At 44.2% G+C, this 144,179-nt stretch overlaps 3 protein-coding genes across 9 annotated transcripts; 2 read left to right on the forward strand and 1 right to left on the reverse strand.

Moving 5' to 3' along the window:
• Nucleotides 1-39,531: 39,531 nt before the first annotated feature.
• Nucleotides 39,532-74,433, forward strand: LOC139402186 (small G protein signaling modulator 3). 6 transcript variants are annotated; one of them, XM_071146282.1, is made up of 22 exons: nucleotides 39,532-39,683; nucleotides 49,448-49,540; nucleotides 49,932-50,017; nucleotides 50,308-50,371; nucleotides 52,354-52,553; nucleotides 60,455-60,577; nucleotides 60,866-61,009; nucleotides 63,437-63,632; nucleotides 63,966-64,111; nucleotides 64,346-64,609; nucleotides 64,671-64,853; nucleotides 66,089-66,244; nucleotides 68,271-68,325; nucleotides 68,704-68,753; nucleotides 68,883-69,035; nucleotides 69,114-69,184; nucleotides 69,292-69,340; nucleotides 70,300-70,385; nucleotides 70,474-70,596; nucleotides 70,919-70,979; nucleotides 71,427-72,768; nucleotides 73,627-74,433. In XM_071146282.1, exons 2-21 carry the CDS (start codon nucleotides 49,534-49,536, stop codon nucleotides 71,508-71,510), a joined length of 2,301 nt encoding a protein of 766 aa, XP_071002383.1. In that variant the 5' UTR covers nucleotides 39,532-39,683; nucleotides 49,448-49,533; the 3' UTR covers nucleotides 71,511-72,768; nucleotides 73,627-74,433. The 6 variants fall into 6 exon arrangements, with proteins under 6 accessions (XP_071002383.1, XP_071002389.1, XP_071002386.1 ...); XM_071146288.1 differs by having other exon boundaries at nucleotides 39,541-39,683; nucleotides 64,376-64,609; nucleotides 71,427-72,892; XM_071146285.1 differs by having other exon boundaries at nucleotides 39,541-39,683; nucleotides 64,376-64,609.
• Nucleotides 74,261-83,136, reverse strand: LOC139402187 (GTP-binding protein 1-like). 2 transcript variants are annotated; one of them, XM_071146290.1, is made up of 14 exons: nucleotides 82,658-83,136; nucleotides 80,141-80,252; nucleotides 79,810-79,990; nucleotides 79,336-79,519; nucleotides 78,990-79,154; nucleotides 78,480-78,603; nucleotides 78,154-78,268; nucleotides 77,904-78,048; nucleotides 77,635-77,817; nucleotides 77,152-77,287; nucleotides 76,875-77,053; nucleotides 76,431-76,595; nucleotides 75,895-75,945; nucleotides 74,712-75,588 (listed from the first exon to the last, which is right to left on the reverse strand). In XM_071146290.1, the coding sequence occupies exons 1-14, from the start codon at nucleotides 82,853-82,855 to the stop codon at nucleotides 75,475-75,477; spliced, it is 2,052 nt and encodes a 683-aa protein (XP_071002391.1). In that variant the 5' UTR covers nucleotides 82,856-83,136; the 3' UTR covers nucleotides 74,712-75,474. The 2 variants fall into 2 exon arrangements, with proteins under 2 accessions (XP_071002392.1, XP_071002391.1); XM_071146291.1 differs by lacking the exon at nucleotides 75,895-75,945 and having other exon boundaries at nucleotides 74,261-75,588.
• An 8,422-nt stretch (nucleotides 83,137-91,558) lies between these two features.
• On the forward strand, nucleotides 91,559-96,786 carry LOC139402188 (beta-galactoside-binding lectin-like). Its single transcript, XM_071146292.1, has 4 exons — nucleotides 91,559-91,674; nucleotides 95,578-95,657; nucleotides 95,914-96,085; nucleotides 96,267-96,786. The coding sequence occupies exons 1-4, from the start codon at nucleotides 91,669-91,671 to the stop codon at nucleotides 96,411-96,413; spliced, it is 405 nt and encodes a 134-aa protein (XP_071002393.1). The 5' UTR covers nucleotides 91,559-91,668; the 3' UTR covers nucleotides 96,414-96,786.
• Nucleotides 96,787-144,179: the final 47,393 nt, after the last annotated feature.

The raw sequence follows: 144,179 nt of genomic DNA on the forward strand, positions 1-144,179 counted from the left end.
AGGGATAGAGAATAGAAGGTAGAGAGAATAGAAGGTAGAGAGAATTGAAGGTAGAGAGAATAGAAGGTAGAGAGAATAGAAGGTAGAGAGAATAGAAGGTAGAGAGAATATAAGGCAGAAAGAATAGAAAACAGAGAGAAAAGAAGGAAGACTGAGTAGAAGGCAGACTGAATAGCAGGTAGAGAGAATAGAAGGCATAGAGAATATAAGGCAGAGAGAATAGAAGGTAGAGAGAATAGAAGGTAGAGAGAATAGAAGGCAGAGAGAATAGAAGACAGAGAGAATAGAAGGCAGAGAGAATAGAAGGCAGACTGAATGGAAGGTAGAGAGAATAAAAGGCAGAGAGAATAGAAGGCAGAGAGAATAAAAGGTAGAGAGAATATAAGGGAGAGAGAATAGAAGGTAGAGAGAATATAACACAGAGAGAATAGAAGGTAGAGAGAATAGAAGGCAGAGAGAATAGAAGGCATAGAGAATAGAAGGCAGAGAGAATAGAAGGCAGAGAGAATTGAAGGTAGACTGAGTAGAAGGCAGAGAGAATAGAATGGAGAGAGAATAGAATGGAGAGAGAATAGAAGGGAGAGAGAATAGAAGGCAGAGAGAATAGAAGGCAGAGAGAATTGAAGGTAGACTGAGTAGAAGGCAGAGAGAATAGAATGGAGAGAGAATAGAAGGGATAGAGAATAGAAGGTAGAGAGAATAGAAGTCAGAGAGAATATAAGGTAGAGAGAATAGAAGGTAGAGAGAATAGAAGGTAGAGAGAATATAAGGCAGAAAGAATAGAAAACAGAGAGAAAAGAAGGAAGACTGAGTAGAAGGCAGACTGAATAGCAGGTAGAGAGAATAGAAAGCAGAAAGAATAGAAGGCAGAGAGAATAGAAGGCAGAGAAAATAGAAGGGAGAGAGAATATAAGGCAGAGAGAATAGAAGGCAGAGATAATAGAAGGGAGAGAGAATAGATGGCAGAGAGAATAGAAGGCAGAGAGAATTGAAGGCAGAGAGAATAGAAGGCAGAGAGAATAGAAGGGATAGAGAATAGAAGTTAGAGAGAATAGAAGGTAGAGAGATTTGAAGGTAGAGAGAATAGAAGGTAGAGAGAATTGAAGGTAGAGAGAATAGAAGGGAGAGAGAATAGAAGACAGAGATAATAGAAGGCAGAGAGAATTGAAGGCAGACTGAGTAGAAGGCAGAGAGAATAGAATGTAGAGAGAATAGAAGGGATAGAGAATAGAAGGTAGAGATAATTGAAGGTAGAGAGAATAGAAGGTAGAGAGAATTGAAGGTAGAGAGAATTGAAGGTAGAGAGAATAGAAGAGAGAGAGAATAGAAGGCAGAGAGAATATAAGGTAGAGAGAATAGAAGGTAGAGAGAATAGAATGCAGAGAGAATAGAAGGTAGAGAGAATAGAATGCAGAGAAAATAGAAGGCAGAGTGTAAGGGATTTCCTCCTCTTCTTCCGAAGAGGAGAGGCGTAAAGGATCAGAGGACCAATATGCGGCGTGGTAAGTGTCCATGCTTCTTTTAATACGAAAATGTACACATGAACAACTGAATACAAAAACAATAACCGTGGAATGAACGAAACCCAAAACAGTACCGTGTGGTGAAAAACACAGACACTGAAACAAACACCCACAAACACACAGTGAAACCCAGGCTACCTAAGTATGATTCTCAATCAGAGACAACTAATGACACCTGCCTCTGATTGAGAACCATACTAGGCCGAAACATAGAAATACCCAAATCATAGAAAAACAAACATAGACTGCCCACCCAAACTCACGCCCTGACCATACTAAATAATGACAAAACAAAGGAAATAAAGGTCAGAACGTGACACAGAGAGAATTGAAGGGAGAGACAATAGAAGAAAGAGAGAATAGAAGGCAGAGAGAATAGAAGGCAAACTGAGTAGAAGGCAGACTGAATAGAAGGGAGAGAGAATAGCAGGGAGAGAGAATAGAAGGCAGAGAGAATAGAAGGCAGATAAAATAGAAGGCAGACTGAGTAGAAGGCAGAGAGAATAGAAGGTAGAGAGAATAGAAGGGAGAGAGAATAGAAGACAGAGAGAATAAAAGGGAGAGAGTATAGAAGGTAGAGAGAATAGAAGGCAGAGAGAATAGAAGGTAGAGAGAATAGAAGGTAGAGAGAATAGAAGGCAGAGATAATAGAAGGCAGAGAGAATAGAAGGCAGAGAGAATAGAAGGCCGAGAGAATAGAAGGTAGAGAGAATAGAAGGTAGAGTGTATAGAAGGTAGAGAGAATAGAAGGCAGAGAGAATAGAAGGTAGAGAGAATAGAAGGTAGAGAGAATAGAAGGCAGAGATAATAGAAGGCAGAGAGAATAGAAGGCAGAGAGAATAGAAGGCCGAGAGAATAGAAGGTAGAGAGAATAGAAGGTAGAGAGAATATAAGGCAGAAAGAATAGAAAACAGAGAGAAAAGAAGGCAGACTGAGTAGAAGGCAGACTGAATAGCAGGTAGAGAGAATAGAAGGCAGAGAGAATAGAAGGCAGAGAGAATAGAAGGCAGAGAAAATAGAAGGGAGAGAGAATATAAGGCAGAGAGAATAGAAGGCAGAGAGAATAGAAGGCAAACTGAGTAGAAGGCAGACTGAATAGAAGGGAGAGAGAATAGCAGGGAGAGAGAATAGAAGGCAGAGAGAATAGAAGGCAGATAAAATAGAAGGCAGACTGAGTAGAAGGCAGAGAGAATAGAAGGTAGAGAGAATAGAAGGGAGAGAGAATAGAAGACAGAGAGAATAAAAGGGAGAGAGTATAGAAGGTAGAGAGAATAGAAGGCAGAGAGAATAGAAGGTAGAGAGAATAGAAGGTAGAGAGAATAGAAGGCAGAGATAATAGAAGGCAGAGAGAATAGAAGGCAGAGAGAATAGAAGGCCGAGAGAATAGAAGGTAGAGAGAATAGAAGGTAGAGAGAATAGAACGCAGAGAGAATAGAAGGTAGAGAGAATAGAAGGCAGAGAGAATAGAAGGCAGAGAGAATAGAAGGCCGAGAGAATAGAATGTAGAGAGAATAGAAGGTAGAGAGAATAGAAGGCAGAGAGAATAGAAGACAGAGAGAATAGAAGGCAGAGAGAATAGAAGGCAGACTGAATGGAAGGTAGAGAGAATAGAAGGTAGAGAGAATAGAATACAGAGAGAATAGAAGGCATAGAGAATATAAGGCAGAGAGAATAGAAGGTAGAGAGAATAGAAGGTAGAGAGAATAGAAGGCAGAGAGAATAGAAGACAGAGAGAATAGAAGGCAGAGAGAATAGAAGGCAGACTGAATGGAAGGTAGAGAGAATAGAAGGTAGAGAGAATAGAATACAGAGAGAATAGAAGGCAGAGAGAATAGAAGGTAGAGAGAATAGAAGGCAGAGAGAATAGAAGACAGAGAGAATAGAAGGCAGAGAGAATAGAAGGTAGAGAGAATAGAAGGCAGAGTGAATAGAAGACAGAGAGAATAGAAGGCAGAGAGAATAGAAGGTAGAGAGAATAGAAGGCAGACTGAATGGAAGGTAGAGAGAATAGAAGGCAGAGAGAATAGAAGGCAGAGAGAATAGAAGACAGAGAGAATAGAAGGCAGAGACAATAGAAGGTAGAGAGAATAGAAGGCAGAGAGAATAGAAGGCAGAGAGAATAGAAGGTAGAGAGAATTGAAGGTAGAGAGAATAGAAGGCAGAGAGAATAGAAGGTAGAGAGAATAGAAGGGAGAGAGAATAGACTGCAGAGAGAATAGAAGGGAGTGAGAATAGAAGGCAGAGAGAATATAAGGTAGAGAGAATAGAAGGTAGAGAGAATAGAATGCAGAGAGAATAGAAGGGAGAGAGAATAGAAGGCAGAGAGAATAGAAGGCAGAGAGAATTGAAGGCAGACTGAGTAGAAGGCAGAGAGAATAGAAGGCAGAGAGAATAGAAGGTAGAGATAATTGAAGGTAGACAGAATTGAAGGTAGAGAGAATAGAAGGGAGAGAGAATAGAAGGCAGAGAGAATATAAGGTAGAGAGAATAGAAGGTAGAGAGAATAGAATGCAGAGAGAATAGAAGGGAGAGAGAATAGAAGGCAGAGAGAATAGAAGGCAGAGAGAATTGAAGGCAGACTGAGTAGAAGGCAGAGAGAATAGAAGGCAGAGAGAATTGAAGGCAGAGAGAATAGAAGGCAGAGAGAATAGAAGGTAGAGAGAATAAAAGGTAGAGAGAATAGAAGGGAGAGAGAATAGAAGGTAGAGAGAATAGAAGGTAGAGAGAATAGAAGGTAGAGAGAATAGAAGGTAGAGAGAATATAAGGCAGAAAGAATAGAAAACAGAGAGAAAAGAAGGCAGACTGAGTAGAAGGCAGACTGAATAGCAGGTAGAGAGAATAGAAGGCAGAGAGAATAGAAGGCAGAGAGAATAGAAGGCAGAGAAAATAGAAGGGAGAGAGAATATAAGGCAGAGAGAATAGAAGGCAGAGAGAATAGAAGGGAGAGAGAATAGAACGCAGAGAGAATTGAAGGCAGACTGAGTAGAAGGCAGAGAGAATAGAAGGCAGAGAGAATAGAAGGGATAGAGAATAGAAGGTAGAGAGAATAGAAGGTAGAGATAATTGAAGGTAGAGAGAATAGAAGGTAGAGAGAATTGAAGGTAGAGAGAATAGAAGGGAGAGAGAATAGAAGGCAGAGAGAATAGAAGGCAGAGAGAATTGAAGGTAGACTGAGTAGAAGGCAGAGAGAATAGAATGGAGAGAGAATAGAAGGGATAGAGAATAGAAGGTAGAGAGAATAGAAGGTAGAGAGAATTGAAGGTAGAGAGAATAGAAGGTAGAGAGAATTGAAGGTAGAGAGAATAGAAGGAAGAGAGAATAGAAGGCAGAGGGAATAGAAGGTAGAGAGAATAGAAGGTAGAGAGAATAGAAGGTAGAGAGAATATAAGGCAGAAAGAATAGAAAACAGAGAGAAAAGAAGGAAGACTGAGTAGAAGGCAGACTGAATAGCAGGTAGAGAGAATAGAAGGCAGAAAGAATAGAAGGCAGAGAGAATAGAAGGCAGAGAAAATAGAAGGGAGAGAGAATATAAGGCAGAGAGAATAGAAGGCAGAGATAATAGAAGGGAGAGAGAATAGATGGCAGAGAGAATAGAAGGCAGAGAGAATTGAAGGCAGAGAGAATAGAAGGCAGAGAGAATAGAAGGGAGAGAGAATAGAAGTTAGAGAGAATAGAAGGTAGAGAGATTTGAAGGTAGAGAGAATAGAAGGTAGAGAGAATTGAAGGTAGAGAGAATAGAAGGGAGAGAGAATAGAAGACAGAGATAATAGAAGGCAGAGAGAATTGAAGGCAGACTGAGTAGAAGGCAGAGAGAATAGAATGTAGAGAGAATAGAAGGGATAGAGAATAGAAGGTAGAGATAATTGAAGGTAGAGAGAATAGAAGGTAGAGAGAATTGAAGGTAGAGAGAATTGAAGGTAGAGAGAATAGAAGGGAGAGAGAATAGAAGGCAGAGAGAATATAAGGTAGAGAGAATAGAAGGTAGAGAGAATAGAATGCAGAGAGAATAGAAGGGAGAGAGAATAGAAGGCAGAGAGAATAGAAGGCAGAGAGAATTGAAGGCAGACTGAGTAGAAGGCAGAGAGAATAGAAGGCAGAGAGAATTGAAGGCAGACTGAGTAGAAGGCAGAGAGAATAGAAGGCAGAGTGTAAGGGATTTCCTCCTCTTCTTCCGAAGAGGAGAGGCGTAAAGGATCAGAGGACCAATATGCGGCGTGGTAAGTGTCCATGCTTCTTTTAATACGAAAATGTACACATGAACAACTGAATACAAAAACAATAACCGTGGAATGAACGAAACCCAAAACAGTACCGTGTGGTGAAAAACACAGACACTGAAACAAACACCCACAAACACACAGTGAAACCCAGGCTACCTAAGTATGATTCTCAATCAGAGACAACTAATGACACCTGCCTCTGATTGAGAACCATACTAGGCCGAAACATAGAAATACCCAAATCATAGAAAAACAAACATAGACTGCCCACCCAAACTCACGCCCTGACCATACTAAATAATGACAAAACAAAGGAAATAAAGGTCAGAACGTGACACAGAGAGAATAGAAGGGAGAGACAATAGAAGGCAGAGAGAATAGAAGGCAGAGAGAATAGAAGGCAAACTGAGTAGAAGGCAGACTGAATAGAAGGGAGAGAGAATAGAAGGTAGAGAGAATAGAAGGCAGAGAGAATAGAAGGTAGAGAGAATAGAAGGCAGAGAGAATAGAAGGTAGAGAGAATTGAAGGTAGAGAGAATAGAAGGAATAGAGAATAGAAGGTAGAGAGAATAGAAGGGAGAGAGAATAGACTGCAGAGAGAATAGAAGGGAGTGAGAATAGATGGCAGAGAGAATATAAGGTAGAGAGAATAGAAGGTAGAGAGAATAGAATGCAGAGAGAATAGAAGGGAGAGAGAATAGAAGGCAGAGAGAATAGAAGGCAGAGAGAATTGAAGGCAGACTGAGTAGAAGGTAGAGAGAATAGAAGGTAGAGAGAATAGAATACAGAGAGAATAGAAGGCATAGAGAATATAAGGCAGAGAGAATAGAAGGTAGAGAGAATAGAAGGTAGAGAGAATAGAAGGCAGAGAGAATAGAAGACAGAGAGAATAGAAGGCAGAGAGAATAGAAGGCAGACTGAATGGAAGGTAGAGAGAATAGAAGGTAGAGAGAATAGAATACAGAGAGAATAGAAGGCAGAGAGAATAGAAGGTAGAGAGAATAGAAGGTAGAGAGAATAGAAGGCAGAGAGAATAGAAGGCAGAGAGAATAGAAGGTAGAGAGAATTGAAGGTAGAGAGAATAGAAGGCAGAGAGAATAGAAGGTAGAGAGAATAGAAGGGAGAGAGAATAGACTGCAGAGAGAATAGAAGGGAGTGAGAATAGAAGGCAGAGAGAATATAAGGTAGAGAGAAAAGAAGGTAGAGAGAATAGAATGCAGAGAGAATAGAAGGGAGAGAGAATAGAAGGCAGAGAGAATAGAAGGCAGAGAGAATTGAAGGCAGACTGAGTAGAAGGCAGAGAGAATAGAAGGCAGAGAGAATAGAAGGTAGAGATAATTGAAGGTAGACAGAATTGAAGGTAGAGAGAATAGAAGGGAGAGAGAATAGAAGGCAGAGAGAATATAAGGTAGAGAGAATAGAAGGTAGAGAGAATAGAATGCAGAGAGAATAGAAGGGAGAGAGAATAGAAGGCAGAGAGAATAGAAGGCAGAGAGAATTGAAGGCAGACTGAGTAGAAGGCAGAGAGAATAGAAGGCAGAGAGAATTGAAGGCAGAGAGAATAGAAGGCAGAGAGAATAGAAGGTAGAGAGAATAAAAGGTAGAGAGAATAGAAGGGAGAGAGAATAGAAGGTAGAGAGAATAGAAGGTAGAGAGAATAGAAGGTAGAGAGAATAGAAGGTAGAGAGAATATAAGGCAGAAAGAATAGAAAACAGAGAGAAAAGAAGGCAGACTGAGTAGAAGGCAGACTGAATAGCAGGTAGAGAGAATAGAAGGCAGAGAGAATAGAAGGCAGAGAGAATAGAAGGCAGAGAAAATAGAAGGGAGAGAGAATATAAGGCAGAGAGAATAGAAGGCAGAGAGAATAGAAGGGAGAGAGAATAGAACGCAGAGAGAATTGAAGGCAGACTGAGTAGAAGGCAGAGAGAATAGAAGGCAGAGAGAATAGAAGGGATAGAGAATAGAAGGTAGAGAGAATAGAAGGTAGAGATAATTGAAGGTAGAGAGAATAGAAGGTAGAGAGAATTGAAGGTAGAGAGAATAGAAGGGAGAGAGAATAGAAGGCAGAGAGAATAGAAGGCAGAGAGAATTGAAGGTAGACTGAGTAGAAGGCAGAGAGAATAGAATGGAGAGAGAATAGAAGGGATAGAGAATAGAAGGTAGAGAGAATAGAAGGTAGAGAGAATTGAAGGTAGAGAGAATAGAAGGTAGAGAGAATTGAAGGTAGAGAGAATAGAAGGAAGAGAGAATAGAAGGCAGAGGGAATAGACTGCAGAGAGAATAGAAGGGAGTGAGAATAGATGGCAGAGAGAATATAAGGTAGAGAGAATAGAAGGTAGAGAGAATAGAATGCAGAGAGAATAGAAGGGAGAGAGAATAGAAGGCAGAGAGAATAGAAGGCAGAGAGAATTGAAGGCAGACTGAGTAGAAGGTAGAGAGAATAGAAGGTAGAGAGAATAGAATACAGAGAGAATAGAAGGCATAGAGAATATAAGGCAGAGAGAATAGAAGGTAGAGAGAATAGAAGGTAGAGAGAATAGAAGGCAGAGAGAATAGAAGACAGAGAGAATAGAAGGCAGAGAGAATAGAAGGCAGACTGAATGGAAGGTAGAGAGAATAGAAGGTAGAGAGAATAGAATACAGAGAGAATAGAAGGCAGAGAGAATAGAAGGTAGAGAGAATAGAAGGTAGAGAGAATAGAAGGCAGAGAGAATAGAAGGCAGAGAGAATAGAAGGTAGAGAGAATTGAAGGTAGAGAGAATAGAAGGCAGAGAGAATAGAAGGTAGAGAGAATAGAAGGGAGAGAGAATAGACTGCAGAGAGAATAGAAGGGAGTGAGAATAGAAGGCAGAGAGAATATAAGGTAGAGAGAAAAGAAGGTAGAGAGAATAGAATGCAGAGAGAATAGAAGGGAGAGAGAATAGAAGGCAGAGAGAATAGAAGGCAGAGAGAATTGAAGGCAGACTGAGTAGAAGGCAGAGAGAATAGAAGGCAGAGAGAATAGAAGGTAGAGATAATTGAAGGTAGACAGAATTGAAGGTAGAGAGAATAGAAGGGAGAGAGAATAGAAGGCAGAGAGAATATAAGGTAGAGAGAATAGAAGGTAGAGAGAATAGAATGCAGAGAGAATAGAAGGGAGAGAGAATAGAAGGCAGAGAGAATAGAAGGCAGAGAGAATTGAAGGCAGACTGAGTAGAAGGCAGAGAGAATAGAAGGCAGAGAGAATTGAAGGCAGAGAGAATAGAAGGCAGAGAGAATAGAAGGTAGAGAGAATAAAAGGTAGAGAGAATAGAAGGGAGAGAGAATAGAAGGTAGAGAGAATAGAAGGTAGAGAGAATAGAAGGTAGAGAGAATAGAAGGTAGAGAGAATATAAGGCAGAAAGAATAGAAAACAGAGAGAAAAGAAGGCAGACTGAGTAGAAGGCAGACTGAATAGCAGGTAGAGAGAATAGAAGGCAGAGAGAATAGAAGGCAGAGAGAATAGAAGGCAGAGAAAATAGAAGGGAGAGAGAATATAAGGCAGAGAGAATAGAAGGCAGAGAGAATAGAAGGGAGAGAGAATAGAACGCAGAGAGAATTGAAGGCAGACTGAGTAGAAGGCAGAGAGAATAGAAGGCAGAGAGAATAGAAGGGATAGAGAATAGAAGGTAGAGAGAATAGAAGGTAGAGATAATTGAAGGTAGAGAGAATAGAAGGTAGAGAGAATTGAAGGTAGAGAGAATAGAAGGGAGAGAGAATAGAAGGCAGAGAGAATAGAAGGCAGAGAGAATTGAAGGTAGACTGAGTAGAAGGCAGAGAGAATAGAATGGAGAGAGAATAGAAGGGATAGAGAATAGAAGGTAGAGAGAATAGAAGGTAGAGAGAATTGAAGGTAGAGAGAATAGAAGGTAGAGAGAATTGAAGGTAGAGAGAATAGAAGGAAGAGAGAATAGAAGGCAGAGGGAATAGAAGGTAGAGAGAATAGAAGGTAGAGAGAATAGAAGGTAGAGAGAATATAAGGCAGAAAGAATAGAAAACAGAGAGAAAAGAAGGAAGACTGAGTAGAAGGCAGACTGAATAGCAGGTAGAGAGAATAGAAGGCAGAAAGAATAGAAGGCAGAGAGAATAGAAGGCAGAGAAAATAGAAGGGAGAGAGAATATAAGGCAGAGAGAATAGAAGGCAGAGATAATAGAAGGGAGAGAGAATAGATGGCAGAGAGAATAGAAGGCAGAGAGAATTGAAGGCAGAGAGAATAGAAGGCAGAGAGAATAGAAGGGAGAGAGAATAGAAGTTAGAGAGAATAGAAGGTAGAGAGATTTGAAGGTAGAGAGAATAGAAGGTAGAGAGAATTGAAGGTAGAGAGAATAGAAGGGAGAGAGAATAGAAGACAGAGATAATAGAAGGCAGAGAGAATTGAAGGCAGACTGAGTAGAAGGCAGAGAGAATAGAATGTAGAGAGAATAGAAGGGATAGAGAATAGAAGGTAGAGATAATTGAAGGTAGAGAGAATAGAAGGTAGAGAGAATTGAAGGTAGAGAGAATTGAAGGTAGAGAGAATAGAAGGGAGAGAGAATAGAAGGCAGAGAGAATATAAGGTAGAGAGAATAGAAGGTAGAGAGAATAGAATGCAGAGAGAATAGAAGGGAGAGAGAATAGAAGGCAGAGAGAATAGAAGGCAGAGAGAATTGAAGGCAGACTGAGTAGAAGGCAGAGAGAATAGAAGGCAGAGAGAATTGAAGGCAGACTGAGTAGAAGGCAGAGAGAATAGAAGGCAGAGTGTAAGGGATTTCCTCCTCTTCTTCCGAAGAGGAGAGGCGTAAAGGATCAGAGGACCAATATGCGGCGTGGTAAGTGTCCATGCTTCTTTTAATACGAAAATGTACACATGAACAACTGAATACAAAAACAATAACCGTGGAATGAACGAAACCCAAAACAGTACCGTGTGGTGAAAAACACAGACACTGAAACAAACACCCACAAACACACAGTGAAACCCAGGCTACCTAAGTATGATTCTCAATCAGAGACAACTAATGACACCTGCCTCTGATTGAGAACCATACTAGGCCGAAACATAGAAATACCCAAATCATAGAAAAACAAACATAGACTGCCCACCCAAACTCACGCCCTGACCATACTAAATAATGACAAAACAAAGGAAATAAAGGTCAGAACGTGACACAGAGAGAATAGAAGGGAGAGACAATAGAAGGCAGAGAGAATAGAAGGCAGAGAGAATAGAAGGCAAACTGAGTAGAAGGCAGACTGAATAGAAGGGAGAGAGAATAGAAGGTAGAGAGAATAGAAGGCAGAGAGAATAGAAGGTAGAGAGAATAGAAGGCAGAGAGAATAGAAGGTAGAGAGAATTGAAGGTAGAGAGAATAGAAGGAATAGAGAATAGAAGGTAGAGAGAATAGAAGGGAGAGAGAATAGACTGCAGAGAGAATAGAAGGGAGTGAGAATAGATGGCAGAGAGAATATAAGGTAGAGAGAATAGAAGGTAGAGAGAATAGAATGCAGAGAGAATAGAAGGGAGAGAGAATAGAAGGCAGAGAGAATAGAAGGCAGAGAGAATTGAAGGCAGACTGAGTAGAAGGCAGAGAGAATAGAAGGCAGAGAGAATAGAAGGTAGAGAGAATTGAAGGTAGAGAGAATTGAAGGTAGAGAGAATAGAAGGGAGAGAGAATCGAAGGCAGAGAGAATGTAAGGTAGAGAGAATAGAAGGTAGAGAGAATAGAATGCAGAGAGAATAGAATGCAGAGAGAATAGAAGGGAGAGAGAATAGAAGGCAGAGAGAATAGAAGGCAGAGAGAATTGAAGGCAGACTGAGTAGAAGGCAGAGAGAATAGAAGGCAGAGAGAATTGAAGGCAGACTGAGTAGAAGGCAGAGAAAATAGAAGGCAGAGTGTAAGGGATTTCCTCCTCTTCTACCGAAGAGAAGAGGCGAAAAGGATCAGAGGACCAATATGCGGCGTGGTAAGTGTCCATGCTTCTTTTAATACGAAAATGTACACATGAACAACTGAATACAAAAACAATAACCGTGGAATGAACGAAACCCAAAACAGTACCGTGTGGTGAAAAACACAGACACTGAAACAAACACCCACAAACACACAGTGAAACCCAGGCTACCTAAGTATGATTCTCAATCAGAGACAACTAATGACACCTGCCTCTGATTGAGAACCATACTAGGCCGAAACATAGAAATACCCAAATCATAGAAAAACAAACATAGACTGCCCAACCAAACTCACGCCCTGACCATACTAAATAATGACAAAACAAAGGAAATAAAGGTCAGAACGTGACACAGAGAGAATAGAAGGGAGAGACAATAGAAGGCAGAGAGAATAGAAGGCAGAGAGAATAGAAGGCAAACTGAGTAGAAGGCAGACTGAATAGAAGGGAGAGAGAATAGCAGGGAGAGAGAATAGAAGGCAGAGAGAATAGAAGGCAGATAAAATAGAAGGCAGACTGAGTAGAAGGCAGAGAGAATAGAAGGTAGAGAGAATAGAAGGGAGAGAGAATAGAAGACAGAGAGAATAAAAGGGAGAGAGTATAGAAGGTAGAGAGAACAGAAGGCAGAGAGAATAGAAGGTAGAGAGAATAGAAGGTAGAGAGAATAGAAGGCAGAGATAATAGAAGGCAGAGAGAATAGAAGGCAGAGAGAATAGAAGGCCGAGAGAATAGAAGGTAGAGAGAATAGAAGGTAGAGTGTATAGAAGGTAGAGAGAATAGAAGGCAGAGAGAATAGAAGGTAGAGAGAATAGAAGGTAGAGAGAATAGAAGGCAGAGATAATAGAAGGCAGAGAGAATAGGAGGCAGAGAGAATAGAAGGCCGAGAGAATAGAAGGTAGAGAGAATAGAAGGTAGAGAGAATAGAAGGCAGAGAGAATAGAAGGTAGAGAGAATAGAAGGCAGAGAGAATAGACGGCAGAGAGAATAGACGGCAGAGAGAATAGAAGGTAGAGAGAATAGAAGGTAGAGAGAATAGAAGGCAGAGAGAATAGAAGGTAGAGAGAATATAAGGTAGAGAGAATAAAAGGCAGAGAGAATAGAAGACAGAGAGAAGAGAAGGCAGAGAGAATAGAAGGTAGAGAGAATAGAAGGTAGAGAGAATAGAAGGCAGAGAGAATAGAAGACAGAGAGAATAGAAGGCAGAGAGAATAGAAGGCAGACTGAATGGAAGGTAGAGAGAATAGAAGGTAGAGAGAATAGAATACAGAGAGAATAGAAGGCAGAGAGAATAGAAGGTAGAGAGAATAGAAGGCAGAGAGAATAGAAGACAGAGAGAATAGAAGGCAGAGAGAATAGAAGGTAGAGAGAATAGAAGGCAGACTGAATGGAAGGTAGAGAGAATAGAAGGTAGAGAGAATAGAAGACAGAGAGAATAGAAGGTAGAGAGAATAGAAGACAGAGAGAATAGAAGGCAGAGAGAATAGAAGGTAGAGAGAATAGAGGGCAGAGTGAATAGAAGACAGAGAGAATAGAAGGCAGAGAGAATAGAAGGTAGAGAGAATAGAAGGCAGACTGAATGGAAGGTAGAGAGAATAAAAGGTAGAGAGAATAGAAGACATAGAGAATAGAAGGTAGAGAGAATAGAAGGCAGAGAGAATAGAAGGCAGAGAGAATAGAAGACAGAGAGAATAGAAGGCAGAGACAATAGAAGGTAGAGAGAATAGAAGGCAGAGAGAATAGAAGGCAGAGAGAATAGAAGGTAGAGAGAATTGAAGGTAGAGAGAATAGAAGGCAGAGAGAATAGAAGGTAGAGAGAATAGAAGGGAGAGAGAATAGACTGCAGAGAGAATAGAAGGGAGTGAGAATTGAAGGCAGAGAGAATAGAAGGCAGAGAGAATAGAAGGGAGAGAGAATAGAAGTGAGAGAGAATAGAAGGCAGAGAGAATAGAAGGCAGAGAGAATAGAAGGTAGAGAGAATAGAAGGCAGAGAGAATAGAAGGCAGAGAGAATAGAAGGCAGAGAGAATAGAAGGTAGAGAGAATAGAAGGTAGAGAGAATAGAAGGCAGACTGAATGGAAGGTAGAGAGAATAGAAGGTAGAGAGAATAGAAGACAGAGAGAATAGAAGGCAGAGAGAATAGAAGGTACAGAGAATAGAAGGAAGAGAGAATAGAAGACAGAGAGAATAGAAGGCAGAGAGAATAGAAGGTAGAGAGAATAGAAGGCAGAGAGAATAGAATGTAGAGAGAATATAAGGTAGAGAGAATAGAAGGCAGAGAGAATAGAAGGCAGAGAGAATAGAAGGTAGAGAGAATAGAAGGCAGAGAGAATAGAATGTAGAGAGAATATAAGGTAGAGAGAATAGAAGGCAGAGAGAATAGAAGGTAGAGAGAATAGAAGGCAGACTGAATGGAAGGTAGAGAGAATAGAAGGCAGAGAGAATAGAAGGCAGAGAGAATAGAAGGTAGAGAGAATAGAAGGCAGAGAGAATAGAAGGTAGGGAGAATAGAAGGTAGAGAGAATAGAAGACAGAGAGAATAGAAGGTAGAGAGAATAGAAGGCAGAGAGAATAGAAGGGTGGGAGAATAGAAGGTAGAGAGAATAGAAGACAGAGAGAATAGAAGGTAGAGAGAATAGAAGGCAGAGAGAATAGAAGCTTGAGAAGGCAGAGAAAATAAAAGTATGAAACACTAAACCGGGTGTACCATTCAGAACTAACAAACAGTTCATCATCATGGCCAGATTTGAAATGAGATAAACTGCTATCAAACAAACACAAATACAATCAGACCACAGGAGGTTGGTGGGACCTTAATTGGGGAGGACGGGCTTGTGGTAATGGCTGGAGCGGAATGAGTAGAATGGTATGAAACAGATAGTTTTCAGGTGTCTGATGCCATCCGTTCCAGACATTATTATAATTCGTCCTCCCCTCAGAAGCCTCCACTGAATCAGATACGCTGTGTGTAACAGTGCAACTATTGGACTGTGACAGTGTTTAGATAACTGAACACTCCATCCTCTCTGAATCCATACACCCCCCTAAGGTATGTTTCTGACAATATACAATCTAATCAATAATTCATAATGAATTGTGTGAAGGGATAGATGGAGAGAAGCAGCATTCCCAGCAGCATTCCCCAAGTGAGGATGGCTTTCACTTCAGCAGTAATAAATTCATGAACTTCTTTGAGGAAAATATAATAATTATTAGAAAGCAAATTACGGACTCCTCTTTAAATCTGCGTATTCCTTCAAAGCTCAGTTGTCCTGAGTCTGCACAACTCTGCCAGGACCTAGGATCAAGAGAGACACTCAAGTGTTTTAGTACTATATCTCTTGACAAAATGACGAAAATAATCATGGCCTCTAAACCTTCAAGCTGCATACTGGACCCTATTCCAACTAAACTACTGATAGAGCTGCTTCCTGTGCTTGGCCCTCCTATGTTGAACATAATAAAAGGCTCTCTATCCACCGGATGTGAACCAAACTCACTAAAAGTGGCAGTAATAAAGCCTCTCTTGAAAAAGCCAAACCTTGACCTAGAAAATATAAAAAACTATCGGCCTATATCGAATCTTCCATTCCTCTCAAAATGTTTAGAAAAGGCTGTTGAGCAGCAACTCACCAGAACTGCCTTCCTGAAGACAAACAATCTATACAAAATGCGTCAGTCTGGTTTTAGACCCCATCATAGCACTGAGACTGCACTTGTGAAGGTGGTAAATTACCTTTTAATGGCATCAGACCGAGGCTCTGCATCTGTCCTCGTGCTCCTAGACCTTGCTGCTTTTGATACCATCGTTCACCACATTCTTTTGGAGAGATTGGAAACCCAAATTGGTCTACAAGGACAAGTTCTGGCCTGGCTTAGATCTTATCTGTCGGAAAGATATCAGTTTGTCTCTGTGAATGGTTTGTACTCAGACAAATCAACTGTTTATTTCGGTGTTCGTCAAGGTTCTGTTTTAGGACCACTATTGTTTTCACTATATATTTTACCTCTTGGGGATGTCATTCGAAAACATAATGTTAACGTTCACTGCTATGTGGATGACACACAGCTGTTCATTTCAATGAAACATGGTGAAGCCCCAAAATTGCCCTCGCTAGAAGCTTGTGTTTCAGACATAAGGAAGTGGATGGCTGCAAACGTTCTACTTTTAAACTCGGACAAAACAGAGATGCTTGTTCCATGTCCCAAGAAACAAAGAGATCTTCTGTTGAATCCGACAATTAATCTTAATGGTTGTACAGTCGTCTCAAATAAAACTGTGAAGGACCTTGGCATTACTCTGGACCCTGATCTCTCTTTTGACGAACATATCAAGACTGTTTCAAGGACAGCTTTTTTCCATCTACGTAGCATTGCAAAAATCAGAATCTTTCTGTCCAAAAATGATGCAGAAAAATGTATCCATGCTTTTGTCACTTCTAGGTTAGACTACTGCAATGCTCTACTTTCCGGCTACCTGGATAAAGCACGAAATAAACTTCATTTAGTGCTAAATACGGCTGATAGAATCCTGACGAGAACCAATTTTTTGAATAATATTACTCCAGTGCTAGCCTCCCTACACTGGCTTCCTGTTAAGGCAAGGGCCGATTTCAAGGTTTTACTGCTAACCTACAAAGCATTACATGGGCTTGCTCCTACCTATCTCTCTGATTTGGTCCTGTCGTACATACCTACACGTACGGTACGGTCACAAGACGCAGGCCTCCTAATTGTCCCTTGAATTTCTAAGCAAACAGCTGGAGGCAGGGCTTTCTCCTATAGAGCTCCATTTTTATGGAATGGTCTGCCTACCCATGTGAGAGACTCAAACTCTGTCTCAACCTTTAAGTCTTTACTGAAGACTCATCTCTTCAGTGGGTCATATGATTGAGTGTAGTCTGGTCCAGGAGTGTGTAGGTGAAGGGAAAGGCTCTGGAGCAACAAACCGCACTTGCTGTCCCTGCCTGGCCGGTTCCCCTCTTTCCTCTGGGATTCTCTGCCTCTAACCCTATTACAGGGGCTGAGTCACTGGCTTACTAGTGCTCTTTCATGCCGTCCCTAGGAGGTGTGCGTCACTTGAGTGGGTTGAGTCACTGATGTGATCCTCCTGTCTGGGTTGGCGCCCACCCTTGGGTTGTGCCGTGGCAGAGATCTTTGTGGGCTATACTTGTCTCAGGATGGTAAGTTGGTGGTTGAAAATATCCCTCTAGTGGTGTGGGGGCTGTGCTTTGGCAAAGTGGGTGGGGTTATATCCTTCCTGTTTGGTCCTGTCCGGTGGTATCATCGGATGGGGCCACAGTGTCTCCTGACCCCTCCTGTCTCAGTTTTCAGTATTTATGCTGCAGTACTTTATGTGTCGGGGGGCTAGGGTCAGTTTGTTATATCTGGAGTACTTCTCCTGTCTTATACCGGTGTCCTGTGTGAATTTAAGTATGCTCTCTCTAATTCTCTCTTTCTCTCTTTCTTTCTCTCCCTCGGAGGACCTGAGCCCTAGGACCACGCCTCAGGACTACCTGGCATGATGACTCCTTGCTGTCCCCAGTCCACCTGGCCGTGCTGCTGCTCCAGTTTCATCTGTTCTGCCTGCGGCTATGGAATCTTGACCTGTTCACCGGACATGCTACCTGTCCCGGACCTATTATTTGACCATGCTGGTCAACTATGAACATTTGAACATCTTGGCCATGTTCTGTTATAATCCCCACCCGGCACAGCCAGAAGAGGTCTGGCCACCCCTCATAGCCTGGTTCCTCTCTAGGTTTCTTCCTAGGTTTTGGCCTTTCTAGGGAGTTTTTCCTAGCCAACGTGCTTCAACACCTACATTGCTTGCTGTTTGGGGTTTTAGGCTAGGTTTCTGTACAGCACTTTGACATATCAGCTGATGTACGAAGGGCTATATAAATACATTTGATTTGATTTTGATTTGAGAGAAGTTCCCTCAAGGGAAAAATCTAGTTATTCTATTTGATTCTGTAAAATTATATTATATTTTAATATATTCTATTAATGTATCTTCTACCCTATTATATTGCGTATATGGATGTGATTGAAAGGATTACAGTAGCTAGAATGTGTAATGGCGTAGCTGACTTAGCTATGGAAGTTTTAGAATGTTGAAGAAATAACATTGGAGAGGATGGGAGGTTCTTGGGAGAACAAAAACCGGTGCAGTTTTAAAAGTATAGAAATGGTATCAGAAAGCTATATGTTAGTATTTTTGTACCCTAACCTTGCTGATGGAAGCACACTAATAAAGTGGAAGGAGAAACAAATGTAAAATGTTGTTTTGATAGATGACATTCTTGATACACACTCTTTATGACATCACAAAGTGCCTGTGACATAGGGGTTCCAGAATCATACTTGTTGACATCTCATGTGCTGGAACACTCATTTGTCTTGCATGCAAGGTATCTATCAAACTGTTCTACTGAGAAGATATTAGACTGTCAAATTTGTTAACCCTTGTATGGTCATCATGGACATGAGGGTGCCTTTGGTCTCCTTATATGTAGGTCATTTACATATTCTTACGAATGAACATACTTTATTCCATAAATTCAGTCCAAAAGGGACAATCCACTCAATTAAGGTCTACGAAGACAGGAAGACCCAACGATCCTTGGGATATACTGTAGATATATCAACTTTTACCAAAAGGATGTTGAGTCTGCCTTGGACAGTATGAAATGGAATGTGACTCATGTGGAATCAACAAGATCCTTCTCTGAAAAGAGCATCGTTGTGAATATTATCGTCAAGAATCTGGATAAGCCAAGCATTAGGGGACACATTTTATATTCTGTCCTCTAAGGTTGTTTGTGATACTAAGGGCATATCCCGAGGGTACGGTTATGTAGATTGCACAACCCAGGACGCTGTTGAACGAGCCAAGAGATTGAATGGTAAGATGTTGGCTGATGAAATAGTGAGCATTGAACCATTTAAATCATGTAAACAGCGAGAGGCTGAATTTGGATCCAGGGCCAAGGAGTTCACCTATGTGTACATCAAGAACTTTGGCATCAACATGGACGATGACAAACTGTGAGAAATGGTTGACATGATGAGTGTTTGGCAGATGTGTCTTGTGTAGCCTACTGTTGTATATTCTCTTATTGTTTCGTGTCTGTTTAGTTGACCTTTTTATTGAGTTGAGGACGATTCTGTCCTTTTCAGCTCCAGGGAGTGTCATGGTTGATCACAGCATGAAATCTAGAGGATTCGGCTTCCTCAGTTTCAAAAGGAAGGAGGATGCACAGAAGAGATGTCATCCATTATTGTCAGTGTCTAGATGTGTTACGGAGCTCAGTGTCTGGGAGACCAGTGTGTCATTGGAATGCATCTGATTTTGTCAGGCTGTGGATCAGACAAATGAGAAGCAGGTGAACAGGAGGTGGATCTATGTGGGCCACAGCCAGAAGAAATGCGCAACAAGCTCTCACAATCTCATGTCAGAATTAGACGTTTATCCATGTTTCTCAAATGTTAAAATTTAGAAGTGTTTAAGGTTAAGTTTAAGCATTGGCTATGAATTTTTAAGGATAGGCATTAACTGTGAATGGTTAAGGTAAGTGTTAAGGTTTGAGATAGGCTTAAAACAAAAATCCAAAAAGTGGCCAGTTTCTACATCATCTCCCGACATCCTCAGATATGGATGGACATCTAATCCTTGTATCACCGGTGACCTGGCTGGAAATGCAAGTGCCAGACGTTACTAATGAATAATATGGATAATAGCTGGGACGGTCATCATCTCCAGAAAGAGCTTTGCCACTTCGGAACAATCATAAGCACCAAGGTGATGATGGCGCAACGGTTGAAGCAAAGGCTTTGGATTTGTTACGCCACCAAGGCTTTGACGGAGATGAACAGTCGCAGAGTGACCAACAAGCCGCTATCTGTGGCTCCAGGCCCAGCACAAGACCCTACAGCAGGCGTATCTGAAGAACCGCTGACTGCAGAGGATGGCTAGCGTCATGGCCGTCCCAAACCCAACCATCATCAACCCCAACCAGCCTGCACCCGCCATTATGCATCCATGCAACATGAGTGCCTCATCCTCCCATCAGATGAGGGAGTATATCTGATGATGCAGCATATATGTAAATGATGGAGTCAATGTTGATACTACTCCCATAGCATTTACCTTGAATGTCTTTAGTAGGAAGAATACTGGCTATTGTCATTATCACATCTCTGATCATAAATATATTCTCCCCAGCTTCCCAGGCAGCCATAGTGAGCATGCCTCAGAAAACCTCTCAGCAGGAAATGAATGCCCTGCTTCAGGTCCACATGCAAAAGCCTGCTGTCCATGTTCAGGAGCCTCTGACTGCTTCCATGCTGTCAACCTTATCCCCTGAGAACCCAAAATAAAGTATGTGTGAGTCTGGCATCCATCTCACTTTTCAATTCACTTCCTCATTCAAGAACTTGTGACCATCCATTCCATGGTCCTTTCTGATGGTTTATTTTATTCTCCCTCCCTCCAAGTCAGACACTTGACCTCCTGATCCAACCCCCCAATCTGGCTCCAGAAATCACATGCATGCTCGTGGAGCTGGAAAACTCTGAGCTGCTCCACATGCTGGAGTCCCCACAGACCCAGCACGCCAACCTAGACTGAGGCACAGACACGGTTTCAATGGGGACAGTCAGCTCAGCCTCGATCTATGTTGAGCAAAACAAAACATTGTGGTGTTTGCTTTAGCAATCTTACTGGAATAAACACCTCCTCAATTCCTGTCATTATTGAAAGAGATTGTGATATCTCACATCTCAAAATAGGGTTACTTAATGTTAGATCCCTCACGTCCAAGGCAGTCATAGTCAATTAACTAATCACTGATCAAAATCTCGATGTGATTGGCTTGACAGAAACATGGCTCAAGCCTGATGAATGAACTGTTAAATGAGGATTCTCCTGGTTACACTAGTGGCCATATCCCCTGGGCATCCCGCAAAGCCAGTGGTGAGGCTAACATTTATGACAGCAAATTTCAATTTACAAAAAAATTAAATACATTTTTATTTTGAGCTTCTAGTCATGAAATCTATGCAGTCTATTCAATCACTTTGAAGAGCTACCATTCCTCACGGAGTTCCCATCATTTCTATTCGACCTTGTAGTCATGGCAGATAACATTAACATTTCTGGTGACATTAAATATTCACATGGAAAAGTCCACAGACCCACTACAAAAGGCTTTCGGAGCCATAATCGACTCGGTTGGTTTTGTCCAACATTTCTCTGGATCTACTCATTGCCACAGTCATACCCTGGATCTAGTTTTGTACCTTGGAATAATTATTGTGGATTAAATGTTCTTCATCATAATCCCTGACAATCGGACCACGATTTTATTACATTTTCAATAACAACAAATAATCAGCTCAGACCCCAAACAAGGATCACCAAAACCGTGCTATAAATTATAAAATTCTCGGACAACCCAAAGATTCCTAGATGCCCTTCCAGACTCCCTCCAACTACCCAAGGACATCGGAGTACAAAAATCGGTTCACCACCAATCTGAGGATTTTAATTGAAAATTCCGTAATACCTTAGATGCAGTCGCACCCCTAAAAATCTGGACCCTGATCTCTCTTTTGATGAACATATCAAGAATATCTTCGTAACATTTCAAAAATCATAAACTTTTTGTACCACAATTATACAGAAAAGCTAATCCATGCTTTTGTCACTTCTAGATTAGACTACTGCAATGCTCTACTCTCCGGCTACCCAGATAAAGCACTAGATAAACTTCAGTTAGTGCTAAACAAGGCTGCTAGAATCCTAGAACAATTTATAATTTTACTCCAGTGCTAGCCTCTCTACATTGGCTTCCTCTTCAGAACTCAAGGTTTTACTGCTAACCTACAAAGCATTACATGGGCTTGCTCCTACCTATCTCTCTGATTTGGTACTGCCGTACATACCTACACGTACGGTCACAAGACGCAGTTCTCCTTATTGTCCCTAGGATCTCTAAGCAAACAGCTGGAGGCAGGGCTTTCTCCTATAGAGCTCTGGAATGGTCTGCTTATCCATGTGAAAGACGTAGACTCAGTCTCAACTTTTAAGTCTTTACTGAAGACTCATCTCTTCAGTAGGTGCTATGCTTGAGTGTAGTCTGGCCCAGGGATGCGAAGGTGAACGGAAAGGCACCGGAGCGACGAACCGCCCTTGCTGTCTCTGCCTGGCAGGCTCCCCTCTTTCCACTGGGAGTCTCTGCCTCTGACCCTATTACGGGGGCTGAGTCACTAGCTTACTAGTGCTCTTCCATGCCATCCCTAGGAGTGGTGCGTCACTTGAGTGGGTTGAGTCATTGACGTGATCTTCCTGTCTGTTGATATCCCTCTAGTGGTGTGGGGGCTGTGCTTTGGCAAAGTGGGTGGGGTTATATCCTGCTTGGCCCTGTCCGGGAGTACCGTCAGATGGGGCCACAGCGTCCCCTGACTCACCCCTGTCTCAGTCTCCAGTATATGTCCTGCAATAGTCTATGTGCCGGGGGGCTAGGATCAGTCTGTTATATCTGGTGTAATTCCCCTGTCTTATCTGGTGTCCTGTGTGAATTTACTGTAAGTATTATCCCTCTAATTCAATTCAATCCCAGAGCTTTATTGACATGGGAAACATATGTTAACATTGCCAAAGCAAGTGAAGTTGATAATAAAGAAAAGAGAAATAAACAATAAACATGTACAGTAAACATTACACTCACAGAAGTTACAAAAGAATAGAGACATTTCAAATGTCATATTATGTCTATATACAGTGTTGTAATGATATACAAATAGTTAAAGTGCGAAAGGGAAAATAAATAAGCATAAATATGGGTTGTATTTACAATGGTGTTTGTTCTTCACTGGTTGCCCTTTTCTTGTGGCAACAGGTCACAAATCTTGCTGCTGTGATGTCACACTGTGGTATTTTACCCAGTAGATATGTGAGTTTATCAAAATTGGGTTTGATTTCAAATTTCTTGTGGATCTGTGTAATCTGAGGGAAGTATGTGTCTATATTATGGTCATACATTTGGCAGGAGGTTAGGAAGTGCTGCTCAGTTTACACCTCATTTTGTGGGCAGTGTGCAACATAGCCTGTCTTCTCTCGAGAGCCAGGTCTGCCTACGGCAGCCTTTCTCAACAGCAAGGCTATGCTCACTGAGTCTCTAAATAGTCAAAGCTTTCCTTAAGTTTGAGTCAATCACAGTGGTCAGGTATTCTGCCACTGCGTACTCTCTGTTTAGGGTCAAATAGCATTCTAGTTTGCTCTGTTTTTTTGTTAATTCTTTCCAATTTGTCAAGTAATTATCTTTTTGTTTTCTCATGATTTGGTTGGGTCTAATTGTGTTGCTGTCCTGGGGCTCTGTGGGGTATGTTTGTGTTTGTGAACAGAGCCCCAGGACCAGCTTGCTTAGGGGACTCTTCTCCAGGTTCATCTCTCTGTAGGTGATGCCTTTGTTATGGAAGGTTTGGGAATCGCTTCCTTTTAGGTTGTTGTATAATTTAACGGCTCTTTTCTGTATTTTGATAATTAGCGGGTATCGGCCTAATTATGATCTGCATGCATTATTTGGTGTTTTACATTATACACGGGTGAAATTTGTTGCAGAATTCTGCATGCAGTCTCAATTTTGGCGACTGGACCTTTTTTGGAACACCATTATTTTTGTCTTACTGCGATTTACTCTAGGGGCCCAGGTCTGGCAGAATCTGTGCAGAAGATCTAGGTGCTGCTGAAGGCCCTCCATGGTTGGTGACAGAAGCACCAGATCATCAGCAAATGGTAGACATTTGACTTCAGATTCTAGCAGGGTGAGGCCGGGTGCTCCCTCCGCGGAGGAACTGAGCCCTAGGATCATGCCTCAGGACTACCTGGCCTCATGACTCCTGGCTGTCCCCAGTCCACTTGGTCATGCTGCTGCTCCAGTTTCAACTGTTCTGCCTGTGGCTAGGGAACCTTGACCTGTTCACCTGACGTGTTACTTTGTCCTAGACCTGCTGTTTTCGTCTCTCTAACTCTCTCTCTCTCTCTCTCTCTACCGCACCCTCTGTCTTGACCTCTGAATGCTCGGCTATAAAAAGCCAACTGACATTTACTCCTCTACAACCCCTGTGATTATTATTTGACCCTGCTGGTCAACTATGAACGTTTGAAGAACAATCTGGACTTAAACGGCAATGTACTCTTATAATCTTCACCTGGCACAGCCAGAAGAGGACTGGCCACCCCTCAGAGCCTGGTTCATATTTAGGATTCTTCCTGAGTTCCTGCCTTTCTAGTGAGTTTTTCCTAGCCACCGTGCTTCCACATCTGCATTGCTTGCTGTTTGGAGTTTTAGGCTGGGTTTCTGTTTCGCACTTTTGTGATATCTGCTGATGTAAAAATGCTTTTATAAATACATTTGAATGATTGAAGGTGGAGGATGCATCCGCTGTCTATGAAGCATGGCCCAAGCCAAAACACCTGCCCCAGTGGCTTGAACATTCTATATGGCATTTCATTTTGCAAACATGACAAGCATTGGACAATAAACAATGTATTTGAAGTGAATACATGATTGACTTTGTCTTGTCCAGAGGAGGTTAAATTGAAGTTTAGCTTAAAACGTTGAAGAGTAGTAGGAGCCAGAATAAGAATGTGTGTGTGTGTTTGCTTTCCTGTGTGCATGGTGCCATAGCCCTTCTCTGCCAGCCCCGTGGTCCTGTATCCACTCCTCCAAAGCCTGGGACAGATGTAACTACCTCCAGCCTCCAGCACTATTCTCTATTACAGCAGATCTAATTAGCCATCCGTATCAAAGGAGATGTCAGAGTGACGTTGCCGGCTGTTCTGTCAGACCAGCTTACAGAACCGGGGCCTGAACTGTTGTCCTGTCGCCGTGGTACATAGCTAGCTATAGCTCTATAGTGGGCAAACATCCAGCTTCATAGTGGCATGGGTTGTGTCCCAAATGGGCTCTGGTAGTGCACTAAACAGGGAATAGGGTGCCATTTGGGCCACCATGCACAATGCTGTATCTGGGAGCGCTAAAGGAGTGGTTTAGTCTACAGTTTCATTGTGTGTCCCAGCCAGGCCTAATCTCTGTTAACCCAGAAGTCAACTCTTGAGTCATTTGTTCAGCTGCATGATTCCCCCCCCCCCCCTCAGGGGACTAAAACCCTCAAAACAGTGACGAAAACCCTCAAAACTGAACTAACTGAACTGATTGAACAGTAAATGCTATATTCTACAGGCAGATGATATATTAAGTTATTCTGGTCATATTTTGTGGTTGTTCTGCAGACTGGATAACACACTTGTATGACATACACACACGTGAAAAGATAGAAGCACACACACACAAATTAATGCGAGTGCACAGACACATGCATACACGAACGGACAGACACACACACACACACACACACACACACGAGACACAGAGAAAAGGGGTGAGGGGGAGAGAGAATTACATCACACACATCCATGATTTATGTTCTCCACAGACACATAATGTAAGGAATGGAGGCACTGAGCTGTAAAGCTCCCTGAAGGCTATGATAATCACTTGGTAATGGGATGGTTCAGAGGTTGGTAACACAGCCTGACCCAGCCGCTAAACCAGGACCCAACTTAAGCAAAGTCTGGAGAAAAAATATTACAACAAAACAAAACATATTTTGATTTATTGTGGCGTTAAGTTGCCTTTTGCTTTAACCAGTCAGCCCTTTTTATGAAAATATGAATTCAAAAATATATTCATGCTGGGCAAGAAGAATTACGTTTGGATTTAATTGAGTATCCCATTTTTAGCTTAGAAACCCTACTGTTTCTGCACAAAGTCATACTGCTGCATTGAATTATTCCAGACTGTTTGGCAAGATACACACATGCAGAAACAAATACACAGGCTATAGAACCGCAGTTACCAAGATTGATTGAAGAAACACTCTGTGGTGTTGACAGAACTAAGGGTCTGGGGGTTGAAGCAATAAGGCCGAAACACTGAACTGCTTCTCTCCTCAATATCCACATTACTATGATATCAGCAATACAGTACAGTCCCAGCACATGGCATGATAAACATGAATTATAGAGACATATGATGGATCGGTTGCTACAGCTGTTACCATAGTGACCTGATGTGGCAACCGGACTGGAGTGTCTCTCTCTCCCTCTCTCTCTTTACCTCTCTCGCTCTGTCTCACTCTCTCTCTTTTGGTTCCTCTCTCCCTCTACATCATTCTCCGCCTGCCTATCTGTCTCTGTCCTGAACATTACTCTCTTTCTCTCTGTAAATCTCTGCAGTTGTATATCACTCCACACCATCTCCCTTTCCTTCTCTCGTCTCCTTCTCTCAATCATTTTCTCTCTCCCTTTTTATTTTGTGCCTGTCTGTCACTCCTTGCACTCCTTCTCCTGCATGTACCTTCTCTTACGCTCCTTCCCTTCTGTCCTGCTCCCATCCATCCCGGTCTCTCCCCTCGCTCTCCTTTATCCCACTCTCTCTCTCTCCCTGGAGACTGGAGCTAGCATTGCCTGCATGTGAATGATGTAACGTGGCCTCCAGGCAAGACTTCATCGTGCATGTTACACAACTCCGAACTATTTGTTCCTCCTGGGATCTGGTCTCTGGGCTTGGTGGGGGGTCCAGTGGATATGTGAAATCATTAGCCTATGATGTCCTGTCTATGGACATCTTCAATGGTTCTGTGCTGGTTTCTGTTGTGTGAAGATCAAAGATAAAGATTCACAGTGAACAGTGTTGAAGTCGGAGGTTTACATACACTGAGCCAAATACATTCAAACTCAGTTTTTCACAATTCCTGACATTTAATCCAAGTAAAAAATACCCAGTTAGGATCACCACTTTATTTTAAGAATGTGAAATGTCAGAATAATAGGAGAGAGAATTATTTATTTCAGCTTTTATTTCTTTCATCACATTCCCAGTGGGTATAGAATTTTACATACACTCAATTAGTATTTGGTAGCATAATCTTTAAATTGTTTAACTTGGTTCAAATATTTTGGGTAGCCTTCCACAAGCTTCCCACAACAAGTTGGGTGATTTCTGACCCATTCCTCGTGACAGAGCTGGTGTAACTGAGTCAGGTTTGTAGGCCTCCTTGCTCACACACACTTTTTCAGTTCTGCCCACAAATGTTCTATAGGATTGAGGTCAGGGCGTTGTGATGGCCACTCCAATACCTATACTTTGTTGACCTTAAGCCATTTTGCCACAACATGATGCTGCCACCCCCGTACTTCACAGTTGGGATGGTATTCTTCGGCTTGCAAGCCTCCCCCTTTTTCCTCCAAACATAATGATGGTCATTATGGCCAAACAGTTCTATTTGGTTTCATCAGACCAGAGGACATTTCTCCAAAAAGTACGATCTGGTGGTTGAAAAACGAGTTCTAATGACTCCAACCTAAGTGTGTGTAAACTTCTGACTTCAACTGTATACACAAACATACACATGCACAAATTTACACACACACACACACACACACACACACACACACACACACACACACACACACACACACACACACACACACACACACACACCACACACACAACCCCTACACACAACCTAATAATCTCTCTTTCTCAACTACAGCACACAGACTCACAGATTCGTCACACATTTCCTCATTTATCCAAAGGCGCTCTCTTCTGTCCAATAAAATAACTGCATGACTGCAGCGAATTGAATCTGTGAGAGAACTGAACACTAAGATGTTCTTCTCCCCTCTGTTATTTCATGTGAACATAACCTGCTGATTCATCCTAATGAATGGGATCTATTATGACCATGGTCAATATGACCGTAATCAATATGACCATGGTCAGAGTCAGTGTGCGTGTTCCCACAGCCCTCTCACGTCCACAAGTTGACATGGTACCCTGCACATCGACTCTGTACAGGTAGACATGTTCTTTTTTACTCCTTATTGTTATTTGTTATTCCTCGTGTCTACTTCTCAATTTAAAAAAAAAAGATATACAGTATATCTTTAACTCTGCATTGTTGGAACAGGTAAGCTTTTCACTCCACACCTCTTGTTTACGAAGCATGTGACAAATACATTTTGATTTGTTCTATTAGAATGGAAAACATCCCAAAACAAACCCTGTGAACCCTGTCAGCCTGACTCTTCCCTTCCTCTCCTCTCTTCTCTCCCCCTCTCTCTAGCACCGCCGTCTTCCCCTCTCTGACGTCATAGCAACTGCAGTCGAATAGAAGATCGAGCAGAGCAGAACATCATACATCTCTCCATCTGTCTGGGGGCTAGTTATGGACAAAGGGGGATCGGAGAACGGAATGAGGAGGGGGAGGCGAAGGAGAGGTGTGTACTAAACTCAGGCTCTACAGATCACGTCAAAGAGACGCTAGAATAATATTCAATATAATCTGTCTTTAAACAGACTGGCTGCTACCAGGCTCTGTATAAGTTCCCCTGAGAAGAAGTAAAGTTATTCTATCAGTCACATTTCTATGTCTGACTCACCCCACCACTGCTGCAGAGGACCAAACATGAACCTGCAACAGGACCAGCTAATAGACAGACCAACTTCATAGAAACATGTCAGAGAAAGAGAGAAAGAGGGAGAGAGGGGGATATATGGGGAAGGGGAAGAAGAGTGAGAGAAAGAAATGTTGGACAAAGAGAGGAAGAGAAGGAATGAAAAGAGAGAAGGGGGGAGGAATGGAGAAAGATGGGAAAAGAGAGACGCCAGAGGGAGAGAGAGAGAGAGAGAGAGAGAGAGAGAGAGAGAGAGAGAGAGAGAGAGAGAAGGGGGGTGCAGGTGGAGAGAAACGCTAAGTGATTAGCATTCCAAAGGGATTGGCTGCTGACTCAGGAGACTGTGCAACGCTGCTCTTTCGCAGCCACACACACACACGCAGGCACACACACATTCATATCCTTATCCATGAGCATGCACATATACATTAACAATTACAATGTGTAAACAAACATGGACCTGCACATTTACAATCCAGCTAATCCTTTACAAATCACACACTCTCTTGATCATACTTTGTTTCATTTACTTACAGGACTCCCTTCCACCCTCACACACAGATAACCCCTGCTAGATTCATACACACCTACACACACGTGCATAGACGCATGCAGGCACACACACACACACGCACTAACTCACACAATCTCAATCACTCACGCATGCACAAATGCACTCACACACACACACACACACACACACACACACACACACACACACACACACACACACACACACACACACACACACACACACACACACTCACACCCACCAATAACCAATGCTATATTCAGCTGGAGCTACTGAGATGAAATACGACCTCCCACTGTGCAGATTTTCCAGCCGTATCATTAAAACATATATAAAGGTTGTGCCTGGAACTTCCATGACAGAATAAACTGCTGATAGGATCATTTGGCTTCAAAACCCCTCTTGACTTCTTCCATTTCCTTACAGACATGTAAAACGCCAAAAAAACTTCCTGAAAATGCAGATAGAAATGTAATGAATAGAGATTACATGATTCCTTACTCTACATATGTGCTTTGAGAATATTTTCTCTAATGAAAAGTTCTACACAAGTTAAATCAATTATTATTATTATTATTTTGGAGAGGCAAGTCAACTTTCCATAAAGACCAGCAAGGGACCACTAGGGGACATTGTGAATGTCCTGAGGACATCCCCAATGTCACGTTCTGACCTCTATTTCTGTTGTTTTGTATTTATTTAGTATGGTCAGGGCGTGAGTTGGGTGGGCAGTCTGTTTGTTTTTCTATGTTTTGGGGCATTTCTATGTTTTCGGCCTAGTATGGTTCTCAATCAGAGGCAGGTGTCATTAGTTGTCTCTGATTGAGAATCATACTTAGGTAGCCTGGGTTTCACTGTGTGTTTGTGGGTGATTGTTCCTGTCACTGTGTTTGTTGTCACAGGATAGGACTGTTTTGCGTTTTCACATTTCTTGTTTTTGTTAGTTTGTTCATGTGTAGTGATTTATTAAAACATGAATAACCACCACGCTGCGCTTTGGTCCGCTTCTCTTCCTCCTACAGACGAACGCCCTTACAGAATCACCCACCTACCAAGGACCAAGCGGCGTGGTAAACAGAGGCTGCAGCAACAGCAGCAGCAGGAGAAGCGACTGGTGCAGCAGGAGCAACAGCAGCAGCAGCAAAGGCAGCAGCAGGAGGAGCAACAGCAGCAGCAGGAGAAGCGACTGGTGCAGCAGGAGCAACAGCAGCAGCAGCAAAGGCAGCAGCAGGAGGAGCAACAGCAGCAGCAGCAGAAGCAGCAGTGGGAGAGGCTGCACTACTTGGAGAGATGGACTTGGGAGGAGATTCTAGACGGGAAAGGACCCTGGGCAGAGCCAGGAGAATATTGCCGCCCCAAGGCCGAGCTGGAGGCAGCAAAAGCAGAGAGGCGGCATTATGAGGAACTAGCACGGCAGAGCGGATGGAAGCCCGAGAGTCACCCCCAAAAATTTCTTGGGGGGGGGCACAGGGGGAGTGTGGCAGAGTCAGGAGTCAGACCTGAGCCAACTCCCCCCGTTTATCGTGAGGAGCCAAGGAGGAGCTCAGAACCAGAGCTGGTGTTGGAGGTGAGCGAAGCAGAGACTGTGAAGGAGTTAATGGGGAAATTGGAGGAGAGTGATATGAGGGACTTGCTGGTTTGGTGCATGAGGCACGACATTCGCCCGACGGAGCGTGTCAGGGATTTAATGGCACCGGGGTCAGCTCTCCATACTCATCCTGAGGTGCGTGCGAGGGGTCTGGTGAAGACTGTGCCAGCCTCACGCACCAGGCCTCCTGTGCATCTCCCTAGCCTTGCACGTCCTGTGCCATCTCAGCACTACAGTGCTCCTAGCAGTGCTAACTGTGGCGGGCGTGGTGCTGGTCAGGCACCGTGTTATGCAGTTGTGCGCACGGTGTCCCCAGTACGCGTGCTTAGCCCGGTGCGCTACATCCCAGCTCCCCACATCTGCCGGGCTAGGGTGAAGATCCAGCCAGGGCGGTTGGTGCCAGCCCTGCTCTCAAGATCTCCAGTACGCCTTCACGGCCCGGTCTATCCGTCACCACCTCCACGCACCAGCCCTCCGGTGGCAGCCCCCCGTACCAGGCTGTCTCTCCGGCCCATCCTTACAGGGGCTTCCTCCTCTCCAGCGCTGTCGGAGCCTCCCGCCTGTCCGGCGCCTCTGCCGGAGCCTCCCGCCTGTCCGGCGCCTCTGCCGGAGCCTCCCGCCTGTCCGGCGCCTCTGCCGGAGCCTCCCGCCTGTCCGGCGCCTCTGCCGGAGCCTCCCGCCTGTCCGGCGCCTCTGCCGGAGCCTCCCGCCTGTCCGGCGCCTCTGCCGGAGCCTCCCGCCTGTCCGGCGCCTCTGCCGGAGCCTCCCGCCTGTCCGGCGCCTCTGCCGGAGCCTCCCGCCTGTCCGGCGCCTCTGCCGGAGCCTCCCGCCTGTCCGGCGCCGCTGCCGGAGCCTCCCGCCTGTCCGGCGCCGCTGCCGGAGTCTCCCGCCTCTCCGGCGCTACCAGGGCCTTCCTTTTCTCCAGCGTTGCCGGAGCTTCCCGTCTGCCCAGCGCCAGCTGAGCTTCCCGTCTGCCCAGCGCCAGCTGAGCTTCCCGTCTGCCCAGCACCGCCAGCGCCGCCCGTCTGCCCAGCGCCGCCAGCGCCGCCCGTCTGCCCGGAGCCGCCAGTGCCGCCCGTCTGCCCGGAGCCGCCAGTGCCGCCCGTCTGCCAGGGGCCGCCAGTGCCGCCCGTCAGCCAGGGGCCGCCAGTGCCGCCAGTCAGCCAGGGGCCGCCAGTGCCGCCAGTCAGCCAGGGGCCGCCAGTGCCGCCAGTCAGCCAGGGGCCGCCAGTGCCGCCAGTCAGCCAGGGGCCGCCAGTGCCGCCAGTCAGCCAGGGGCCGCCAGTGCCGCCAGTCAGCCAGGGGCCGCCAGTAAGCCAGGGGCCGCCAGTGCCGCCAGTCAGCCAGGGGCCGCAAGTAAGCCAGGGGCCGCCAGTGCCGTCAGTCAGCCAGGGGCCGCCCGAGCAGCTGCCCCTCTGTCCAGAGCAGCTGTCGCCCCTCTGTCCCGAGCTGCTGCCGCCCCTCTGTCCCGAGCTGCTGCCGCCCCTCTGTCCCGAGCTGCTATCGCCCCTCTGTCCCGAGCTGCTATCGCCCCTCTGTCCCGAGCAGTTGTCCCTCTGTCCCGAGCAGTTGTCCCTCTGTCCCGAGCAGCTGCTTCACCTCTGTCCCGAGCTGCCCCTCTGTCCCGAGCAGCCCCTCTGTCCAGTGGGGTCATTGAGAGGGGTGGTCATGGTGAGTAAGCCAGGGAGGCGGACAATAAGGCGGACTAAGACAATGGTGAAGTGGGGTCCGCGTCCCGCGCCAGAGCCGCCACCGCGGACAGACGCCCACCCAGACCCTCCCCTATAGGTCAAGGTTTTGCGGCCGGAGTCCGCACCTTTGGGGGGGGGTACTGTCACGTTCTGACCTCTATTTCTGTTGTTTTGTATTTATTTAGTATGGTCAGGGCGTGAGTTGGGTGGGCAGTCTGTTTGTTTTTCTATGTTTTGGGGCATTTCTATGTTTTCGGCCTAGTATGGTTCTCAATCAGAGGCAGGTGTCATTAGTTGTCTCTGATTGAGAATCATACTTAGGTAGCCTGGGTTTCACTGTGTGTTTGTGGGTGATTGTTCCTGTCACTGTGTTTGTTGTCACAGGATAGGACTGTTTTGCGTTTTCACATTTCTTGTTTTTGTTAGTTTGTTCATGTGTAGTGATTTATTAAAACATGAATAACCACCACGCTGCGCTTTGGTCCGCTTCTCTTCCTCCTACAGACGAACGCCCTTACACCCAACCTGGTCTTAGAGCATTTCCTATTATTTTGTATGTAAATCCGAGATGCTCTATTGAGTAAGGTATGTTACGTTTAGTGTGATATGTATTCATTTGTGGATGTCCATCTCCCATTTTGCATGATATGTTGATGAATTACAATTCGTATTATATGTTGTGAATTTGCAAACTATACAAAATATTACGGCTTTTCAAAACGTACAATATGTTACGAATTTGCGTGCTCTGTATGATACACAGTGGCGACCCGTCACTCAGCCCCACCTTTTTAGTCTGTTACCACATTGCCAGTGGGTCAGAAGTTTACATACACTCAATTAGTATTTAGTAGCATTGCCTTTCAATTGTTTAACTTGAGTCAAATGTTTCGGGTAGCCTTCCACAAGGAACGTGGTACCTTCAGGCGTATGGAAAAAGGATGAACAAAACGTTTTTTTCTGAGGTCTTGGCTGATTTCTTTTGATTTTCCCATGATGTCAAGCAAAGAGGCACTGAGTTTGAAGGTAGGCCTTGAAGTACATACACAGGTACACCTCCAATTGGCTCAAATGATGTCAAATAGCCTATCAGAAGTTTCTAAAGCCCTGACATCATTTTCTGGAATTCTCCAAGCTGTTTAAAGGCACAGTCAATTTAGTGTATGTAAACTTCTGACCCACTGGAATTGTGATACAGTGAATTATAAGTGAAATAATATGTCTGTAAACAATTGTTGGAAAAATGACTTGTGTCATGCACAAAGTAGATGTCCTAACCAACTTGCCAAAATTATAGTTTGTTAACAAGACATTTGTGGAGTGGTTGAAAAATAAGTTTTAATAACACCAAACTAAGTGTATGAAAACTCTCGACTTCAACTGTACATGCTAAAATTGCCACTGATAATACAGTATGTTATGAATGGCTAACGTTAGCAAGGCTATGGGTTAGGATTAGGGGATAAGGTAAGTGTTCAGTTAGGAGTTAGGTGAAAGGGTTAAGGTTAAGGTTAGGATTAGGGGACGGATTAGTTAACATGCTAAGTAGTTGCCACATAGCAAAAAAGTAGGAAGTAGTTGAAAATGTGCTAATTAGCTAAAATGCTAAAGTTGTCTATGATTAGATTTGAACTCACAACCATTGGGTTGCTAGACATTTGACTTTTGCTTTTGCCTTAAGTAACCATCTGTCTTATGTAACCATACCAACATAACATATTATCAGTGGTGTAAAGTACTTAAGTACTATTTAAGTAGTTTTTGTGCATATCTGTACTTTACTTTACTATTTATATTTTTGACAACTTTTACTTTTACTCCACTACATTCCTAAATAAAATAATGTACTTTTTACTCCTTACATTTTCCCTGACACCCAAAAGTACTCGTTACATTTTGAGTGCTTAGCAGGACAGGAAAATTGTCTAATTCACACATTTATCAAGAGAACATCCCTGGTCTTCTCTACTGCATCTGACCTGGCAGACTCACTAAACACAAATGCTTCGTTTGTAAATGATGTCTGAGTGTTGAACTGTGCCCCTGGCTATCCGTGAATTAAAACAACTAGAAAATCATGTCGTCTGGTTTGCTTATCATAAGGAATTTTAAATTACTTATACTTTTGATACTTAAGTACATTTAAAACCAAATAATTTTAGACTTTTACTCCAGTGGTATTTTACTAGGTAACGTTTACTTTTTTATTGAGTCATTTTCTTTTAAGGTATCTTTACTCTTACCGAAGTATGAAAATTTGGGTCTTTTTCCACCACTGCATATTATACCATTTTTTATATATCTAACGTGTTGCGTCTAGTCTATGAGACCAGGCTGACGTTCCCGGTCCAAGGTCTATTCTACACGATATTTACATCTGAAGGAGGCTTGTTCGCCTCCAGGCTCCCCTTGCTCAGCTCTAATACCTGCCTCCACATTAAGTTCCATTCTGAGGCTGTCCCTTACCGTGATGAACCATAGAGAGTTTCGTCTTTGAGGGCAGGCTGCCAGATCTGGCATTGACATGCAGGGGGGAAAATATAGGGAAGGGCGACACCGTGTGGTGCCAGTCAGCCAGGGGCCGCCAGTGCCGCCAGTCAGCCAGGGGCCGCCAGTGCCGCCAGTCAGCCAGGGGCCGCCAGTGCCGCCAGTCAGCCAGGGGCCGCCAGTGCCGCCAGTCAGCCAGGGGCCGCCAGTAAGCCAGGGGCCGCCAGTGCCGCCAGTCAGCCAGGGGCCGCAAGTAAGCCAGGGGCCGCCAGTGCCGTCAGTCAGCCAGGGGCCGCCCGAGCAGCTGCCCCTCTGTCCAGAGCAGCTGTCGCCCCTCTGTCCCGAGCTGCTGCCGCCCCTCTGTCCCGAGCTGCTGCCGCCCCTCTGTCCCGAGCTGCTATCGCCCCTCTGTCCCGAGCTGCTATCGCCCCTCTGTCCCGAGCAGTTGTCCCTCTGTCCCGAGCAGTTGTCCCTCTGTCCCGAGCAGCTGCTTCACCTCTGTCCCGAGCTGCCCCTCTGTCCCGAGCAGCCCCTCTGTCCAGTGGGGTCATTGAGAGGGGTGGTCATGGTGAGTAAGCCAGGGAGGCGGACAATAAGGCGGACTAAGACAATGGTGAAGTGGGGTCCGCGTCCCGCGCCAGAGCCGCCACCGCGGACAGACGCCCACCCAGACCCTCCCCTATAGGTCAAGGTTTTGCGGCCGGAGTCCGCACCTTTGGGGGGGGGTACTGTCACGTTCTGACCTCTATTTCTGTTGTTTTGTATTTATTTAGTATGGTCAGGGCGTGAGTTGGGTGGGCAGTCTGTTTGTTTTTCTATGTTTTGGGGCATTTCTATGTTTTCGGCCTAGTATGGTTCTCAATCAGAGGCAGGTGTCATTAGTTGTCTCTGATTGAGAATCATACTTAGGTAGCCTGGGTTTCACTGTGTGTTTGTGGGTGATTGTTCCTGTCACTGTGTTTGTTGTCACAGGATAGGACTGTTTTGCGTTTTCACATTTCTTGTTTTTGTTAGTTTGTTCATGTGTAGTGATTTATTAAAACATGAATAACCACCACGCTGCGCTTTGGTCCGCTTCTCTTCCTCCTACAGACGAACGCCCTTACACCCAACCTGGTCTTAGAGCATTTCCTATTATTTTGTATGTAAATCCGAGATGCTCTATTGAGTAAGGTATGTTACGTTTAGTGTGATATGTATTCATTTGTGGATGTCCATCTCCCATTTTGCATGATATGTTGATGAATTACAATTCGTATTATATGTTGTGAATTTGCAAACTATACAAAATATTACGGCTTTTCAAAACGTACAATATGTTACGAATTTGCGTGCTCTGTATGATACACAGTGGCGACCCGTCACTCAGCCCCACCTTTTTAGTCTGTTACCACATTGCCAGTGGGTCAGAAGTTTACATACACTCAATTAGTATTTAGTAGCATTGCCTTTCAATTGTTTAACTTGAGTCAAATGTTTCGGGTAGCCTTCCACAAGGAACGTGGTACCTTCAGGCGTATGGAAAAAGGATGAACAAAACGTTTTTTTCTGAGGTCTTGGCTGATTTCTTTTGATTTTCCCATGATGTCAAGCAAAGAGGCACTGAGTTTGAAGGTAGGCCTTGAAGTACATACACAGGTACACCTCCAATTGGCTCAAATGATGTCAAATAGCCTATCAGAAGTTTCTAAAGCCCTGACATCATTTTCTGGAATTCTCCAAGCTGTTTAAAGGCACAGTCAATTTAGTGTATGTAAACTTCTGACCCACTGGAATTGTGATACAGTGAATTATAAGTGAAATAATATGTCTGTAAACAATTGTTGGAAAAATGACTTGTGTCATGCACAAAGTAGATGTCCTAACCAACTTGCCAAAATTATAGTTTGTTAACAAGACATTTGTGGAGTGGTTGAAAAATAAGTTTTAATAACACCAAACTAAGTGTATGAAAACTCTCGACTTCAACTGTACATGCTAAAATTGCCACTGATAATACAGTATGTTATGAATGGCTAACGTTAGCAAGGCTATGGGTTAGGATTAGGGGATAAGGTAAGTGTTCAGTTAGGAGTTAGGTGAAAGGGTTAAGGTTAAGGTTAGGATTAGGGGACGGATTAGTTAACATGCTAAGTAGTTGCCACATAGCAAAAAAGTAGGAAGTAGTTGAAAATGTGCTAATTAGCTAAAATGCTAAAGTTGTCTATGATTAGATTTGAACTCACAACCATTGGGTTGCTAGACATTTGACTTTTGCTTTTGCCTTAAGTAACCATCTGTCTTATGTAACCATACCAACATAACATATTATCAGTGGTGTAAAGTACTTAAGTACTATTTAAGTAGTTTTTGTGCATATCTGTACTTTACTTTACTATTTATATTTTTGACAACTTTTACTTTTACTCCACTACATTCCTAAATAAAATAATGTACTTTTTACTCCTTACATTTTCCCTGACACCCAAAAGTACTCGTTACATTTTGAGTGCTTAGCAGGACAGGAAAATTGTCTAATTCACACATTTATCAAGAGAACATCCCTGGTCTTCTCTACTGCATCTGACCTGGCAGACTCACTAAACACAAATGCTTCGTTTGTAAATGATGTCTGAGTGTTGAACTGTGCCCCTGGCTATCCGTGAATTAAAACAACTAGAAAATCATGTCGTCTGGTTTGCTTATCATAAGGAATTTTAAATTACTTATACTTTTGATACTTAAGTACATTTAAAACCAAATAATTTTAGACTTTTACTCCAGTGGTATTTTACTAGGTAACGTTTACTTTTTTATTGAGTCATTTTCTTTTAAGGTATCTTTACTCTTACCGAAGTATGAAAATTTGGGTCTTTTTCCACCACTGCATATTATACCATTTTTTATATATCTAACGTGTTGCGTCTAGTCTATGAGACCAGGCTGACGTTCCCGGTCCAAGGTCTATTCTACACGATATTTACATCTGAAGGAGGCTTGTTCGCCTCCAGGCTCCCCTTGCTCAGCTCTAATACCTGCCTCCACATTAAGTTCCATTCTGAGGCTGTCCCTTACCGTGATGAACCATAGAGAGTTTCGTCTTTGAGGGCAGGCTGCCAGATCTGGCATTGACATGCAGGGGGGAAAATATAGGGAAGGGCGACACCGTGTGGTGATGAAGATAAGTGCTTTATTGAAATATGTTATAAATCCAGCTCTAGCCACAGGTTTATGTTATTTTTATGTATTTTTATGTAACCTTTATTTAACTAGGCAAGTCAGTTAAGAACAACTTCGTAGTTACAATGATGGCCTCCCAGAAGGCAAAAGTCCTCCTGCGGGGACGGGGTTGTGATTAAAAATAAAACATAAAATAAAAATATAGGACAAAACACACAAGACAAGAAAGACACCACAACTCTACATAAAGAGAAACCTAAGACAACAACATAGCATGGCAGCAACACAATGAAAACACAGCATGGTAGCAACACAACATGGCAGCAGCACAACATGGTAGCAGCACAAAACATGGTAGAAACATTATTGGGCACAGACAAGAGCACAAAGGGCAAGGTAGAGACAACAACAATACATACAACTGTCAGTAATAGTGATTGAGTCTTTGAATGAAGAGATTGAGATAAAACGGTCCAGTTTGAGTGTTTTTTTCCAGCTCGTTCCAGTCACTAGCTGCAGCGAACTGAAAAGAGGAGTGACCCAGGGATGTGTGTGCTTTGGGGACCTTTAACAGAATGTGACTGGCACAACGGCTGTAGTATGTGGAGGATGAGGGCTTCAGTAGGTATCTCCGGTGGAGGGAGTGAGGCCTAAGAGGGTTTTATAAATAAGCATCAACTAGTGGGTCTTGCGACGAGTATACAGAGATGAACGTTTTCCATAGAAGCAGTTTACGCTTCTCCTAAATCTCAAGCAAATCAAATGTAATTTGATTGGTCGAATACACATATTTAGCTGATTCAATTGCGGGTGTAGTGAAATGCTTGTGTTCCTAGCTCCAACAGTGCCGTAATATCTAAAAATACACAACAATACACACAAATCTAAAAAATAAATAAAATGGAATTAAGAAATATAGAAATATTAGAACGAGCAATGTCATACATATGTATGTATGTACTGTGTATATATATATATATATATATGGACAGTATATGGATAGAATATATAGTATAGCTGAAGAATACATAGGATAGAATAGTATGTGTACAGCAATAGTTAAATTAGGATAGGCCTTGAGTAGAATACAGTATATACATATGATGTGGGTAAAATAGTATGTAAACATTATTAAAGTGACTAGTGTCAATTAAAGTGATCGGTGTTCCATGTCTGTGCACAAGGTAGGTACACACACACACACACACACACACACACACACACACACTCCCTCTCACTTCCCACTCTTGTGTTCCCATTGTTTATTCTATGTCAAGGGCCAGGCACTCTGTCTGACCACAGCTGAGAATAACACAAACAATAGATGAATCGGAGAGTGCTAGATGGAGAAATAAGCGGGAGTGGTCGAGCTGGAGAAAAAGAAAGAGGGAGGAGTATATATATCTTAACAACCTTATCAATCAGCCATTATCTATCATCCATCCAATAGTTAGCTAATCACTCACTGGTAATGGGCTGTAATTGCCATTGCAAGGTCAGTGGATTGACAGGCAAAGAGCAATCCGCTAATGCGTCTGTTTACATTGAGCAGATGTCAGAGAATGAATGTCTGAACAGGAATTTCAATGCCTATTCTTTCGATACTCACTTTATTTCTCTCAAATATCGACATTCTTAATCTTTAAATGTATTCATATGTGTTCTTGGACTGAATCACTTTCAAAGTATACATTATATCATTTAAATAAAGAAATGGATCCATATTCATTCATATCAATCCACACTCCACGTCATTAATCGAGTCCAAGGCGGAAGGATATGGAAACAGATTACGTTACGTACTGTAGTTCCGGGATCTGGGACTACTTTTCATATTGGAAAACATTGGAGAAGCGCAGTGATACCAAAGAGAAACGCACCGCAGACAGGTGCATGACGCAAAACAGAAACCCCAGTAGTAGCAGATTTGGCTATTTTTACAACTAAGAAACGCCGTCGGAAAACATTGGACAGCCTTTGTAATTGTACAGAATGACAATAAGGTAAGATACTAGCTATTGTAATGTAGTCACTGACACTGCACTTGTTGAGGCCAGAGCCATATTTAACATATGGTTAGCTACCTAGCTAGCTATTAGTTCGCCAGTTAGGTAACATTAGCGTTGTTATCAAGCAAGCTAGAACTGTAACTTACTAGCCAGGCTTCATGCATGTTCATTGAATCTATCTATCATGATTGGCAATGTAGCTAGCTAGCATGTTCTGAACAGCATATTAGTAAGCTGAAGTTTAGCTTGTTAGGTAGCCAATACAATCACGAATCAAATAATATGTTCATGTCAAGTGATGACGAACGATAAAGGTTTCCATCCATCCAAGTCGTGACATGGTTGGACTGTTGGCATCAATATAACGTTAATGTGTTGCTGCTACAATGGAATATGATCATGTTATTTATAACCGACAAATTAAAGTTAACTAACGTTAGTATGGCGAGTTCATTGATGAGGATTTGTGATCGGTGCCATGGCATGGATGATGGTGGTTACTAGGTTTTCCACACATGCGCAGTGTACACTTGTTTGTAGACCCGCGGATTTGATTTAAAAAAAAATGTTTTTAGGAACTCAGTTGGTCTTAACTTACTGAGTTAGCATAGTAGAAACACAAGCTGCAATTTCGAAATGTGGTTGTGCATCAGTAGTTCTCTTATGGCTGTCGCAGATGGTCACTCAATTAGCCCATGTCAGCAAAACATTTTTAGATTGGTTAATTTGTCTACCCAGCTGTCTAAACTTGTTGTAATCATGGTCAAATGAGCGACCAGGGGCCCTTATTCAGATATCACTCAGATATCATATTAACTTCAAACATTTCTCTACATCCTATGGCAACGTTTAGAATTGCAGGAAATTAGCTGAAAACTGCTAGTGCTTAGTGGTGTTGAGTCGACTCCAAAATAATAGTCAAGGAATCTATCTGCCCCATTCTCTGACATCTGCTCCGCTTGGAATCAACTCCAAATATTCATTATTTTTGCGACGGTGGAAACTATTTGCCATAGTCTACTTCGAGAACACAAACTCTTGCATCTTTCACAGCAAAGAAAGAGCCAACTCCAAGGGAGAGAGTGATGGGTGGGAGCACAGCCAGGCATAGGTAGGTGTGTCGGCCACTAGGCTGACAGCCAGAACCATGTGCATAGGTTATATTTTGGTCATCTGTATCCAGCAATGTCTTGTCTATTAATGCCTCGTGAATTCATCAAATGTATATAAAAGTATAGGGTGAGTATTGTTAAGCAGGATACCTGGCAAAGTGGGAGATTTAAGCTTTGTAATGGATATCCTATAAATTTGTACAATAACAATCAATGCCTGTGTGTTATTGCAAAAATATGAGACTGATTAAAAAATTGGTTCAATGGGCATCATTGTGGGCGTGGCATCCCGTGTAATGACATGTCTCTAGAGGCATAATGGTAAGTCAAATGACATAGGGTTTCTGAGGTAATTGATGTTAAGGTTCTATTGTTTGTTTTTTCACTAAGAAAGGATATTCATTACATATTTTGTAATGGGATGTAAATCTAAATGACTGTGCACAGCCTTGATGGGCCCCTTGGTGGACCCCACCTTTTTAGAATAGTGACATTTTGACAGTATCCCTATCACCTACTGTCAAACTGGGACACTCCTCTAGGCCATGGTAATGCAGACAAAATATTTTGTTGATTATGAAATGCATGTTTTCTTAACACAAATCGGTTTTCTAAATGGGACCAAATGTTTAATTTAATTTTCCTTAAGTCTGCTAACTTGCTAGCCTTATCAGGGTAGATTGCACCATGTCATTCCATGGGGTCCATCAAGGCTGCACACAGCAGATATATCACAGAAATGTTCTTGCTCCTACACGTCACCTAGTCCTTCTATAGGCTAAGTTGATGAGCAAAGGGGCAGCATCATGCTCATGTCAGTCCTCTAGAATGCAAATGTAGTCTTCCTAGTAGGACTTAGCAATAATGTGGTGTGTGCGCATCCGTTTCAGTGTATTTTGGAGTTGAGCAAGAGGCGACTCCAACCACATTAGTCGCGCACCACTACTGGTGCTTAAGGATTTAACTGAAGTGTCGGTTGTTTTTCTGTTTTTAAACAACTAGCTAATTATTTGAAAATCCTTTTTTTTTCTGTCAATGTACTGCAGTTTCTGTAGAGAAATCGGATCATGTCTGAAATGTACGATGTTTTAGTTTCCAACTGGCCAATGTTCTACATAGTGCAGAAAACATGATAATGAACTACATTGACCTATAATCCATTGCTCGGCTGCTTGTCCGTTCTGTTTCTTTTATGCCTGCTACTAAGCTACAGATGAATGCAGGAGCAAGAGGGGATACACGGAGAGCAGTTGCTTTGAGGTATTGGTATTCAGCAGTCATAAGTCTGCCTTATTTACTTTGAACTACTAAAATAGTGATTTTTGTCAGACAGCATAGGCAACAGATCTATAGAGATGAGATGACTTGGAATGAAATGATAGTAATCAAATAAAACAAATGTAATGTACACAACTGAAATATTAAAGTCATGTGAATAACTGATGGTTAATAAGCAGTCACTACCATCGTGGGAATTGTATTAATAGTTTTTTTCTGTTACTGCATTCAACCCGCATAATGCGTTTAATTTAACAAAAATCCGCCCCGGGGGGGGGGGCTAAAATGTTTTGCTTGCACGGTGTATGGGGAGGGCCCAAGACAATTTCACAAAGGGCCCCAAATGGCAGACAACAAAGTTGCCCATCCCTCGGTCAGGTGCTTGCAGGGGGTGTGTGTGTAATTTGCATCCTTATTAGATGTTTAAAGTGCTGTGCATTACTTTACTGACACCGTTAAGTATTGATTTAGGTTGTTTTGTTATTGCCGTTTGGTCTGAGTGCCTAGGATGGTTGTATTAAGCCTATACAATGAAGCAACAAACAACACAACAAGTCTCAGTCTTCTGTACGCTGCTCCAGTGTGTTGGAAACATCTGCACGTTTCAATACTGAAATGAATGGTACCATCTTACTGGCTCCACCACACACTCTGCCTTTAACACCTGTTGGTTAAAGACCACAGTGTGACGGATGCTGTTGGATACTGTGTTCGTTTGGATCAGAGGCAGAGCCTGTTTCCTCAGTAGGGAGTGATGTGATGACATTTAAGTTCCCTCTAAGCTCCTTGGAAGGCTGTGGATTTATGGAGCTTTCCCCAAAATAGTATTTGGGATTTCAGAGAAAGTGGCATTTCTCGTTACCGTGTCTCACATGTCTGTGTGTTGGAATAGGTGTGGGAACCTGTGATGGGGCGTTCATGCCACTGTTTGTGTGCGGTGCGACGCCAGAATGCCAAAGAGAATGGGGCCTGCTGATCATAATTTAGCTGTTGAGCAGAGTGGTGTTCGTGGCAGCTAGTCTCTTGCATTGTGTGTGTCCAATGATATATCCTGCTGTGACTCACCATTTGCTGACGTGACTGTCTGGCTCTGGGGGGACCTGCTGGAGGGAGAGCCAGGGAGTAAGGAGATGGATTAAGGATTTTGAGCAGAGAACAGGTCACTTTCACCAGAGTCTACAGCAGCAGAGAAGGAGAGGGCCCATCGCAGCACTTCCTTTAAGAGCATTGGGCCAGTAATTGAAAGGCAGCTGGTTCGAATCCCAGAGCCGACTAGGTGAAAAAATCTGTCTGTACCCTTGAGCTAGGCACTTAACCCTAATTGCTCCTGTAAGTTGCTCTGGATAAGAGCATCTGCTAACTTACTCAAATGTCAAATTTAGCTGCCATTTAATAATAATACATTTAAACAAATGTGTTGTATAGCACCTTTCAATACTAGCAACAGTGCTTCACATCATAAAACAACACAAAAAATAAGTACTAACAAAGACAGGAGGAAGGACAAAGAAACTAGATGGATAATTAAAATCATGCATTAAACACATTGTTATAAAAATGTCTTCAGCAGGGATTTAAAAAGGCACTGAATCTGCAAGCCAGATCTCCTGCTCTGGTGACTCAGAGGGCTCACACACACAGGGCACTCCCAGCCCACACAGCAGGATCTTCATTGTGTAAAGTGTAGGTAAACACAGGATAGCCTCGCCTTAAAATCTGTCCATCCATCTCTCTTTTATCTTGCTTTCTTCCAGAATTGTCTTTAAGAATGTAAAAAAGGGATACATTTGCGCTATAAATGTGTAATACCAATCCAACAAATGACTGTGTAGCCTACATGTTGCCTTGTACCCCCGAAGCAGGAAAAACACAAGGACTAGTCTAGGACTGCTCTGGCCATCCTCCAAACCACCAATTGATTTCTCAAGTCCCAAATATCTTCCTCATATGCTGATACTCCCTGTCTGGATGAATGACTGCTTTGTTGCCATGGTGGTTGGCCTGATATGCTTGGCTGGCTGGCTATAGCTATTATGCTAATGTTGTCTGTTTATGAGGAGGTGATAGTGGGGCTGTTTACTGTGAATGAATGGTCTCTAGGAAGTTGTAACAGAAGAGCGAGCCTCCTGTTGTTTAATCATTTCAAGGTGGTCGTGTTGTTGCCGCAACGTTTGTTTTCCGACAGTGTCTGTTTCCATGAAGCTGTCGTTGGTTACCATGGTATAGTTGCCGGGAGTGATTGTCACAGTTCAGCAAGATAAACAGGTTTGTAAAAGGTCTCCTGGTGTTGTAAAATGCATCTGGAAAACTTAAAGTTGTGTGTGCGAGCGTGTGTGCTTTTTAAAATGTTTCTGTGTGACCTGTCCCCACATCACTTCCGGTCAACAAGTCTGGCTGTCGCTGATTACAACTTCAATAGGCTAAGTACTGTTTGTTAACATGGACACTGTGTTACTAGGGCCCAGGGGCGCTGTAATGTGTTTTTGTCATAGTGATTAGAGAACATGACTTGTTGGCTCAAAGGAATGGCAAACAAACATCTTCTAGGCTACACAGCTCATAAGACTTGAGTGAGCTTTCCTCCCAATCCAAGATTAAGAGACGACACTGTCTCCGGGGGAAACGGTCTCCATGGGTAACCAACTAGGTGTTCTTTAGGCCTGTGATGAGGTAACTGTGTTTGTCTGTAAGCTCTATCTTTACTCGCTGTGATATGAGTCTGGGTATGAACTGATAGGGACACTACTGTGTGAGTTGTGTGTTATCGAGTGGGGATTTTCTACTGACTGCATTGGCTGCAGAAGGGTTTCTCTTTCACTCACTCACTCACTCACTCACTCACTCACTCACATGATTTTAGGCTTCATTATTCATTCACCAAAGAATGATCGTGTTATTTTTCATGACATTTCCTCTTGGATCACTGAGATATTTATATTATTATTAGGATACATTTTTTGATCAGATATGCATTTTACCACAATTTCCACAACTACCAACCGTTTTCAAAGTCCCAAAAAGTCGTACTCAAATCTATTTCTAATACTTTGTAACATTGCTCCCTGAGTTAATCACACTGAAAATAAAAAATATTCCAAATGGAACTTTTTTGTCATTTCTCATTAAAGTAACAAAACTTTTAAAAGGTTTTTGTCATTTCTCATTAAAGTAACAAAACTTTTAAAAGGTTTTTGTCATTTCTCATTAAAGTAACAAAACTTTTAAAAGGTTTTTGTCATCACTTATGTATACAGTGTTATTTATGAGTTGTATTTATGCACATATATCTGGATGAAGATTAAGACGAAATTGCTTAGAGTATACATTTTATTTTTCCTAATCTCAATATCGGTGCATTACGGTAATGATACGCTGGTTAGGGTGATGAGACTACATGTTTCGGTAGTGAATAGTTTAACTGTATTGATTTCTATCAGAGATTCAGTAACTCAACAAATCATCAGTGTCATTTGTTAATCACACATTACTTGCATAATACTAAAATCACTGATCGTAATGCAATTAACTAAAATAGCCTTTATTTCAGAGTATAAGTACTTGTATGCATGTATTTTCAAAGGCGGACTTAAAAGTAACAAAGTGACAGGTAATATTGGTGTATTAGGATGTGGATATTTATGACTCGCCATCTGGATTCGGTCCTATGGAGAAACATTTTGAAACGTTTAAAAAAATATATTGGGATAAAAGTAGAGACTGAGCCTGAACAATGGTATATGATACCCATTGTTCCTCAACTGCAGTGTAAGTTATTCTGCTTTGAAAGTTGTAACCCCACTTTTGAGAATGGCTCTTTTTAGTGTTTTGGTACACTTACTGGAGAGCTCTTCTTTGTCGACACCCATTCAGCATCATTCACATCCTCTTAAGCCTTAGCCCCACCCGTCACTTTCATGATTCACATGTGAGGCCATGTGCGAAACAGAGTAGTGTAGTAAACAACCAAAGATTTCAAGACTAAAAGTAGTAGCCTTCACTAAGGAAACTCCAGGTAAAAAATACACTGTCTTGGCCTATATCCTAATCTGACTTGGGTGCAGGTCTTCACATTACCGTCTGTAGTAAACACACACTATAATACATCTGTTTATTTGTCACATGCACAGGATACAGAAGGTGGAAACTATACAGTGAAATGGTTACTTGCATATTTGTGTAGTAGAAATATCAAAAACAAACTGTCCCAAAAAATATGTTTTAATAATTAGATAATGCTTACCCAGACTAGAGGTCGGCCGATTATGATTTTACAACACGATACCGATTATTGGAGGACCGAAAAAAGCCAATACCGATTAATCGGTAGATTTTTTTCATTAATTTATTTGTAATAATGACAATTACAACAATACTGAATTTTAACTTGATATAATACATCAATAAAATTAATTTAGCCTCAAATAATGAAACCTGTTCAATTTGGTTTAAATAATGCAATAACAAAGTGTTGGAGAAGAAAGTAAAAGTGCAATATGTTTAACTTGTTAAGGCTGGGGGCAGTATTGAGTAGCTTGGATGAATAAGGTGCCCAGAGTAAACTGTCTGCTACTCAGGCTTGATTACCAACAACGACGAGACGGCCTACAGGGAGGAGGTGCGTGCCCTCGGAGTGTGGTGTCCGGAAAGTTAAAGAACCTCTCACTCAATGTCAACAAAACAAAGGACAGTAATGGAGAAGGTGGAAAGTTAAAGAACCTCTCACTCAATGTCAACAAAACAAAGGACAGTAATGGAGAAGGTGGAAAGTTAAAGAACCTCTCACTCAATGTCAACAAAACAAAGGACAGTAATGGAGAAGGTGGAAAGTTAAAGAACCTCTCACTCAATGTCAACAAAACAAAGGACAGTAATGGAGAAGGTGGAAAGTTAAAGAACCTCTCACTCAATGTCAACAAAACAAAGGACTGTAATGGAGAAGGTGGAAAGTTAAAGAACCTCTCACTCAATGTCAACAAAACAAAGGACAGTAATGGAGAAGGTGGAAAGTTAAAGAACCTCTCACTCAATGTCAACAAAACAAAGGACAGTAATGGAGAAGGTGGAAAGTTAAAGAACCTCTCACTCAATGTCAACAAAACAAAGGACTGTAATGGAGAAGGTGGAAAGTTAAAGAACCTCTCACTCAATGTCAACAAAACAAAGGACTGTAATGGAGAAGGTGGAAAGTTAAAGAACCTCTCACTCAATGTCAACAAAACAAAGGACTGTAATGGAGAAGGTGGAAAGTTAAAGAACCTCTCACTCAATGTCAACAAAACAAAGGACTGTAATGGAGAAGGTGGAAAGTTAAAGAACCTCTCACTCAATGTCAACAAAACAAAGGACTGTAATGGAGAAGGTGGAAAGTTAAAGAACCTCTCACTCAATGTCAACAAAACAAAGGACTGTAATGGAGAAGGTGGAAAGTGAAAGTTTTTTATTTTTTATGTTCCTCGGCGTACACATCACGGACAAACTGAAATAGTCCACCCACACAGACAGCGTGGTGAAGAAGGCGCAACAGTCCTGTCGGACTGTATCACCACCTGGTACGGCAACTGCACAACCCTCAACCGCAAGGCTCTCCGGGGGGTGGTGCGGTCTGCACAAAGAATCACCGGGGGCAAACTACCTGCCCTCCAGGACACCTACAGCACCCGATATCACAGGAAGGCCAAAAAGATCATCAATGACAACAACCACCCGAGCCACTGCCTGTTCACCCTGCTATCATCCAGAAGGCGAGGTCAGTGCAGGTGCATCAAAGCTGGAACCGAGAGACGGAAGCTGTTTTTCAATCTCAAGGCCATCAGACTGTTAAACAGCCATCACTAACAAAGAGAGGCTTTTGCCAACATACAGACTCAATTCTTTGGCCACTTTAATAAATTGACTTAATAATGGTATCACTAGTCACTTTAAATAACGACACTTTAATAATGTCTAAATATCCTACAATGCTCATCTCATATTTATATACTGTATTCTATACCATCTACTGCATCTGGCCTATGCCGCACCGCCATCGCTCATCCATATATGTACATGTACAGATTCTTATTCATCCCTTCACATTTGTGTGTAAGGCAGTCATTGTGAATTTGTTAGATATTACTACATTGTCTGAACTAGAAGCACAAGCAATATCGCTACATTCGCATTAACATCTGCTAACATGTGACCGATCAAATGTGATTTGATTATATTGTTCTATATTGAGTTCTGTTGCTACATTGACTTTGACGTGGTGCGACTGCTAGCATGAAAAACCTATTTTCAATTGGTAATAAATAGTAATTAATACACGTATGTTATCATGTGCATATATAAACACATTAATCTCCTATTTATATTAAGTATGATCAACTGAAGTACTACTAAAATTATCAGAAATGTTATTATCAGAGTCAAAGTTTTTTTGCAGCTTTGAAATTGGCCACTAGTTCGAACTGTCCATAATTAATAATAAAACATCCTGATTGGCTTAGAATAACTGGTTGAAACTTTAAATAGCAGAACATTTGTCTTTTTCTACTTTGAATCCAAAGATGGAAGTGGTCTTAATGGGTACACTTAACTGCTGCTCATTCAAATACACTGAGGTCAAATGCTGCTGCCAGCCCCCCCTTCTACTCCCTGAGGAGCTAGGCATGTCATGGGTTTACTTTCAAGACAATAACACTCTTATAGTGTGTGTGTGTTTGTGAGAGAAGCCAAGGAAGGGCAATATTTACAGTATGTAGAGCAGCAGCCATGGTCACGTTGCCATTATTATTGCATGAGAACAGTTGGTGCTTCAGAGTTGTATCCCTCTTTCTTCCTCCTTCACACACCCCCAGTTCTTTCTTTCTCCCACTCGCTCCCTCTCTTGCTCTGATCATCTGTTCTTCCTCCATCTCTCACTTCAATCTCTTTCCTCATTGTATCTCTCTCCATCCTGACCTCCCTCTCTTGTTCTATCACTTTTGATCCTGACTGCACGGTGCAAGAATAGGTCATGTGAGTGTCTTCTGTTTAGTTTGTTTTCTATAAGGAAGAGGTGTGTTCATGAGAGAGAGGCTGTTGCTCCAGTAGTTCTACTGCTTCACATGGAGAAGGGTTAAGCTCTTATTGTGTGTTCTGTCTAGTGTCTGTAAATGTGTTTGAACTGACCCCTCCTTACTAGGGGAAGGAAAGACTGATTACGAAAGGATGTACTGATGCTGGCTACCTTGCTACATGGAATTGAAGACCAAACTGAACATGCAGGAGCTCTTCTGCCACTCTTGGATTCAGAAAGGAGTTAACTAAAGGGGGACTAATCTTTGGGACATTAGTATGAGTGAGTTATTGGGTCAGACAGGTAATTTGTCTGTTTTCTCCTTCCAGAGTCGGTGCTAGTATCTGATCTCCCTCCTTTCCCAGAGTGGTTGTCTACACCAACACACACCTTATTCATTCTGCTCTCCTCCGGCATGTCAGGTAAGGGCTCCCATCCCTCTCTTCCCCTCCTCCCTCCCTCCCTCAATCCCTCCGTCCTCTCCCCTTTCTTTCCCTTACGCTTCCCCTTTCTGATAGTGCTTTTGATTATCCTTCTGCCAGTTTCTCCTCTCACCCCCCCCCCCCTATCATTTTCCATTCCGTCTTTCTCTCAAACTTCTCTGTCAGGGTTTGATTTTCCCCCTGTCAGTCTATTCTCATTCAGTCCTCTGTCATCCCACCTCGCCCCTTTCCCTTCATGTTTCCTCTCTTGTCCTTCTATTTTCTTTATGTCCCTCACATTATTTGACTCACAATCAGTTTATCCTCACAATACCTCATTTTCCTCTTCTATCTCCCTCTTCTCTCATTCCTTCCCCCCTCTGTGTTCCAGGTGGTTACACTCCAGCCCCTGGGGGCCCCTTCTCAGCCCTGACCTCCAGTATGTGGCCCCAGGACATCCTGGCCAAGTACTATCAGGTACAGACTGACCTGACATCTTTGTACTGCTAGGTTAACACTGAGGAGAAGGGAGCCTCTAGCTTAGTACTGTGGTTTTCTAGGCTATTTCTGGATTTATTGAATGTGAAGGTTTTTACCACACCTGCCCATATTCATATTTTTTGCCATTAATTCTTGTAGCGTCTTGTTTGCACTCATTGACCTATAAAGGTACTGCTTAACCCGTAGTGTTTACTGTGATTTATCTTGTACTTTAATATAATATGTCATGGGACTTGTTGTATGGCTCTTATTGTCTCCGTTTACAGAAGGACCCAACAGAGGAGGCAGAACTGCAGTATGATGAGTTTGGCTTCAGGCTGGACAGTGATGGTAAGAAGAGAACAGGACTCAAACCTTCAACATCACAGATATATCACTCATTGCATGCATCAATTTTAATGTGATTTGCTTCTTTTAAACGATATTGGTCTTTACTCACCCAGCAATATGTTAGCAGTCATTCAGTAGATTAAGAGTTGACTACCGTGGTGGGTTGTGCTCAGCCCTCTCTTTCTTTTCCCTGGATCAAAACACAGTTGAGTTGCACCAAGTCATAAGCATTGATTTAGGGAAAACTACTCCACAGATGGTTACCACTGGCCTGTCTGACTTCGCCATCTATTTTTATCTCCATAGTTGTGGCATCTTCCCTAAATTGCGTCCACGAATCCACCATTGAAATTGTTAGAAAAAATCTGACGCTCCAGTAATATAGATTCCTATTGAAATAAAGCTGAAATGTGTTTTTCTCCATTGGAATGGACACAGTGCAACCTTTGGGAGGTAGGCAGCTGGCAGGCAGCTGGTAGGCTTTGGCTGCAGTACAACAAAGCCAAGTCAGCCTGTGCTCATGGTTCTCACGGGAAGTGAAATGATGGGCAACACAATGACTTACCTCATGATCATTCACGCCACAAATGACATGACGAAGGTCCTTGAATGTTCTTTCACGGGTGCTTTTCATTGTCTTGATAGACAGTTGTGGTTTCTAGCTAACGTTACACCAATCAAAGCAGTAGAGAAGCAACTTTGGTTTTGACCACTATACGGCTGCGGGTTTGCAAAATATTATCACGCAATTATTCCATTTATAAAATGGTCAGATACATTTTCTTTTTTTTTAGCTAGTCTTTGTTAAAAATATATTATCCAATGGATGATGCATTTCTGGTAAAAAGAAAAAAGTGGAGGTGCAAAATCCCGTTTCCACGCCCCATTTTAATTTGCTCCATGGCTCAGGTTGACAAGTGGACACAAGGCTGTTTGGCTCATCTCAGTCTTGAAAATGAATAACACTGCACCTGTTTCTGATGAATAAACAGTGGCATGCTGGTTGGTGGTAACACCCAAATAAAACCCAGCCCTGAAATGTAACGTAGGCTGAAAATGTGTGTCATATATCATAGGAAAAGACCGCATTTCGGATTTGTCATTTCCCAACTATTCCATACGTTGACTAAAACTGACTTGTTGCGTAACGATTTTATTCAACATCATGGCCAACAGCTCTGGCCATCGTCTTTCAGATTTTTTCAGCCATAGCTGTACAGTTACAGTATGCAACGTGTGACCGATCAATTCAATACCTGTGATCAGTTCACAGGCATTGAATTGGGGCCTCCCGAGTGGCACAGCGGTCTAAGACACTGCATCTCAGTGCTAGAGGTGTCACTACAGATCCTGGTTCGATTCCAGGCTGTTTCACAACCGGTCGTGATTGGGAGTCCCATAGGATGGCGCACAATTGGACCAGTGTCATCCGGGTTATTTATTTTTTATTTTACCTTTATTTAACTAGGCAAGTCAGTTAAGAACAAATTCTTATTTTCAATGACGGCCTAGGAACAGTGGGTTAACTGCTCAGGGGCAGAACGACAGATTTGTACCATGTCAGCTCGGGGGTTCGAACTTGCAACCTTCCAGTTACTAGTCCAACACTAGGCTACCCTGCCGCCCCTGGTTAGGGTTTGGCTGGGGGAAAGGCAGTCATTGTAAATAAGAATTTGTTCTTAACTGACTTGCCTAGTTAAATAAAGGTACAAAAGTGACTTGCACTGCTTGCTGAAATCCTATTGACCTGTTGCTGATACTGTAGACGTAGTCCACTGTAAAGGAACTGAGACACAGCTGAACACTGGGGCTGTTGTTGGGCCCATGTCTAATGGGTTAAAACAGGGGAAACAGACCTTAGTGGTGGAGGAGGAGAAATCATTAAAACAGGGGAAGCAGACAGTGCCAAAGTAACAGGAATGCAGGAGTATAACCCTGAACAACGATAACTGAAGTTGAACACCATCTCTCTCCCCCTCCAGATGGTGTAGAGCCAGAGCCGAGGCCAGAGCCCCAGAGAGAGGACCCCCAGCAGAGGCTGCGCTGGCAGGCCCACCTGGAGTTCACCCACAACCACACCGTAGGAGACCTGACCTGGGACCTCATCTCCCCCGTCCTGCCCCACTCTGAACGCCTCCGCTCCCTGGTGCTGGGGGGCATACCACACAGCATGAGACCACAGGTAAGGGGCCTAGAGGGGGGAGAACACAGCAGTAGAGGTTTTAACAAAGGGAAAAGGCAGAATGAGACCACAGGTAAGGGGCCTAGAGGGGGGAGAACACAGCAGTAGAGGTTTTAACAAAGGGAAAAGGCAGAATGAGACCACAGGTAAGGGGCCTAGAGGGGGGAGAACACAGCAGTAGAGGTTTTAACAAAGGGAAAAGGCAGAATGAGACCACAGGTAAGGGGCCTAGAGGGGGGAGAACACAGCAGTAGAGGTTTTAACAAAGGGAAAAGGCAGAATGAGACCACAGGTAAGGGGCCTAGAGGGGGGAGAACACAGCAGTAGAGGTTTTAACAAAGGGAAAAGGCAGAATGAGACCACAGGTAAGGGGGCCTAGAGGGGGGAAAACACAGCAGTAGAGGTTTTAACAAAGGGAAAAGGCAGAATGAGACCACAGGTAAGGGGCCTAGAGGGGGGAGAACACAGCAGTAGAGGTTTTAACAAAGGGAAAAGGCAGAATGAGACCACAGGTAAGGGGCCTAGAGGGGGGAGAACACAGCAGTAGAGGTTTTAACAAAGGGAAAAGGCAGAATGAGACCACAGGTAAGGGGGCCTAGAGGGGGGAAAACACAGCAGTAGAGGTTTTAACAAAGGGAAAAGGCAGAATGAGACCACAGGTAAGGGGCCTAGAGGGGGGAGAACACAGCAGTAGAGGTTTTAACAAAGGGAAAAGGCAGAATGAGACCACAGGTAAGGGGCCTAGAGGGGGGAGAACACAGCAGTAGAGGTTTTAACAAAGGGAAAAGGCAGAATGAGACCACAGACCAGTAAGGGGCCTAGAGGGGGGAGAACACAGCAGTAGAGGTTTTAACAAAGGGAAAAGGCAGAATGAGACCACAGGTAAGGGCCCTAGAGGGGGGAGAACACAGCAGTAGAGGTTTTAACAAAGGGAAAAGGCAGAATGAGACCACAGGTAAGGGGCCTAGAGGGGGGAGAACACAGCAGTAGAGGTTTTAACAAAGGGAAAAGGCAGAATGAGACCACAGGTAAGGGGCCTAGAGGGGGGAGAACACAGCAGTAGAGGTTTTAACAAAGGGAAAAGGCAGAATGAGACCACAGGTAAGGGGGCCTAGAGGGGGGAGAACACAGCAGTAGAGGTTTTAACAAAGGGAAAAGGCAGAATGAGACCACAGGTAAGGGGCCTAGAGGGGGGAGAACACAGCAGTAGAGGTTTTAACAAAGGGAAAAGGCAGAATGAGACCACAGGTAAGGGGCCTAGAGGGGGGAAAACACAGCAGTAGAGGTTTTAACAAAGGGAAAAGGCAGAATGAGACCACAGGTAAGGGGCCTAGAGGGGGGAGAACACAGCAGTAGAGGTTTTAACAAAGGGAAAAGGCAGAATGAGACCACAGGTAAGGGGCCTAGAGGGGGGAGAACACAGCAGTAGAGGTTTTAACAAAGGGAAAAGGCAGAATGAGACCACAGGTAAGGGGCCTAGAGGGGGGAGAACACAGCAGTAGAGGTTTTAACAAAGGGAAAAGGCAGAATGAGACCACAGGTAAGGGGGCCTAGAGGGGGGAGAACACAGCAGTAGAGGTTTTAACAAAGGGAAAAGGCAGAATGAGACCACAGGTAAGGGGGCCTAGAGGGGGGAGAACACAGCAGTAGAGGTTTTAACAAAGGGAAAAGGCAGAATGAGACCACAGGTAAGGGGCCTAGAGGGGGGAGAACACAGCAGTAGAGGTTTTAACAAAGGGAAAAGGCAGAATGAGACCACAGGTAAGGGGCCTAGAGGGGGGAGAACACAGCAGTAGAGGTTTTAACAAAGGGAAAAGGCAGAATGAGACCACAGGTAAGGGGCCTAGAGGGGGGAGAACACAGCAGTAGAGGTTTTAACAAAGGGAAAAGGCAGAATGAGACCACAGGTAAGGGGCCTAGAGGGGGGAGAACACAGCAGTAGAGGTTTTAACAAAGGGAAAAGGCAGAATGAGACCACAGGTAAGGGGCCTAGAGGGGGGAAAACACAGCAGTAGAGGTTTTAACAAAGGGAAAAGGCAGAATGAGACCACAGGTAAGGGGCCTAGAGGGGGGAGAACACAGCAGTAGAGGTTTTAACAAAGGGAAAAGGCAGAATGAGACCACAGGTAAGGGGGCCTAGAGGGGGGAGAACACAGCAGTAGAGGTTTTAACAAAGGGAAAAGGCAGAATGAGACCACAGGTAAGGGGCCTAGAGGGGGGAAAACACAGCAGTAGAGGTTTTAACAAAGGGAAAAGGCAGAATGAGACCACAGGTAAGGGGCCTAGAGGGGGGAGAACACAGCAGTAGAGGTTTTAACAAAGGGAAAAGGCAGAATGAGACCACAGGTAAGGGGCCTAGAGGGGGGAGAACACAGCAGTAGAGGTTTTAACAAAGGGAAAAGGCAGAATGAGACCACAGGTAAGGGGCCCTAGAGGGGGGAGAACACAGCAGTAGAGGTTTTAACAAAGGGAAAAGGCAGAATGAGACCACAGGTAAGGGGCCCTAGAGGGGGGAGAACACAGCAGTAGAGGTTTTAACAAAGGGAAAAGGCAGAATGAGACCACAGGTAAGGGGCCTAGAGGGGGGAGAACACAGCAGTAGAGGTTTTAACAAAGGGAAAAGGCAGAATGAGACCACAGGTAAGGGGCCTAGAGGGGGGAGAACACAGCAGTAGAGGTTTTAACAAAGGGAAAAGGCAGAATGAGACCACAGGTAAGGGTCCTAGAGGGGGGAGAACACAGCAGTAGAGGTTTTAACAAAGGGAAAAGGCAGAATGAGACCACAGGTAAGGGGCCTAGAGGGGGGAGAACACAGCAGTAGAGGTTTTAACAAAGGGAAAAGGCAGAATGAGACCACAGGTAAGGGGGCCTAGAGGGGGGAGAACACAGCAGTAGAGGTTTTAACAAAGGGAAAAGGCAGAATGAGACCACAGGTAAGGGGCCTAGAGGGGGGAGAACACAGCAGTAGAGGTTTTAACAAAGGGAAAAGGCAGAATGAGACCACAGGTAAGGGGCCTAGAGGGGGGAGAACACAGCAGTAGAGGTTTTAACAAAGGGAAAAGGCAGAATGAGACCACAGGTAAGGGGCCTAGAGGGGGGAGAACACAGCAGTAGAGGTTTTAACAAAGGGAAAAGGCAGAATGAGACCACAGGTAAGGGGCCTAGAGGGGGGAGAACACAGCAGTAGAGGTTTTAACAAAGGGAAAAGGCAGAATGAGACCACAGGTAAGGGGCCTAGAGGGGGGAGAACACAGCAGTAGAGGTTTTAACAAAGGGAAAAGGCAGAATGAGACCACAGGTAAGGGGCCTAGAGGGGGGAGAACACAGCAGTAGAGGTTTTAACAAAGGGAAAAGGCAGAATGAGACCACAGGTAAGGGGCCTAGAGGGGGGAGAACACAGCAGTAGAGGTTTTAACAAAGGGAAAAGGCAGAATGAGACCACAGGTAAGGGGGCCTAGAGGGGGGAGAACACAGCAGTAGAGGTTTTAACAAAGGGAAAAGGCAGAATGAGACCACAGGTAAGGGGGCCTAGAGGGGGGAGAACACAGCAGTAGAGGTTTTAACAAAGGGAAAAGGCAGAATGAGACCACAGGTAAGGGGCCTAGAGGGGGGAGAACACAGCAGTAGAGGTTTTAACAAAGGGAAAAGGCAGAATGAGACCACAGGTAAGGGGGCCTAGAGGGGGGAAAACACAGCAGTAGAGGTTTTAACAAAGGGAAAAGGCAGAATGAGACCACAGGTAAGGGGCCTAGAGGGGGGAGAACACAGCAGTAGAGGTTTTAACAAAGGGAAAAGGCAGAATGAGACCACAGGTAAGGGGCCTAGAGGGGGGAGAACACAGCAGTAGAGGTTTTAACAAAGGGAAAAGGCAGAATGAGACCACAGGTAAGGGGCCTAGAGGGGGGAGAACACAGCAGTAGAGGTTTTAACAAAGGGAAAAGGCAGAATGAGACCACAGGTAAGGGGCCTAGAGGGGGGAGAACACAGCAGTAGAGGTTTTAACAAAGGGAAAAGGCAGAATGAGACCACAGGTAAGGGGCCTAGAGGGGGGAGAACACAGCAGTAGAGGTTTTAACAAAGGGAAAAGGCAGAATGAGACCACAGGTAAGGGGCCTAGAGGGGGGAGAACACAGCAGTAGAGGTTTTAACAAAGGGAAAAGGCAGAATGAGACCACAGGTAAGGGGCCTAGAGGGGGGAGAACACAGCAGTAGAGGTTTTAACAAAGGGAAAAGGCAGAATGAGACCACAGGTAAGGGGCCTAGAGGGGGGAGAACACAGCAGTAGAGGTTTTAACAAAGGGAAAAGGCAGAATGAGACCACAGGTAAGGGGGCCTAGAGGGGGGAGAACACAGCAGTAGAGGTTTTAACAAAGGGAAAAGGCAGAATGAGACCACAGGTAAGGGGCCTAGAGGGGGGAGAACACAGCAGTAGAGGTTTTAACAAAGGGAAAAGGCAGAATGAGACCACAGGTAAGGGGGCCTAGAGGGGGGAGAACACAGCAGTAGAGGTTTTAACAAAGGGAAAAGGCAGAATGAGACCACAGGTAAGGGGCCTAGAGGGGGGAGAACACAGCAGTAGAGGTTTTAACAAAGGGAAAAGGCAGAATGAGACCACAGGTAAGGGGCCTAGAGGGGGGAGAACACAGCAGTAGAGGTTTTAACAAAGGGAAAAGGCAGAATGAGACCACAGGTAAGGGGCCTAGAGGGGGGAGAACACAGCAGTAGAGGTTTTAACAAAGGGAAAAGGCAGAATGAGACCACAGGTAAGGGGCCTAGAGGGGGGAGAACACAGCAGTAGAGGTTTTAACAAAGGGAAAAGGCAGAATGAGACCACAGGTAAGGGGCCTAGAGGGGGGAGAACACAGCAGTAGAGGTTTTAACAAAGGGAAAAGGCAGAATGAGACCACAGGTAAGGGGCCTAGAGGGGGGAGAACACAGCAGTAGAGGTTTTAACAAAGGGAAAAGGCAGAATGAGACCACAGGTAAGGGGCCTAGAGGGGGGAGAACACAGCAGTAGAGGTTTTAACAAAGGGAAAAGGCAGAATGAGACCACAGGTAAGGGGCCTAGAGGGGGGAGAACACAGCAGTAGAGGTTTTAACAAAGGGAAAAGGCAGAATGAGACCACAGGTAAGGGGCCTAGAGGGGGGAGAACACAGCAGTAGAGGTTTTAACAAAGGGAAAAGGCAGAATGAGACCACAGGTAAGGGGGCCTAGAGGGGGGAGAACACAGCAGTAGAGGTTTTAACAAAGGGAAAAGGCAGAATGAGACCACAGGTAAGGGGGCCTAGAGGGGGGAGAACACAGCAGTAGAGGTTTTAACAAAGGGAAAAGGCAGAATGAGACCACAGGTAAGGGGGCCTAGAGGGGGGAGAACACAGCAGTAGAGGTTTTAACAAAGGGAAAAGGCAGAATGAGACCACAGGTAAGGGGGCCTAGAGGGGGGAGAACACAGCAGTAGAGGTTTTAACAAAGGGAAAAGGCAGAATGAGACCACAGGTAAGGGGCCTAGAGGGGGGAGAACACAGCAGTAGAGGTTTTAACAAAGGGAAAAGGCAGAATGAGACCACAGGTAAGGGGCCTAGAGGGGGGAGAACACAGCAGTAGAGGTTTTAACAAAGGGAAAAGGCAGAATGAGACCACAGGTAAGGGGCCTAGAGGGGGGAGAACACAGCAGTAGAGGTTTTAACAAAGGGAAAAGGCAGAATGAGACCACAGGTAAGGGGCCTAGAGGGGGGAGAACACAGCAGTAGAGGTTTTAACAAAGGGAAAAGGCAGAATGAGACCACAGGTAAGGGGCCTAGAGGGGGGAGAACACAGCAGTAGAGGTTTTAACAAAGGGAAAAGGCAGAATGAGACCACAGGTAAGGGGCCTAGAGGGGGGAGAACACAGCAGTAGAGGTTTTAACAAAGGGAAAAGGCAGAATGAGACCACAGGTAAGGGGCCTAGAGGGGGGAGAACACAGCAGTAGAGGTTTTAACAAAGGGAAAATGCAGAATGAGACCACAGGTAAGGGGCCTAGAGGGGGGAGAACACAGCAGTAGAGGTTTTAACAAAGGGAAAAGGCAGAATGATGCCACAGGTAAGGGGCCTAGAGGGGGGAGAACACAGCAGTAGAGGTTTTAACAAAGGGAAAAGGCAGAATGAGACCACAGGTAAGGGGCCTAGAGGGGGGAGAACACAGCAGTAGAGGTTTTAACAAAGGGAAAAGGCAGAATGAGACCACAGGTAAGGGGCCTAGAGGGGGGAGAACACAGCAGTAGAGGTTTTAACAAAGGGAAAAGGCAGAATGAGACCACAGGTAAGGGGCCTAGAGGGGGGAGAACACAGCAGTAGAGGTTTTAACAAAGGGAAAAGGCAGAATGAGACCACAGGTAAGGGGCCTAGAGGGGGGAGAACACAGCAGTAGAGGTTTTAACAAAGGGAAAAGGCAGAATGAGACCACAGGTAAGGGGCCTAGAGGGGGGAGAACACAGCAGTAGAGGTTTTAACAAAGGGAAAAGGCAGAATGAGACCACAGGTAAGGGGCCTAGAGGGGGGAGAACACAGCAGTAGAGGTTTTAACAAAGGGAAAAGGCAGAATGAGACCACAGGTAAGGGGCCTAGAGGGGGGAGAACACAGCAGTAGAGGTTTTAACAAAGGGAAAAGGCAGAGTGAGACCACAGGTAAGGGGCCTAGAGGGGGGAGAACACAGCAGTAGAGGTTTTAACAAAGGGAAAAGGCAGAATGAGACCACAGGTAAGGGCCCTAGAGGGGGGAGAACACAGCAGTAGAGGTTTTAACAAAGGGAAAAGGCAGAATGAGACCACAGACCAGTAAGGGGAGATAAAGTGGTCAAAGGGCCAACTCCTACTACGGTGTATAACCTGATTCAGAGATGTCTGTTGTAGAGGTCGACCGATTAATCGGAATGGCCGATTTAATTAGGGACGATTTTTCCAAGTGTTCATAATCTGTAATCGGCATTTTTGGACACCGATTATAGCCGATTACATTGCACTCCACAAGGAGACTGCGTTGCAGGCTGACTACCTGTTATGCGAGTGCAGCAAGAAGCCAAGGTAAGGTGCTAGCTAGCATGAAACATATCTTATAAAAAACAATCACTAGTTAACTACACATGGTTGTTGATATTACTAGTTTATCTAGCTTGTCCTGCGTTGCATATAATCAATGCGGTGCCTGTTAATTTATCATTGAATCACAGCCTACTTCGCCAAACAGGTGATTTAACAAGCACATTCGCGAAAATAGCACAATAGTTGCACCAATGAGTACCTAACCATAAACATCAATGCCTTTCTTAAAATCAATACACAAGTATATATTTTTAAACCTGCATATTTAGTTAATATTGTCTGCTAACATGAATTTATTTTAACTAGGGAAATTGTGTCACTTCTCTTGCATTCTGTGCAACAGAGTCAGGGTATATGCAGCAGTTTGGGCCGCCTGGCTCTTTGCGAACTGTGTGAAGACCATTTCTTCCTAACAAAGACCGTAATTAATTTGCCAGAATTGTACATAATTATGACATAACATTGAAGGTTGTGCAATGTAACAGCAATATTTAGACTTTGGGATGCCACCCGTTAGATAAAATACGGAACGGTTCCATATTTCACTGAAAGAATAAACGTTTTGTTTTTTCGAAATGATAGTTTATCATATTAATGACCTAAGGCTCGTATTTCTGTGTGTTTTTATATTATAATTACGTCTATGATTGATTGATATATATATATATATATATATATATATATATATATATATCAATCAAACTCAAAGGTATTGTCTTTTTTTGGTCCTCCAATAATCGGTATCGGCGTTGAAAAATCATAATCAGTCGACCTCTCGTCTGTTGTCTGACTGCCCCCCCCCCCTCTCTCTGGTCGTGCTAGTTGTGGATGCGTCTGTCTGGAGCTCTGCAGAAGAAAAGGACTACAGAGATCTCCTACAAAGAGATCGTTAAGAACAGCACCAACGACGAGACCACTGCTGCCAAACAGGTACTGGATGCTGAGGTACTGTACATCCAGATGACTCCAGGTGGAGGGGTGGAATGGTACTGATGATGTAAGATGTTTCTCTCCCTTGATGAAAATCTGTGATTGAGGATCAAACATTGTTAACCTGTTTAAAAAATATAAGTGATTTACAAGGGGATTTATTAATGGTTGATTATTCATTTATATATGCTAATAAATCTGTAAACTCTTACAACACATTGGTTGAAAAACAATATTTCCCCCCTCTCTCTATCTCGCCACCCCTTCTCATCCCACTCCGTCTATCTCTTCCCCCTCTCTCAGATAGAGAAGGACCTGTTGCGGACCATGCCCTCCAACGCGTGTTTCTGCAGCCTGCAGAGTGTGGGTGTTCCCAGGCTGAGGCGGGTACTGCGGGGCCTGGCATGGCTCTACCCAGACATTGGCTACTGCCAGGGCACAGGCATGGTAAGGAGGACGTTCACTGTGCTCTATTGTGTAGTTACGATCTATACACTTTCCTCTGTCTGGTAAAGACCTGGCATATTACCATCCAGGTTAATATACTTTCCTCTGTCTGGTAAAGACCTGGCATATTATCATCCAGGTTAATACACTTTCCTCTGTCTGGTAAAGACCTGGCATATTACCATCCAGGTTAATACACTTTCATCTGGCTGGTAAAGACCTGGCATATTACCATCCAGGTTAATACACTTTCCTCTGGCTGGTAAAGACCTGGCATATTACCATCCAGGTGAATACACTTTCCTCTGTCTGGTAAAGACTTGGCATATTACCATCCAGGTTAATACACTTTCCTCTGGCTGGTAAAGACCTGGCATATTACCATCCAGGTTAATACACTTTCCTCTGTCTGGTAAAACCCTGGCATATTACCATCCAGGTTAATACACTTTCCTCAGTCTGGTAAAGACCTGGCATATTACCATCCAGGTTAATACACTTTCCTCTGTCTGGTAAAGACCTGGCATATTACCATCCAGGTTAATACACTTTCCTCTGTCTGGTAACGACCTGGCATATTACCATCCAGGTTAATACACTTTCCTGTCTGGTAACGACCTGGCATATTACCATCCAGGTTAATACACTTTCCTCAGTCTGGTAAAGACCTGGCATATTACCATCCAGGTTAATACACTTTCCTCTGTCTGGTAACGACCTGGCATATTACCATCCAGGTTAATACACTTTCCTCTGGCTGGTAACGACCTGGCATAATACCATCCAGGTTAATACACTTTCCTGGCTGGTAAAGACCTGGCATATTACCATCCAGGTTAATACACTTTCCTCAGTCTGGTAACGACCTGGCATATTACCATCCAGGTTAATACACTTTCCTCTGTCTGGTAAAGACCTGGCATATTACCATCCAGGTTAATACACTTTCCTCTGTCTGGTAAAGACCTGGCATATTACCATCCAGGTTAATACACTTTCCTCTGGCTGGTAAAGACCTGGCAGATTACCATCCAGGTTAATACACTTTCCTCTGGCTGGTAAAGACCTGGCATATTACCATCCAGGTTAATGCACTTTCCTCTGTCTGGTAAAGACCTGGCATATTACCATCCAGGTTAATACACTTTCCTCAGTCTGGTAAAGACCTGGCATATTACCATCCAGGTTAATACACTTTCCTCTGTCTGGTAAAGACCTGGCATATTACCATCCAGGTTAATACACTTTCCTCTGTCTGGTAATGACCTGGCATATTACCATCCAGGTTAATACACTTTCCTCTGTCTGGTAAAGACCTGGCATATTACCATCCAGGTTAATACACTTTCCTCTGTCTGGTAAAGACCTGGCATATTACCATCCAGGTTAATACACTTTCCTCTGTCTGGTAACGACCTGGCATATTACCATCCAGGTTAATACACTTTCCTCTGTCTGGTAACGACCTGGCATATTACCATCCAGGTTAATACACTTTCCTCTGGCTGGTAAAGACCTGGCATATTACCATCCAGGTTAATACACTTTCCTCTGTCTGGTAAAGACCTGGCATATTACCATCCAGGTTAATACACTTTCCTCTGGCTGGTAAAGACCTGGCATATTACCATCCAGGTTAATACACTTTCCTCTGGCTGGTAAAGACCTGGCATATTACCATCCAGGTTAATACACTTTCCTCTGGCTGGTAAAGACCTGGCATATTACCATCCAGGTTAATACACTTTCCTCTGGCTGGTAAAGACCTGGCATATTACCATCCAGGTTAATACACTTTCCTCTGTCTGGTAAAGACCTGGCATATTACCATCCAGGTTAATACACTTTCCTCTGTCTGGTAAAGACCTGGCATATTACCATCCAGGTTAATACAAGCATATTACCATCCAGGTTAATACACTTTCCTCTGTCTGGTAAAACCCTGGCATATTACCATCCAGGTTAATACACTTTCCTCTGTCTGGTAAAGACCTGGCATATTACCATCCAGGTTAATACACTTTCCTCTGTCTGGTAAAGACCTGGCATATTACCATCCAGGTTAATACACTTTCCTCTGTCTGGTAAAGACCTGGCATATTACCATCCAGGTTAATACACTTTCCTCTGTCTGGTAAAGACCTGGCATATTACCATCCAGGTTAATACACTTTCCTCTGTCTGGTAAAGACCTGGCATATGATCCAGGTCCCTTTCTGCACGTTTGAAATAGTATTTTAAATATTACTTTGATCTTGTGTTCTTGATTAACTCTTTAATCTAGGGAGTTTGTAGTACCTCTACTGTAATGTGTATATGTTTGTATCTGCCCAGACTCTGTATTTTCGCTGCAACCGAATTGCCCAACGGGGACAATAAAGATCTAATCTCTTCTGTTTATTTTCTCCACGCTCTCCCCATCCCCAGGTGGTGTCATGTCTGTTGCTGTTCCTGGAGGAGGAGGACGTGCTGTGGATGATGTGTGCCCTGATCGAGGACCTGCTGCCACCCTCCTACTTCTCCTCCACCCTGCTGGGGGTCCAGACAGACCAGAGGGTCCTCAGACAGCTCATAGTCCAGTATCTACCAAGCCTGGACAGGCTTCTGCAGGAGCACGACATCGGTGAGAGAGATGGGGGGTTCTTTACACTTTAACACTCGTCTTATCCTACTTTGCTGGATCCTACTTTATGAAGGAAAATGAACTGTGGTTGTCTCAAATAGCTAACTTAAGATTGAATGCACTAGTGTAAGTCACTCTGGATAAAAGCGTCTGCTAAATGACTAAGATGTTAATGTGAATAGGGATCTAGGGGAGCTACAGGGAAACTGCAATAAGGCTTTTAAAGTCTGGTGTTTAGAGGCCACAAACATTGCTAAGAATGTCGGGTGTAGTGTAGGAGACCAACCTGCCTGTGTGTCCTAACCCTTCCCTTCGTCTCCTCTCCTCCACCAGAGTTGTCTCTGATCACGCTGCACTGGTTCCTGACATCGTTTGCCAGTGTGGTGGACATCCGCATCCTGCTGAGGATCTGGGACCTGCTGTTCTACCAGGGCTCTGTGGTCCTCTTCCAGGTCACACTGGGCATGCTCAAGATCAAGGTGGGATAGTCGTTTCTCATTGGCTGGCTGGTTGCTGGTTTGATTTTAAACCAACCCCTACTCCCTAGACCTGTGTAGATCAGAAAGGATTGGATTGGTATTGAAAATCATACAGTAATAACTCCCTCTTTTTCTTATATCTATCCAACCCTTTCAGATCTAGAGGCCTACAAGTGTCTTGGGGATTTGGGATTGGTCATTCCCCTGTTTAACCCTCTCCTTTCCCCCCTACAGGAGGTTGACCTTCTCCTCTCTCCCCTACAGGAGGAGGAGCTGGTGTCCTCTGAAAACTCTGCGTCCATCTTCAACACGCTGTCCGATCTGCCCAGCCAGCTGGGTGACGGGGCTGCAGTACTGGGGGAGGCCATGAGGCTGGCGGGGGCGCTGTCCCAGGACACACTGGAGGCCCAGAGGAACAAACACCTGGCTTACATCCTCAATGAGCAGGCCCAGCTCAACACCAACAACTCCCACACACTCAACAACAACCTCAATAAAGTGAGTGGTCTGATAGAAATGTGTGTGTGTGATAGCATGCCTAACCAGAGTGTGTCTATAGGTTGTGAGGAGACAGTCGCTACGTAGGAAGTCCACTCTGAGCTCTCTGTTGTGGGGTGAGGACGAGGCGGAGGCTCTCAAGTCTAAGAACATCAAGCAGACAGAGCTGGTAGCAGCGCTCCGAGAGGCCATCACCCGCACCGCTGAACACTTCCACTGTCTGGACCCCCGACACACCAGCACTGTGAGTCTCACTACTGAATCATATAGCTGTTTGGACCCCCAACACACCAGCACTGTGAGTCTCACTACTGAATCATATAGCTGTCTGGACCCCCAACACACCAGCACTGTGAGTCTCACTACTGAATCATATAGCTGTTTGGACCCCCAACACACCAGCACTGTGAGTCTCACTACTGAATCATATAGCTGTCTGGACCCCCAACACACCAGCACTGTGAGTCTCACTACTGAATCATATAGCTGTCTGGACCCCCAACACACCAGCACTGTGAATCTCACTACTGAATCATATAGCTGTTTGGACCCCCAACACACCAGCACTGTGAGTCTCACTACTGAATCATATAGCTGTTTGGACCCCCAACACACCAGCACTGTGAGTCTCACTACTGAATCATATAGCTGTCTGGACCCCCAACACACCAGCACTGTGAATCTCACTACTGAATCAGGTTACTTAATCATATAGCTGTCTGGACCCCCAACACACCAGCACTGTGAGTCTCACTACTGAATCAGATTACTGAATCGACTCAGTTTCACTGACCCCGCGTTTAAGAGAGAAGCTGCCTTGTAGTAAGAAGTAGCTGAGCTCTCCCTAAATACCATGCACAATGTCACCTTAGCCTATTTGGCATGGTGACAATGCTAGGTAGGGAGTCCGTCCCTCCTTCACCTGGTTATCTTGTGGTCGCCTTGCTGATAATTTGCAGAAATCTGTGACTTTCTGGTCTCTGAGCTCAGTCGCTGGCCGTTAAGTCGCTGAATGTATGCATCTCTTGTCCTCCCCCATGCTGGTGCTGAAGACCTGGATGTCAATTTAAGGCAGCCCTCTGCCCCTCTCTGATTCAGAGGGGTTAGGTTAAATGCAAAGACACATTTCAGTTGAATGCATGGTTGTACAACTGACTAGGTTATCCCCCTTTCCCATGACTGATCTCCAGTAGAAGGCTTTAGGTAGTGCCTGGTGTAATCGTGGCATGAGTCATATAATTGAATTCTTCCCCTGACACAGCAGCACCGTGAGTCATGTTACCCAACAATGAGTCACTCGGTCATTAAATCAAATCACTGAATCAATGGTGCTTCACACTGCGACACAGTTAGGAAATAGTGGAGTCGTTCTGATTGACATGTTTGATGCACATTCTGAGCTAATTTGATTAGATTAATCTATGTCCCTCCCCCTCTCGCCTTCTCTTCATCTTTCTCTCTCTCCCTCTGTCCTCTCAGGACCTGACTCCAGACTACTCCATGGAGAGCCACCAGAGAGACCACGAGAACTTCCTGGTTGTGTCTCGTAACCGACGGAGACGGGCCAAAGCCCTGTTGGACTTTGAGCGCCATGATGACGACGAACTGGGCTTCAGGAAGAACGACATCATCACTGTGAGTGGACAGAACACATGCATGTAATGGAGTTAAGTGCTGTAATTTCACTCCACAGCTTGCTTTAAATGTTGCCATGTATTTGTGTAGCTCAATCCGTTGGTACATTGTCAAGGAAGTTGGTCACGTGTGTTTGAGCAGAGTAGCACTAGTTAGAGCCCGGTAGGGTACAGGGACAGTGGGAAAGCTATACTGTTAACACAGTGGGAAAGCTATACTGTTAACACAGTGGGAAAGCTATACTGTTAACACAGTGGGAAAGCTATACTGTTAACACAGTGGGAAAGCGATACTGTTAACACAGTGGGAAAGCGATACTGTTAACACAGTGGGAAAGCGATACTGTTAACACAGTGGGAAAGCGATACTGTTAGCACAGTGGGAAAGCGATACTGTTAGCACAGTGGGAAAGCGATACTGTTAGCACAGTGGGAAAGCGATACTGTTAGCACAGTGGGAAAGCTATACTGTTAGCACACAGTGGGAAAGCTATACTGTTAGCACACAGTGGGAAAGCTATACTGTTAGCACACAGTGGGAAAGCTATACTGTTAGCACACAGTGGGAAAGCTATACTGTTAGCACACAGTGGGAAAGCTATACTGTTAGCACACAGTGGGAAAGCTATACTGTTAGCACACAGTGGGAAAGCTATACTGTTAGCACACAGTGGGAAAGCTATACTGTTAGCACACAGTGGGAAAGCTATACTTATAGCACACAGTGGGAAAGCTATACTGTTAGCACACAGTGGGAAAGCTATACTGTTAGCACACAGTGGGAAAGCTATACTGTTAGCACACAGTGGGAAAGCTATACTGTTAGCACACAGTGGGAAAGTACTGTTAGCACACAGTGGGAAAGCTATACTGTTAGCACACAGTGGGAAAGCTATACTGTTAGCACACAGTGGGAAAGCTATACTGTTAGCACAGTGGGAAAGCTATACTGTTAGCACACAGTGGGAAAGCTATACTGTTAGCACACAGTGGGAAAGCTATACTGTTAGCACACAGTGGGAAAGCTATACTGTTAGCACACAGTGGGAAAGCTATACTGTTAGCACACAGTGGGAAAGCTATACTGTTAGCACACAGTGGGAAAGCTATACTGTTAGCACACAGTGGGAAAGCTATACTGTTAGCACACAGTGGGAAAGCTATACTGTTAGCACACAGTGGGAAAGCTATACTGTTAGCACACAGTGGGAAAGCTATACTGTTAGCACACAGTGGGAAAGCTATACTGTTAGCACACAGTGGGAAAGCGATACTGTTAGCACAGTGGGAAAGCTATACTGTTAGCACAGTGGGAAAGCGATACTGTTAGCACAGTGGGAAAGCGATACTGTTAACACAGTGGGAAAGCTATACTGTTAGCACACAGTGGGAAAGCGATACTGTTAACACAGTGGGAAAGCGATACTGTTAGCACAGTGGGAAAGCGATACTGTTAGCACAGTGGGAAAGCTATACTGTTAGCACAGTGGGAAAGCGATACTGTTAACACAGTGGGAAAGCGATACTGTTAACACAGTGGGAAAGCTATACTGTTAACACAGTGGGAAAGCGATACTGTTAACACAGTGGGAAAGCGATACTGTTAACACAGTGGGAAAGCGATACTGTTAACACAGTGGGAAAGCGATACTGTTAACACAGTGGGAAAGCGATACTGTTAACACAGTGGGAAAGCTATACTGTTAGCACACAGTGGGAAAGCGATACTGTTAACACAGTGGGAAAGCGATACTGTTAACACAGTGGGAAAGCTATACTGTTAGCACACAGTGGGAAAGCTATACTGTTAGCACACAGTGGGAAAGCGATACTGTTAACACAGTGGGAAAGCGATACTGTTAACACAGTGGGAAAGCTATACTGTTAACAGCACACTGACTTTGTTTTTGCAAACACAGCGTGTGAAATGTATGTGAAAACATACGTGTAAAAAATAAAATAAAAAGGTTTTACAACAGTGACTCACTCACTCCTCCATCTCATCCCTCTGTTTTTCTCTTTCTCAGATTTTTTCCCAGAAAGATGAGCACTGTTGGGTGGGAGAGCTCAACGGGCTGAGAGGTGAATGAAAACACCCCATCTCTGTCCCAATCTCCCCTCCACACGTCCTGTAGAATGGCCATCTCTGTCCCAATCTCCCCTCCACACGTCCTGTAGAATGGCCATCTCTGTCCCAATCTCCCCTCCACACGTCCTGTAGAATGTCCATCTCTGTCCCAATCTCCCCTCCACACGTCCTGTAGAATGGCCATCTCTGTCCCAATCTCCCCTCCACACGTCCTGTAGAATGGCCATCTCTGTCCCAATCTCCCCTCCACACGTCCTGTAGAATGGCCATCTCTGTCCCAATCTCCCCTCCACATGTCCTAGAATGTTGTAGTCTATGTTTTCCTAAAACTCTGGGAAACTTCTATCTCATGATCTGTTATTTTACTCAAGGTTGGTTTCCAGCCAAGTTCGTAGAAATCCTCGATGAGCGGAGCAAAGAGGTTTGTCAGTGAATTATTGTGTAGTCAGTCTAGTAAAAACAGACTTAAATTTCTCAGTGTTCTTTTAGTGGATATATCCAGTCTATGGGTTTGTCAGTATTGTATGTATAACTGGTCTGCTGTCCCCAGTACTCTCTGGCGGGTGATGACTCGGTGACTGAGGCGGTGACAGACCTGGTCAGAGGGACGTTGTGTCCTGCCCTGAAGGCCATCTTCCAACACGGTTTGAAGAAACCCTCCATACTGGGAGGACCCTGCCACCCCTGGCTCTTCATAGAGGAGGTAGGAGACAGACGGCTGGGTTCAGTGTCTGTCTGACGGTGCCTTACCTGACTGTTCTTTGGTCTGTTTTCTCCTCAGGCAGCCAGTAGAGAGGTGGAGAGGGACTTTAACTCGGTCTACTCTAGACTGGTGCTGTGTAAGACGTACAGGTAACTTAGACACACACAGACCTCTGTACCATATGAACAGCTAGGATTCCTACACAGTTGTCTTAGTTGTGTGGTGCAGTCCATCAGTTCTCTCTCTCTCCCCCCAGATTAGACGAGGATGGCAAGGTTCTCACACCAGAGGAGCTGCTCTACAGAGTGAGTCCTTTTGTAAATGTTATCCTATAACAAGCCTGTTTACTTCCTCACACCCTGCCACTAAAGACTTCCTGCCACTAAAGACTTCCCTGCCACTAAAGACTTCCCGCCACTAAAGACTTCCCGCCACTAAAGACTTCCCGCCACGCCACGAAAGACTTCCCGCCACGCCACGAAAGACTTCCCGCCACGCCACGAAAGACTTCCCGCCACGCCACGAAAGACTTCCCGCGCTGCCACTAAAGACTTCCTCATTCCATCTCCAAGATCTGAAAGAACTGTGTAATATGGGACCTAGTTCTCTATTGAATTTACAGTATCTGAGCCTCCTGAGTGGTGCAGCGGACTAAGGCACTCCATCACAATGCTAGAGGCGTCACTACAGACCCAGGTTCAATCCCGGGCTAGACTGACTATACAATAATTCACTGACAAACCTCTGGGAGGCCCATGAGGCTGTGCACAATTGACCCAGCGCCGTCCAGGTTAGGGGAGGATTTGGCTGGCTGGGATGTCCCAGGCCATGCGTCTGCACGCTGACTTCAGTCGCCAGGTGTATGGTGTTTCCTCCGACACATTGGTGCGGCTGGCTTTTGGGTTATGCGAGCAATGTGTCAACAAGCAGTGTGGCTTGGCGGGGTCGTGTTTCGACCTTCAACTCTCCTGAGTCCGTACAGGAGTTGCAGCGATGGGACAAGACTGTAACTACCAATTGGATATCACGAAATTAGGGAGATAAAGGAGGAAAAAAGTACAATTTAAAAAATGACACTTAGCACCTGAAATGCAGATACTTTCAAAGGGGGAATGAGGAACTGCCTAGTGGTAGGGGCCGATGGGCTGTGAAGGTTGTCTGTTAGAAACATAGGCCTTAGGCTACAGATAGTTTTACACTGAATGTTTTGTTCATAAGCATTTGTTTCAGTGATGCTTCAGCGCCCTCTGTCTGTCTCTTTCAGGCGGTGCAGTCTGTAAATATGAGCCACGACTCTGCACACGCTCAGATGGACGTCAAGTTCCGCTCGCTCCTATGCGTGGGCCTCAAGTGAGTCACACAGATTCTCTCACTCAGAGATCCTGGCTGTCCCTCTTATCAGTGAACACTCCCTAACCACATCTCTCTCACCCCACAGTGAGCAGGTGTTACACCTGTGGTTGGAGGTGTTGTGTTCCAGTATGCCTGCAGTGGAGAAGTGGTACCAGCCCTGGTCCTTCCTACGCAGCCCAGGATGGGTCCAGATCAAGTGTGAGCTCAGGTAAAAGATGGAGACAGATGTCCACGAGAGAGACAGAGTGGGAGAGATTAAGAGAGAATGAGAAGAGATTGGAATGAATGATTGAGAAATAAAACAAAGGAGAGATTGGAGTGAAACTGTGAGATCACAAGTGAGAATGAATGCGAGAGCGACGCACACAAGACGGTGCCAGCAGACTATTACAAGATTAAATCTCGCCATTCAAGCGTATTAACAGCTAGATTATTTTTGAAAGACTTAGAGGCCAGGATGAAGTGAAATGGATATAAAATGGTGTATGTGTGGAAAGGATGGTGGTTTTAAAAAGGTGATGTTTCCTTAGGGTTCTCTCAAAGTTTGCCTTCAGTCTCTCTCAGGACTGTGAGCTGCCTGCCAAGAAAGAGGTATGTATGTGTGTAAAACACACACCCTGTGAACTCATACCTGTGTGTGGCTGAATTCTGCAAAACCATTCTCAAAGAAGGGGTTGCAGATGTGTTGGTTGACCATTACCTCTTTAGTTGGGATCTCTAGGGAAACTCTGATCTCTGGTCAGTGTAGTTGGTCTAGTTACTCAACTATGGGTTTAGGGACTAGAATAGGAAACTAGAGTTATCTAAACAACAAGCTGTTCCTGGTTCAGTTGTTGGAGAACGTAGCTGGTGATGGCTAGTGATAGTAGAATAGTGAACATTGGGGAAAACCATCCCAATGCGCACACCTCACCCATAACCCTTTGACCTCCATTGTGGACATTTTAAACTGCACCCAGCAACTGCTGTTCCTTATACACTCCCTTTAAACAAACAGCCTCTTTCACTCTTTATTCCCCCCTCCCCCCCTCCCTCCAGGAGAAAGATCAGAGGCCACTGAAGGAAGGAGTCCAAGACATGTTGGTGAAGCATCATCTCTTCAGCTGGGACATCGATGGCTAGAAACACACACCCAAAGCCTGCAAAAAACTCCCCTGCCCAACACATGCTGTGTCTACCAGAGTGATCTTTCTGTTTCTTTCATATTGACTGCTATGTCAGAACCCACTACTAGTGTTTCCATCACTACCTCTCACTAGGAAGTATTGTAATGTTCAGACATTTGATCATCATTCTACAAACACATTGATATGCATCGTGGTTTCACTTCCTCGTCTCAACTAAACTGCATCCGAAGCCTTTCTACTGAGGATAGTACACTATAGGGGGCGCGTTCAGTAAGACGCAACTTTATGGAATGTTCAGATAGAAATAAGCATTGTAGAACAAACATGCCTCTGACATGTAGAATAAGGAATAACATCAGCTCTATTCATGGCATTTCTATCTGCAATGTTTGGCAACTTACCGTGGCCAGGTTATCATTTGAGACACCAAAAGACTTTCCATGTCTATCAACGAATTACATTTACTTTCTGAGCTTGCTAACAAATCAAAGGTCTTTTGATGTGTCTATTATGGAAGCAATTAGTATGTAACCAAGGTTGATAGTCCTCTCTGTCACCATGGCTGTTAGTTCTTGGGTGAAGCTACTGTGTATGTTGTCCACACCAGTGTTTCTGATACTTTAGATCAGGTGCAGAAGACTAGGAATATACAGAAAGCATTCCTTAGGTACAGAGTAGTCACCTCTACTGTGCCATATGAAGTACTTCCTCAGACTCAAGGACTGGGGTGTATCACTAAGAACCAAACCGGGAGGAATGTACCTGAATTTGTCCCAGAGAAACTTGTTTTTGTTGTGAAACGTTTTGCTACAGTGGGCACTGATCTGATGTCGTAGTAGCACCTGTGTCCGTGTGTCCTGCTACCAGTACTGTAGTAGGATGTGCTGATTGAGAAGTGGAACGTACTCCTGTGTCCGTGTGTCCTGCTACCAGTACTGTAGTAGGATGTGCTGATTGAGAAGTGGAACGTACTCCTGTGTCCTGCTACCAGTACTGTAGTAGGATGTGCTGATTGAGAAGTGGAACCTACTCCTGTGTCCGTGTGTCCTGCTACCAGTACTGTAGTAGGATGTGCTGATTGAGAAGTGGAACGTACTCCTGTGTCCTGCTACCAGTACTGTAGTAGGATGTGCTGATTGAGAAGTGGAACCTACTCCTGTGTCCGTGTGTCCTGCTACCAGTACTGTAGTAGGATGTGCTGATTGAGAAGTGGAACGTACTCCTGTGTCCTGCTACCAGTACTGTAGTAGGATGTGCTGATTGAGAAGTGGAACCTACTCCTGTGTCCGTGTGTCCTGCTACCAGTACTGTAGTAGGATGTGCTGATTGAGAAGTGGAACGTACTCCTGTGTCCTGCTACCAGTACTGTAGTAGGATGTGCTGATTGAGAAGTGGAACCTACTCCTGTGTCCGTGTGTCCTGCTACCAGTACTGTAGTAGGATGTGCTGATTGAGAAGTGGAACGTACTCCTGTGTCCTGCTACCAGTACTGTAGTAGTGGAACCTACTCCTGTGTCCTGCTACCAGTACTGTAGTAGGATGTGCTGATTGAGAAGTGGAACCTACTCCTGTGTCCGTGTGTCCTGCTACCAGTACTGTAGTAGGATGTGCTGATTGAGAAGTGGAACGTACTCCTGTGTCCTGCTACCAGTACTGTAGTAGGATGTGCTGATTGAGAAGTGGAACCTACTCCTGTGTCCGTGTGTCCTGCTACCAGTACTGTAGTAGGATGTGCTGATTGAGAAGTGGAACGTACTCCTGTGTCCTGCTACCAGTACTGTAGTAGGATGTGCTGATTGAGAAGTGGAACCTACTCCTGTGTTCGTGTGTCCTGCTACCAGTACTGTAGTAGGATGTGCTGATTGAGAAGTGGAACCTACTCCTGTGTTCGTGTGTCCTGCTACCAGTACTGTAGTAGGATGTGCTGATTGAGAAGTGGAACGTACTCCTGTGTCCGTGTGTCCTGCTACCAGTACTGTAGTAGGATGTGCTGATTGAGAAGTGGAACCTACTCGTGTGTCCTGCTACCAGTACTGTAGTAGGATGTGCTGATTGAGAAGTGGAACGTACTCCTGTGTTCGTGTGTCCTGCTACCAGTATTGTAGTAGGAGGTGCTGATTGAGAAGTGGAACCTACTCCAACCACCCTGTCGATCTGTGTTGGTACCCAACAATCCCATTCTACTCTGCATTCCATCCACTATTGTCTCCAAATGTTTAGTGCCAACATGGCTCTCCGTTGTGGGCTACTAAACAGTGTATCTGTAGTAGTCACTTTGCTGACTGGGAAGAACTATGTAAACTTTTATTTCAGTTAATTTCTTTATATTACAATGGATGTGTCCATCCGCCATCGAACTAACCTCCATCTTGGTGTGTAATTACTGAAGAAAAGCCACTTGACTTTCACACATCACCTTGCAGTAATATTACACTATATACATAAGAAAATAAACTCAATCTCCCTGTTGTGCTCTGATATTAAATGAAAGGTAGTGTATTTAACCATCAGAAAATGGTGGTATACTATCCCAGTAACTTGTATTCATTCCCCTCATCTTAACCCGTAGCAATGCTACCGTACCTATAGACTTCTGTCATACTGCACAGACAAATGGTATCAGTTCAGACTCACTAACCTCACTGAAACTATACACAACGTTAACCCTAATTTCAACCCCTATGCCTATAGTTTTCACTGTTTAAATATAAATTCATTTCATGTACAACAGTTGACCAATCAGAGATCAATAAAGCCTGTTTTTATTGGTGAATGTCAGAAGCAAACAGAATTCCACAACTATGTAAACAGTGATGGTCCAAACAGCACTGCAACTATTATTACAATCAATGTCTCACTGAAACAGTTGCTAATCAAGTGTACATTATATTCTTAAATAAACCTTATTTTCAGTGTAAGTGGAATCATTTTAGACAGGACAAGTTGCCTTCAACTCCTCTCGCCTCCTGAAAAATGACGACTCCTCTGCTCAGGAAAATTACAGGTGTGATCCCAAAATAAGTGTAAAGTGAAATGCATTTACTTGTGCGCATGTTTTTGTCAGACAACAGCTGATTCACAGGGGGTGTAGTATAGTTGTAAACTCTTCAAAGAGGAGGATACACATGACTGTCCTCCATGAAAGGTGGCTATCGAGGAGAGGAGGATATTTTCCATTTCACCCACAAACACTCAATCCCTTTCCGGGCCATGGAGGATGGACTTGAGAAAGGGTGTGATGATAGTCAGACAAACCCTGGCTTTCCTTTTGGTCATAAATGGCCAATTAAACATCTTATCTACAATATTTCACTCATAATGAAGGCCCACTAAAATGTACCATTCACTATGTCAGTTGTGACCTTACTTCCTTTCATTAATCTTCACATTTTAGTATAAAATTAAATAGAAAACATGCTTCATTATGTCATATTGGGGGATTCTAGTGGTAAATAGGAAATGAGAGAAACTAGTATGCCTGCTAAACAGTGAAACAATGAGCTATAGTGCATGGAGCTGGGTTACTCTACTGTAAGGGAATAGCTGCCCATGTGGCTTCGGGCCCATGATTAACTATACACAGTATTCCAGTGATTCTCACCGTAGACCCAATGAAAGAAGGCATATCAGGTTCATATACTGTAAATATAAGGATGCTCTCTAAACTAATCAGAGATAAGATGAGGAGAGTGAGGAGGCAGAGGTAACCATCTACAAGCACAGAGCTGGGAGCTGCTTTTCACCTAGACTTTCTCTGGTGTGAGTGATAAAGACACTTGATAAGGCGATAGATAGCCGGGTGGTATAGAGGGAGAGGGGTGGGGAAAGGGACATTTTATGACCCCATTTTTTTTCGACAGGGGATTGTAGTGGAGTAGTTTTGGGAAGGGGGGGTAGTTGTCTGCTGAAACAGGTGGATGGAGGAAGTACTGTAGTTTGGGGGCTGAGAGGGGTGTCGTTTAGGAACCTCCTGTGCCTGCTGATGACGAGGCTGCTGTGGTGGAGCTGCTCTGGTTTGATTTGCCTTTATGTCTCTGTCCTCCTCGTCTCCTGCTCCCTCCTCCTGACTTTGTCTGTAGAGAACAGATCACAATCAGACAGACGGAGAACAGAAACAACTGGGTTAACAATGAGGTTACCATTCAAAATCACTTCCAGCTAAGACTGATGTTATCAAACTGAACTACATGCTGTGGACACATCTCTAGAAGATTCATGTTTGGTTCACATCAGTTGAGGCATGCATTGTTTCAGGATATTTACAGAAGTTACTGGACAAGACTCATTTCCCACGCCTCAATTGTTACTCATTTGACCTAATTATCTTGTTTACCTGCCTGGTTCCCATTGTTTATCTTGCTCTGTTTGTTTCTGTTTACCTTGCTCTCTTTGTTTCCCTCATTACTCTGAGGGTCATCCTCCCCCTCTGTCTGGGGAAGCAAGCAAAGCACCAACACAGAGAGAGGAGAAAGAGGAGGAATGGAGGGCAAATCAAGGATGTAGTAACGTTGTAATGCACAAAGAGGATGAAGAGCAGATGAACGTGGAAATTGAAAAGAATGAAACAGGGTGAGAGGAAAAGAGACAGGGTGGCAGGTGGAGTAATCAGTAAATGAGAATAGCGATGAAAAGGAAGGAAACAGTAGGGTGTGAAAACATGAAGAGGAGAAGAATAGTAGGAAAGGAGAGGTGTTAGGCAGATCAGACAGACAGCTACAGAAGAAAACATTCTAGAAGCAGTAAAGCAAGTTAAGAGGAAAGCTTACGCTCACACACACACACACACACGTTAAACACTTACACCTATTCAACTGCCCTGAAACTATTACTTTCACGACTCGACCCGCCATCTAACCATCCCCTCCACTCCCTTCATCCATCCTTTCAATTCGTTCCTTCACTTTCTCTCTCTCACCAGTTGTTGTGATTGGTGCGGACTGTCTGGTCGGGCTGTGCTCGAATCGTCCTCATTGGCAGGCGTGGTTCCATCCTCTCTGCGGTACGGGGCCTTTTTCGTAGACTGCATTTTGATTTGCGGGGGTTTGAAGTTTGACGGCAGATTATTGGTCGACTGCAGCAGCTGTAAACACCCACCCACCAATAAGATTAATGCATGAGGGAAGTACTCTGCATGCAGGTACTCTGGTGTCTTTATGACCTTTCGTAAACCATTCAGAACCATTCATAAGCCTTTAAATCCAGACCTTGGTTATGATACCCACAGCCTTGGTGTATCCCTCTGAACACCAGTCTACTCTCTGGTCTATGTGGAGGAACTCTGGGGTCTTCATGAGCATGATCCTCCATAAACCCTTTTCAACCATTCATATACCCTTCATAAGCCTTTCTAACCCCTGACCTTGGTGATGGTGCCCACAGCCTTGGTGCGTCCCTCTCTGAACACCAGTCTCTGGTCTGTGTGGAGGTACTCGGGGGTCTTGATGAAGCGGAAGTGGACCGATGCCTTGTCCCCTGTTCGTAGACAGTCTCTGTTCATGGTCAGGATAGTGGCTGTCTGCCTGATGCTGCCACAGTGCACTGCGAAAGGGGAGAAAGAGGAATGACGAGAGATATATAGTCAGACATGAGACAGCTGTGTGTGTGTGTTTCTCTGTGTGTGTGTGTGTGTGTCTCACCCATGGCCTGGTAGCGGGGTGATATCGTAGTTGGGTGGTGCAGAACCAGAATCTCAGCCATAAATTCCCATGATGCCTGTGGGTTTAACCTGGGGGACACCATCACCATGCCTTTCCTTATGGATGAACGCTTGATCTAAGGAGGGAGAGAGAGCGGGAGGGGAGGGAGAGGAGGGAGAGAGGGATGGGGAGAGGAGGGAGAGAGGGATGGGGAGAGGAGGGAGAGAGGGATGGGGAGAGGAGGGAGAGAGGGATGGGGAGAGGAGGGAGAGAGGGATGGGGAGAGGAGGGAGAGAGGAGGGAGAGAGGGAAGGGAGGGGGTAGAGAGGTAGGGGGAGGGGAGAGAAACAGAGAGACTTGAGGTATTGACTCCTATTCATTGCAAAAAACATTCAGTTCAACTAAACATTTATCTATCTATGCATCAGAAAAGTGTTGTAATACCAAACATTTCCAGCAGGGGACACTAAAGAGAAAACATACCTTTTTGAGGGCGAAGGAGGCAGTCTGTCCACCTCTCACCTCCTTGACTGGCATCCTCTTCCTGTGGATAGATTTGACTGCAATGGGGAGGAAACTGCCCAGTGGGTCTGGGCCTAACAACATTGTGTCATTCAGACGTATCAATCCACGTAAAGTAGTCCCTGAAACGACTGTGCCTACACCCTGACAGAGAAGGTAAACATGGTTAGAGAGGTGTGTGTGTGGCATCAATATGCATGTGTAGCAGCTGCTTTGTGTGTGTGACTAACCGGTACTGAGTAGGTGTCATCTATCTGGAACTCTGCAGGTTCGTCTTCTCTGAAGGAGGTTTTAGAAGACAGCAGGTTGAGGAACATCTTCAGCAGGTCCATGTTCTCTCCTGTCACATTGGAGATCTGGAAGATTGGACACATCCTACACACACAAACACACTGAATTATGGTCCCCCATAATTGAAGCAAAATCCAGTTTATAAAGAGTGTGTGATTGTGGCTACAAAGTGTGTGCCTTAACGTTTACCTCTCAGAGCTGAAGTTGGAGGCTGTGACGATGACGTCATCTTTGTTTTGGACCAGAACAGGGATCTTTCTGCAGCCTGGGGACTTTAGTAACCTCTGGAGCAGCTTTAACGTCTCTGTTACAATAACACAACCAGTAAAGTCAGGTTTTGTGATGACTGTCAATACTCATCACTAAATCTAAGAGAAAGCAGTATGGTGGGGTAGAGGGAATATAGTTTTACCTGTATAATTATTTCATATCAGTGCAGATGTGGGGAAGGAGTCCAGGAAAGGAAGCAGATTTAGACTTGAGATGCACCCAGAAAGAGAAAGAAAGGAACTGACCTTGTAGGATGTTGGCAGGACACATGTCTATCTTGGTGACCACTACGAACACAGGCACATTGAGGGCCAGGGCCAGACCTAGATGCTCCTTAGTCATCCCTACGATACCTGCATTACTGCCCACCTAGAGAGAGGATGGGAGAGATAGACAGGGAGAGGGGGTAAAGAGAGTGAGGGGGGTAGAGAGAGCGAAGGGGAGATAGCGAGAACGAGAGGGGTAGAGAGAGCAAGGGGGAGGGTAGAGAGAACGAGGGGGGGGGGTAAAAAGAACGAGGGGGAGGGTAGAGAGAGCGAGGGGGGGTGGGGGTAGAGAGAGCGAGGGGGGGGGTGGAAGGAGGGAGGATGGAAGGAGGGAGAGAGCAAGGGAGGATGGAAGGAGGGAGAGAGCAAGGGAGGATGGAAGGAGGGAGAGAGAGCCAAATAACATGGTGAAAGATTCATCATTGGTGCTGTTGATGGATAGTAAAGTCAGAAAAAGCACCAAGGCCCACACGCTACCCCCTCACTCACCATGAGCATGCAGAAGTCAGGCAGGTGTCCAGTCATTCCAAACACTGTGGTCTTGAGATACTTCTCATGTCCAGCTAGGTCTATGAAGGTGATGACCTTAGAGGACCTCTCACAGATCTTAGTCCAGTCTAGACTGCCACCATGGCTGTCTGGCTTATTCACCACCTAGGATACAGGGACAGAGATTACACACAACAACAACTTCATGTCTCCATCTATAAAACCAATTCATCAACACATTTATCAATGAAGCAGGCCTTACATTGTCATCTCTCAAGTGTCATGTCAATGTTATCCCAGTGTAATATCCATCACCTATAAGCCCCTCCTATGTCATCTCCCTCACCTGTCCCTTCTGGTCGAAGCCCAGGATGTCATTCCCCACACTGCTGGTCCTGCCACTCTCCATTTCGTGTTTGTGCCTGAAGAGTTTCTGGCGGGCGAACCCCCTGCCGTTGTCCAGTTCCCCGTGGGTCAACACCCCCAGCAGGGTGCTCTTACCTGCATCCACGTTACCCACCACCGCTACCCTGAGAGGGGGGGGGGGGAGGGAAGAGAGGGGAGGAGAGATTTGACATTTGGGACACAAGATCAGATGAAGATGAAGAGAAGAGGGATGAAAACAGAGTATTGCTCGTGTGTTGCTTTGACAACACTGGATTTCCCCCCTTTATGTCAACGTCCCCTTAAGCTTTTTTGAATTTAAATTGCATTTGAGAGACATGCTTGTCCTCGTCAGCCCAGGTCTAATGTCAAAACATGTCTAATTGTTGATCAGGTCAGCCTTTGACCCCTGACACTTGACCTTCCCCCAACTCACCTGACCTCCAAGAAGTCTTGATCACCCACGCGTCGGCGGATGAGGTAGTCGCGTACCTGCCCCCCAGCTTCGATACGCTCCCTCAGCAGGATCAGCTCTGACTCGGTCTGCTCACACAGGGACTGAACTGTGGCTACAGACGCCTCCATGTCTCCCTCATCCAGACCATAGTCACCTCCGTCTGATAGAAAGGGGTGAGGGGTTGGGGGGGTTTATCGGTGTAAAATGTCACTCGCTACAGTAAGTGACTGATTCTGTGAGCTAGTGAATGTAGGAACAAATCAGTGCATACTGTATAGCCTCATTAAGTGAGTGAGTGAGGCTGACTTACCTGAGCCCATCCCAACAACGTAGATGGTCTCCCCACAACCCTCGTCCATCCTCTCCCGGAGTTGTCGTAGTAACGAGTCATACTGCTCTCCATTAGGGCTGACCAGGGCCACCTGACAAGGGAGGGAAGGAGAGACAGAAAATGGTTGATGTAGGCCTGGGTATCCTACAACATAGCCATGGTGGAAAGCCTACACATATTTCCATTGATATAGGCCTAATTGTACTTTATCAAAAGCTATAGGGCTATTCATCTTGTATTGTCCTCTATCTGGGTAGAGTTATGAATGCTACACCATTTCTGTGAAAAATTTATTTTTCATCTCGTCTAAAAACATTTGACTATCTGGGTACTCAGATTTGGCTGTAGATTTACCTTACAAGCTTGCTTTCAGTCCAAATCAATCTCTATACAATGTTCTCAGCTTAGGGAACCCTGATAAAGACAATTTAGAGTTGTGAATTCCCCACTATTTATGTGAAAATAGATTAATCTAAACAGTGAGCGAGTTCGTTTTGCATCACTCGGGCCCCAGTGGGCGGGGTTTGCACATTTAAGACCATTCCATTGGTCCTAAACTGAAATCTCTACCCACCCAGAGCACCCAGCCACGGAAAAAGAAATCGGCCAATCAAAAGCAGGTGAACTTGCCTGACAGCTTTCTGTTACCGAGTGTTGCATCAGAAGAAGACTTATTTGGCTTTTTCAAGACATACATTGATGGCAGATTTTTAAATCATCATAGTGGTTTCATAATAATGACTTAAAGTCATTATTACTCAAAGCTGCAGGCTAAAGTTAAATCTAGACTTGGTTTCCTCTATCATAATCGCTCCTCTTTCACCCCAGCTGCCAATCTAACCCTGCTTCAGATGACCATCCTTCCCATACTAGATTACAGAGACATCATTTATAGATCGGCAGGTAAGGGTGCTCTCGAGCGGCTAGATGTTCTTTACCATTCGTCCATCAGATTTGCCACCAATGCTCCTTATAAGACATCACTGCACTCTATACTCCTCTGTAAAATGGTCATCTCTGTATACCCATCGCAAGACCCACTGATTGATGCTTATTTATAAAACCCTCTGAGACCTCACACCTCCCTATCTGAGATATCTACTGCAGCCCTCATCCTCCACATACAACACCCGTTCTGCCAGTCACATTCTGTTAAAGGTACCCAATGTAAACACATCCCTGGGTCGCTCCTCTTTTCAGTTCCCTGCAGCTAGCGACTGGAACGAGCTGCAACACTCAATCTGGACAGTTTAATCTCAATCTCTTCATTCAAAGACTCAATCATGGACACTCTTACTGACAGTTGTGGCTGCTTTGTGTGTATTATTGTCTGTATTATTGTCTCTACCTTCTTGCCCTTTGTGCTGTTTTCTGCCCAATAATGTTTGGACCATATTTTGTGCTGCTACCATGTTGTGTTGCTACCATGCTGTTGTCATGTTGTGTTGCTACCATGTCGTGTTGCTACCATGCTGTTGTCATGTTGTGTTGCTAGCATGCGGCGTTGTCATGTGTTGCTGCCTTGCTACGTTGTTGTCTTAGGTCTCTCTTTATGTAGTGTTGTCTGTGTTTTGTCCTATATTTACATTTGATTTATTTTTTATCCCAACCCCCATCCCTGCACAGGGGTAGGCCATCATTGTAAATAAGAATTTGTTCTTAACTGACTTGCCTAGTTAAATAAAGTTTCATAAAAAATAAACACACACACACACACACAGACCTAGCCTATTTGTTCTGTAGTATTGACACCGAAATGTCCTAGAAGTATTGCATCTTTCTGTTTATTCTAGTTAATTTCTCTCTGTTGATACTGATCTTGATATGGATGAGTGCCAAAGATGGAGGGAGATGAGTTTCCTGTCAGTCAACAACACACTGATCATTGTTCAGCTCTGTAAGTTGAGCCTGGCCCATTTGCCAGAAACACTTCCTTCTGACACACACCATTTCCCTATTGCCCTGTGTTTCATCAGGCCAAGTGGTGGCACAGTATGTATAAGGACTCATCAACCAGAGAAAGAGAGTCATGCCCATGGCTGTGGTTTGTGAGTCACACTGCTGCTGGAGTGTCCTCTCTCTAGCCATCAGCCATAACACATTCAAGACCCATTCAAACCACATCTGATATGCTTGCTAAAGCCTCTTAAGGATCCGCACCTTTATTTCAATTTTCTTGTTACTTACAACCTTCATGCTAATTGCATTAGCCTACGTTAGCTCAACCAAAGCTTAAGGTGACAGAGTCAGTAGGACATTTAAAACCACAAACTTTTGCCACAAATATAGTTCTGAACTTTTAGATATGCAATTCTGCATAACATTTTAAGCAAGATGGGCACTCAGCTAGATTGATTAGTATATAGCGCAATCGTTATTCTAACTAGCTAACTTAGCTTGCAATACAGCAGCCAGAATGACAGCAAGTTTAGGCATAATAAATGCCAATTTGAAGATGATAAACACAGCCCTGACTAGCGCGGCCAGGCTAACTACCTTGCTAGTGAAGTCAATACCGAGATCCCCGGTCTCGCCGTTGAAGAGGTCGCCGTCCTCGAGGCACTCTTCCCCGGCGTCATGATCTCCACAACCTCCTCCATCCGGAGCGAAAATGCTCGCGGGCATCAGAGCGTCTGCGAGGACTGGTATGGAATTCGGGCTTATATTCGGCTCGTGTGCAGCCAACGATGCCATTATGTCAGCTTTGCAGTAACGATTGCTATATTGTCTTCTTGCTGTCTCTTGTGTTGATTATTATGACAGCTAGCTAGCTTCAGACCACTAAACAGCTGATATATGTGCAGTTATTACACAGAACTGAGAAACAAAGCAATTGTATGATACAGGCAGAATACAACAATTATCTCGTACGTTTTGGCTATCTGCTTTCTGTGTAGCTAGCAATAAAACATATGTTTACAATCCTCCAAGTGGCAACAGAAAATTGCGGTGACGTAAATTAAAAAACATAAGGGGGTTGGTTCATGGTGTTTTTTTGCTGACACACCTTCTTATCAAAAATCTAACCAATTGCGCGCCGAATACCCAAATAATATTCCAGAATAAACCAATCAGAGCAAGTGAGTGCTTCACATATAATTAGAAAAAACGTCCAGCGTGGTTAAAATATCGGCGTGGTGGATATCAGCAATGCGTCAACTCATTGTATCAGGATTGGTTCCTGCTCATTCATTGAATAAAGATAAAGTCGCTTTAACGGAATGATGCAAAGAGGTGCAAAACATGCCTGACATGCCTAACGTTATTCCCAAACAAGCCATAGGTCAATTGTAACCAAGTAATAACCAGTCATCGAGGGGAAATCTGCAAACAGGGGAGACTTCCTTGTGAGATGCCAATGTGATATTTTGATAAAGTGGAAAAGGCAAGAGCTGTGACGTAGTTAGCTTAGCATTTGATGATTCTGATGGGACATTGGTATAAACAGACCACGAAGCTATGATGTAGCCTACCAGCCAGTCAGCCAGTGTGCAATCATGGGGCAGGCACACTACCAACTGTGACACAAAGGCATAGACCTCTTGGCAGCGGCCGTAGTAACGTTAGTCTATGACACATATAGAGAATGAGTGAGCGTAATGTTTACTGTTCATTTTTGTTTATTTCACTTTTGTTTATTTTCTACTTCACTTGCTTTGGCAATGTTAACATATGTTTCCCATGCCAATAAAGCCCATTGAAATGAGTGAGTTTCATACAGGAAGGTACAGGGGCTAAATACAGTCCAGGGAGGTTTCATACCCAAGATAATATTTTTTCCATGGAAATTAAATACAATTTTCTCCCTACTCAAGTCTATCTACTTAATACGATTTAGTAATGATCAGTGCCGCTCAGTCTGACTGACTGATATGTAGGCTGGATGATGGCCTATGATGTGTATGTTGGCAACGATTTCCTTTTTAATTCGGCACATTTGTTTTTACTTTTTAACTCTACATTTTTATGAAAGGGCTCGTTTCACGGTAAAGTCTGCACCTGTTTTATTCGGCGCGAGTGGCAAATAAAATGTGATGTGAATTTGGCATATACTGTAGGCCGATATTATGGTTTCTATTGCAAGTGTACTACCCAGTGACAACACACGAGGGCAGTATAGATGAGGGAGGAATGGTTTATGTGGATAACGTTATTCAGATGCCATGTGCACAGTTTCCAGTAACTGGGTGTGCCCAAGCCTGAGAAATAGTGTGCTGGTGACCAACATAAATATTACGAATGATAGTGGGCAAATCCCCCAACCGACAAGGTGAATCATTTGTCGATGTGCCCATGAGCAAGGCACTTAACCGTAACTGCCCCATGGTCGCTCGCCACTGATAATGGCAGACCCTGGCCATGACCCCACTCTCCGAGGGTTTCTCAGGAAGAGAAGGATATGCAAAAAAACACATTTCCAATAACCACATGTGTAAAATACACACTTGTACATGACAAATATAAGCAGAAACCAAATTATTATAATAAAATGATGTTGTGTAAAGATCTGTTGGACTACTTTACGTGACTGGAACATTGTCCTCTATATCTAACCCAGTGTACAGTTTGCTGTAGAAGAAGTATCAGTTATGCAGCTGTTTCCTCTGTCCATCCAGCTCTGGTTTCTGTGTTGTAATTGAGTCTTATGACTGTCTCAAGACCAGCCCAGGGGAACTGAGTCTGTGCTACACATTGAACTCTTACACCACATTTAGCAACACACAATGTCATCTGAATTTGGCCTGATACTGTGCTGGTATGTGGGTATGTGTGCATGAAACCACAGAACCATAGAATGATCATGGAAAACGTCTAATTCTCTGGAGGGTGTGTGTGCTACTGAATGGAGGATATGTTTTTTGTAAACAGTAGCAATGCAGTCCAAAGTATATTAAATGTGGGCTATCCTGACTTCAGTAGCAATGCGGTCCAAAGTATGTTAAATGTGGGCTATCCTCACTTCCCACAGCTGTGCATCGCCTCATTATTCCCCACTAATTGTGTTCTATTACATCATCATCATGGCTCATGTAGGCTTCCCCCATGTTCCTAGAGAACAGGGACAGCTTGGCCTTGGCAGAATAACACTTCAAGAACAGCTCCTCGATTACAGATGATGAGATGCTGATCTATCGGCCTCCATCTCCAAATTCACAGAAAAGCCACATCCTGTGCCACAGCCTACTGTTGTTTGTCACTGCTTATCTTGGAGTTCCTTTTAGGTAACCACTGTGTCTTTGGTGTTACAGATAAGGATTAGATTTGACTGTATCTTAGGCTAGGTTGAGGAGTGATATTGCAATGAGGAGGAGTTGAAGACAAGGTTTCCAGTTCAGAGTATTGATTAACTAACTAAAAAAGCATAGCACAAAGACACTGGAGCATATTGGGGATAGTATCGAGATATGGAATAGATTTTAAGGCCGGTAGGTATGGTTGTGTGATACAAGTTGTGGTTTTTAGTCAGGTCACGCACAACAAAAGGAAATGCAAAATAATTGGGCCACCCCATAGTTGGGTTGGTTATTTCTAGCAACAAAATGGGCGTGTGCCCAATCATAGCCGCGATAAGTAATTTGGGGTGGGGGTGCTGCAATTTTTGGGCCAGTATATCGGTCCGCTAATACAGAACTAGTAAGGGCCCAGCGCACTACTTTTGTGAAAAAATGAAATGTATTTGAGAGTTTACCAGCATTTGTATCTTGAGTCTGATAATTATCTGCACAAAACAGTTGATCTGAAAATAGTTGCTTGATGTAGTGAGCGCATACATTTTCATAGTGGCCCCCTGTGGGAATCAAACCCACAACCCTGGCATTGCAAGGGCCGTGCTCTACCAACTGAGGCACATTATCACATCACATAATCACAAACCCCTTGATTTCTCGATGTACTCAATTACTGTATTGTGCATTTTCTTCTTCGTGTTTATGGAAAGTCTACAGGTACAAACCTAGATGACCAGCCTAGGTACAATACAGTAATGTACATGTACATTAAGTGGTCTGTAAGATGTTAAATTAATACTGCACAAAAAGGGGTTATTTGATCAAGAAAAATATTTAATTTGATGTGGATGTTTTGTGTCTTTGCCCATAACTCTGCACCTTTTTGATGTGAATGTTTGAGAACAGGGTTTAGCTCTTTCTGGACTCCATTAGAATGACATCACAGAGAAGAGGAAAAGACGGGGCAACAACTCTTACAATTCCAACTATTGAAACCTGCAAGATCCTGTTCTTAATTATACAACTACCTTTCTTCAGCAAAGCAGAGATGCTGAAAAAAATGTTTTGCCCCCACTACAGACATCTATATCAGTCCGATAATACTAGTAAAGGCCCAGTGCTGTCACGCCCTGACCGTGGAGATCCTTTTATTCTCTATGTTTGTTTGGTCAGGGTGTGACTCGGGTGGGAAACTCTATGTTCTGTGTTTCTATGTTTTGGCAGGGTATGGTTCTCAATCAGGGACAGCTGTCTATCGTTGTCTCTGATTGGGAATCATACTTAGGTAGCCTTTTTTCCTTTTGTATTTGTGGGAAGTTGTCTTTGTTAGTGGCCTGTATAGCCCTAGTAAGCTTCGCGGTCGGTTTTGTTGTTTCTTGTTTTGTTGGCGACATTTATAATAAAGAAAACTGTACGCTCACCACGCTGCACCTTGGTCCGGTCATTTCCACGAACGACGGCGATCGTGACAAGTGCACTACTTTTATGAAAAAAATATTAGATTTTTCAGGGGGTGCTGCAGCACCCTCAGCACCCCTACTTTCCATGGCTATGAGTGTAAATATGGGGCAAAACAGACAAGGTTGGATTAGATTGTTGACAACATGTAAACTATATTTAATCTCCAATGTTTATTGAAAACAAATACATTTGTACAATGAACAATTGCTGTCTCTCAAATACATTGTTACAGTTGTTAGCTAGCTAGCCATTTATTTGCCACATTAGCACAGACATGACATCAGTCAAAAAAACTCAAAACAACATAAAACTAGCCTACGATTCCCCATACGGCAATTTCTTGTCATTATCACTAGTTATCTGGCCAATCAGAATCACAACAACTCATGGACTTCTGCCCCATTGAAGCTTGCACATAATTTATGTGACATTGTCAGTTAAATGGTCTATGTTGCCACAAACACTCAACTAATACTGAGGTAAAACAAGCTGCTTTATATACCAGAGGAAGGGAGAGGAATGGTGATTAGCAGTGAGTTCAGAGGTAAGTTCAGTTCGCTTGAACGTTTGCTACATTGTGGAGCAGTTTGCACGATGCCTACAGTGAAAAGCCTACAAGAGGAATATCCTCTGTGTGGACACGTTTTCATATTGTATTGGACTAAGATGAGAATAACTTTGGAGCGGCCAAATGCAGGCTGCTGTGAAACTCACTATTCAGGTAGATTGCAATTTTGGAATTTACATTTATTTATTTTTGTATTTGTAATTTGTTTTATCATTATTATTATTGTTATTGTATATCATGGTTGTTAGCCTATTTATTAATCAAAATAAGTTATTTAAATATGCCAAATTTTGACATTTTCATTGGCTAAATTTAGTTGGATCTGTCTTTTTTATTGTGTGATCCTTATTTAGTTTAAGATAGATTATAAGTAGGCCTGTTGTAAAATAAATAACAGTAGGCTATTGCTGTCATGTGTTGGGTATGGTAGGCACTAGCGTTTTGGGGTAATTGCTGCAATATAGCCTGTTCAAAACATTTGTGGTGTCATGACTCTCCTGTGAGGATCTGAAGGATCAGGTTACAGTGGGTCCGCTCTACAGCTCCCTCTCTCTCCCACAGAGGTGGAGGGGGCCGCTTTATGGCGCTCGTAAAGTACTCTGCTTCTGGGCTCTGTAGTATTGAGATTGGAATGTCTGTGGAACACAGAGAGACACTTGGTCATCAAAAGGTTGAATAATTCAACAGTATTTCTGTATTCCAAGCAGTTGGAGTGGTCCGTGGACACTTAAGGACAGTCATGTCTAGTTTGTTTCATTTGGTGACCTCATGAAGGATAGGAGACACATATTACTGTTTCTTTGTTTGTATACACTTCTCAATTATGGGGGATGCATCTGAATATTGTATAAAATAAATTATTGAGAATAGAAATACTTTTGGAAAGATAACAATGTGATCTTAGTCTTCTAAATGAGAATTGTTTTTCATAGTAACTTAGGATCAGTCAGTGGCCACGCCCCCATGAGCACAGACATTACATGGCGTCATGGAACGCCCCCTTTTCTACTAAGTATAAAATCCACTTCCGACAAAATTTACATTAGACCAGAAAACATAGAGCTGCCGCTACATGTTGAAATGGTTGGCAACTTTACCAAAGGACAAGGCCAGAGAACGTGGAGATCATCCAATCCCCATGCTGAAATGGTTATTAAGAAATCTACAAACTAAAGACCAATTATTCAGGCTGCAGCTGTTTAAATTCTTTAGTCTGGTAAACCCAACCGGTCGAACGACCAAATGGTACTCTGACATATCCATTATAACAAACTACAACTACGAAAGACTTTGATCTCTGGTGGACCATCCAGAGACTTTCTGTCGATTGACTATCCAGCAGACAGACCGGCATTCGCAGAAAGGGACAACAAAGGCATACACTCATAAATATGTGAATTGCAATTTACTTTCAAATGAGTGGTTGTTCATGTTCAAAGTATAAGCATTCCCATGAGTGTAGTGTAGTCGACGTAGGTCCACTCTGAGTTTCCCGCTCTTGAGCTGGCCCCACCCCTTTCCTTTGTCTACCAAGCCATCATATCGGCATAGCCCACTAGGGACTTTTCAGTGTATCATGTCAGTGTATATCAAACCATGTATAACTATTGTGTGTGTTTATGTATTTCTGTGATTGATTAGTTAGTTAGTAAATAAGTAATTAAACCAATTTGTATATCGCTGATTCATGATTTCAGATGCTAGGGTTTGTGCAGAGATCCAAGGGTTTGCGGCATTCGGGAATGAGACTGATGAGGTAATAATACATTAATAGAAGACTGTAATTGATAAGATAATAAAATATCTGTAGAGTTATATTTGGGAAATTGCAACTCTATAAACAACATTTTCCCGTGGTGCCCCGACTTCCTAGTTCATTACTTGATTTGATAATATAACAGTCTTCACATTTAACGATAGCAAACGTTACGACAGTGGCGAAAACCAGTTTGCAAGTGTTCTGTTTCATTCTGTTGAGACATTTTCTTTGGCCAATTTAAGTTCTAACTGTAATTCTGTGTTTGCGGCAACATCATAGCGTACTCATATTTTCCCTATAAACAATGGCCTGACTTAGTTTTCATATTACCTTAATAAGTTTAGAAGCATTTCTGAAGGTTTGGTGTGGTGTGGCTATAATGAGGCTTTCACTACTACAGGCCTATGATATAAAGGCAGTGAGCAACTGTCTCTGACATTGGAACTTGAGGTCAGGAAGACGTTTAAGGCCTACCAGAGTTACTCCGATAATCTAACAATATAATGCTTATCTTTATACAAAATATTCTGATCGAAAATGAACGAAGTAGCCTCCTTCTGTAGGTCTTTATCTGTATATTAGACGCAGTAGCTGTCTGACATAAAGAAATGCATGTTGGTGTTGCAGCATGGCCGCTGGCATCTCTCTCTCTCTCTATCTCTCGGGGCGAGTCCTAAGATTCTCTTCCTTTATATATATTTTATGTTATTATTTTTATGTAATATCATACAGTGGACATCTAAGCCTATAGGCCTAAGCATGCAATGCCCTTATGTATTTAGTGGTCAAAACTCTGACCGCTGAACCATGAGATGGACAATTATTGATTTAAGAAAGTACAAAATAAAACAAAAAATAGTCTATAAAACCCTGGCACATACCCTGGCAAATATGTTCTGTAAGGCAGGCCGACACTGGAATAAGTTGCTGAATGATGCTATGAGGGCTTTACAAAGGGGCTTTGTTGCATTATTTGTGTGACAAAAACAAAATTCCCGGATTATTAACCTGTTCCCATGATTTTAAAATAAAGGTTCTGTTCTGGAACAGTATAGATCACGTTAGTTTGCGGTTCTGATTCTGTTCCTCAAAAAAAAAAAAATGGGTTATCGGTTCTGTTCCCTGAACTGGTTCCAACCGCTGGTTTGTACTGAACATCACGTTTCCCCAAAACGTTCTTGTAAGTTCTTGAACAGACTTTGAGGTATGTTTGCTCCCGTTTGGTGGGTGTGGCGAATTGTGACTTGAAACTTGACAGCGTTCCCCAACCCCCAACCAAACCCCTCCCCATATTTCAACTGGTCGTTCAGTACAGCACCGTTTCCGTTCAGTTGAACATTCCAGAACGTAAAAACGTACTGAACACAGCCCATATTTTCTGATAACTGTGGACTCACAGGGACATTGTCAAAATTATATATATGATCATTGTGTGTTGAGTAGGGAATATGAGTATTATTTGATTAGATTTTTATTACGTGTGTTCTGGGTTGATTATTTGTGTGTGCCCGCGTGCATGAGGTCAGTGTGTATGCAAGAGAGAGAGTCTTGTTGATTATTTATATGAGTGATGTGTAAACAGAGCCCATTGCTGAGATACGGCCTAATTAATCAGTCTAGTGCTCAGTCCACCTATATTCACATAAACAAACCAATGGTCCCACCTCTCTCTCCCTGCGTCCTACACACACGCCAGAGCATTCTCACACACACCTCACAGATGCCCCACCACCGCTGGCCAAAGTCACAGATAGACCACTTTACCCCCAACAAGCTAGTCCAGGAAATGTACTCTGTGATGGGGAAATATCATGCCACCTTTTGACTAATAATAAGCATTTCTGCTTTATTGCTGATCTTAAAATGTGGTCCTGGGAAAGAGAGGCAGAGGCAGTCATAAGAGTCCGTTTCTTCTTTGATGGGGGCCTGCTTCCAAAATGCAATACTGTAAGACGATGTCAGCTTGTGACTACACTTTTTTCTTCCATATCGTCCTACATAAAACTTGATCAATGATTTAAAGCCAATTTTCAACTAAAAGCTACAATTTAATTTCCCCTAGTCAAAAGCTACAAAAGTTTGTCTGGCACCAAATATTTTGCTGTCTCCCAGGCAACAAGAAAGTGATCTCTACTTGTGTCTCTGGTCTTGTGGTCATCTACATCCTTTCCTCTGACTCACCCAAATATATTGTTATTATAAATAGATCATAAATAAACTTTCATTAATTATCTTCTCACTCTCAATCACCTTCAACTATGGACGTTTTATTTTCGTCCTCTCTTGCGTGCGAAATAGTTTACATGGCTTTTTAAAACTTATCTGTGATTGGTCCGTTTTTTGAGCGCCTATACTCCTATTGGTTTATCATAGCGTCACTCACATTTGGCTAGTGCACTTGACCATATAAGCTCGCCTGCTTGGTTCTACTGCAGTCTGAAGCCAGCTAAGCATTATTCAGCTGTGAACATTTGCGGTTTGTGCTGTCAAGATGAGTGTAAGTACAACATTTTATTTTACTGGTTTACAATGTCGGATATGTTAGTTCATTTGATTGTTATCTGAAAAGTAGCCTACATGCAGTGCAAGTTCATAACGGTTCATGTTGGCGCTTTTAAACAGCTGTTGGGAAAATAATTATCCGATTTTAATAGCCTATGTTCTGTGGCCCAATGTAATAGAGCAATGTCCTCTAACAATGCCCTTTTATAGTCAACCTTGTTGTTAATGCGTCTAAGAAGACTAATCAGACTTTTGGCATGGTAGATGGCTCGACTGTCTTGTTTAGGCTAGGTTTTATGACACAGCACTTTTTATTTTTCTGCAGTGACTACAGATGAGCAGGGTGTCTCATTGCAATATAATTTGTAGTTCTATCATCTGCAAAAGTTAATTTTATTCTCTCAATGATTGATTTAAACTTTTTGAAACTACTACTGATAACAGAGGTTGTGGACATAGGGCCTGGTGGGGCAGGCATGTAGAAGACAGACAGACAGCAGTGATATGTTTGTTTTGGGGATTAATAAGATCCATGTGTCTTCTCAATAGTTCCTTATACTCTTAATACCTTCCATGTGATCTTTAATATGATGATATAATCAGTATGTACTAGTAGGATTTGAATGGGTTGAACTATGGGGGTGCTTGGTACACCCTTAACAAATCAGGGAACCCATAAGCATAGGCTATCAATGTCTGCACCCCCAGCAGTGTTGATAAAATCGACTTTGGTCCGGACCACTATTTTTAGGGTGTTTAATCTGAACCCATATGTATTTAGTTGTGTGGGTACAGTACAGTTGGCTGGGTGGGAGTTATATGGGTACAGTACAGTTGGCTGGGTGGGAGTTATATGGGTACAGTAGGCAGTGTGGGATAGACTGCCTCTGATCAGAGTATGATCATGAACAGCATCACTGTGGGTTCAACCTGGGCCACACCCTACTGTTCCTGGACATTACAATCCACATTTAGTCAATAATATTAATTACTCCCTCACTTTTAACAGGAACTCAATGTGCAGCATAGTGTCTTGGACGTGACTAACAATGACTCTCCTTGGTCTTGTAATACAGTTAACTGTGTGTGTGTGTGTGTGTGTGTGTGTGTGAACACTCTCTGAGGTCTCTGGCTGTGTATAAAAGTAAAGGCTTTGTTTCACCGTGGCTGTTTTGTGGTTACCATGGTAATCATAGATGTGTTGAGAGCAACAGGGTTAATTCTATTCAGATCTAAATGAATTCAAGTTATCGTAAACAGAAGTCAGAATAGATCGAGTAGCAGAGTGATGTTATATCCAGTGAGCCAGTATGATCTTCCCCAAGCGGAGCTATAGGATATACCTACAGTAAACGTCAGGTTAACAAGGGTTAGATTGGCTGTCATGTCCTGAGCTCAGTTGGTAGAGCATTGTGCTTGCAACTCCAATGTTGTTGGTTCGATTCCCACAGGGGACCAGTGTGAAAAATGTGTGCAGTTGCTCTGGATAAGAGCGTCTGCTATTTAATGACTATAATGTAAATGTCAGTCAGGTAAGCTTGATAGTAAGTAACGTATACAGCCATGAGTTATCATGTGGATTTCCGAACTATGTATATCCATTCTACCCATTCTATTTCTGCATTGCCTGCAGCTGCAGCCCCAGCTGTCCTGTGTCTCTCAAACAGTGTGGGGAGGTATGTCTCACACTGGGATGGGAGCTGCAGTCTGAAGTAGCACTGGGCTGCATGTAGCCAAGTCCAGCTAGCGCCATAGATTTTGCACACAGTTTACATTAAGGAGGGAGGACTAACACGGAAAGAATGGAATACTTCACTATCGCCCCCTCTCTCTTTCCTCCCACTCTCTGAACTTTATACCACTTTCCCTATTTCTCATTTTTGTAACTTTTCTTTCTCTGTCGCTCCTCTCTCCTCTACTTTCTCTCTCCTCTCTTTATTTCTCTCTCCTCTCTATTTCTCTCTCCTCTACATCCTCTCTCTCTCTTTATTTCTCTCTCCTCTACATCCTCTCTTTATCTCTCTACATCCTCTCTCTCTCTTTATTTCTCTCTACATTCTCTCTCTTATTTCTCTCTCTCATTTCTCTCTCCTCTACATTCTCTCTCTATTTATTTCTCTCTCCTCTACATTCTCTCTCTCTCTTCCACCTCTCCCTCTCTCTTTATTTTCTGCTCCTCTCTCCTCTATTCTCTCTTCTCTCTCTACATTCTCTCTTTATTTCTCTCTCCTCTCTTTATTTCTCTCTCCTCTCTTTATTTCTCTCTCCTCCACATTCTCTCTCTCTTTATTTCTCTCTCCACATTCTCTCTCTTTATTTCTCTCTCCTCTCTTTATTTCTCTCTCCTCTTTATTTCTCTCTCCTCTACATTCTCTCTCTCTCTCATTTCTCTCTCCTCTACATCCTCTCTTTATTTCTCTCTCCTCTACATCCTCTCTCTCTTTATTTCTCTCTCCTCTACATTCTCTCGCTCTTTATTTCTCTCTCCTCTACATTCTCTCTCTCTCTCTCGTATTTCTCTCTCCTCTACATTCTCTCTCTCTCTCTCTCTCTCATTTCTCTCTCCTCTACATTCTCTCTCTCTCTCATTTCTCTCTCCTCTACATTCTCTCTCTTTCTCTCTTGTCAGAATGTAGTCTTCTAGTCTGTGCCACACTAATAGAGCTCTAATGTTATATTATCCTGTTGTTGTATTTCTGGATTGGATGTCAATGGGTTTGTGTCTGGCTCTGGACTGTTAAAGGCCTAATACTGTGTCCTACTGTGTATGTCTTGTAAGCAATGATTTGGCACTTATTGTACGTTCAAAGTTACACGGAAAGCATTAAGTACACACTCCTATCCCCCAGTGACTTACAAGAAGTGCATTCAAGTAAGAAAGCTAAAACACATGTTCAGGGGTAAGGTGTGACAGTTGTTCTTGTCCAATGCCCACTGTTATGCTGACAGAAACAAAACCGAAGTACAAATGTTGATGTCATTTCCCTTTGAGGTTCCTGTTTGATTAGCTGCTGTTGTCCAGGGTTATACAGTATCTTATCGACCTGGTCTCTAGCTCAACTGGTTAACTATGTCTTCTGTCAGAGAAGGAACAGGGAGTTGCCACGTGACAGAAATGGGTAACATTTACTACACACCACGGCCAATAGATGTCATATGGAAAGAAGGGCAACAATAAGAGGTCTATATGCAGCTCATTAAGAGGTGTATATGTGCAGACAAACATCATCTTAACACCATTTCCCCTGACACATGTAAAGATCACTCAGTACTTTGATTCTGTGCCGTGCCCAACCTCCATTGGTCCCATGTTGGCTGCCCACCATAATATGGACCCTGCGGAAAATGTGACTTCACTTAAGCCTTACTGAGTGTAACCCAGCCTTCCTTCCCCCATCATTTATGGACAGATTTAGCTTCCCCCTCCAAATTCCAAATCACTGCATGGAAAATGGGAACGCTGTCCAGGACTGGGATTTATAAAAAATCGTTGGGCCGTTCCATAGATGGAAAAGCTTTAATTAGAGACAGATGTTGTAGTTGTTAGACTGATGGGTCTAGGATAAAAGTACAGGAAAGTGTTTAGCAAAGTGTAGCCATATTCTATAGCTCTCTACACCAGAGCCACGTCCATCTACATTATACCCACTGAACACACACTGGTTGAGTCAGCGTTGTTCCACATCATTTTAATGTGGATTATACATTGAATTGACGTCTGGGTACTTACTATAACAATGCTTTGATAGAACCATCTTTGTTTCAGAAGTTATAGGCCATAACTTATGGCCAATTACGTATTAACTATCAGCTAATTGCACCTTTAATGTTTTTCAATTGATGTATTTCTCTCTCTCGGTCTCTCCCTTCGGTCTCTCCCTTCTCTCTCTCCCTACAGGGTGTTGTGGTAAAGAACATGTCCTTCAAGGTGGGCCAGACCCTGACCATCACAGGGATCCCTAACTCTGAGGCAACACAGTGAGTAGCTAACCACCATTCAGACACAATTCATTGTCACTCCACTTCTCAGTCAGCAGCCTAGAGACCTCCTAGAGAAACTAGTCACTGTATCACGAGAATGATCCATTCATATTGACAACATATATTATCAAACTACAATGAAAGTTGATTATAAGCTGTTTGTGTAATTATCAATCCGGACCCTCTTGTCCTGTAGGTTAAAGAATGTTCCTTATCCCTTCTGTCTGTTTGCTCTCCTCTTCCTTTCCTGTAGTTTTGTCATCAACGTGGGCAACAGCGAGGATGACCTCGCCTTGCACATGAACCCTCGCTTCGACGCCCACGGAGACACCCGGGCCGTGGTGTGTAATTCCTACCATGGAGGCAAGTGGTGTGAGGAGCACAGAGAGGGAGGATTCCCCTTCAACCAGGGAGAGGAGTTTAAGGTGAGAAATTACACTGTGTGTGTTTCCAATTAACCCATGCTGATGTGAATGTCCTCCTCTCTTCCCATATGTATAAGGGAGTTCTACTGGGGACCTCTGGTGGCAATAACTTGCAATCACTGCATCCTAAATACCTAAGCACCTCTTTGGATAAAAATGTGTAATTACTTCTCTGTCTCAGATAAATATCACCTTCACCAAGGAGCAGTTCCTAGTTTCTTTTCCCGACGGCTCTGAGATCCACTTCCCCAATCGCCAAGGAGACGAGAAGTATAAATACATGCACTTCGAGGGCGACGTCAGGATCCAGGGCGTCGAGATCAAGTAGACCAGTCGGAGTGGAGAAGAATCCTCCATTAGGCACTCAATTGGATCTTTAGCTTTCTTGTCTGGCTACTCATTGGCTTTCCAGAGGTCCACACACAAGCCTTATTCTGTTTTTTTTACTCACTCACCATAGTTTTAAGTTAGTTTTAATGCTGCCATTCCTAACCAATGGATGGAGCCACTAACAGTGAAACCTGCAAGTAAAATAGACATTTTACAATAGCAGCACATTACAAGCTTGGAAGTGTTGAAATGGTTTTATTGAAGATAAATGTGTCTTTCATTAATGTGGAACAATCATTCCAGATCATTCCAGAAGTGGGTTAAGAAAAGTGCAAAGTATTTGTTCATTAAAATGATCTTTTTATGAACCATTTCAGATTGTTTCTTCCTTTGTGAAAGTGTGATTTTTAATCAGCAGGTTCTCTTTTTGTACATGTCTGTGTAGCTATCAATGTTAGAGATCGTTTCTGCATAATGGCCCTTTGGATAGGCTAGTATTCTTCACTGACTTTATTGCATGCATTACAAGATGTCAGGCTACAGATTCATTCATGCAGCCTAATTACTAATGAATTAAATCAGCGATGCAACTCCTGTGCAGTTACAGTCAAAGTGGGAAGTTTACATACACCTGAGCCAAATACATTTAAACTCAGTTTTTCACAATTCCAGAAAAAAAATCCCTGTCTTAGTTCAGTTAGAATCACCACTTTTATTTAAAGAATGTGAAATGTCAGGGAATTTTCTCCTGTAGCAGGGACTGGTGCACTTCACAAAATAGATGGCATCATGAGGTAGGAAAATTATGTTGATATATTGAAGCAACATCAAGACATCAGTCAGGAAGTTAAAGCTTGGTCGCAAATGGGTCTTCAAAATGGACAATGACCCCAAGCATACTTCCAAAATGGCTTAAGGACAACAAAGTCAAGGTATTGGAGTGGCCATCACAAAGCCCTGACCTCAATCCCATATAATATTTGCTGGCAGAACTGAAAAAGTGTGTGCGAGCAAGGAGGCCTACAAACCTGACTCAGTTACACCAGCTCTGTCAGGAGAAATGGGCCAACATTCACCCAACTTATTGTGGGAAGATTGTGGAAGGCTACCTGAAACGTTTGACCCAAGTTAAACATTTTAAAGGCAATGCTACCAAATACTAATTGAGTGTACGTAAACTTCTGACCCACTGGGAACGTGATGAAATAAATAAAAGCTGAAATAACTCCTTCTCTCTACTATTCTGACGTTTCACATTCTTAAAATAAAGTGGTGATCCTAACTGACCTAATTGTAGACCTCCTTGTGGAGGTCTACAATTACCTGTTTCCTCCATTATCGTCACAAGACTGCCGATTTCTTTTGATTTTCCCAAAGTTGATGTCAAGCAAAGAGGCACTGAGTTTGAAGGTAGGCCTTGTAAAATACATCCACAGGTACACCTCCATTATTTTTTGACTCAAATTATGTCAATTAGCCTAGGTACAGAATTGACTCTTCTAATTAGCCAAGAGAATTTCTGGAATTTTCCAAGCTGTTTAAAGGCACAGTCAACTTATGGAAATGTAAACTTCTGACCCACGGAATTGTGATAGAGTAAATTATAAGTGAAATAATCTGTCTGGTAAACAATTGTTGGAAATATTACATGTGTCATGCACAAAGTAGATGTCCTAACCAACTTGCCAAAACTATAGTTTGTTTAACAAGAAATTTGTGGAGTGGTTGAAAAACGAGTTTTAATGACTCAAACCTAAGTGTATGTAAACTTCCGACTTCAACTGTATATAGTCATTTGTAACTAATTGTCAAACCCATCCTGGTCCTCAATACACATTTACTGGTTAAACAGCCAGCTGTATGTGATTATGATACTGAGAATAACCACGTTTTAGCATTGCAGCATTACCTTTCTATGCTAGTTAATTAAACCACATGGTAGATGAATTATCGACCTCTTCAGCCTATGACGATGAGCTCATGCCTAGCTTAAGAGGTGTTGAGTCATGTCACATTTAATGCATGTATGTAAATACAGTAAGATATGTGAAAGAAATCCACTGCAAATTGCACTGTTCAATAGAAAAATGTACATTAATCAAATGAGTTCACCTGTATTTGATTGGTCGAGCAGTGGTGAGTGAATTGGCTCATGATCCAATCACAGTTTGTGTCAATAAAGTTGGAAAATCGCAACACTTAGAGTGAAAACACTGCCTGTACCAAGCATTGTGTTTGACCTGCAGTTTTGAAAGATTTCTACTGAAATGCCTAGCAAATAAAAGCTTTAGTAACAAGACATTCATCCTTCCGTTCTTAGAGTGCCTGGATGAGAAAAATAAGCCCAAGGATCAATGTTGCTTTTTGCTTTACTAAGTGGTGGCCATTATCCCCTTAGTTTTTCTGCCAGTCCATAGACTACCCTTTTCCAAAGAGCACTGTACCCCATGGCCTATTGGCCTTATGGTTTTAACCCATTTGACTGCACCAGCACATAGTTTTTTCCTAAAGACTAACTTCGGTTTTAGGTACAAGATATAGCCAGTATACAGGTATATACACACTTTTCAACACATATGGCTAACATAGGAACTACAATGGGGCATCAGGAACATAGTTTTTTCCTAAAGACTAACTTCGGTTTTAGGTACAAGATATATCCAGTATACAGGTATATACACACTTTTCAAAACATATGGCTAACATAGGAACTACAATGGGGCATCAGGAACATAGTTTTTTCCTAAAGACTAAAGCCAGTATACAGGTATATACACACTTTTCAACACATATGGCTAACATAGGAACTACAATGGGGCATCAGGAACATAGTTTTTTCCTAAAGACTAACTTCGATTTTAGGTACAAGATATAGCCAGTATACAGGTATATACACACTTTTCAACACATATGGCTAACATAGGAACTACAATGGGGCATCAGGAACATAGTTTTTTCCTAAAGACTAACTTCGGTTTTAGGTACAAGATATAGCCAGTATACAGGTATATACACACTTTTCAACACATATGGCTAACATAGGAACTACAATGGGGCATCAGGAACATAGTTTTTTCCTAAAGACTAACTTCGGTTTTAGGTACAAGATATAGCCAGTATACAGGTATATACACACTTTTCAACACATATGGCTAACATAGGAACTACAATGGGGCATCAGGAACATAGTTTTTTCCTAAAGACTAACTTCGGTTTTAGGTACAAGATATAGCCAGTATACAGGTATATACACACTTTTCAACACATATGGCTAACATAGGAACTACAATGGGGCATCAGGAACATAGTTTTTTCCTAAAGACTAACTTCGGTTTTAGGTACAAGATATAGCCAGTATACAGGTATATACACACTTTTCAACACATATGGCTAACATAGGAACTACAATGGGGCATCAGGAACATAGTTTTTTTGTCTTACAGTGCATTTCCACAAAATGATGAATCGGATAGACACCCTTATTTTGGTTTAACCCTTGTGTGGTGTTCGGTTCTGTGGAACCCATTTTCAATATTTACTAAAAGAAAAACTATACAATTGATTATTTTGTTCAACCTGAGACTCATTGGCCTTGGCTCATTTTCTGTGAAGAACATGTCAAATAACACCTTTTCATTGAGTGCACACTGTTCACCCCCCTACACATTATTATTACATATGTGGTGTTCGGGTCCACTGGACCCCAGGGTAATAAAAGTGTGGAAAAGTGTGTGAGCAGGTGAAAACTGTCTTCCTCCTCGCTGGGCCTGCTGTTTCAACATAGCACCAAGAACCTGTCTGTCTCCCTGCCTGTCTACCAGTCTACAGCTTTTCTCACACTCTTTACCCTTCGTAGTGTGTGAAACTACACAATGTCTTGCGGGAGCCTGCACAATGTTACTACAATAAATTATTTTGATACATTGTTAAAAAAAAAAAAGTATTTCCCCACACTCTACCCCAGCCAGGTGCAAATTGGGGGAAGGACACAACAAATAAACAGCTGTGCATGTGTCCTGAGCACAATCAATCAGTATGGCAAAAAATAATCTCTGCTTAGAGGGTCTTAGAAATACTTTTTGCAGAGAGAGAAGCTAGTGTGGGAGGAGCGATATGAAGATCATGTCTCTGTCAATTCGGAATCTGACAGCGAGTTGGAAAAAGAGGATGAGATTGACCCTCAGCCAGGACCAGCCCGTCAACAACCAACCCCAGGATCAGCCCGTCAACAGCCAACTCCAGGATCAGCCCGTCAACAGCCAACCCCAGGATCAGCCCGTCAACAGCCAACCCCAGGATCAGCCCGTCAACAGCCAACCCCAGGATCAGCCCGTCAACAGCCAACCCCAGGATCAGCCCGTCAACAGCCAACCCCAGGATCAGCCCATCAACAGCCAACCCCAGGATCAGCCCGTCAACAACCAACCCCAGGATCAGCCCGTCAACAACCAACCCCAGGATCAGCCCGTCAACAGCCAATCCCAGGATCAGCCCGTCAACAGCCAACCCCAGGATCAGCCCATCAGCAGCCAACCCCAGGACCAGCCCATCAGCAGCCAACCCCAGGATCAGCCCATCAGCAGCCAACCCCAGGATCAGCCCGTCAGCAGCCAACCCCAGGATCAGCCCGTCAACAACCAACCCCAGGATCAGCCCGTCAACAGCCAACCCCAGGATCAGCCCATCAGCAGCCAACCCCAGGATCAGCCCGTCAGCAACCAACCCCAGGATCAGCCCGTCAACAGCCAACCCCAGGATCAGCCCGTCAACAACCAACCCCAGGATCAGCCCGTCAACAACCAGCTCATCAGCAGCCTGCAGGAGGAGAAATATGGATGTCAAAACATTTAGAAATGTAATGCTCTTCTTGCCCAAGGAATGAGCCACCCCTCATGGCTGCCAATGTGATAAGGATGTAACCAGGGCAGACGAGGATGGTGGTTACTCATGTTCAGGACATCAAGTCTTCTTTTGAGCTGTTCATCCCAGACACCATCCAGAAAATCACTCTGGACTGCACTAATCTGGAGGGAAGGTGTGTTTTTGGAGAGAGATGGAAGAAGATGGACCAAACTCATTTACATGCATACTTTGGGATTTTTATCCTTGCTGGTGTTTTCAGATCCAATGGGGAATCCACATAATCCCTATTGGATGCAGAAACTGGCAGATAACTTTTCAGTACAACAATGTCTCTGGAAAACTTCCACGTTATTTCCAGGATTATCTGCTTTGATAACCGAGACACCAGACCAGCTCGGCGGCAGAGAGACAAGCTAGCTGCAATCAGGTCAGTGTAGAGAGACAAGCTAGCTGCAATCAGGTCAGTGCAGAGAGACAAGCTAGCTGCAATCAGGTCAGTGCAGAGAGACAAGCTAGCTGCAATCAGGTCAGTGCAGAGAGACAAGCTAGCTGCAATCAGGTCAGTGCAGAGACAAGCTAGCTGCAATCAGGTCAGTGCAGAGACAAGCTAGCTGCAATCAGGTCAGTGCAGAGAGACAAGCTAGCTGCAATCAGGTCAGTGTAGAGAGACAAGCTAGCTGCAATCAGGTCAGTGCAGAGAGACAAGCTAGCTGCAATCAGGTCAGTGCAGAGAGACAAGCTAGCTGCAATCAGGTCAGTGCAGAGAGACAAGCTAGCTGCAATCAGGTCAGTGCAGAGAGACAAGCTAGCTGCAATCAGGTCAGTGCAGAGACAAGCTAGCTGCAATCAGGTCAGTGCAGAGACAAGCTAGCTGCAATCAGGTCAGTGCAGAGAGACAAGCTAGCTGCAATCAGGTCAGTGCAGAGAGACAAGCTAGCTGCAATCAGGTCAGTGCAGAGACAAGCTAGCTGCAATCAGGTCAGTGCAGAGAGACAAGCTAGCTGCAATCAGGTCAGTGCAGAGAGACAAGCTAGCTGCAATCAGGTCAGTGTAGAGAGACAAGCTAGCTGCAATCAGGTCAGTGCAGAGAGACAAGCTAGCTGCAATCAGGTCAGTGCAGAGAGACAAGCTAGCTGCAATCAGGTCAGTGCAGAGACAAGCTAGCTGCAATCAGGTCAGTGCAGAGAGACAAGCTAGCTGCAATCAGGTCAGTGTAGGACAAGTGGGTGACCCACCTTTCCCTGTTTTACAACCCTGGGCCCACCGTTACTGTTGATGAGCAGCTTATGCCATTTAGGGGCCGCTGCCTCTTCAGGCAGTACATACCGTCTAAACCCACAACATATGGAATCAAGATCTGGGCTGCCTGTGATGCTGCTTCATCATATGCATGGAGAAAAAAAATCATGGTACGTATTGCTTTTTTGTTATTACACTTACTGATAATTTCAAAATAACATTTCAATTCTCCACCCATTTCATTTTATGGATAAAGAATCTTCCATGAAAGATAAACAAATTAACAATGAAAGATAAATCTCTGACATAAGAACAGTGCCAAAATAAATGGTCAAGAGTCTCTGGGTCTCAACCACAAAATACACATTTGTTATCAGTAGCTAATTTGAATATGTGTATAATAAAGGTATTTTTTTATTTAACCAGTCAGTTTTGCTTACAATGACAGCCTATCAGGGAACAGTGGGTTAACTGCCTATTTCAGGGCCAGAACAACGTATTTTTAGTAACTTGTCAGCTCGGGGATTTGATCCAGCAACCTTTCAGTTACTGGCCAAATGCTCTAACCACTAAGCAAGCTACCGCCAGGTAGATTCTATGAATGAGTTTGTATGATACAATATTTGCCAGACAACAACGAGACTATGTTCCAGTTCACTTGTCCTAGGGCTGCAAAGCAGAGGGAATGGTAACATATTGACATAGTTCTTATATACATGTTATAGTAGTTAAGAGTTTAAAATGCATATGTCTTCTAGCTGTATTGAGGCTACAAACTCCTCAACAGTTGCACTTGGAGTCATGTTATGTTCTCCTAAAAGAAGAATAGCACCTTTAGGGACAGCTCTAACAACTATTAGAAACTCCTCAGGAGTGAATGTAACATTGTGTGTTCTCATACATTCTGAATAATCATATTGTTGTCCATCATCAATCATTTTTTAACTCAAATAATGCTGTTGTCAAACCAGTTCTGGTGTGTTGTATTTATGTCTTTACTATTCCAGATTGTATATCTATGTTGGGAAAAAAAACATGTCTGTACATGAAGTTCCAAGTTAGAAGTACCTGTTAATGAAAGTTAGCAAGCTTAATAGGCATCCATGTCAAAGTTGTATTTGAGTAAGAATTCTAGACCACCAATCTGTTGAAATATTAAATGAGGGATTATATTCCAAATGCAATTCTTATTTCTCAAATAGTTTTGTATCCATTTGATCTTAAAGATGATATTATTGATTTTAATATCCAGAGCAGTCAACCCTCCCTCACTTTGGGTGCTACATATTACTGCTTTTCTTAAATAATTAGGTTTATTCCTCCATATGAAGTTAAATAATTTAGTATCAACCATTTTAGTTACTGACAGAGGAACATCCAAGGTAAGGGAGGTATAAACTCATCTGGACCTTCAGATTGATAAAAGTACACGTCCAGATAAAGAAAGATCTCTTAATAACCAGGAGTTAAATCTCTTTCCAATGTCCTCTACAATAGGAGAGAAATTTAAGTTGGCCCTTTCTGTAATACCAAGATATGTGATCACATCTTTTACAGGGATATCATAAAAAAATAAAAAATAACTTAATTTAACTAGGCAAGTCAGTTAAGAACAAATTCTTATTTACAATGATGGCCTACACCGGCCAAACACTAACCCAGACGACGCTGGGCCAGTTGTGCTCCGCCCTAGGGAACTCCCAATCCAACTCCAACTCCCAAGGCCGGTTATATCACAGCCTCAAATTTAACCAGGGTCTGTAGTTACACCTCTAGCACTGAAATGCAGTGCCTTAGACCTCTGCGCCACTCGGGAGCCCCGATATTACATAATGAGTTTAAGTCACATCTTTTCAACGCAAATAATTCACATTTCCTAATGTTCAGAGATAAACCAGATACATGTGAGAAGGCATTAATACAGTCTCTTGTAGAAAGTAAAAGTCTGCATTAAACTATTTGCAATATATGAAAATAGCCTTACGTTTGTGTAAATTACAAATACCACTGACATGAATTGAACAAAGAGATAAAGACATGAACTTCAACCAACATTCTTGTTATGCTAATGTAAGCTTTTCCAAAGTATATGTAACTCAAAAGGATTTCCATCCCATTATTAACCCCTCCAACATAAAACTAAGAAATACTGGTCATAAAGTTACCAAATTATTATTACACCCACATGAGGGAGACATTGTGTAGATCTTACAATAAGCAGTTATTCACCCATAGTTAGTGTTTGGTTTACCAGTTCTCAAGTCAGCCTTTCCTCATTCAAGTGTTTGTGTAAATTCTTTACAATAAAAGGCTGTTTTTCACCTGCAATTAGGCAGTGTTTAGGCCTCCCAGTTCTGTCCGAGTTAGACTCTGGCTCTCTCTCAAATGTTCTGATTTGGCCGCATTTCTTTCCCATCGATGGTCACTCTTGCACTGACAAAAAAAAATCAGTTTCGAGCTGCAGCTGCCATCGGCCACAGTCCCTCCCGTGTCACTTTGACCACCGAGGTCAGATCCTCTGTGAACCTCCATTTTTGCATGATGAGGAACTCACAGTTCTTCGCTCGCCTACAGAGAAGATCCCGTGTAGATCTGTTGGTGAACCAGATGATGGTTTTCCTCGGTCTCTTGTCATGATCCCTGAGTCCCCAAACGATGAACGATATCTACAGTTTCCTAAAGTTTGGCTTTTGATTCGGGAATGACAGCTTCACAGATGTCAACAACTCCTCATTTGATGTCATCACCCACCTGTTCTGGAATTCCATGGATCCTCAGGTTTCACCAGGCCTGGTATCTCTCCTCCTCATTCACCTTTTGCTCGAGTTCAGCCACCTTCTTTTCATTTTCCTGTCAGATAACTTCAGTTTTCTTCATGTCACTTTTGATGGTTTTCACTTCTCCAGAGATAAAGTCAACACATTTTTTTTTATCATCAATTTTCATCGTATTCACCCCAACCATGTCCTCCAAGCCATTTGCCCTTTCATCTATCTTTGCTGTCAAAAGCATCACAACATTGCTTGTATCTCAAGAAGTGACACACGCTCTTGTCCTCTCATCTTTTTCCCCTGGGGTTGGACTGGAGTGTTGGGGTATTGAGGTAATGGCCTGAGCTGGGGACTGGATGGGTGCAACTTGTCAGCATTGTTGTCCGTGCACACCAAATTTTCATCACCCACAGCAGTATTTCCCCCCACAGAGGAGTACCTAAAACCATACCATATTTTGCTGTCAATTGTCCATCTGATGATTTCTCAATATCTTTTCTTTTGATTCTGGTCGTGGAAGTTTCCATGTAGACAAGCTATTTTTTGAGCTACCTAGTGTTGTCACTAACTTAATCGTTTTAGAGGTGAATAACTTGCAGAAAGTATTGAATTACTTTGACAAACGAGCAAAACCATATTCACACAGCGTTTGATGACCTTAGAAATGACCAAATTGTTATATTTGGGTGAGGAAATCATATAATTCCTTCAGCTACCAAAACAATACATCTGCACTGACCGCCATCTTGCGCACGCCCTGGTCACCGTCATGTTTGTGCAAGCAGGCTAAGTAGCACTTGGTATCAACAGCCAATCCAGTAGGGTCCTGGAAACTATAATGAGCTTTGATTGGTCAATAGCACAGCAATGTCGCTGAATATTTACAAAATGTTCAACTTTACCCAACTTTGTTCACGTTCCCTAGCCCATGCTGGCATAGCCCACTGGTTCCCCGCCCACTTCGCTCCCTCAGATGAAAATGAATGTGGCTCCGTTGTCTCATCGCCCCATCATTTAATGTGGAAATGTAGGTTTAGGCCTACAGTATCTATCTAACAGGTCACACCTTCTACTGTTGGGCAGAGTGTAAGCCTCATAAAGCCTCATAGAATGGAATCCATGCAGGACAATGTGGGAACTGGAGGTCCACATCGACATTAAAGAGAGAAGTAGTAAGAAGTTGGCGAGGTTTCTCAGGTGAGCAATCATTTTAAACCGAATTTGAAATGATGGATTTATTGGTGATTCGTCAACTATTGTCGATAAAACCACTAGGAGGAGCCAAGCGACCAATAATGAAAACAAATACACCAAAAATAGTTTTTCTCATAGTTCGGTGCTATCAGCTATTTCTTAAAATGGATGTTTGGACTAATATGCAGAACTGAAACAAACAGATATCCGTCTAAATGAAAAGAAGGTGATCAAGGTAGTAAATAAATATTGCTATTTGTTTGAAAATCAGTTAGTACATTGTTTGCTACCTCATTCAGGGGATGAACCATTTTAGTTTCAGTGACCCAATATTTTGGATAAAATATTTACTCAATATTTTTGCTATTCTTTGAATTATCAACACATCTGACCACGCATTATACAGACTGTCTGCTTTTGGAATGGATATTATTATAGACCTAATTCAGAGATGTTTTTCCCAACACTAATACTATCTATGTTGTGACAGTTTTATGTACTGCAGCTACAGTATGTGATTCGGGGCTTTGTCAGTACGACAGACAAGTCAACGTGTAGCAAAGGGCTGTTTTGGTTTTATCACAAACTGTCACATTCCTGTAGGCTGTCCGTGGTGCTGATCACTAATCCTCTGTTTGCCACTCCAGTAAGAGGAAGTGAGAGACTGTGACAAGCGTGTGTGTGTTTTCTTCCCCTCTCTCTTTGTCCCCTCTTTCTTCTTCCCTCTCTCCACCTGTGTACGCACACACACACAGAGCCATAGGATATGGTTAACCACACAGGAATGTCACACGGAATAGCATTGTGTGTTATTCAAATTTGATCTGAAAGAGTTCTGAGGAGAGATAAGGAGAGCAGTGGAAAGCAACCCTGTCTTTCAGATGTCATCTTTGGCAAGACTGTAGCAGGCTATGAGATCATTTAAGGTGACCTGCCACTTTCCTGACAGAAATCCTGTGTGTCTGTGTGTGTTCTCTCTAGTTGATTGACGTATTGTTTGAGAGTGTGTGTGTGTATGTGTGTGTTTTAAAGTGTGTGTGTGTAAGAGTGAGTTCTCAGTAGTTGATATATGAAGATCCTCCATGCCTGTGTGTGTGTGTGTGTGTGTGTGTGTGTGTGTGTGTGTGTGTGTGTGTGTGTGTGTGTGTGTGTGTGTGTGTGTGTGTGTGAGCAAGAAAGAGACAGAGTGAGTTTTCTGAAGTTGATTAACAGTATATTTTAGGGCTGGTGTATGTGAGTGTGTTTACTTCTCTAGCTGATTGGCAGTATTGTTTGGGAGTGTACGCATGCATGCATGTGCATATGATTGTAGTGTATGTGTGTGTGAGATTGCTGTGGTGGACACAGGCTCTGCCTGAACTGTTGTTTATCCCTCTGCTCTAGAGTCCCAGGTGTGTGTCTGTGTATGAGAGTGTGTGTGGTAATCAGCTCTCAGTCGGCACCAGCGCTGTCAGAGGTTGTTTCCCTGGAGAGGAGAGAGCAAAGATTTGGATACCATGACGACCAGTTTCATGTCAGACTCAGTCTCGGCTCTCCCTCCGCCTCTCCCCCCTCAATCTCTCTCTCTCTCTCTGATTTCTCTCTGCTCTTCCTCTTCTTATCTTTAATTGAATTGGTGTGTGCGTGTGTTTTTCTACATGTTTCTGCCCATGTTTGTGTGTGTGTGTGTGTGTGTGTGTGTGTGTGTGTGTGTGTGTGTGTGTGTGTGTGTGTGTGTGTGTGTGTGTGTGTGTGTGTGTGTGTGTGTGTATATGTTTGCCTACATGTGTTTTTATGCGTCTGTGCCTTGTGAATGCGTCTGATGGTTCGGCGTCCGTGTGGATATTTTTAGCAGGGCTGGAGACCTGCCCTCCCCTCAGCTTCATTGATCACTCTTTCTCTCTCATTCAGTTGGTTTCTCTCCTTCAATTAGCTTCCCTGCACTATGCACTTAGAGAGAGAGAGAGAGAGAGAGACTTGACCATCCCCCTCAAGTTAGAGGAAGAGCGCTATAAATGACCTGAAGATAGACGCTATCCACACATAGACTGAGTGAGGGAGGGAGGGATGACCACCGCAGTGAGTGGTCCCTCTGGGAAATGGATGATAGGTTCTCAGAGACAAACCACCCCTTTCATTGGACAGATGAGGCTGATGTCTGAGTTCATTGCAGTTCACACAATCATAATGAGTGTTGGGGGGTGGGAGTGTGTGTGTGTGTGTGGTGAGGGGGTTTAAGCATGCAAAGCACACACACACACACGCTCACACGCACCTGTCTAATCTATTTTGTTAGGGCTTTGATTAACACCCTCTAATTACCCTCATCAGAGTAGTCTCTGAGGAATACACACAAGTGCGCGCGCACACACACATATACACTTGTTATGTTCTTCTATCCTCGTGGGGACCTAATATGTAATTTCTATAAAAAATCCTATTTTCCCTAATTCTAACCCTAATTCAAACCCTAATTCTAACCCTAACCCTAACCCTAATTCTAACCCTAATTGTAACCCTAACCCTAATTCTAACCCTAACCCTAATTCTAACCCTAATTCTAACCCTATTTGTAACCCTAACCCTAATTCTAACCCTATTTGTAACCCAAACGCTAAACCTAACCACTAAGTTTAAAATAGCCTTTGTTTTTTTCCTTGCTTTACCATCCTTGTGGGGACATTTGGTGATTTTAGGTGAGTAAAAAACAGAGAATAAGGTGTGTGTCCTGCCTGGTGTGTATACAGGGATTTTGCTCTAGATTGAAGACTAAGTTAGATGTCCATCCAGGTCCCATGAACGTCTAGAATTGCCTTCAAAACCGGCCACGTGATTGTTACTAGTTTCAAGTAGGCTGGCTGATTGTAAGGGGCTTGTAGATGGGGATGGTGGATAAGTGGTAAAGCCACTCTCCGGCGCCAAGGTTTGCATGTTCAATCCCATAGCTAGGGGATAATGTTTTGTTTTTCTGTTTTCAGCCTTTCCTAAACTTTAACCCTTAACTTAATCACTCTGAATTCATTTCTAAACCTAACCCTATTTTAATCCTATCCCAAACCTTAATCCTTAATTTAACAAGAAGTGAAACCCCTAGCCCAATGCAAGTGTTTTTGGTTAGGTGAGTGTCTCAACTTAAACATCAAAAACCAACGTTTACCTTGAGATCACCCATAGACGTTTGGAAAAACGTGGACAAATGTCAAATTTCGAAGTCAAACAGTGATACATTGTTGGTGTATATACATGAATAATTCATCTCATCATGTGAGTGTTTGCTCATACCGTTATGTGATTCCCCATAGTGTTGTTATTTTGGCATGTCATATGTCATCATTAAGTGTGTGTGTGTGTGTGTGTGTGTGTGTGTGTGTGTGTGTGTGTGTGTGTGTGTGTGTGTGTACACTATACAGTATACAATATGCTGTATGTGTGAGTGAGAGAGGAGGAATGTGTGATTCACCTAGCCTTACATAAAGCTGATCTCTAAATATAGCAGCAGGCAGCGTGCATGACTCCAGATTTCTGCACCAAAGCTATCGGCTACATTGATATGTGCGTGGGCCCCACACAGCTGACTGCTCTCCTGGCTCACTGGCTTAACACACTGCACCATCCCCTTAGCTTACCTCAGCTGGAGACACTAGCATTAGTTTAGCTTAAACCAGCATCTTCCCCCATAAAGTTAGCTTAGCGTCATCCTCCCACTTTACATCATGTAGAGCAGGGGTGTCAAACTCTTTCCATGGAGGGCCTAGTGTCTGCTGGTTTTTATTTTCTCCTTTCAGTTAAGACCTAGACAACCAGGTGAGGGAGTTCCTTACTAATCAGCTGACCTTAATTCATCAATCAAATACAAGGGAGGAGAGAAAACCCACGGCCCTCTGTGGAACTAGTTTGACACGTGATGTAGAGACACTAGCGTTAGCATTCATTAGCTTAGCTTAAGTCATTCATCATCCCAATGCTTTCCCAATGCTTTAGTTTAGTATCTGTTTCTAGTTGTATTGTTGAAGTGTGTCATGGTTAAGATGAGAAGCTGCTCTCATAGCATCCTTCCAAACTGTCTGCTGTGAGATGTATGCTACTAGAAGTGTGCAGAGAGAACATAACGTAGCCGAAGCCACAGTAAGTGTAACTAATGTAAAAACTAAACATTTGAATAGCTGGTGACTTACGAGACCTGCGCTGGTAACAAGTCTAGTGAATCTGAACGGGCCTTTTTAATGGGGCTTTAACCACAAGATGGGGGCTGCCGGGTCTCTGTGAGAGTGGTGATGGAACTGCTGTCAAATTGGCTTTAATTGGCAATTACTGGTGAGTGTGTTTTTATGTGCGTGCTTACGTGCGTGCGTGTGTGTGTGTGTGTGTGCGCGCAGGGGCAGACTGGGACAAGGATTTGGCCCTGGCATTTTATCCACACCAGCCGACATCACTGCACATGCTGCCAACTCACCCCCACCAAATCATGAGTAATCATTTTATGTCATTCATAGTACTTTATTAAAAAGTGTTATGAATGGACTACTGAGGTATTCAATAAATGTTGTTGCATCTATCTAAGCAGGAATGCATGATTCAAGATACACTACATGGCCAAAGGTATGTGGACACCCCTTCAAATGAGTGGATATGGCTATTTCAGCACCACCCGTTGCTGACAGGTGTATAAAATTGAGCACACAGCCATGCAATCTCCATAGACAAACATTGGCAGTAGAATGGCCCATGCTGAAGCACTCAGTGACTTTCAATGTGGCACCGCCATATGATGCCACCTTTCCAACAAATGAGTTCGTCAAATTTCTGCCCTGCTAGTGCTGCCCCGTTCAACTGCAAGTGCTGTTATTGTGAAGTGGAAACTTATATTAGCAACAACGGGTCAGCCGCAAAGGAGTAGGCCACACAAACCCACTACCGAGATCCAAACTGCCTCTTGTCAGCACAAGAACTGTTCGTCGGGAGCTTCATGAAATGGGTTTCCATGGCCGAGTAGCCGCATACAAGCCTAAGATCACCAGGAGCAATGCCAAGCGTCGGCTGAAGTGGTGTAAAGCTCACCGTCATTGGACTCTGGAGAAGTGGAAATGCGTTCTCTGGAGTGATGAATCACCAGGAGAATTCTACCTGCCCGAATGCAGAGTGCCAACTGTAAAGTTTGGTGGAGGAGGAATAATGGTGTGGGGCTGTTTTTCATGATTCGTACTAGACCCCTTAGTTACAGTGAAAGGAAATCTTAATGCTACAGCATGCAATGACATTCTGTATGATTCTGTGCTTCCAACATTGTGGCAACAGTTTGGGAAAGGCCCTTTCTTGTTTCAGCATGAAAATGCCCCTGTGCACAAAGCAAGGTTCATACAGAAATAGTTTGTCGAGGTCGGTGCGGAAGAACTTGCCTGGCCTGCACAGAGCTCTGACAACAACCTCATCGGACACCTTTGGGATGAATTTGAATGCCGACTGCAAGCCAGGCTTAATCGTCCAACATCAATGCCCGACATCAAATCCATATCAAGGCCCATGAGTGTGTGTGTGTGTGTGTGTGTGTGTGTGTGTGTGTGTGTGTGTGTGTGTGTGTGTGTGTGTGTGTGTGTGTGTGTGTGTGTGTGTGTGTGTGTGTGTGTGTGTGTGTGTGTGTGTGTGTGAAGGTCACTGTGCCCAGTGTCAAATGTTTTATAGTACCAGCCTAGTGACACACATAGGTCGGATGGAATTGCCCCTGTAAGCACTAATGAGTTTTGCCTGTTAATTCTTCATGGATAAGAAAACTATAGGATTGGTTCAAGTAAGGATAGCATTGGGCAAACTGCTCTGTGGGTTTAAATTACCATGAGGCACAAATCAATGAGTTCTACCTTTTTACTTCATTTTGGATAACACTACACTAAGATTAGATCAAGTAAACTATGATAGGGAAGGGAATGGCAAGCTGCCCAGTCAGGGACTCTTGATGTAGGTTTCAATTAACACCAAACGCAGCTTTCCAAACTGTTTTACTTTTTAACCTCCTACATTGAATACGGCTATATAGGACTGGGTGAAGAGAGGGACGTGATAGGGCAAGCTGCCCAGATCCTGTTCCATAAAACCCTGTAGTAGATCAGTAGATCAGTAGGACAGGGGTAAACCACGGGGCCAGTGGTGTGTTAGACTGTGGCTCTTATCCAAAGTTGACTCACACTGTTGTTCATCCTCACTACTTCAGTCACCATTCATTTTCAATGATTTTTCATTTAGGTCAAAATAAATCCAAGTTGTCTTTTTAGTAACAAACATTATCCTCTTTTAGGGAGTTCTGGTTTGTAACAAACCTGTGTTGTTATAAACTGACAACAAGACACTGCACATGAAATTGATTTGAGGACTTGCTTTGTCCTGATAAAACACCTTTTGAATGTGATATAAATGACAGCATCAGCAACTCCATTGTAAACAGAGCACTTCGCGTAACTGAACAGGGCCAGAACTCCCAACCCTTTTAAAATGAATTCTGGTCCATATTCAGCTCTGCTTTGTCTCTTCCACCTCTTCCACAATGTCAACCTGAAGGGCTCCTATTGAGAAGCTACAGTACTTCAGTTCATTAGCAACACTCTATTCAAATGGACCACTGTAAGGCTAACACTGTAGCCATATGCTAGCATGACATCATTGAGCCTTCACTGACTCTCTGCATGCATACCAACAGTCAAACAAGGCTTCCTAGCCTCATCTCCTCTCTCCTCTCCTTGTATTCTCTCCTTATCTCATCTTTTTGTCTCCTCACCTTCATTCACACTGATTGGAAAAATAGACCATAGAAGAAAGTCCACAGCCATATTGCCTTTACCTATCGTATGGTTTAAGATCAGTGCAGCTGAAGGAGAGGTGAGGGGAGGAAGCCACTTCAGATAAAGATGCACCCCCAGACTCAGTATAGTAAACTCCCTGGAGATAAAGTCACTACAGGTCATTACTCTTCAGCAGCTGTTTTATTTACCCAATGTGATTAAATGACAGCAGGGGAATCAGCATTACCAGTCTTGTCTGTTGTTATGGCTGCTTATAATAAGGCATTCTGATCAAGGTCATGATGTAGAAACTTCAAAGGGTTTTTATATACTGAACAAAAATATAAACTCAACATGTAAAGTGTTGGTCACATGTTTCATGAGCTGAAATAAAAGATCACAGAAATGTTCCATACTCACAAAAAGCTTATTTCTCTCCCATATATCTCTCATATATAAAAGCTTATTTCTCTCCTATATATCTCTCATATATAAAAGCTTATTTCTCTCCTATATATCTCTCATATATAAAAGCTTATTTCTCTCCTATATATCTCTCATATATAAAAGCTTATTTCTCTCATATTAACACATTTGTTTACATCCCTGTTTGTGAGCATTTCTCCTTTGCCAAGATACTCCATCTGCCTGACAGGTGTGGCATATCAAGAACCTGAACATGTTAATTTCTCTACCATAAGCTGCCTCCAACTTCGTTTTAGAGAATTTGGCAGTACATCCAAACGGCCAGACAACAGCAGACCACGTGTATGCACTCCAGCCCAGGACCTCCACATCTGGCTTCTTCACCTGCGGGATCATTTGAGACCAGCCACCAGGACAGCTGATGAAATTGAGAGGTATTTCTGTCTGTAATAAAACCCTTTTGTGGGGAAAAACTCATTCTGATTGGCTAGACCTGGCTCCCAATTGGGTGGGCCTATGTCCTCCCAGGCCCACCAATGGCTACACCCCTGCCCAGCCATGTGAAATCCATAGTTTAGGGCCTAATTCATTTATTAAATTGACTGATTTCCTTTTATGTACTGTAACTCAGTAAAATAGTTGAAATTGTTGCATGTTGCACTTCTATTTTTGTTCAGTATATTTCAGTCAGAAGTTAACTCAAGTTCCAGTGCCTTTATCTTTCAAAATGTTCTTGTGGCTTTCTGTTCGACCTGAATTTTGTGCTAGTTGATACGCTACTGTTCTCCTGCTGAATGATGGCATCCTGCTCCATGGTGTGATCACACGCTCCCATGTTCCTGTGAAACATGCTGCGAGCGTGTCTCTAACTCTGCGGTCACTGACACACACTACACTCTTAGAAAACAGGGTTCCAAAAGTGTTCTTCGACTGTCCCCATAGGAGAACCCTTTTTTGGTTCCAGGTATAACTATTTTGGGTTCCATATAGAACCCTCTGGGGAAAGGGTTTTACATGGAACCCAATAAGGTTCTACCTGGAACCGAAAAGGGTTCTTCAAAAGGTTCTCCTATGGGGACTGCCGAAGTATCCAGGGGTTTCTCCTGGGGTGGCAGGTAGCTTAGTGATTAGAGCGTTGGACTAGTAACCAAAAGCTTTCAAGATCAAATCCCTGAGCTGACAAGGTAAAAATCTGTTGTTCTGCCTCTGTTCCTAGACCATCATTAAAAATAAGAATTTGTTCTTAACTAACTTGCCTAGGTAAAAAAAAGGTTCAAGACAGCAGCTTTTTTACAAAGAGTGTAGGGATCGACTGTCCTTTTGTATCTCTTCCCCCTTTCAACGGATACCCGTATATACAGTATATTTCTTATTTCTCCTATCCTTCTAGACTACTGTGACTGCCACACCAGGGGTATCTCCTGTTATTATTTATTCTCATCGACTACTGTGACTGCCACACCAGGGGTATCTCCTGTTATTATTTATTCTCATCGACTATTGTGACTGCCACACCAGGGGTATCTCCTGTTATTATTTATTCTTATCGACTACTGTGACTGCCACACCAGGGGTATCTCCTGTTATTATTTATTATCATCGACTACTGTGACTGCCACACCAGGGGTATCTCCTGCTATTATTTATTATCATCGACTACTGTGACTGCCACACCAGGGGTATCTCCTGTTATTATTTATTATCATCGACTACTGTGACTGCCACACCAGGGGTATCTCCTCTCTTCATTTTTAGACCTTGGTGACCTGAGGTTCCACCATCTTCTCTACTCAGCTATATACTGTATCTGTCCTCAGCCCAGCTCTTCTCTACTCAGCTATATACTGTATCTGTCCTCAGCCCAGCTCTTCTCTACTCAGCTATATACTGTATCTGTCCTCAGCCCAGCTCTTCTCTACTCAGCTATATACTGTATCTGTCCTCAGCCCAGCTCTTCTCTACTCAGCTATATACTGTATCTGTCCTCAGCCCAGCTCTTCTCTACTCAGCTATAGACTGTATCTGTCCTCAGCATAGCTCTTCTCTACTCAGCTATATACTGTATCTGTCCTCAGCTCAGCTCTTCTCTACTCAGCTATATACTGTCTGTCCTCAGCCCAGCTCTTCTCTACTCAGCTATATACTGTATCTGTCCTCAGCCCAGCTCTTCTCTACTCAGCTGTATACTGTATCTGTCCTCAGCCCAGCTCTTCTCTACTCAGCTGTATACTGTATCTGTCCTCAGCCCAGCTCTTCTCTACTCAGCTATATACTGTATCTGTCCTCAGCCCAGCTCTTCTCTACTCAGCTGTATACTGTATCTGTCCTCAGCCCAGCTCTTCTCTACTCAGCTGTATACTGTATCTGTCCTCAGCCCAGCTCTTCTCTACTCAGCTATATACTGTATCTGTCCTCAGCTCAGCTCTTCTCTACTCAGCTATATACTGTATCTGTCCTCAGCCCAGCTCTTCTCTACTCAGCTATATACTGTATCTGTCCTCAGCCCAGCTCTTCTCTACTCAGCTATAGACTGTATCTGTCCTCAGCCCAGCTCTTCTCTACTCAGCTATATACTGTATCTGTCCTCTGCCCAGCTCTTCTCTACTCAGCTATATACTGTATCTGTCCTCAGCCCAGCTCTTCTCTACTCAGCTATATACTGTATCTGTCCTCAGCTCAGCTCTTCTCTACTCAGCTATATACTGTCTGTCCTCAGCCCAGCTCTTCTCTACTCAGCTATATACTGTATCTGTCCTCAGCCCAGCTCTTCTCTACTCAGCTATATACTGTATCTGTCCTCAGCCCAGCTCTTCTCTACTCAGCTATATACTGTATCTGTCCTCAGCCCAGCTCTTCTCTACTCAGCTGTATACTGTATCTGTCCTCAGCCCAGCTCTTCTCTACTCAGCTGTATACTGTATCTGTCCTCAGCCCAGCTCTTCTCTACTCAGCTGTATACTGTATCTGTCCTCAGCCCAGCTCTTCTCTACTCAGCTGTATACTGTATCTGTCCTCAGCCCAGCTCTTCTCTACTCAGCTATATACTGTATCTGTCCTCAGCCCAGCTCTTCTCTACTCAGCTATATACTGTATCTGTCCTCAGCCCAGCTCTTCTCTACTCAGCTATATACTGTATCTGTCCTCAGCCCAGCTCTTCTCTACTCAGCTATATACTGTATCTGTCCTCAGCCCAGCTCTTCTCTACTCAGCTGTATACTGTATCTGTCCTCAGCCCAGCTCTTCTCTACTCAGCTATATACTGTATCTGTCCTCAGCCCAGCTCTTCTCTACTCAGCTATATACTGTATCTGTCCTCAGCCCAGCTCTTCTCTACTCAGCTATATACTGTATCTGTCCTCAGCTCAGCTCTTCTCTACTCAGCTATATACTGTATCTGTCCTCAGCTCAGCTCTTCTCTACTCAGCTGTATACTGTATCTGTCCTCAGCCCAGCTCTTCTCTACTCAGCTATATACTGTATCTGTCCTCAGCCCAGCTCTTCTCTACTCCGCTATATACTGTATCTGTCCTCAGCCCAGCTCTTCTCTACTCAGCTCTATACTGTCTGTCCTCAGCCCAGCTCTTCTCTACTCAGCTATATACTGTATCTGTCCTCAGCCCAGCTCTTCTCTACTCAGCTATATACTGTCTGTCCTCAGCCCAGCTCTTCTCTACTCAGCTATATACTGTATCTGTCCTCAGCCCAGCTCTTCTCTACTCAGCTATATACTGTATCTGTCCTCAGCCCAGCTCTTCTCTACTCAGCTATATACTGTATCTGTCCTCAGCCCAGCTCTTCTCTACTCAGCTGTATACTGTATCTGTCCTCAGCCCAGCTCTTCTCTACTCAGCTATATACTGTATCTGTCCTCAGCCCAGCTCTTCTCTACTCAGCTGTATACTGTATCTGTCCTCAGCCCAGCTCTTCTCTACTCAGCTATATACTGTATCTGTCCTCAGCCCAGCTCTTCTCTACTCAGCTGTGTACTGTATCTGTCCTCAGCCCAGCTCTTCTCTACTCAGCTATACTGTATCTGTCCTCAGCCCAGCTCTTCTCTACTCAGCTGTATACTGTATCTGTCCTCAGCCCAGCTCTTCTCTACTCAGCTATATACTGTATCTGTCCTCAGCCCAGCACTTCTCTACTCAGCTATATACTGTATCTGTCCTCAGCCCAGCTCTTCTCTACTCAGCTATATACTGTATCTGTCCTCAGCCCAGCTCTTCTCTACTCAGCTATAGACTGTATCTGTCCTCAGCCTAGCTCTTCTTAAGCATGTTTGAGTCTCACTCAAAATGGCTCAGTTTTTAAAGCTTTCACTTAATAACAGTGGAGTTTTTTGTATCTGTGTTGAACACTTTCAGGTCACAGTTTACATCCCAAACGTCCATTTTAATTGGTCCAGAACTCTAGACTCAGAACTACACACACACACACACACACACACACACACACACACACACACACACACACACACACACACACCTGTCTTTAACCTTCTGCTTGCTCTCTCTCTATTTCTCTTGCCCTATCTCTCTTTCACACACATACACACCATGTCACTCTTTGAGATATTTAGCCATGGCTCAGTGTCTAGGAGGACTAGAGATGCCCATCTCTACCCAGCCATGGTGGCCTCTGCTCGGGGGAACTTAAGCTCTTGCTGCCCCCTCTCCCCTGGATCTCTGGATCAATAGCACCACAGAGTAGTGTAATAGAATGTGATCCTAATGGAAGTACAAACTAGCTTCTATTACTGTCTCTTCAAATCCCCTCCCATGGGACCCTAAGGGGGCAGGGGAGACTGAGGTTTCATCACAAATGGCACCCTATTTTCTACATAGTTCACTACTTTTCACAGGAGCCCAATGGGCCCTTGTCAAATGTAGTTCACCAAATAGTGAATACGTAATAGACTTAAGAATGACACTCTGGCGCCAGGCAGGTAAACACAACCATGTTTGTTAAAGAGAATAAAGCCAAATGGATTGGAGGGTTTAACATCTCTGTAGACGCAAACCGACGGCTGGTACAGAGGGTTCTGACTGACGTCTTGAACAGCCAGCTGGGGGGAGTTTACACTGGCTTACAGTCTCAAGCTGGGCTTGGACCCCTGCCAGATCACTTCCATTAGCGGACTGTAGCTCATACTACTTTAGCTGCAGTCAGCAGATTTCTGCAAACTCAGTTGGATTCGGATTGGACACCATATTGACACCAAAAGTTCCCATTACATTGCAGTTTGGCATATGAGACTATTATTGTATTTGAACACTTTGGTGGTGAATTAAGGATAGTTGGCAAACCTTTGTGTGTGAATGGCTCTGTGCCAAAGTCATTGAAACCACTGTGGCTGGTGTTAAGTGAAACACAAACCAGAGAAGCACACTGACTCACCCACTAACTGTGTCTTGTAGCTAATAGAGCCACTGTGTGTAACTCACACACACTAGCCTTGTCCTGTCAGTGTCTTGTCACTCTCTCTGTCCCTCAGTCACTTTCTCCTCCAGAGAGAGGCTATGGAGTGATATGATCACAGTGGGAAAGACAGGACAGGACAGCTCAGAAAGGACAGGACAGCTCAGAAAGGACAGGACAGCTCAGAAAGGACAGGACAGACAGGAAAGGACAGTTCCTACAGGACAGTTCAGACAGTTCAGACAGGACCAACAGAACAGGACAGTTCAGACAGGACCAACAGAACAGGACAGCTCAGAAAGGACAGGACAGACAGGAAAGGACAGTTCATAAAGGACAGTTCAGACAGTTCAGACAGGACCAACAGGACAGTTCAGACAGGACCAACAAACAGGACAGCTCAGACAGGACAGACTGGACAGGACAGCTCAGACAGGACAGACTGGACAGGACAGTTCAGACAGGACCAACAGAACAGGACAGCTCAGACAGGACAGACTGGACAGGACAGTTCAGACAGGACCAACAGAACATGACAGTTCAGACAGGACCAACAGAACAGGACAGTTCAGCCAGGACAGACTGGACAGGACAGTTCAGACAGGACCAACAGAACAGGACAGTTCAGCCAGGACAGCTCAGACAGGACCAACAGAACAGGACAGCTCAGACAGGACCAACAGGACAGGACAGTTCAGCCAGGACAGCTCAGACAGGACCAACAGAACAGGACAGTTCAGACAGGACCAACAGAACATGACAGCTCAGACAGGACCAACAGAACAGGACAGCTCAGACAGGACCAACAGAACAGGACAGTTCAGACAGGACCAACAGAACAGGACAGCTCAGACAGGACCAACAGGACAGTTCAGCCAGGACAGACTGGACAGGACAGTTCAGACAGAACCAACAGAACAGGACAGTTCAGCCAGGACCGACAGGACAGCTCAGACAGGACCAACAGGACAGGACAGCTCAGACAGGACCGACAGGACAGGACAGCTCAGACAGGAGCGACAGGACAGGACAGCTCAGCCAGGACAGACTGGACAGGACAGCTCAGATGAGACAGTGAATGATTGATGTGACGCTGAGCAGATTGGTGGAGAGGCCTCTCTCTTATCTGCACAAAGCAAACACATGTACAGGCTGTAGAGACTGCTGAATGTTTCATAACCCCGATGGCTCAGGTTACAGGTTCAGCTGTGTGTGTGTTGTCTCATCTCACCCCTCTCCAGAGGGACAGGGCTGTCTGATGTTAGACTGTGACACTGAGGCAGAAGGTATCGGCCTACGTGGGTGTGGAGTTTCGGTTTTCACCCTGTTAACTTTTCTCTTTCAGGGTCAGTGGCTAGGCTCTTTGGGAGGGTAAAGTGTGTGTGTGTGTGTGTGTGTGTGTGTGTGTGTGTGTGGTCGTCGTGCATGTGTAATAGGAAGAAACATTGTGGATGGAGTTGAGGGGGTTGCCAAGAGCAGGTTGTTTTAGCAGGACCTCCAGAGGCCTAGGGGATGAATCACTGTTATCCATGCTCAGGGAGAGAGAGCACCTGTGGGCACCGCTCCACTCACACCACTTCCTGGTCCCGGATCATGGCTGGCTAGAATCAGTCTGCCTGGAGATGTTGCCTACCTTAACAACAGGCCTATGGTCATACCCTCTGGGGAGACACAGAGGTTGTGTCCCAAATGGCACCTTATTCCCTATAGTCCACACGTTTCGGGGTTAAAAGTAGTGCACTATATAGGAAATAGGGTACCATTACCAGTCACAGTCCCACAGGGAGGTTAGCCAAAGTTAAAGCGTATACACTCAAAGTTTATACACCCCACCTGGGCTTCCAGCCAAGGAAGTGTCCAGGGGAATTCAGACTGTTTAGCCAAAAGGTTTCAGATTATTATGTGTTAGCAGTTACTTGTCCTTCCTTTACCTCCATGTACTGCAGATCTAACATATTGAATCTGACCCAAATTACCCACTTGTGGATTGTTGTGAGGAACCATGGGATTTCCATTATCCTCTAAAAGACAGGTGAAGACGAAGATAAATGATTCTTCATGAGAACATAGATTTCACACATTTTCCTTTTGGCCCTTTATTTTCCAAGCCTGGTCCCAGATCTATTTTTTCAATCAAGCCTATCCTGTCAACTCCGGAAAAACATGATGCTTGGCATGAGAAGGAGTGGCACGATGATCCAAACAGACTGGTACCCAATCTGAAGTTAAAATGTAATTCATAAACAGTGACAACTGTTGACAGGTGGTTCCTCTCCCTGTTGGGGCGGTGCTCGGGCGTTCGGCGTCGCCGGCCTACTAGACATCACCCTTTTTCCTTTTCTGTTTGCTTTGTCTTTGGTTCTTTCACACCTGGTTTCATTTGCTTCAATTTCTGTGTGTATAATTACCCCTGTTGCCTGCTAAGGTTTGTGTGGGATTATTCGTGTCATGTTTCTTGTTGAGGTTGTGCCTTGTTTATTTTCACGTTTTATACCGAGTGTGTGTATCAGTTTAAGGAGCGTTGTTTTCCTCCTTCCGTGAGTAATTGGTTTTTATTTTTTGTCGAGAGCGTTTATTTTGGTATTTGTACCTGACCTATATGTTTGTGGACTTGCCTATTAAAAATAAATGCTACTCGGAACAGCTCTGCTTTCCTGCGCTTGACTCCTTCACTTACTTCTAAACACAGTCTCGTAACAACAGCGTCATTTTGTAAGTAATAGTTCAGAGTATAGGCCTAGTTGTTGTAACTATGTACTAATTGTTCGGCTCTGCCCTATCTCCCAAAGGAGAAGACATCACTTGGCGCAGAGTCAGCAAAGTCCACACCGCTGTTCAACCCGACTTGCTTACCTCAATTATTCACATCTTATGAATAACGCACATTACCAGAGATGGCGACAGGGATATTTTTATACGAAACGGCTTGAATTAGTCATGACTTTACAATGGCAAAGATATCATTTTCATATCTTCCGACTACTTTGTGTGGGGAAAAAAGCTAAAGAAATCATTTACTCTAGTCGTCAATAAGTGAGTTCCCTGTGCTGGTACTGAAACTGCATCATGTGTGTTCATCACAAATGTCGTCTGAGGAGCGTTCACTGATATTCCTTCAGTCCCAATGTGAAATAATGGTGTTTCATATTTAATTGATCCCTATTCCCTGATCTCTGAATCTCCACTGCTATAAGCAATAACTCTGCATTGTACAATATTCATTTAAAGATGCCTTTAAAAAAAAGGTTGGGGCGTGGATCAGAAAACCAGTCGGTATCTGGTGTGACCACCATTTGCCTCATGCAGCACAGAGTTGATCAGGCTATTGATTGTGGCCTGTGGAAGGGAGTGAAATGTTATCCCACTCCTTTTCAATGGCCGTGCAAAGTTGCTGTCTATTGGCAGGAACTGGGACACGCTGTTGTACACATCGATCCAGAGCATTCCAAACATGCTCAATGGGTGACATGTCTGGTGAGTATGCATGAATTGAATCCATGAATTGTGTACAGATCCTTGCGACATGGGGCCATGCATTATCATGCTGAAACATGAGGTGATGGAGGTGGATGAATGACACGACAATGGTCCTCAGGATCTCGTCATGGTATCTCTGTGCATTCAAATTGCCATCGTTAAAATGCAATTGTGTTCATTATCCGTAGCTTATGCCTGCCCATACCATAACCCCGCAGCCACAATGGGACACATCAACAAACCTGCCGTCTGCCCGGTACAGTTGAAACTGGGATTCATCCATGAAGAGCACTTCTCCAGCATCCCAGTGGCCATCGAAGGTGAGCATTCGCCCTCTGAAGCCAGTTACAATGCCAAACTGCATTCAGGTCAAGACCCTGGTGAGGACGACTAGCACGCTGACAGATTGTGCAGAAATGATTTGTTTGTACAAAACCACAGTTTCATCAGCTGTCCAGGTTGCTGGTCTCAGACAATCCTTCAGGTGAAGAAGCCAGATGTGGAGGTCCCAGGCTGGTATGGTTACAATTGAGGCGGTTTGGACGTACTGCCAAATTCTCTAAAACAACATTGGAAGAGGCTTATGGTAGAGAAATGAACATTACATTACATTATCTGCCAACAGTTCTGGTGAACGTTCCTGCAGTCAGCATGCCAATTGCAAACTCCCTCAACTTGAGACATCTGTGGCATTGTGATGTGACAAAACTGCACATTTTAAAGCGGCCTCTTATTGTCCCTCATGTTGTTTAATTAGCTTCTTGATATGCCACACCTGTCAAGTGGATGGATTATCTTGGCAAATGAGAAATGCTCAGGGATGTAAACACATTTCTGGAGAGAAAAAAATGTAGAGAAATAAGCTTTTTGTGCACATGGAACATTCAGCTCATGAAACATGGGACAAACACTTTACATGTTGCGTTTATATTTTTGTTCAGTGTAAATATCATTTGCAGAAAATGTGAACATGTTAGTCTGTCTGCCATGATCTAAAATACCTTTGCTCTGGACTCCGTGTTTAGATGGTGCAGTTAACGCATGATACTTCATGCTGCGCTGGCTGTCCGCCTGTCTGACCATGTGAAGGAATTTCACTTGATTATCTAACAGTCAGTCTGCATCCCGCAGGTCCAAATTCCGCGTGTGTGTATATGTTCGTTCATGCATGCGTCTGCGCCAATTCTGCGTCTCCCTCTCTTATTTACACTATCAGGGAGTGTGAGGGAGAGCGTTGATGAGATGACACAATACTTAACGCAAAATAATATTTCCCAACTATTTCCATTTCTCAGTCTCCCCCAACTAAAATACATTCCATGTAGCGAAACCATTAGGCTACTCACTTTCCCACAAAAGATAAATCCATGACATGAGAGAATCGCGTCGCCTCGAACGCCGAGGGAAAAACGGAAATATTCCTAACGTGTGCACATTCAGCGTTGCGCCACTTCACGCAAGCCGAATCACGATGCGCTCACAGTCCCAGTCTCGTGAGATGCTGGTGAGCAGGTCGGTTGTCTCTCGACGCTCTCCAGCCTCCCAATAACCGCTCCTGAGCCCTTTTCACCGGCAAGATGTTTTGTTGACTTGCCACCTCAATGAATAGGAGGCGATACGGTGAGAATATTATACCTGCTTGAGCTGTGAAGCATTTCTGAGATGCGCAAGTGAACATCAAATAAGTTCTTATTTAGTGGAAAATAGGTTCAAAGCGTTTTTCATCACAATTGAACGGAACTGTTGTGTGTTTTCTCAGTGGACCAGAAAGGGTTGGTCCATTATGCATTATACTTCAAGTGTACGACGACTCGATGTGAAGCCCAAATCCATGCGCTTTATACAATGTGACAATTCGATAACTGTTTTCCTACTATTGGAATATACGCAATTGAAAACGTTTTGGATAGGGAAGCACTCAATTTTTCTACAGAAAGAGGGAATGTATTTAATTTTGAAAAAAATTACCAACTTGATATACACTGCAGCTGTGTAACGTTTCAGAGGTGGAATTAACACTTTTTTCCAACTGGAGCTGGTGAGGTGGAATTAACATCCAACTGGAAAGAAAACACCGTTTGCTTGCTCTGTCGAAATGTGAATCTTGCAGCCCGCTAGAGCCCAGCTCACACTCAGAGTTGCCAAGGCTACAGAGCTCCTCTCGAACCAGCTAAACCGTATTTCGGTTCCTAAGTTATTTGGGCAATTCCTCCGCAATACGTCAGTTGTGTAGCTTAGCATCTAAATATTGATTATACATCTTGATTTAACCGGAATAATGCGTCTGGAAACATTAAGACGTTTTTCGACTCGTGGATATTGATTTTTCCTCTCAGGTCTTTTTGACAAGCGAATCGCCAGACGCCGCTATTGTTCAGTGAGCCTGGACACACCTTTTTGATGTCAGCCAAGGTAAGTTTCCACAATACTTCAGACTCTTGTGATTGGTTATGTCGATACGCACAGAATTCTCATATTGCACGCATCTCAACCATTTGCATGTTGGTGGAAAGAGAATAGCGCGATCGCTTCTGTACGGATGGGAACATGGGAATTAGAAAGCTGAAAAGAGCACTGTAATATTAGCTATAGGCTACGTACTATATACAATAAGAACATATTTTTGTAGCTAGTCTATTTCGTTTAACTGTGTGGCTCAGAAACAATAATTAAATATTCCGAATACAATTTAAAATGCACCTCGGAAAAAACAAAGAACATTGACTAGAATGAAAGCACCTAGGCTATTAATAATAATAATTTATTACATTTGTAAAGCGCTTTTCATTATACAGAATATTATCAAAGTGAATAAAATAAAAAACAAATATAAACATTAGGCTGCCAATTCCTTCCCAATGCCTTTATCCAAATCCTCGACATTTGGCTTATATAAATATATCATAACCAATGCGTAGCCTGCTGAAATTGATCACTTAACTATTTCCAATGTAGGCCTATTCTTAATGGCCATCAGACTACAAGTAATGCTATAATCTGATGACGTCTGCCTTATACAGCAATGAACTCATGCATGGTCATGTTTATGCATCCATCCAATTAGATTGTAGGGGCTCCAAACCTGGGTGGTTGGTTTAAGGAGCCCAATCAGAGCCATTTTTCTCACAAGAGGTCACCTTTAGAAACAACGCAACAATAAGATGGATGGTGGCATTGGCCACAATTGATCAACAATTAATGTGTCATCGTGTAAAACTCTGGCCTGAATTGATAATATGGGAAGATAGTTTTTCATACCAGGCTAGTTAGTTTACCTTAGTCTGGTATCAGGTGTATGTTCAAGATAGCTTTATTTTAATGGGCATGCTACTGAACAGTGCATATAAGTCCGTGTGGCTCTGTGGTTAGATTTATACTCACTTTCTAAGGCGTTACCTTGCATTCGTCTAAAGCGCTGTCCATGGTGCTGCAATGGGAAATAGTTATGTGCTGTGTTTACAGCTGTTTCTCTGCACGCACACACTGTCCCGGCTGCAGCAGCCACCAAGCAATCAGCGCATGAGGGATACCAGCTGTTCTAACGTTCCATCAAGAGCGACACCTCCGCATTTTCGGATATGTTTCCCTGTTCCCCGTTTCCCGGTCCGACCTAAAGTTCAGATGTCCATCTCCGGCCGCAGTGTCTGATATTAGCGGTCTGACTGGCCGCCAACGCTCCAGCTCGCGCTCCTCCTCTGGCTAAAAATTATGTCTTCACAGACAAAGCAGCCACATAACACAACAGCCGTCATGGCAAGCAACACTTGATGCAGGCCTATATGGCTCGTTATTGATGTGTAGATTTTCTCACCCCTCAGCTGGGTTGAACTTTAAAATTGAAAGGAATCATCGATTCAGTTGCACTTTAGCTGGATTTGACATATCATGTTGATGGGGATGTCAACGATATAGATGATGATGATGATGATTAGCTTTTTCATTGAATTTCAATGTTAAAATGTAACACTAAATGACTATTCAGAGCGGTTGGGTTAAATGTGGAAGACACATTTCAGTTGAATGCATTCAGTTGTACAACTGACTAGGTATCCCCTTTCCCTATTTAGGATATTTGACAGAAATCATGCATCTATAACAGCAATGCTTTCAAACAGACTGTTAGGTATACTCTTATTATCCTAGTTCAGGGCTCATATACATAAAGCTTCTTACAGTATAGGGGTGCTGATCTAGGATCAGTTTAGCCTTTCAGATTATAATGAATGGACATGGGGACTTGATCCTAGATCAGCACTCCTACTCTGAGACATGAATATAGACCTATTCTAGTGAATGAGTATAACCCCAGACCTCACATCCTGACCTAGAATAACAAAATGTGTACTGGGTCAGCACTCAAAAAGATGCTGCATGAAGCTTCATTCTCCGATGTTTGTATCATTTTCACTGCATCAGGGATAGTGTACAGAGATCTTTCGGCTTTGCAGTCTTCTACAGTGTGTAGGTACAATTTTCTTTTAACTAAAAACAGCATTTACAGGGAAAAACCGATGAGCAGCAGGTGCTTCTAATCAGGGTTGCCACTCATCTGCCAATCAGAGATGGCTTTTCTGGTCAAACTATATACAAGTTAGCCACAGTGCGGACCAATTACACCTGTGTCTCAGTGTGCAGGTTTTACCCAGCAGCCAAGCTGCTGAGAGAGTGTGATGGTCCCCTTTTGACCTAGAATAACCACAGACATCACAGGTTGACCTAGGCTGTGCTCTATAAGGCCTGCGTATAATAAAGTGTCTAGGAGGCCGGCTGGCGCAGGGTGTAATTGTGTTACCTGAACTCTGACCCCTAAAGCAAACACTAAATAAGCCCATTGACTGATAGCTGCCCTGTAGGGCCCCAGAGGTGCAGATGTGTTTGTGTCCCTTACAGAGAAATCACATTTTCACATGAAATTTCAAGTTTTTGGAACACTTGACATGTTCACATGTAAAGTTCATGTTTTTTTTTATTCGTACGTGGTGTGTCTGTGCCTGGCCTTGATGTGTGCGTTGTTTAAAAGTGCAGTTTTGTCAATATTATTTTATGAATCAGCCTATATTAACCTTCTGAATGGGAAGTCTCACCTCAGGCTGGTGTTACACAATGCAACTGGCAGGCAATCGTAGTGTTAAGCATTTGAATATACCATGTGTGATTGTTTCACTTCCTATATGCCATTGTATTGTTCTAATTGGGATAGCAATGGGGCGCTATGAGAAAGGAAAGTGGACAAGTAACACATTAAGGAAAGTGAGAGGAGGAAACAGTATAGTGCTTAGAATGACCATTGTTTATCTGTCGCCCCCCCCCCCCTTTCCCCCCCACACACACACACATGTTACAATTGTTCCTCTGCAGATAGTCTTGTGTGTATATGACCCCAAACTGGCTGTGACTCCACAGTGAGAGAAGTCATAATGCTCTGCTCTACAGGGGACCAGACAGGGCATTTGGACTGCTTTGTGCAGCTCACTCACAATAGACTAAAAGTGATGCTGGGTGGCACTGTTAGAGAGGGAAAGGGAGGGATGAAGGGAGGGAGAGAAATGGATGGATGGAAGGAAAGGGAGAGGGAAAGGGAGGGATGGAAGAAAAGGTAGGGAGGGAGAGAGGATGGGATTGAAGGAGGGATATGGGGAAGAGATTGAGAAAGAGGGGATTGAAGGAGACAAGAGGGAGAGGGAGAAAAAGCGGTGGAAGGTTAGGGAGGAAGTAAGAAATACAGGGAGAGAGAGATGGAATGGTGGCGGCAGCATCGGGGGAAATGCTGCTGATTTACTCAGTTAAACAGAACACTCTGCTTCTGGAGACAGAGGGTGGGCCAGAGAGAGACTTGACAGAGCCCTGTAAAGGCAAAGATTGAGCGTGCATACAACGAGAGAACCATGGAGATGGGGAGGGGGGAGGGAGAGATAGAGGAGAGAGAGAGAGGCTCTGAGGCACCGCGGAGGCAGCTGTCGATATTATGTGATGGAGAACAAAGCAAAGGGAAATATTGTGACGAGTGGAGGAGGAGAGAGAGAGGGAGGAGGAGAGAGAGAATAAAATACAGAGAGGGAGAGAGAATGACACAGAGGAAGAGAGAGGGTGAAGAAGAGGTAACTGAGGAGCTAGCTAGAGGACTCTCCACCTGTCCTCCAGAGCTGGGAGAGGCTGAGGTGGGAGGATTAGAGGCCAAGGAAGGGCTCTTTGTGTCCAGCCAGGTGCCCTTACCATCCAGTCTCCTCTCCTGGAAGAAACATGACTCACTCACAATCTACCACCAGGCTAAGCTGCTGAGTCACGACCAGTGTGTATGTAAGTGTGTGTATGTAAGTGTGTGTGTGTGTGTGTGTGTGTGGGGGGGGGGGGGGGGGGGCGTGGTTCATCTAATGTTGGTGTTAATGGGCTGTATCATACGGCTGGAAGGCTAAACAGAACAGTACAAGTGAGTGTGTCTTCTGACTCGTCTCTCCATCAAGGCCAGATGCTATTAGAAGACGTTCTACAGTAGTTTAATGCAACAGAATGCTGTTCTTGTGTTGCAGACCAGACTATCTTTCAAGTACTTTAAGCATTTGCTTTAGCCTGCCTGGAGTCCAACAAGGGCAGGTGTGGAGTTTGGCTTTAGCCTGCCTGGAGTCCAACGAGGGCAGTGGTGTAGTTTGGCTTTAGCCTGTCTGGATTCCAACAAGAGCAGGTGTAGAGATCCAACGTTTTCTGTAAGTCTTCACAAGGTTTTCACACACTGTTGCTGGTATTTTGGCCGATTCCTCCATGCAGATCTCCTCTAGAGCAGTGATGTTTTGGGGTTGTTGCTGGGCAACACGGACTTTCAACTCCCTCCAAAGATTTTCTATGGGGTTGAGATCTGGAGACTGGCTAGGCCACTCCAGGACCTTGAAATGCTTCTTACGAAGCCACTCCTTCGTTGCATGGGCGGTGTGTTTGGGATCATTGTCATGCTGAAAGACCCAGCCACGTTTCATCTTCAATGCCCTTGCTGATGGAAGGAGGTTTTCACTCAAAATCTGATGATACATGGCCCCATTCATTCTTTCCTTTACACGGATCAGTTCGTCCTGGTCCCTTTGCAGAAAAACAGCCCCAAAGCATGATGTTTCCACCCCCATGCTTCACAGTAGGTATGGTGTTCTTTGGATGCAACTCAGCATTCTTTGTCCTCCAAACACGACGAGTTGAGTTTTTACCAAAAAGTTATATTTTGGTTTCATCTGACCATATGACATTCTCCCAATCTTCTTCTGAATCATCCAAATGCTCTCTAGCAAACTTCAGACGGGCCTGGACATGTACTGGCTTAAGCAGGGGGACACGTCTGGCACTGCAGGATTTGAGTCCCTGGCAGCGTAGTGTGTTACTGATGGTAGGCTTTGTTACTTTGGTCCCAGCTCTCTGCAGGTCATTCACTAGGTCCCCGGTGTGGTTCTGGGATTTTTGCTCACCGTTCTTGTGATCATTTTGACCCCACGGGGTGAGATCTTGCGTGGAGCCCCAGATCGAGGGAGATTATCAGTGGTCTTGTGTGTCTTCCATTTCCTAATAATTGCTCCCACAGTTGATTTCTTCAAACCAAGCTGCTTACTATTGCAGATTCAGTCTTCCCAGCCTTGTGCGGGTCTACAATTTTGTTTCTGGTGTCCTTTGACAGCTCTTTGGTCTTGGCCATAGTGAAGTTTGGAGTGCGACTGTTTGAGGTTGTGGACAGGTGTCTTTTATACTGATAACAAGTTCAAACAGGTGCCATTAATACAGGTAACGAGTGGAGGACAGAGGAGCCTCTTAAAGAAGAAGTTACAGGTCTGTGAGAGCCAGAAATCTTGCTTGTTTGTAGGTGACCAAATACTTATTTTCCACCATAATTTAATTTAATTAAAAATCCTACAATGTGATTTTCTGGATTTTTTTTCTCATTTTCTCTGTCATAGTTGAAGTGTACTTATGAAAATTACAGGCCTCTCTCATCTTTTTAAGTGGGAGAACTTGCACAATTGGTGGCTGACTAAATACTTTTTTTTGCCCCACTGTAGATATCAGTCACACATCTCCTCCCCTGATACTGCGTGTGTGTCAGTGTGTCTGTGTGTGCCACCGTGTGTGTGTCACCGTGTGTGCGTCACCTCTCCCCCTCTCTGTCACCTCCTCTGGTCATAATGGCCTGTTTGTCTACTCTAGTCATCATTATTCCCGATATTTACCCACACTCCTCTGCTCTCTGTGTGGTTCCCAGCGCTCACAGGGATTATTCCCCAGGTGTTATCACACTGAGTGCTCAGGTGTGTGTTGTAGCTAATCCCTATTGACATCCTACTGTGTTGGTTCTGACTACCTGTCAAGGTACTGCCAACATAATGATAAGTATATCTAACACACCGTAGGAGGGCTGGTACAGGGCTGCTGTGGACTGTAGTCTTTGTGTTTTGTTGCCCTGTTATGGCGTACTCTCTCTTCTTCTTGGTGCTTTTAAGCCCTATTGTAGCCCAGAATTCTCATTTCCTGACAAGGAGGCTCTCACAATCAATGTGATATTCTGAATACTAGGAGATATGACCCATGCAGGGAATTAAATCAAGAACTCGGTGCTTCTAAGTACCATGGATTTGGTTTAAGTCCAGTTAAACTCAGCGGCATGGCACCAGCGGTATCTCATCACTGGTTCCCAGAACATCTGGTGTCAGTTTAGATGGCTCACTGAACGTGACTTCAGTGTCATAGAGATGGAACAGGGTGCCATGGTGGTGACAGTGCTGACAGGTGACAAGACAGCTGTGAGAAATGTGATCGTATCACCATTGGCCTGGGAGACACAGTGCTGACCCAGAGAGCATGGCAGAGGGAAAGACAGCTGTGAGAAATGTGATCGTATCACCATTGGCCTGGGAGACACAGTGCCGACCCAGAAAGCATGGCAGAGGGAAAGACTACTGTGAGAAATGTGATCGTATCACCATTGGCCTGGGAGACACAGTGCTGACCCAGAGAGCATGGCAGAGGGAAAGACTACTGTGAGAAATGTGATCGTATCACCATTGGCCTGGGAGACACAGTGCCGACCCAGAGAGCATGGCAGAGGGAATGACTATGAGAAATGTGATCATATCACCATTGGCCTGGGAGACACAGAGAGCATGGCAGAGGGAAAGACAGCTGTGAGAAATGTGATCATATCACCATTGGCCTGGGAGACACAGTGCTGACCCAGAGAGCATGGCAGAGGGAAAGACTACTGTGAGAAATGTGATCGTATCACCATTGGCCTGGGAGACACAGTGCTGACCCAGAGAGCATGGCAGAGGGAAAGACTACTGTGAGAAATGTGATCGTATCACCATTGGCCTGGGAGACACAGTGCTGACCCAGAGAGCATGGCAGAGGGAAAGACTACTGTGAGAAATGTGATCGTATCACCATTGGCCTGGGAGACACAGTGCTGACCCAGAGAGCATGGCAGAGGGAAAGACTACTGTGAGAAATGTGATCGTATCACCATTGGCCTGGGAGACACAGTGCTGACCCAGAGAGCATGGCAGAGGGAAAGACTACTGTGAGAAATGTTATCGTATCACCATTGGCCTGGGAGACACAGTGCTGACCCAGAGAGCATGGCAGAGGGAAAGACTACTGTGAGAAATGTGATCGTATCACCATTGGCCTGGGAGACACAGTGCTGACCCAGAGAGCATGGCAGAGGGAAAGACTACTGTGAGAAATGTGATCGTATCACCATTGGCCTGGGAGACACAGTGCTGACCCAGAGAGCATGGCAGAGGGAAAGACTACTGTGAGAAATGTGATCGTATCACCATTGGCCTGGGAGACACAGTGCTGACCCAGAGAGCATGGCAGAGGGAAAGACTACTGTGAGAAATGTGATCGTATCACCATTGGCCTGGGAGACACAGTGCTGACCCAGAGAGCATGGCAGAGGGAAAGACTGCTTAGTTCTACACCGGAAATATACATTTTTTATTCAAACTAAACATTTTATTTATCCACCTGTAAGTCACGTTGGATAAAGAGTGTGCTAAATTGTTATGTTACAGCTGTACAGTATGTGTGTGTGTGCTGCGTGTGTTTGCTGTGTGTGTGTGTGTGCTGCGTGTGTTTGCGGTGTGTGTGTGCTGCATGTGTTTGCGGTGTGTGCTGTATGTGTGCTGCGTGTGTTTGTGGTGAGCGTGTGTGTTTGCGGTGTGTGTGCTGTGTGTGTTTGCGGTGAGCGTGTGTGCCGCGTGTGTGCCGCGTGTGTGTGCTGTATGTGTGCTGCGTGTGTTTGCAGTGTGTGTTTGCAGTTATGTGTGTGTGCTATGTGTGTTTGCGGTGTGTGTGTGCTGTGTGTGTGTTGCATGTGTTTGTGGTGTGTGTGTGTGCTGTATGTGTGCTGCGGGTGTGTGTGTGTGTGTGTGTGTGTGTGTGTGCTGCTTGTGTTTGTGGTGTGTGTGCTGCTTGTGTTCGCTGCAGCCTCCCTCCCTTACCGATGTCAGGACTAGGGAACTCTTTAGTGTACTGTGTGAGTGTGTGAAATGGATTTGACCCCTCATTACGCACGCACACGCACACACATTCACACACAGATAGACACACACACAAACACTGCACCAGGTTATGATGAGTGTTGCTTGTAAACTAAAGGCTGGTGCCAGGGGGATGGAGGAGAGGAGGGAGATGAGGGAGAGAAGGAGAGGAGGGAGAGAAGGAGAGGAGGGAGAGAAGGAGAGGAGGGAGAGAAGGGGGGAGGAGGAGAGGAGGGAGAGAAGGGGGGAGGAGGAGAGGAGAGAAGGGAGAGAAGGGGGGAGGAGGAGAGGAGAGGAGGGAGGGAGAGAAGGGGGAGGAGGAGAGGAGAGGAGGGAGGGAGAGAAGGGGGAGGAGGAGAGGAGAGGAGGGAGAGAAGGGGGGAGGAGAGGAGAGGAGGGAGAGAAGGAGGGAAGAGGAGAGGAGAGGAGGGGGGAGGAGAGGAGGGAGGGAAGAGGAGAGGAGAGGAGGGAGAGAGAAGGAGGAGAGGAGAGAAGGGGGGAGAGGATAGGAGAGGAGGGGGGAGGAGAGGAGGGAGAGAGAGGAGAGGAGAGAAGGGGGAGGAGAGGAGAGGAGAGGAGAGGAGGGAGAGAGAGAAGGGGGGTAGGGAGAGAGAGGAGAGGAGAGAAGGGGGAGGAGAGGAGAGGAGAGGAGAGGAGGGAGAGAGAGAAGGGGGGGAGGGAGAGAGAGAAGGGGGGTAGGAGAGGAGAGAGATGGGGGGAGGAGAGGAGAGAGAGAAGGAGGAGAGGAGGGAGAGAAGGGGGAGGAGAGGAGGGAGAGAAGGGGGAGGAGAGGAGGGAGAGAAGGGGGGAAGAGAAGAAGCGGATGTAAAACAAACAGTCTCTGGCTCAAAGCCAGCTGCACTCAGACTCTGTCTGTCTCTCTCTGTCTCTGTCTCTGTGTGTCTCTCTGTCTGCCCCTGTCTGTCCCTGTCTCTCTCTCTGTCTCTCTCTGTCTGCCTCTGTCTGTCTCTCTCTGTCTCTGTCTCTCTGTGTCTCTCTGTCTGCCCCTGTCTGCCCCTGTCTCTCTCTCTGTCTCTCTCTGTCTCTGTGTGTCTCTCTGTCTGCCCCTGTCTGCCCCTGTCTCTCTCTCTGTCTCTCTCTGTCTGCCTCTCCATCTGTCTCCCTGTCTGCCTCTGTCTCTCTCTGTCTGCCTCTGTCTGTCTCTGTCTGTCTCTCTCTCTCTCTCTCTCTCTCTCTCTCTCTCTCTCTCTCTCTCTCTCTCTCTCTCTGTGTCTCTCTGTCTGCCCCTGTCTGCCCCTGTCTTGCTCTCTGTCTCTCTCTGTCTGCCTCTCCCTCTGTCTCCCTGTCTGCCTCTGTCACTGTCTCTCTGACTCGCTGTCTCTCTCTCTGACTCGCTGTCTCTCTCTGACTCGCTGTCTCCTTCTCTGACTCGCTGTCTCCTTCTCTGACTTGCTGTCTCTCTCTGACTCGCTGTCTCTCTCTCTGACTCGCTGTCTCTCTCTCTGACTCGCTGTCTCCTTCTCTGACTCTATGTCTCTGTTTCTGACTCTATGTCTCTCTCTGTCTCTGGGTCTGTCTCCAACTCCGACTCCATCTCTGCCTCTGTCTTTCTCTCTGTCTCTTTGTCTCTGTCCAGGTTTGTCCCAGTACTCTTACTGGACTTCTTTCCTCCTCTCCTTAACTTCACGACTGCAAAGCCAGGTGATCGCTTACAAAACCAGGTGATCTCTCACAAAGCCAGGTGATCGCTCACAAAGCCAGGTGATCTCTCACAAAGCCAGGTGATCTCTCACAAAGCCAGGTGATCGCTCACAAAGCCAGGTGATCGCTCACAAAGCCAGGTGATCTCTCACAAAGCCAGGTGATCTCTCACAAAGCCAGGTGATCTCTCACAAAGCCAGGTGATCTCTCACAAAGCCAGGTGATCTCTCACAAAGCCAGGTGATCTCTCACTGACAGGTAGATAGACACCTGACCTGCAGTGTCCTATTACTCTTTTGGACTCCTTTTCTTGCCTCCTTTACTTTTACAACTACTAAGCTGGGGATCTAGCTGATTGGTAGACAGACACCTGCAGTGTCCTATTACTCTCACAGGACTCCTTTCCTCATCTCCTTTCCTCCATAACTCAACCTTCCTTATCTCCTTCACTTCAAGACTACAGTACAAAGCCAGCTACTCTCTGACTGTGTCTTTTTCTGGCCTGGTCCCAATGGCCTGATGTGCTTCCTTTCCTTAGTGACTGATGAAATGAATGTAAAAGGCTTACTGTACACAACTGTGCTTTCAATTATCAAGCCCCAGGAACATAACCACGCATTCCTTTTGACCCCCAGTCCCCTCTTTCCCCCCGCCTGATCTCTCTTTTCCTGCCCTGTGCTAGTTTTGTCCCTTATGGGTACCCTTACAAGCTGTGTCTGTCCTTCCAGCTTCCTAGAGACTGCCAGTCACATGATTTACCCTTAGATTCTCACACTCACACACACCCACTCAGTCAGATCCCGAGCCTCAGTGAGAGAAGGGAGAGACAGTGATGTCATGTCCAGAGTGTGGCAGATGTATTGCCCGGGTCCCTGGCTGTTGTAAATGTCAGCTCTCTGTCTGCAGCCGAATCTGATTGATCACAGTACAGGGAGATGGTCCTCTCTGCACACAGACAGACCAGACAGACCAGACAGACCAGACCGATCAGGACAGACCAGGACAGACCAGGACAGACAGACAGACAGACAGACAGACAGACAGACAGACAGACAGACAGACACCACATGCCACAGATGGACTGGGTCTGCATGTACTGTATGTATGGGCAGTTCTGCTGCTGTTCTTTTAAGAACCTGTTTGGAATTCACTAATACATCTAACTGAAGTGTTAGGGAATGTGTAGCTATGTATATGTATGCTCATCGGTAATCATGAGGAAATGAAGATGTGTATATATATTTAAAAATGGACTTAATCCTAACCTATCAGTTGTTATAACATTCTATGTCATGTCCCATTGGGTTCCAGTGGCTAATAGTTAATAATGACTGACAGGCCTGTCACATCCCTGATTTAGAACCAGCCTCATCCAGTCAACCACTCAGCTGAATGTCCTCTGATGTCACTGACATGTCAGGAGGACATAAAAACACATTAGACTACAGAAGACTGAAGCCTGCAACAACATGAGAAATGACTCTTCTGGCTGCATCTTAAATGGAACCCTATATAGTGTACTACTTTTGACCAGAACCCATAGGGAAACCCATTGGGCTCTGGTCAAAAGATGTACACTGTATGGAATAGGGTGCCATTTGGGACACAAACCCTATGAATAATCAGATAACCCTAGAGGACCTGTGCCATCAGTTGTACAGAAGATGGATTGAGTTGGAAAGTAGAGCGGTTTGGAGGGTAAACACACAGAGTGGATGTGGATAGATGATTGAGACCTGGGACACCAGGTGGGGGATTCCCTCTAATCAGGGACTGGTTTAGACCTGGGATACCAGGTGGGGGATTCCCCTCTCATCAGGGACTGATTTAGACCTGGGACACCAGGTGGGGGATTCCCCTCTAATCAGGGACTGACTTAGACCTAGGACACCAGGTGGGGGATTCCCCTCTAATCAGGGACTGATTTAGACCTGGGACACCAGGTGGGGGATTCCCCTCTAATCAGGGACTGGTTTAGACCTGGGACACCAGGTGGGGGATTCCCCTCTAATCAGGGACTGATTTAGACCTGGGACACCAGGTGGGGGATTCCCCTCTAATCAGGGACTGGTTTAGACCTGGTGTGCTGATACACAAAAAAACGGGCTGTCCTGCTTACCCTCATGGACTCCAGTAATTTAATTCCCTCAGGCCAAGTCTCTCAATTTCACCCTTTTAATAGGGTGTATGTGTGTGTGCACAATAGAGTGCGTGCACACACACACACACACACACTTCATTATGATGGTTCCACAGGTCGTTGCTTGTTGCTCAGTAGCAGGGTTGTGCTGCTCTAGTAATACATTTTCTATTCTGGCTTCCATGCCTCATTTACTAATCAATTCCTCTGTTGTTTTACAAATTCAATGAGAGTGCTCTCCTCTTTTATTTTATCCTCGCCTCCTCTCCTCTCCTCTCCTCTCCTCTCCTCTCCTCTCTCCTCTCCTCTTCTCCCTCTCCTCTTTTATCCTCTCCTCTTTTATCCTCTCCTCTCTCCTCTTTTATCCTCTCCTCTTTTATCCTTTTCTCTCCTCTTTTATCCTCTCCTCTTTTATCCTCTCCTCTCCTCTTTTATCCTCTCCTCTTTTATCCTCTCCTCTTTTATCCTCTCCTCTTTTATCCTTTCCTCTCCTCTTTTATACTCTCCTCTTTTATCCTCTCCTCTCTCCTCTTTTATCCTCTCCTCTTTTATCCTCTCCTCTCTCCTCTTTTATCCTCTCCTCTTTTATCCTTTTCTCTCCTCTTTTATCCTCTCCTCTGTTATCCTCTCCTCTTTTATCCTCTCCTCTCTTCTCTTTTATCCTCTCCTCTTTTATCCTCTCCTCTTTTATCCTCTCCTCTCTCCTCTTTTATCCTCTCCTCTTTTATCCTTTTCTCTCCTCTTTTATCCTCTCCTCTTTTATCCTCTCCTCTCCTCTTTTATCCTCTCCTCTTTTATCCTCTCCTCTTTTATCCTCTCCTCTCTCCTCTTTTATCCTCTCCTCTTTTATCCTCTCCTCTCTCCTCTTTTATCCTCTCCTCTCTCCTCTTTTATCCTCTCCTCTTTTATCCTCTCCTCTTTTATCCTCTCCTCTCTCCTCTTTTATCCTCTCCTCTTTTATCCTCTCCTCTTGTATCCTGTCCTCTCTCCTCTTTTATCCTCTCCTCTTTTATCCTCTCCTCTTTTATCCTCTCCTCTTGTATCCTCTCCTCTCTCCTCTTTTATCCTCCCCTCTCCTATTTATCCTCTCCTCTTTTATCCTCTCCTCTTTTATCCTCTCCTCTCTCCTCTTTTATCCTCCCCTCTCCTATTTATCCTCTCATCTTTTATCCTCTCCTCTGTTATCCTCTCCTCTCCCCTTAGGGCTCTGGTCAAAGTGCACTAAATGGTGGATACCGAGTCATTTTGGACACAACCTAACACTGAATAAGAGGCCTGAAGTTCCATCATGGATGTGTTTTTCTCAATGTATAAAATAATGGTCAGAGCATGTCCATATAGAAGTATATCATAGAGACCATGTCAAGACAAGTTCACAACTTTTCTCCAGTCGATACTGTTGAGCCTACTGCTGCACAGTTGGTTGTTAATATCACATTGAGAATAGATGAAGTCAATTGGCATAGCCTTGGTGTGTTGTTTCAGTTCATTTATCAATTAGTGTGTGTGTGTGTGTGTGTGTGTGTGTGTGTGTGAGAGAGGGGGGAAGAGAGGGGAGAGAGATATGAAGAGTACACCTCTAGAGAGAGTTGGAGAGAAAGAGGGAGAGCGAAAGAGAGAGCACCTCACTCGAGAGAAAAGGGAGAGAGACAGAGAAGGGAGAGAGACAGAGAAGGGAGAGAGACAGAGAAGAGAGAGAGACAGAGAAGGTAGAGAGACAGAGAAGGGAGAGAAGGTAGAGACAGAAGGGAGAGAGGCAGAGAAGGGAGAGAGGCAGAGAAGGGAGAGAGGCAGAGAAGGGAGAGAGACAGAGAAGGGAGAGAGACAGAGAAGGGAGAGAGACAGAGAAGGGAGAGAGACAGAGAAGGTAGAGAGACAGAGAAGGGAGAGAAGGTAGAGACAGAAGGGAGAGAGACAGAGAAGGTAGAGAGACAGAGAAGGGAGAGAAGGTAGAGACAGAAGGGAGAGAGGCAGAGAAGGGAGAGAGGCAGAGAAGGGAGAGAGACAGAGAAGGGAGAGAGACAGGGAAGGGAGAGAGACAGAGAAGGGAGAGAGACAGAGAAGGGAGAGAGACAGAGAAGGTAGAGAGACAGAGAAGGGAGAGAAGGTAGAGACAGAAGGGAGAGAGACAGAGAAGCGAGAGAGACAGAGAAGGTAGAGAGACAGAGAAGGGAGAGAAGGTAGAGACAGAAGGGAGAGAGGCAGAGATGGGAGAGAGGCAGAGAAGGGAGAGGGACAGAGAAGGGAGAGAGACAGAGAAGGGAGAGAGAAGGGAGAGAGACAGAGAAGGGAGAGAGACAGAGAAGGGAGAGAGACAGAGAAGGGAGAGAGACAGAGAAGGGAGAGGGACAGAGAAGGGAGAGAGACAGAGAAGGGAGAGGGACAGAGAAGGGAGAGAGACCGAGAAGGGAGAGAGACAGAGAAGGGAGAGGGACAGAGAAGGGAGAGAGACAGAGAAGGTAGAGAGACAGAGAAGGGAGAGGGACAGAGAGCGCACCTCATTCACCCTGGGGCAGAGGCTTTGGCTGTGATGTCTGCACTGTGTCCAACTGTGATGATAACCAGATACCATCTGTCACTACAGAACCACTGATAAAAAGAGGGAGATAGAGAGATAGATAGAACAATTGGTATTGACTATAGCGATATTTTTCAACAGATGAAGATGGAACCCGAGCCATTTGTCCAAATATGTCACAATTGTCATCATATTACTCTCCATTCCCATTAGTTATCAAATTGTGTCATCCATTCCTCCTCTCAACCTTTGATCAGTCCCTACGTCAGGGGTGTCAAACTCATTTTACCTGAGGGCAGCATTCATTCTTCAATGAGGTTCAGAGGGCCGCACTGAAAATTGGTTATATTTCCTCGTCTGCAAATTATATCCATCGTTTTTAACATGTTCAATACTCCCTTACTGTCTATTTTGAATGTATGAGATTATTAACGAGCTGAACAGTCAAGAAACTATATGAATGTATATAAACTCAGCAAAAAAGAAACGTCCTCTCACTGTCAACTGTGTTTTTTGTCAGCAAACTTAACGTGTAAATATTTGTATGAACATAACAAGATTCAACAACTGAGATAAACTGAACAAGTTCCACAGACATGTGACTAACATAAATTGAATAATGTGTCCCTGAACAAAGGGGGGGTCAAAATGAAAAGTAACAGTCAGTATCTGGTGTGGCCACCAGCTGCATTAAGTACTGCAGTGCGTCTCCTCCTCATGGACTGAACCAGATTTGCCAGTTCTTGCTGTGGGATGTTACCCCACTCTTCCACCAAGGCACCTGCAAGTTCCCGGACATTTCTGCGGGAATGGCCCTAGCCCTTACCCTCCGATCCAACAGGTCCCAGACGTGCTCAATGGGATTGAGATCCGGGCTCTTCGCTGGCCATGGCAGAACACTGACATTCCTGTCTTGCAGGAAATCACGCACAGAACGAGCAGTATGGCTGGTGGCATTGTCATGCTGGAGGGTCATGTCAGGATGAGCCTGCAGGAAGGGTACCACATGAGGGAGGACGATGTCTTCCCTGTAATGCACAGCGTTGAGATTGCCTGCAATGACAACAAGCTCAGTCCGATGATGCTGTGACACACCGCCCCAGACCATGACGGACCCTCCACCTCCAAATCGATCCCGCTCCAGAATACAGGCCTTGGTGTAACCCTCATTCCTTCCACGATAAACGCCAATCCTTTGCCTACCGTCTGTAAGCTGTTAGTGTCTTAACGATCGTTCCAGAGGTGCATGTTCATGAATTGTTTATGGTTCAATGAACAAGCATGGGAAACAGTGTTTAATTAAACCCTTTACAATGAAGATATGTGAAGTTATTTGGATTTTTCCAAATGATATTTGAAGGACAGGGTCCTGAAAAGAGGCTGTTACTTGTTTAGCTGAGTTGATATTTTGAGTTGTTGTTGCTGGGTTGGACCCCCGTATGTTTCACACCACGGCTCTAGATGAAAATGGACTAATACAACACTGCAAGCAGCTTCCAGTTCCACTGACGTGTGTAGCCTTGTTGTCGTTTCACATGGAGAATGAACATCATAAAGAGCAGTAATATTAATAATAGCTGTAACAGGCAATTAGGGAAACAGTGTGATTTGTTGTCATCAGAGAGCCATGGTTAAATAGACCAGAACAGGGTTTCTATTTGTGACGATGTTACAACCCCTAGGGATGGAACATCCAATGGATGGAAACACACATTCACCCACACCAATGGCATATGCTTCCTGTGTTTGTGTTTTTATCACGTCTTCTTGATAGCACTCTCTTCTCCAACAAAGCGCCACAGCATCAATATTTACCCAGCAGCAGAACCCCCCCCTGTGTCACAGGATAAGCAGCCCCTTCACTATGGTGCGCTGCAGCTTTCTGGAACAAACCACTCCGCCAAGACAGGGTTGCTTTAAGAGTGCACTAATGAAAAACAGAACGGACATTTGTTAGGGTATTCTAACAGCATGCGTTTGGTACATTGTCCTTGAAGGGGCAACCAGCAGTCGCTACATATATTGTTGGACATATAAATTAATATGTACCCAACTTATAAATGCCTCATGTGCTTAGTTAAATTGTCCTACCCCACCAGAACCCAAAATAGAAGTTTGTTTTACTCCAATGTTTGTATACAAAGTAAATGTAAACAAGCACCATATATCCTAAAAACAAGGTTAAAACTATCATTGTGATGTCATTGATGGGCAGTCTTTGCATCCATAGCTGTGTCTATGAATTTGACTGGCTACATTTCTCCCGCCCCCCCCCCCCCCCATTTTTTTACTGAGCTGACAGAATTGATTCCATGATTTCCCTTGGCATTTCAAACTGTCCTAACACGACAACTCTGACCATACTGAGGAGAGATCAACCAATGACTCGATAAAGCCTGATTCGACCTGATTCCTTAAACATGAGAGAGAAGGAGCGAGAGTCAGAGAGAGAAGGAGCGAGAGTCAGAGAGAGAAGGAGCGAGAGTCAGAGAGAGAAGGAGCGAGAGTCAGAGAGAGAAGGAGCGAGAGTCAGAGAGAGAAGGAGCGAGAGTCAGAGAGAGAAGGAGCGAGAGTCAGAGAGAGAAGGAGCGAGAGTCAGAGAGAGAAGGAGCGAGAGTCAGAAAGAGAAGGAGTGAGAGTCAGAGAGAGAAGGAGCGAGAGTCAGAGAGAGAAGGAGCGAGAGTCAGAGAGAGAAGGAGCGAGAGTCAGAGGGAGAGGTAGAGAAAGAGAGGGAGAGGCAGAGAGTGAGAGAGAGAGAGAAGGAGCGAGAGAGAGAGGGAGTAAGAGAGAGAGTCGCAGGTAGAGAGGGAATGGGGGAGAGGTAGGGAGAGGGGAGAGAGAAGGAGAGGTAAAGAGAGGGAGAGAGAGCATCTTTTTAGAACAAACTGTACCATCACATAACCACACACATCATTGTTAGTGACATGACAAATATCCACAGCATTAAAGCAGCATTTGATTCATTTGGACATTGGAGGTGCAACAGCCGGATAAAGTGTGATTATGTTATAGCACAAAACAGCCTTTATTGACCTTTAGGCAGAATTTGTTAAGCTAGCAGAACAGACTCCAGCATTTCTGATGTTTGGCCTTAAATGTGGCTCAATCTTCAGGAAAATGATTTCCAATCTTTTTAGAACAATGTTTCGACGTTGACCTGTGTGTGTGTGTGTGTGTGTGTGATGGTAATCAGGGCCCCTGAGCATCTCTCTGGTGTGGTTCTGGGTTATTAGCCAACAGATTGATGAATATTCACTGTTTACCGTCCACTCTTCTTGAGTGCCATCTAAACGCTCCTTGTATTTGAATTGTAGGCTTAGAAGAGATCTGTTTTGATATATATATCCAATCAGGTTTATATACTATCAACTCAATCAGCAGGCTGAACAGGCTGTAGGATGGGCTTATGGGACAAATTGATTGTAGGGTGTGTGTGTGCTTCTCTGTGTTGTTCAAACCACAGTAAATAATGAGATGGAATTGTAGTTAAATGTGTATTTTTAGCTCCTTTGGCTTTTCATTTGTAATAGATGGGATTTGGTGAATTGTTATATTCTCTGCCACTGCTTTTACACTGCTTGCTGCCTAGACAAGAGAGAGAGAGAGAGAGAGAGAGAGAGAGAGAGAGAGAGAGAGAGAGAGAGAGAGAGAGGGAGGGAACGTTGGGGGTTTGGGAGAGGTTCTTAAGCTTTGGGAGAGAGTGAACGACAGAATGACAGAACGACAGAGGAGTGTGAGTCACACAGCAATAACACAGAGACAGAGCTGATACCTACTGGGTGACTGGGCTATAGCACAACATGGAGGGAGACGGGAGGCGGGGGGAGGGGGGGGAGGACGGCGAGGGGGAGAATTAGCTGCGTAGGGAGAGAGAGAGGACAGGGAGAGGGAGAATGAGCCACATAGGGAGAGAAAGAGGACAGGGAGAGGGAGAATGAGCCACATAGGGAGAGAAAGAGGACCGGGAGAGGGAGAATGAGCTGTGTAGGGAGAGAAAGAGGACAGGGAGAGGGAGAGGACAGGGAGAGGGACAATGAGCCACATATGGAGAGAAAGAGGACAGGGAGAGGGAGAATGAGCCACATAGGGAGAGAAAGAGGACAGGGAGAGGGAGAATGAGCTGTGTAGGGAGAGAGAGAGGACAGGGAGAGGGAGAATGAGCCGTGTAGGGAGAGAGAGAGGACAGGGAGAGGGAGAATGAGCCGTGTAGCTAGAGGGAGAAGGGGTAAGAGACGAACATGACGGAGAGGAAGTATATGGAGTTAGGGGGTAGGAGAGTGGACAAAGGGAGGGTAGAGGGGGGTATGGAGTTAGGGGGTAGGAGAGTGGACAAAGGGAGGGTAGAGGGAGGTATGGAGAAGAGGTAAGAGAGTGGACAATGGGAGGGTAGAGGGGGGTATGGAGTTAGGGGGTAGGAGAGTGGACAAAGGGAGGGTAGAGGGGGGATTTGGAGTTGGGGGGGTAGGAGAGTGGATAAAGGGAGGGTAGAGGGGGGTATGGAATTAGGGGGTAGGAGAGTGGACAAAGGAGGATATGTAGTTAGGGTGCGAGAGAGTGGACAAGGGAGGATATGTAGTTAGGGGGCAGGAGAGTGAGTCGACAAGGGAGGATATGTAGTTAGGGGGTGAGAGAGTGGACAAGGGAGGATATGTAGTTAGGGGGAGAGAGAGTGGACAAGGGAGGATATGTAGTTAGGGGGCGAGAGAGTGGACAAGGGAGGATATGTAGTTAGGGGGAGAGAGAGTGGACAAGGGAGGATATGTAGTTAGGGGGCAGGAGAGTGGACAAGGGAGGAT

This window comes from Oncorhynchus clarkii, unplaced genomic scaffold (genome assembly GCF_045791955.1).
Source record: "Oncorhynchus clarkii lewisi isolate Uvic-CL-2024 unplaced genomic scaffold, UVic_Ocla_1.0 unplaced_contig_1254_pilon_pilon, whole genome shotgun sequence".
NCBI classification, from domain to species: Eukaryota; Metazoa; Chordata; class Actinopteri; order Salmoniformes; family Salmonidae; genus Oncorhynchus; species Oncorhynchus clarkii.

Excerpts from the sequence above, each read along its gene's own strand:
- LOC139402188 (XM_071146292.1), top strand. Across the intron at positions 95,658-95,913 it reads CCTAACTCTGAGGCAACACA|TTTTGTCATCAACGTGGGCA; the intron begins GTGAGTAGCTAA and ends CCTTTCCTGTAG. Across the intron at positions 96,086-96,266 it reads ACCAGGGAGAGGAGTTTAAG|ATAAATATCACCTTCACCAA; the intron begins GTGAGAAATTAC and ends TCTCTGTCTCAG.
- LOC139402187 (XM_071146290.1), bottom strand. The coding sequence starts at position 82,855 with ATGGCATCGTTGGCTGCACACGAGCCGAATATAAGCCCGAATTCCATA. Across the intron at positions 79,520-79,809 it reads CAAGACTTCTTGGAGGTCAG|GGTAGCGGTGGTGGGTAACG; the intron begins GTGAGTTGGGGG and ends CCCCCCTCTCAG. Across the intron at positions 77,288-77,634 it reads CCTCCTTCGCCCTCAAAAAG|ATCAAGCGTTCATCCATAAG; the intron begins GTATGTTTTCTC and ends CTCCCTCCTTAG.
- LOC139402186 (XM_071146282.1), top strand. Across the intron at positions 64,112-64,345 it reads TGGGCATGCTCAAGATCAAG|GAGGTTGACCTTCTCCTCTC; the intron begins GTGGGATAGTCG and ends TCCCCCCTACAG. Across the intron at positions 70,597-70,918 it reads CAGATCAAGTGTGAGCTCAG|GGTTCTCTCAAAGTTTGCCT; the intron begins GTAAAAGATGGA and ends ATGTTTCCTTAG.